Here is a 144,179-nt window from a genome sequence, read left to right as displayed (position 1 = left end):
CTTCAACCTGGATTACCCCACTGCCAACAAGCCTCCTTCCAGACAATGACGTGATCAATCACATGGGTGTAAGAGGCCTAGGCCGACACCACACCGTGCATGACAAGACACCCTGACACCAGAACACAATGGAACGGTGCCAACAGAACAGAGGAGGAGATTCCAGCGCCCACATTCGTGAGTAAGAGAGAGAAACGCAACAGTTACACTGCACCCAATATTACTGGGACACACAAACAAGCTCAAAATGGAAAAACCTGTAAAACCTGTACAACCTACAATCAGTGAGTAACCGCTCAATGCTCTCACGCTGTAGTAACAAGGTCCTTCTAGCAATGCCAAATGCTTCATTGGTTAAGCCACTTGAATAGACAGTATAGTACAAGCCAGGTGTTCTCCAAGGCCAGACAATTCACTGGAGTGCCCATGTTCTTGAGAGGAAACATCAATCAGTCAGCCAGTCAATAGGCTGACGTCAAAAGGGCTGGGTGAAATAGTCAAGGCCGTTTCAACAGAGGATAGAACCTTTAAACAAGACAAACGTGTAAGAAATACTGTATGAAATGCACTGTATGAAATGCACTGTATGAAATGCACTGTATGAGGCACATTTGTAAAGCAGCGTGTATGAGAGCGGGAGCTGGCAAAGATGTCTGCATGAGACGGAGTCTGCACGAAACTGAATGAAACTAAACTCGGCCATACGTGACGTGTGAGACAGACACACTAGAATAGCAGAGGGTGTTATGGGACGCGAGTAAGCATTGCTCTGGTAAGTACGAGGACGGCAGGCAGCCTAGTGTTTAAGAGCACACCGAAAGGTCACTGGTTCGAATCCCCGAGCCGACTAGGTGGAGAGAAAAAATATATGTCGATGTGCCCTTGAGCAAGGCACTTAACCCAAACTGCTCCTGTAAGTGGCTCTGGATGAGAGCGTCTGCTAAATGACTCAAATGTAAAATGTATAAGAGGATACAATCATTACAATGACGTCTAAAGAGGGTGTTTGAAACGACACTGAATGAAAGTGGCACTACGAGACCGACAACAGAAGCAACCGAAGCGTATCATAGGAACAGAGTGAGCTGAGCGTTACGTCTGGCTAGAGTTAGCCTCTCCCACGGACAGGCCTGACAGCCAGCCTCCCTCCACTCAGGGGGATAATTACACGTGGCTTGTGGGTGAGCACGCCGGTGCCGTTCAGGTCGCCGAGGTGTCAGGAACGATAACGGCTCTAATGGCGCCCGGCCCTCGCTAAAAGCCACACTGCAATTAGTATGCAAAGGGATAGCGGCTAGGTTACGACTACAGCACTACGCCGCCGGCCCCCCGTATCGCTGTAAAGATCCACCGTCGGGCACTTCTACTAGAGATGATCAACACTTAAAATCAGGGACACCGCCTGGTATAGAGGTCCTGGATGGCAGTTTCCATACCGAGCGGTGACGCAGCCAGTCATTCTGAAGCACTGGGTGACAGTCAACAGGAGTTTGATCTTAACATTGAGCTGAACCCAACCTCTCAGTGGAATCAGGAGTCACCGTAAGACCTATACGGGTGTCTGGGACAGGTGTGTTTCTCTGTACCCCTGTTATCATCTGATCTCGCTCACTCTGTAGTATGTGATCCAGTCAAGTAGCTAGTAGGCTACTGTGAGCAAGCTACCGATGATAAAGGCAATATAATCCAACCAGAAATGTGCAGTGTGTGCATCTGTTAGGCTATATCACACACAAAGATCAAGGATAAACTCTTCGGCATAAACAGCCCATCTAAAAAGTCCCGTCTCAACAAATGAGCTTTTCATCAGTGCGAGTCTTTGGTCGCCTTTGGCTAGCGATTAGCAGGTGTGTGTTTCCAAGAAGCGAATCGCACCCTTCAATGCAACAACATTGATTTAATCTGTCTGTACAGATGAGTAAGCATAGCTGAAGGGAGACTGGAGAAGATGCAACTGAAAAAAGCTCCTTTAGGATATGTCAACTTGGCAGTTTGTATACAATGGAGTAAATGCATGAAACTTGCCTGGCTGTGATAAATGGAGTAAATGCATGAAACTTGCCTGGCTGTGATAAATGGAGTAAATGCATGAAACTTGCCTGGCTGTGATAAATGGAGTAAATGCAGCTCTGATATTAGATTCCTAAAATAGCAATAGTAGTACAATGGTAATATACCACTGCAGGTTTAGCCTTTGCCTCATGAATCACTGTGCCCTGAGGACAGGGAAAGAATGCTTAATGGCCACCACGCAATGGCCGTGTCCTTATTGACACCCTATTCCCTAGTGCACTACTTCTGACCAGGGCCCGTAGTGCTGTGTTAAAAAAGTAGTGCACGATGTAGGGAATAGGGTGCCATTTGGGATGAACCAAAAAATAACCATGTACTAACTAAAGGAAGAGGCTCATTTTCAAGAGAGCACTTTCCACTTTGTGTTAGGTTGAAAAAGTTAAAGCTTTTAAAAAAGGCAACCCAACACAAATACATTACCTGCAAAACAACATTTGCATATCATTCCAACCCTTACTGAGAGAGATGTTTAGCAGGTCGCGGGTTTGATGTTGCTTTGCTTATTCAGTGAGTTGTTTCGCTGTGCAGCGACGCTGATGGGATTAGTCCTTTATTGGCAAAGGGACGATCAAGCTAATATTGGGAAGAGATTGTGGTTGGTGTGTGTGTGTGTGTGTGTGTGTGTGTGTGTGTGTGTGTGTGTGTGTGTGTGTGTGTGTGTGTGTGTGTGTATCAATGCCCTTCCTCTTTGTGACCTCTGTGTCAGGTAATATAATCCGTGGTGTGTGTCCAGTCACCAATCCACTGATGCAGCCAAAGCTACAAAGGACCAGGGGCAACAGGTCTGATCTGTTGGCAGTTTAAACAGTCAACAGGGAAACAAGTTCTTCCACTTTCTCTTTGTCAGGTCATTCATATTCAAATGTCTGGAATTTTACAACTCCAGGCAGGCACTCATCTCTACTATAGGGACTGACATCACTGATGTTAGCCTAGTACTTCCAACAAAGCATGAAAGTCATGATTACAAAGTCCGCTGCAATGGAGAGGTTGGAAGAAGCAACCCCTCAAGACGCCCACATCAGCATACAACGATCACCCACCCACACACAGCCACCCACAAGCCTGTGCGCACACACCCACACACAGCCACCCACACGCCCATGCGCACACACACACACTCTGCAGCTTGCAGCGTCTCATCCTTGCTCTGTGCCCTCCAGAAGCCCTCTGGAGTGTGGTGATCAGTCTGATAGCTGAGGAGGATACAGTCAGACTGCACCCACAGAACGAACTCTTCACAGAGGACTTCCCCCTTTTAAACCACTGGAATAACAGTCAGAAATGTAACAGTTTAACAAAGACAGACCAGAGTGGTAAGAAACTAACAAACGGAATGCTTGCTACAAACAAAAACATGTCGGCTTCATATCATATAAATTGTTCACTTAAGAGAACTTCCCTTTTTAAACCACTGCAGAATAACTGTCAGAAGTGACCCACCACCATAGCAGTCAGAAATGTAACAAAGCTATGGGCTAAGCTAAGAAAAAGATGTCGGAAACCAACGACCCAATTGAGCGATTCCCACTAAAATGATTAAAAACCACCAGATACTGACGTCATAACAAATAAACCTCAATTATATTATACTGTTCCGGTAACTAGCCACCAGCCCAACACTAGGGCAGGGTTCAATGCTTTGTGTGGTACGAGGGTCTTCCAGTCTGACTCTGTTTTCTGTTCTGTGTGTTTCCTCTGGAAGGGCCAGAAGCATTCCTTAACGCTTGTTTATGTTGATGTGAAAGGCGGTGGCGATGGGTGTTCGTAGCTTTGTTTACAGAAATAACAAATGGCAGAGAAGAAGTGGCCTAGGCCAACAGGACTGACTGGATTCTATTTGGAGTGCTGACAGTCAACAGTAGTAAACAGGGTAGTAGGCCTAACACTGACCCCAACTGATCCATTCATCCTACATTATGTAGACGGCACTGTTTGTATTCCAAATAGGCTATACAATATAAAACTACAGTGTAGCTTGAAGGTAGAAATCTGTAAGCCTGTACTGGCATAGAAAGTTAAAGACGTTGACATTTGTCAACATTTATGAAAATGAAAGGGGAGAAACATTAAATGATCATTTGAATTTGACTTTCTCTTAAAAGTGGCGACAAAAATGCATTATATATGTAATAGCCGTTGAAATGATGGGCTGCCATGGTAACCATGGGGACAATGTCACATTATTGAATTTAAATAGCTTCCTGTTTGACCTCTATAGATCTGACCTGAAGTAACATTGTAAACCAGCCTCCCGGGTGGCGCAGTGGTCTAGGGCACTGCATCGCAGCGCTAGCTGTATCACCAGAGACTCTGGGTTCGCGCCCAGGCTCTGTCGCAGCCGGCCGCGACCTGGAGGTCCGTGGGGCGACGCACAAACAAACCACAACCAAAATCAATAACACCACAAATCAAATGTTATTTGTCACACGTGTCGAATACAACAGGTGCAGACCTTACAGTGAAATGCTTACTTACAAGCCCTTAACCAACAATGCAGAGAGAGAACAGTCTATGACTGGGGTGGCTGGAGTCTGACAAATTTAGGGCCTTCCTCTGACACCGCCTGGTATAGAGGTCCTGGATGGCAGGGAGCTTGATGTAGTGGGACGCACACACTACCCTCTGTAGTGCCTTGCGGTCGGAGGCCGAGCAGTTGCCATACCAGGCAGTAATGAAACCACTCAGGATGCTCTCGATGGTGCAGCTATAGAACCTTTTGAGGATATGAGGACACATGCCAAATCTTTTCAGGGGGAATAAGAATTCTTGTGCCCTCATCACAACTGTCTTGGTGTGTTTGGACCATGATAGTTTGTTGGTGATGTGAACACCAAGGAAATTGAAGCTCTCAACCACAGCCACATAAGTTATACTGAATAGCATCTAAGCCAGACAAAGTCATGGACAGCTCCATTTTATGAAGGCCCAGTTCAGAGGCTCTTTGGTCTATTAGCTGACACACATCTGTCCCATCAAAGTGTAATGGAGCCACCAGAGGATAGTGAAGGCGTTAAGGATACTAAATCCTCTGAGCCGTCCCCCAGTCTGTATGTTTGTCAGCACAGAGAGAGGATGACTGAAGCACTGTAGGTGATTATCTGCTCTCCTGTTGGCTAAATAAATGCCCAGTCACCATGATGGTTGTTAAGCAGAAAATGGACACACAATGAGGACCAATAGCAATTTGACTAAAACAAGTTTGGGCCTACAGTATAATAGGTCTCCTTCAAACTCCCTTTCTTAAACCACAAATGTATTTTTAAACCACATCAAGAGACCACTTTTGAGGTCTGGGGAAAAATAAAATGTGGAGAGTGTAGTTGTCCTTTAATTCAACTGCGTGCCAAGTAGGAGACAGTTGTGTTTGGCTGGCGGTGCTTTTGTACAGTGTAGGCTACATGTGATGGCAGAGTTTGCAAAACAAATCATTGTGATATTATTCTGCCGGGTAGGCGTACTTTGCAGTCCACATTTAAAATGGGAAGGTTTTTTTGGGACTGTTCATTCAAAAAGAGCATGATTACAATTGCGCATCACAAAGATTCAACCAAGACTTCAGACCAACATTTTTAATAGCTGGTTTGCATACCCATTGCGGTTTGAATAAATTATGATAATAAATAAGCAAATTGTGAACCTAGCGACCAATTAAAACATTGGTGTCTCCCTGCCAAGGCACAAATACAAGTGTTATGGTCTCAAACCCCGAACTGACTAAAAACCAGTTTGGGTCTAGATACAGTACTTTGAGATACTAGTCCACAGTGCCTTGAATTCAGGCCTTCAAAACCGTCCGCTTCAACATGATTACAGCAGCAGCAGAAGGCCTACTAGACTTTCATTCACATTATTTAAATAAATATCAGGCCAATTTCTGTCAGGAGGGAGGAGGTTACAGCGAGGGAATGTGAAACAGCACAGCTTCACAAAGAAATGGAGTGCTTGTGTGATTGACTCTGTATCCACAGACAGATAAGATTCAAAGAGAGAATATTAAAGGAGGGAAGAGAAGAGGGCAGGAGGGAGGTGTTTAAAGAAAATAGAGAACTATCCTATTGGGATTAGCAGCAGAGTAAAAAGCAGTGCTACTTTGAGATACTAGTCCACAGTGCCTTGAATCTCCTTGGGGTGGGAGAGACACAGAGTCAGAGACAGAGAGAGACAGAGGTAGAATAAGTCTTATGTGTGGCAGATAGAGGGAGCAGAAGGGATATCATTCATGTGTCAAGATTAGAAGGCTCTGTTATCGGAGAGAGAGAGAAAGAGAGAGCATGCCTGGAGAAGGAGAGAGCACGCCTGGAGAGAGTAGTTGCCTTGTTCCTTCCCTGTGCCCTCAGTAGAAGTTGTACAATGTGATTGTGTGTGTGTGCTATTTAAAGCGTCGGCGAGAGGAGATGCTCTAGTTTGGAGCACCTCATTTCTCTCCTGACAGGCAGCCTGCCTCTGAGAAGGACCCCGTCATCAATATCACCCCAACAGAACAGGAGACAAGCGACATCTGTATATTCGGTACGCACGCACACGCACACACACACACACACACACACACACACGAGAAAGAACATGAAAGTCTGATGACATCTCAAAATAAAAAAAATGGATTGATTCTGCCACAGTCAACTAAGCAGAGACACTGAAAGTCAGGATTCAGGTAAAGGAACAGGGTTTCTGTAATATGCAACTCAGGTGTCTATGACATTCTACTGGAGGAAACTGAATACATGCAGCTCAGCTGCCTATGATATTCTACTGAGGAAACTGAATACAGGAGCGCAGGCTGAAATATTTATGAGATCTGAGACAAGAGGAGCTGTTAATCTATAAAGACTGAATGCAATAATTGGATTCAGACAGAGAGGCCTACAAACGAACTCAAATAAAAGTTCAGAAATATTTGAATTATGGATGAAAGCACAAGGTACAACAAGGGCCATGTCCCTCTGCATGAGAATTGAAATAGAAAATGCATACACATATGCACAAAGTAGTTACTCTAACAACCTTGACCAGGAAGCACAGGGATATCCACTACAGTATTAGCTCAGAGGTTTCGCCAAAGTACAGATCTAGGATCAGTTTCCCCTTCCCCCAATCCTAACCGTAACTATTACTGGGAAAAATACAAAACTGACCCAGCGTCTAGGGGAAACTTCACCTACTCCACAGCATCAGGGAGAGGGGAACCTGATTGCCTGTTCGCTTGCATGGTTTCCATGGCAACCACTACAAAAGGCTATCATGGGCCTGCCCAGCCATAGCGACCTGGCTTGGAGTAAAACCCAAGTGACATTCCACAGAGCCAAATCCCCCATCTCCAGTGTCAGAGCAGAGCCCAGCAGACTTAGACATTCTGAGTCAATGGTTTACAGAGCAGAGCCAGAGTGGCATACGATTCAGCTTCCAGTGAGTGGGGAGGCGCCGTTAAATCAAGCTGCCTGGCTGAGTGTGACGGCCTGAGGTAGACCTATAGCTAGGCCTAGCTATTGTCCATAATGCAGGGGTCGTGTTAACGCAGAGTGTTTCACGCAGAAAAAAACAAAATGATAAAACGCATAAGAAATATCTTGCTGCGTTTTGTAAACGCAGATCTAAAATGCTCTTTATTCTCATCTGTGCTCAGCGTCAGGATAATTTGGTGCTTCAGGTGCACCTCTACTCTGATGAGAATTCACAAAACGGGAATGTTATCAGTAGACAGCGCTCTGACTGATGGGTAGCTACTTTTCTAGGTGTAGCCTGCTTTCTCTGGTAAAATGCAAGATGAACCTCAAGCAAAACAAATGTAGCTGGCTATATTCTTTCTATGATGAACATTAGAACTACGATGGCCATACATCGTATTTGCACAAAAAAAATAAGATTTTTCATTGTTAGATCATTTACTTGTGTGGCTGCTAGCCAAATAGTGTTGCACTTCTGTTGTAATCTGATAAAAATGAAGCCATTTCTGCTGAATGTGTTGCACTAATGTATTGTTTGTGAAGGAAAACTATAGTTGCACGTCCCTGATTAACTCTACTGAAGCAAAGAAACACCTGACTTTTAAAATAAAATATTCTCGCTTTTATCCATAATAAAGTCATCATGTACACTAGCCCAGCAGCACTGTATCTGCCAGCTGTTGGCTAGAGCACACATGCAGAGACCAGAGTGGGCACATACAAACTGTTGCGTTATATAGTGTGACAAAACTATCGGTAGAGATGAAAATGCAATGGAAACACAATGAACTTTAGATTTTTATTTGGTACAAAAAATGACATGTTTTGCGCACTACGTCATCACGCAATGCATTTTATCCGCAACAAGTCAGTTTGGTTAACACCACTGGTGGGAAAATGCACATATTTTCTTTATGCAGATTTTAGAATATTTGCATGAAAATCTGTCGCCAATTGGAAGGTATAAACTGGTCGATTGTTTGGGCGATAGGCTGTTGGTCGACCGAGATTTCTTTAGTCGAACAGTAGCAAAAAACAAGAATAATTTCATGGTGTACAAGACACCTGTCTGATTCACGCCTGTCTGAGTGACGCCTGTCTGAGTGACGCCTGTCTGAGTGGACTGATCCATTGTGGAGGCCGTGGGGATGGCAGTCCATCACTAAGACATGTGCTACTAAAATTGTAAATGGTTATAACATAAGAACAATGATGCAATACTAATACAAATTATTTTATAACAAATATGCCTTCTCCCGCATTGGATAGTGATGGCTGTCCGAGGTTCTAAAACACTGTTGAATTGCCGCAACTTCCTAGACCATATGTGCATAATAGCAAAGTTATAATAATAATAATCCTCCTTTTTCTTGATCTCCTTATTGCTATTATTACTATTATTATTGTTATGATCATCATCATAATAATAATAATAATAATAATAAGTAATGTCATTATCATTAGTAGGCTTAGTATAGCAGCCTTGTATAACCACCACTGAGTTGTAGGCCAAAGAGCACATCCTGTTTAGTCTTATTAATACCGTAACTTACTTAGGACTATATTTCAATACTTCTATAGGCTACAGCATCAATCAATCACTCGTTTTATCACACGTCGTCACGTCATTCATGATTTTAAATGCAATCAAGTATTTTCATTTTAAAATCAAATAAACTGATCCTTGAATAATTAGCAAACAACAAATAAACCGTTCAATTTCAGAAATTGCATTCACAAATGAATGCAACTGTTTTTAGTCTTTGCTGTAATAAAGGCTTTACAAAAATAAATATTACAACACTCTCTGGTAACCTGATCATTTATTTAGTGCCGTTTACATTGTTTCAAACAGTCCAAAAAATGATATTGTAATCTAACAGCACCTGTTTGCCACACATAACATGGACGCAGTGTTTGCTCATTAACTTCTGTCTTGATCTCCAGTATTTTCCACAACTAGTCAAATTTATACCACACATCTGACTTCACCCTTTACCTTCTGAGCAACCAGTAAGTACATTCCCGTTTCGAGTTTATTTGTCACGTCCTTTGTATCCATTTTATTGTCACGTGTTCGGAGTTTGTTATAATATTCTATAGGTCAGGCCCTATTGGTCATGTGCATGCGATGCATACATGTGTCACGTAAAGAGAGCAAGGGTTGAGGGTAGTTGTGCACGATATATCGGTGAACATATCGGAGTCGGATGTGTAGTTTAATGCCGATGTGCAAAACCGATGTCAAAGCTGACGTGCATACCTATATAACGAAGGTACATGACGTAATGACGCCACGTCAAATTTTGCCATATACGTGCAACACAGCATTCCTATACTAGCCCACAATGTCTGCTGTGTGGATCGAGCAGTCAACAAGTCAAGCAGTCATTTGAAAGAGTAAAAAAAATTCAGTGAGACAACTCAAAGGCGAAATCCATTAACCTCTCTGGGACAGTGGGACGCTTGCGTCCCACTTGGGGAGCACCCCCCACCCACCCCCCACTGATTAGCATCGCTAGCATAGCGTCACAATTAAATAGTAGCATCTAAATATCATTAAATCACAAGTCCAAGACACCAAATGAAAGATACAGATCTTGTGAATAAAGCCACCATTTCAGATTTTTAAAATGTTTTACAGGGAAGACAAAATATGTAAATCTATTAGCTAACCACGTTAGCAAAAGACACCATTTTTCTTTGTCCACCATTTTTTCTCTCCACCAGTAGCTATCACCAATTCGGCCAAATAAAGATATTGATAGCCACTAACCAAGAAAAAACCTCATCAGATGACAGTCTGATAACATATTTATTGTATAGGATAGGTTTTGTTAGAAAAATGTGCATATTTCAGGTATAAATCATAGTTTACAATTGCACCCACCATCACAACTCGACTAGAATAAATACACAGAGCAACGTGTATTACCTAATTACTAATCATAAAACATTTCTTAAAAATACACAGCTCACAGCAATGGAAAGACACAGATCTTGTGAATTCAGACAATATTTCAGATGTTCTAAGTGTTTTACAGCGAAAACACAATAAATCGTTATATTAGCATACCACATGTGCAAACGTTACCAGAGCATTGATTCAAGCCAAAGAGAGCGATAACGTAATCATCGCCAAAATATATAAATTTTTTCACTAACCTTCTCAGAATTCTTCCGATGACACTCCTGTAACATCATATTACAACATACATATAGACTTTGTTCGAAAATGTGCATATTTAGCCACAAAAAACCGTGGTTATACAATGACAATACTAGCAAAACTAGCCTGAAAATGTCGGGCGCCATTTTGGACAGTGATCTGGCGTAATGAATAACTAATCGTAAACTTTACTAAAAAATATAGGGTGGACAGCAATCGAAAGACAAATTAGTTCTTAATGCAATCGCTGAATTACATTTCTACAATTATCCTTACTGTGCAATACAGGGTTCGCCAAGCGAAGCTATACCAAACAAAATGGCGGAATATGCGTTTAAAATTTTTCGACAGAACAACGATTTATCATCTTAAATATTTCTTACTATGAGGTGATCTTCCATCAGAATCTTGGGCAATGTATCCTTTCTTGGGTCTAATCTTCTTTTGGTCGAAAGATGTCCTCTTGTCCGTCGAAATGCCCACTAACGTTCGACCGGGACCCCGAAACGTGCCCGGCGCTTCAAAGCGCAACACAAAGCAATGCCTCAAAATCGCACTAAACGGATATAAATTGCTATAAAACGGTTTAAATTAACTACCTTATGATGTTTTTAACACCTATAACGAGTAAAAACATGACCGGCGACATATAAGTGGCTAAACCCAAGCTTGGAAAGAGAGCAGATCCGACGTCCGTCTTGCGTCAGGCGCAGCAGGAAAAGAACGGTACATCCGGTCTTTGGCCTTTTATACAGGCCCTGATTGCGCAATCGACTCCATTCAAATTGTCACCACTTACTGACATCTAGAGGAAGGCGTGGGCAGTGTTTGTATCCTCATAGGATTTACAGGGACTTTAAAACTGACCTGGGACCAGAGGCCAACATTTCTGAAATCTCACTCCCTATCAGGAAAAGTGCTGTAGAATGAGTTCTGTTCCACTCAGAGACATAATTCAAACGGCTATAGAAACTAGAGAGTGTTTTCTATCCAATAATAACAATAATATGCATATTGTACGAGCAAGAATTGAGTACTAGGCAGTTTAATCTGTAGAGCAAATTATGCTAATGCGAAACAGCACCCCCTATATCCCCAAGAAGTTAAAGCCAAGATAATGGAATTCATTTCCCTTGACAATCAACCGTTCTCTGCACCGGTAAACACTACCAAGTGCGCTATTTTTCCGATGTTGCCCTACCGGAGTTACACAGTAATAGTGTCACTAGCTTCATGACATACATACTATGGAACGCCGTTTGGATCTTTGCATGTCAAAATAGATACAGTAGAACTGTCAAAGCTGTACAAAAAAAGTATGCAAACACAGGCCACGAACGATGTGTTTACAATACCGCATTGGTAATAAAGCATCATTTGTTTGACCGCAAATTCTGGGGTAGCTAGCTTTAGCTTGGTACCTAGCTAGCACCAATACAACCAGCCTGAAAACAATGACCAGTAAAAACTGCAGTTATTTTGATAATTCTTAGCAATTATTTAGGAATCCTTGTGAATAAGTATTAGCTAGGTTGCCACTTGTTTGCCTATTGAAATTGAACTTCAGTTCATGAAAATAAATAGCTAGCCACCTACTTAACCCTGTTGCCCAAAGCTAACATTATAAGCAGCCAGCTAGCTTCATCTGGCTAGAAAGGCTCGACCGGAACGGGTTGTGAAGCTAGCCACAATAAGGATTAGGCACAATAGTGTAATTTGCGGTTTGCCTTCAAAATGAAAGTATGTCATTGACAGTGATGCAAATAGTAGAACTATGCCATATTTTATTTTGAAGGATAACCGCAAAGTCCACTAATGCGGCTAATCCTTATTGTGGCTAGCTTCCGACCACCATTAATCAAATAAGAATGGTCATATAAATGTGGGTTATTTTAGATGACGACACCTAGCTATATAGTTAGCTAGCTAACTATATAGCTACTGAAACAGATGTCGTTTGCCATGTTTTTGGGGAAGAACATTGCTTGCATCCATGAGCTAGCTAGCTATTTTTTGACCAGCACTGTAGGTGTGCGAGACAACTTTACCAGCATCATAGCATACGTATCGATGAATTGTTGTGACATATGAAATACAAGTGAGAGTAATCAACACGTAAAACATGTATGAACGCGTTCAATTATTATGTGATGTGCAGTCATATTCAGGTCCTGATTGGTCAACAAGCTTACTTGACACGTCAAATAGTGTTAAATAGTATATTTTTTGACACGCAAAGTCCCAAACGGCGTTCCATAGAAATCCGGGTTGAGAATGAAACGACTGAACAAATGAACGAAACAGCACAGCAAGTAAGTGAAAGATTTAGGTTTTGATTATGTTTTACTGGTAATGGGGACATGCGTAAATGCCAACAAAATAACTTTGATCAGTGTGGTGTGTTTAACCTTTATTTAACTAGGCAAGTAAGATAAGAACAAATTCTTATTTACTATGGCGGCCTACCCCGGCTAAACCCGGACAACGCTGGGCCAACTGTGCGCTGCCCTATGGGACTCCCAATCACGTCCGGATGTGATACAGCCTGGATTCGAACCAGAGACGCCTCTTGCACTGAGATGCAGTGCCTTAGACCGCTGCGCCCATGTGTGTGTGTTAACTATTTAACTGTACTAGAATGCTTAAAAGGCCGCTAAAATTTTAAATATCGGTATCGGCCAAAAATGTCATATCGGTGCATCACTAGTTGAGGGAATAGGGAATGTTTTTCCTAAACAAATGAGGGATTTTGGTAATAGAACTTTTCAGTCAGAAATGGCTGTAATTATGTTGCAGCTTCAGCAACATGGACAGCGGGATAAACACTGTTGAAGTTCAGTAGTGGTCACTGCAGCATGGAGGAGAGAGACAATGGATGCTAGTCACAGTCACTCACTGGCCTTTAACACAGCACAGCAAGTCTGAGCACAAACAAATCAATTAGGTTGGCTCCCTCTAGTCATTTGTGTGTCTTAATTATTTCATCAAACAGTGCGCTTAAAAGCAGCAGATAAGCTCCGTGCATATAGTTGATTTGATTAAAACACATAGGATGTGTCTACATATGGAAAAATACACGTTTAAAAATGTTGACCAATCGATTAGTCGAAAGAACAAAACGACTCTTGGTAGACCAAGATTTTTTTTAGTCGGGGACAGCCCTAATTCAGAATGTTACGCTACCCATGATCCTTTGCGCTGTCCTAAGTCTGGCTGGATATCCTATTCATTTGAGAGGGATTTGTTTGAGGAAAAATTCATTTTGCCTTTGACCTAACAATGGGGGTGTGAGTCATCCGCAGAGCGACTGCAAATTAGCCACTTCTGGAGAGAGGAGGTTCCAGCCATTATGATAAATCCATCAGAGAGAGAGAGAGAGAGTAGAAGGAGAGATCAGAAAGAAGAGCACAGAGCATGAAATGCAAAGTGCCATGTCTCAAAACCCTCAAATGACATTGGCCATGCTAAACAAACAAGAGAGAATGGAGGGGAGACAGGTCAGGTACAAACGCATCAGTAGGCCCAGGGACTCGCGTTATATCCCAAATGGCACCCTATTCCCTATATAGTGCACTAATTTTGACCTAGGTCCCATATGGCTCTTGTCAAAAGTAGTGCAGAATGTAGGGAATAGGGTGCCTTTTGGGATGCGCAACAGCCTGAGAGATCCCCTCACTCTGGCACAACGGAGACCTGGCAGGTTGTCTCTGCTGCTCATTTCTGTGTACTGCAATTGTGTCTTCTCCTCTCTGGATAAAGAAACTATCATGAATATGCACTTTATAATAGACACGTCGCTGGAGGCATAATATTTCTGGGTTTATCGCACACCGTGCAGGCCAGCAGCACAAAGCTGAAAACAGAGCTCGGAAACACGACGGTGCATAAAACTAGTACCACTGTGATATTGTTCAACTGAAAGACATGAACGACAGAAAAAATGTTTGCCACCCCGTCCCCCCCCCAAAAAAATCATGCTTGGGTTTCTATATTTGGCCTGACATTTGAAACAGCATTCTAAATGCTAAGGCATTGTTCCAGCAGCCAGACACTTATCCACTTTCCTCACGGCTACCTGAGGGTGAGGGCTGACTCCATGAGGGAGTTAGTGTTCACGTGGGGAGGCAGGGAGGTTACAGTGCCGCCGTGCCCCATCGGCCGCATCCCTCCCAGTAGGTGTGATGGAGCTTACTGTGATGACTGGGGATGAGCCTCTCTCTCTCTCTCTGTGTGTGTGTGTGTGTGTGTGTGTGTGTGTGTGTGTGTGTGTGTGTGTGTGTGTGTGTGTGTGTGTGTGTGTGTGTGTGTGTGAGAGACTCCATTGTGTTGCCACAGTGACAAAGCAGTTTTGCCAGTTCTTCCTCCCGTTCTCATTAACTGCCAGCCTTTCCTGCTCTTTTTCCACTTAACCCTCCATGCTCTGCTTCAGCAACTTACTAGCCTATCCTCTATTAGCGTCATTCATTCCTAGACCTGAGCCTCAATGTCTGCAGCCAACGAGAGAGAGAGAGAGAGAGAGAGAGAGAGATAGAGAGAGAGAGAGAGACCTTGCAGAGATACTTTAGAATAACATTGTGCAATTTTAGCAGACTATCATGAAATATGACACACCTCTTTTAAACAAACTGAAATCATGACAGAGAGATATCATGTAGGCCCTTTTCCCATTTAATTATAGTCCAACAAGTATGCACTTGTGTCTATTACACTCCCACTGTAGAACTGTTACTAAGATGTCACTTTAGTACCTATAGAGTGCCACAGTAGGAGTCATAATACCTATCAAATCTAGCGGTCAAACAGGGAAACGGTTCCAATCGTTTTTCTACCATAAATTTTTCCCATAGGGGATTTAAGTAACACTTCAAATGAGGGCTGTGTTTCATGAAGGCTTACCTTGGCGTGACATTTTGATAACCGTGTAAATCTCTCTAGGACAAGGTGACTTATTCATATATTCACCTGTATTTACCACCCAAAACTGAAATGCTAATTAGCTGCTAATGTGGCTATCATAAAGAACTACAAATGCCATGATGATCTGGAAAAGACTGACAAATCGAGGCAAAGGTAAGAATCTCTGGATTAACTATCTAATGTTAGCTAAATGTAGTACTGAATAAATTGGCTATATTTCTTTAAAATGGACAATTCTGTGAACTGTCTTGTGCACGTTTTAAATTGACACAATACCTGTTAGCAAAGGTGTCAGCTTGAGATGACATACAGGAGCTTGCAGGGATTTGTAGTTTTGCATGATGTATACGAATCTGAGAGTAAATAGAGCCGAATATATTGATACAAGTTGTCCGTGAGAGATTTACATGGTTATCAAAACGTTACGCCAGGGTAAGCCTACACAAAACACAGCCCTTATTTTAAATGTTTCTAAAATCCCCTATGGGAAAAAACGGATGGTGGAAAAAACTATTGGAACCCTTTCCCTGGATCGCTAGGTTGTATGGGTATTACGACACCACTGTAGGGCTATAAACATCATTTTTCTAAACTATGAACAGGATAATACTATGCCCATTGCATCCTGTATGAATAATATGAAAAGTGATCATGCCTCGCTGGTTGGTTACAAAGCTTTTCCAAGTAATGATTTGTAAAACCAATATAGCATTTCCATCACCATACAAATTCTACAAAGAAAACTCGTATGCACTATTAGCCCACACATTTCTAACTAATAGGCTATAGCCTAGTTCCGCATAGCCTACTACTCTAGTTACCTTATCATGGAAAGTAAATATTATGTAAGTTACTCAGCTATTGGACCATATAGTAGGCTAGCTAATGAAGTAGCCTAGTCACAATATAGTCTTCATTATAAACAAATATTGTGGCCAGGAGGTAGCCTAAGGTGTACCAGAAAAATAGAAAAGGCAGGTTGGTAGACAGAGCAACGTGTAACATGATCCTCTATGGACGGTTTCCAGGGACTATTTAGAATAGAGTGTGGCTTCCGATAATCAGCTTACCAGGTTGAAGACGGTCTCCACAATGTCCCGGTTGGAAACTTCCCCAACTTCCACCAGGCCGGCTAGGACAGCGAATTTCATTTTGATTCCTCGGATTGGGATCCCAGGGTTGAGCGACACCGCCGCAGCTCCATCACCTTGCCCGGTTGGTCGCCCAGCACCAGGCGTCTCCTCGCTAGCCATTGTTACAGGAGGACAGGTGGCGTTAACAGGTAAGGCACCTGTTCACCCCTAAAGGCGGTAATTGGATACAGTAAAGTCGGTGAAAGAAAAAAACAATGGTATCCTCTTTCCAGCTATGTCGACAGTCTGGAGGTAAACAACGAAAATATTTCCCTCCCCATTCAAAACAGTTTCCAAAATAAGCCTTCGAGTCAACAAAGTATGTTTTGTAGTCCGCGAAAGGCACAGGCGCACGAGAGTTGGATTTCTAGCCGATGACACCGCGACATTGGAGTTGTCACTGCGTTTCCATGTAGAACTCCTCTCCCCCGGTCGGAAACTTGATAAGGAGGCGAATGAAATAATGCATCAAAAACCGTTCAATAAAATGGACCGGCTTAATAAGATTTGGTTCTAAAGGCAAGTCGCAGAGACCTTGCCCTTCCTCCCCTCTGTCAAAATAGAAGAGGCACCTGCGACTTTCATTTCTTCACTAGTCCAGCCAGGCTACAGCAGTAGAACTTGCTATTGTCACAGCAGGCTTGACAGGTAGTGCTGTCATGAGCAAGAACTCCTAAACGTGGCTCAAGTACAGCAACAGCGCCAGTGGTGCTCGACAAGGGGCAGCAGTCATCCACTCGGTCCTTCCCTAAAAACTGCTAGACTTGTTCAAATTTCAGTGTTAACCCACTTACAGCGCTTTCTCTTCCTGATTTACCCGCTGCTACAGCTCTTCCCCGCCATGACAGTATTATACCAGTATTCTGCCAGCGGCACAAATGATGACGTTATGTTCGTATGGTAACGACGAAACCTTTAAAATAAAAGCCCGCATTTCAAAACATTACAATTCAAAATAAATTACATTTGAATCAATGGCCACTTTTACTGTGCCAACAAGAAAAGGCAATAGGTCATTTATGAAATAAAAAATAATAATAAACTACAGCACCAGAATATTGTGCTGTAGAGGTAACTTTTATACCTGTCTCAGCTAATGTGGGGTGGAAAATACTCAGTAGGGTCTCTAATAACCAAATATGTGTCCTTTTTGAAGGGGACTGTGTCACACGGTCTGCTGCTGGCTGAGTATTTACTGAGTATTTCACACCACACTTTATCTGAGGCAGGTAGAAAAGTAATCTTTACAAGCCAATATGTATCCCATGTAGAGTCTACAACAGTGTACTGCATTGGGACCTATGGAGGGGGTGGAGTGAAAAGCCAGCAGCAGGCTGTGTGACACAGTCCACCGCCAAAGCTAATTATATTTGGTTAGTAGAGATGCGACTGAGTATTTCCCACCACAGTTTATATGAGACAGGTAGTAACGTTTTTTCTCTACAACCCAAAAAGTACCCATTGCCTAGCACAAGAGACCAATTTAAGTTTTGCAGACTCTATTGAATAATTCCAATAACATATATTTGTATTTTATTAAACGTGTATTTCTTTAAATGTAGCCTACACAATAGCTTTCAACATTCCAGTATCGATATTTCCAAAGTTTAGCATTTATTTACATGGGAACTCTTATTTACGGGGGAAAAAATCCGCGATCGTGCTGCCAGCATAATATCCTGCTTCTAAGAGAACAGTAATGAGTGGAGCATGCGCAGTGGGCATCGAGTGACTTCGACAGGGTGTCTCAGGCGTTGATATGGTCTCAGGTGTAGCCCAGGTGGACGGCGCTGTGGACTTGTTCATGCCAGGGACATAGGGGAGGCTTATAATGCAGGAAACGAGTAGGGATTCACAAATATTCGGTTCCAACGGAATAGAGTCTAGTGTACAATTTCGCCTCATATTGCAGCTGGTTGGCCTATAATGCAGAGACGGCTAAAGGCAAGAGGAAGATACTTGCTCGAGTCAAGAGTCATCTACTGCTGTGCTATCAAAGACATACCAGAGATTTTGCATTAAACAAATTGCATATAAAAACTCTAAGGATTAGGCTGTAATAATGGTTGTCAATATAATGTTTATTTTTTCCTATAGGCAGACTTTAGGCATTATCTACCCACATTATGCAACCATGGTTACAGTTGTATAGAAGGGGAAACATTTGTAAACATGTTTATATTATTGCTAAAAATAAGAGTAGACATAATAATGTCCTGCTGTAAAAAATTTTTTTAAGTCATATTCACATGAGATGTGTAAATTGTGATGCTTCTCTCTACAGTCCATGCAGTGGAACATTGACAGCTGTAATGCAACCGGAGGTGATAGAAACCAGACATTAAAAGGATGTGACAGCGATGCTTCTCCTGCCTCTTCCAGTCACTGACCCATGTTGCAAGAAAGGCATTGCACTGTAATTGTGCACGTGACATTAAAACTTGAAACTTGTTTAATAAGACGTTTATGAGACCAAATAGATACATTGTCAGATAGGTTTCTATTTAATTTAGCCTACGTATATTGAACAGCCTATGTATGATTGAAATGTAATCAAAGATCAAATGCAATGTATTTGAACAAAGATCGTTATTGCATTATAAGGATGTGTGTCTCCTCTCATCTCCTAGGAGGCTCTGATACAGGATGACTTCAGTTGCTCAGTGGGATGTGGGATGGCTCCCAGTCCTAGGCTGCATCCTAAATGGCACAATATTCCCTATATAGTGCACTACTTTTGACCAGGGTCCATAAGGCTCTCGTCAAAAGGAGTGCACTGTGTGGGGAATAATGTGCCATTTTAGGACGCAGTTCTAGTGCTGTTGCCAAGGAGTCAGGCAGCGCCACAATTCTTTTGACCTCACAAGCAGTCCCTCTCCCTGGGGACACTGGGACACAAGGCAGTCAGTTGAGTTCCAGCATCAGACAGAGCATGCGTCCCAAATGGCACCCTGTTCCTTTTAATGTGCGCTACATTTGACCAGAGCCCAATGGGGAATAGGGGGCTCTGATCAAAAGAAGTGCACTGTAAAGGGAATAGGTTTCCATTTGGGACGTAGACAAAGTCAAGGTTGGTCTCAGTAGCAGTGACCTGAAATATAAGTGCTTACTACAGTGCAATGCTTTAATTTACATGCAGGCTACGTTGAGTGTGTTCAAGTCAAGACACTTTTGCACTGACTTACCTGGGGTAACCTACAAAATGAAAGTAAGAGAGAGTGTTGATATAGTAACTTGTATTTCATAGTGGGCTGTTGAACTGCAACCTTGATGATGTAAATTAAATACACATTTAATTTACAACATTTTCTTTTCTTGTTTTGTCTTTTGTGTTCCACAACGCATTAATGAATTCAGCTACTCACACAGCTTTGTGTCAAAGTCCTGTCATCTTTTCATTGGATGAACATTCATTATATCCTTCCAAATCAATACCTGAGGGAAATATTTTTTTTTTAAATATCCTGAACAAATAAAGGCTGCTAAAACCATACGGTTCGAACACACATCCTCTTGACTGTTTTCTTTAAGAAATGTATTCTGCGTGAAGCTTGGATTTACTTTGAACCCCCCATGGGGCAGATTCGATCAGAAAACTAAGCTGAGTGAAGGCTGTTGCATTATGATGACAAGAGGGAATTACACATGTCTCTCCAGAGACTACCCACTGGGCACAGATGTCAATTCAAGGTCTATTTCACTTTGGTTCAATGTCATTTTGTTGAAATGACATGGACAGGGCCGGTTTAATGCAAGGGTTACCGGGGCTGAAGCCCCTGGGCCCAGGCCAGTGGGGGGCCCAAGAAGCATATATACAGTATATATTATATATTTTTTACTGCAACCGCAGTAAATGGATCAATGGATGTAGACAACCTGCTGCTGCCGCTCTACTAATCATCAGATGGGGGGAGGAGAGGAGGTATGAGGCCCACGTGGGTAACTGCCATGATTGGGTAACCGATTAATAAAAAACTGCATAATAAATAAATGTGACTGGTCAATTGCGTGAGTCAGGGGCTGGGCCCAAGAGCCAAAAAAAACATTTATTTTTATTTTTTTATCCATCCACAGGAGCCTGCTCTCAATGTTCAAAATACCCCAGATAGCATAATTTAGCCACAGAGTATCAATAGTTTCAAAAAAATAACTGTGGATTAAATTGTATCAAAAGTGCATCCAGGTAACTGACAAAATAAAGGAAACACCAGCATAAAGTGTCTTACGGTATTGGGTCACCACAAGCTGCCAGAACAGCTTCAATGCGCCTTGGCATAGGTTCTACAAGTGGACATAAACCATGCCAGGAAAATGCACCCCACACACCATAACATACACTTTGTATCCCTCACTTTCTCAAGTGTTTCCTTTATTTTGGCAGTTAGCGGTTGCCTACAGTCTGGAGGCCGCAATTTGGCCAGTATGCATGCCAAATGTACAGCTTGTTGCATTGTGGCCATAGACATATAATCCATAAAAGGGATTTGGAACCTCTTACCCTGGCAATTTGAGTGTTAAACTCATGGGTACACTATCATTGGCTGCCAGTCCTGATTTAAATGGGAACTGCCATCTATGGATTATATTCTATGCAGCTGTCGGTTTGCCTTTTGCAAATTTCGAAATAGAATTGTGGGAAAAAATGTACAGTTTGGAAAGCAAGCAACGTTGATTCAACCAGTGTGTGCCCAGTGGGTAAATTTATCCTTGTGATGATGATGATGATGATGATGCCTTTCTGAATAGGATGCTGATTTTTAGCAGCATGCTACAGAAGGTAGGCAATATGGCAGGCAATCAAGATAAGGTTTTTTGGAGGCATGTTGTGAGAGAAGAGGATGCTGCACCTCTCTTGATTTTGGTTGTTGACATCAACCAGGCGAGAAGGTCAAAACGTTTTCAGTGACCAGAGTAAGACCTTTTTGGGCGCCTGTTGATTTTAAAGCCAGGTGAGGGGTTCAAAACGTTTTCAGTGACAAGATAAGAACTTAATCCATGTTGGATGGTTGTTGAGCTTTAAAGACCCCCACTTCCATTCTCCTGATCAGGGATTATCCCTGACAAGGAGATGACAGGAATGTTATTAATTCTATTTAAATTAATCTTCACTAGGTGTTACAACATGTCTCTAACATACACATTCACAGACTCATTTATACACTGTATATGATTTATGTATACTGTACATATGAGGGATTTGGCCAAATTAGGCCTCACCAACATTAGGACATATGTTGAACATTAAAGAGTACCTTTCAGATACTGTATAGAATCTTAGAAAAAGAGTGCTATCTAGAACTTAAAAGGGTTCTTCGGCTGTCCCCATAAGAGAACCCTTTGAAGAACCTTTTTTGGTTCCATGTAGAACTCTTTTGGGTTCCATGAAGAACCCTGTCCACAGAGGGTTCTACATGTGGACAGCCGAAAAACCCTTTTGGAACCCTTTTTTCTAAGAGTGTAGACACAATGTAGGTCTAGAATGAATGTATGTCAATGTTTACATTGTCACCAGGTTCAGCCCAGCTAGGCATCATCCCTAACCCTGTAATGACACAGTTGTATCAGTGTCCTAATAACGGGAGGAGGCAAGACACACCGGCATGGAATGTTAACGGTTTGAGATTCAGGTTCAACCTGTTTTCTTCATTAAATATTCACTTGATGGTTCACTAATACAGCATGTTAGGGCTGACTGTCACGCAGCGTACTTGGTTGACTGAATAGTGTAATACAGTGCAGAGTATTGAGTAATATACATGCATATAACATATAGTTTAACATAATAATATGCATATAAGATATAGTTTAACATAATAACATGCATATAAGATGTAGTTTAACATAACATGTTGTGAATAGTTAAGTCAGTGTTTTCCAAACTCCAAGGGATGCATGTTTTGTTTTTAAGCCCTAGCACTACACATCTGATTCAAATAATCAACGTGTCATTACATTATGATTATTTGAATCAGCTGTGTAGTGCTAGGCCAAAACTATAACATGTATTCCCCAGGACCGAGTTTGGAAAACACTGAGTTAAGTCAATATTATGTTTATTTTCTTGGAATTCAGGAGAATAGTCTTTCCTTCATCATGAATATGTGAGTGAATATTTCGGTTGAAGTTATTTATGTTATTATGGGTCTGCTCATATGACTGCTAATTTCTCCACAGACAGTGACTGTAAGTTGAATTTTGTTAATTTGTGAAAGTGTTGGTGCATCATATTTCACTGCCACAGTCAAAACCAGTGGCTGATCTAATTAATATTTTATACTCGGTTACATGTTTATGCATATATTCATTCATTCTGGAACAGAGATTCATATTATTATAAATCATATATGAATTATATAATATTATTATATATTTATTTACAGAATTTCAGACATACAACACAATATGTGTCAGACTGAATGTCAACCATTCATGTGAGCGTATGAACTGAGCTAACTGTCAAAGTGGGTGTGTTTAATTGTTTATTTGGATCCTCATTAGCTTTTGCAGAAGCAGCAGCTATTGTAGTGGATACAGTAGGATCAGGATATAAATATCAATATTGTAGCATAACAATACTATATCATACAATGTAGCAAACACTTCCTGAGTTTATTAAATGTTGTTATAATGTATCAAATAAAGGACTGCGATATCACGCTAGGCCAGTAGAGAACGACAACATGCTAGTTTTGAGGTGTCAACATATCGCGAGTCGCGAGATGTGAGAAATCTCAGCTCTATCTTTAACACTCGCGATAATTCCTATTTCCTTCTCTTTCACTCCCTGTAGCCAACATGGCAGTCGGCAAGAATAAGAGGCTGACCAAAGGTGGCAAAAAAGGTGCCAAAAAGAAGATGTAAGTAGCGCAATTCATCCATTAAATCATGCAATGCACACTATTAAGTTCAGGTTATTGACTTTCAGTTTGAAAATGTGAAGGATGAGGTTGATTTTAACTGGATACACTCAGGCCGGTCACTGTTGCCAATCTGCTAGGCTCACTGCGCTGTCAGTGTTCATGGGTTTGTGCATAAGCGACACTGAACTGTTACTTAAGAGACTGTCGAAGTCTTAACACAGGCTACATATCGTGAAGCATTTTATATAAATGTGCCGAAATGCACTCATTGTCTGTTAGTCTAGCGACATCGGCTGTCTTAACAAGCTAAGCTACCTAACTAGATCATTCGTGTAACTATGGTGGCTAGCAAGATGGCAGACATGGCCATCCATGAACATAACGTGGACAATGTTAGCTAGACCAAGTATTTTCTACGAAATGGTGTGGTCAAACCGAATTAAAGTATTGTAGCCAAGCCAGTCAGGGCTACATGTGGGTTGTGCCAACCCTTCAGTCGTTAGCGAGAAAAGGCACATTTGTCAGATAAGATCATTTAGCCAGTTAGCTGGGCCTTACATTAGTAACCAGCTAGCTAACGTTATGCTATCCCAGTCATGTTTTATTGATTTGTCAGGTGCCTGTTGAATTTCCACGTTTGATTGTACTGGAAGTTGCCGTTCATACCATTGCCAGCATTTGACAATAACAAGTTAACGTTAGCCCTTTGGTTGGTTTCGCGTAAACTAGACTGCAACCTTAGTTTCTTTAGCAAGCTACATAGGCCTGTGTCATCAAAACAGATTAACAGAACTGATATTGACCACACTACTTTCTCTATCCCCCAGTGTCGACCCTTTCTCCAAGAAGGACTGGTATGATGTCAAGGCACCCGCTATGTTCAACATCCGCAACATTGGCAAGACCTTGGTCTCCAGGACTCAGGGAACCAGTAAGTCTGTTTGTCCAACGGATGATGCTGATTAATGGAGCGACACATGGTTCAGTGGTGATGGCTACCAGTATAAAGACTAACATGCAGCAAAATAACTGCAGACAGAGCCACATAGTTCTGTGGAATTATAGCACAGTTTGGAAACTAGGGGTTGATTAAAGTGAGGTGACTAAAACGTGAACTCCTGACCTTGTACTGTAACCAGCTAGGTAGCCTAATTCAACTAGCTTTGGGACAACTTCGGGAGTCTGTATATTGGTTGGACTCGGAGTTGTGCATCGTTTTTGGTGGGTGGCGATGGCTAATAACCCTACTGCAGTATAGCCGGCTTCGCCAAAAATGTTTCCGGTCAACAAAAGCATATGTATAATCTCTAGGAATTTACCAGGCAAAGTGAAATGTCCCTCGCTATCAAATAAACATCAGTATCCAACTTATGTCCGAACTGCACCATATTCCTGCCAAGTTAAACAGCGGTCTGCCATTAGGCCACACACTTCACGCAAGACTTCCTACCACAAAATCTACCATTTATCTAGCGAGGTACACATTTCACTACGTCTGGTAAGTAGAGTTCCTAGTGATTATACATGTGCTTTTGTTGACAGGAAGCGTTGGTTTGGCGAAGCCGACTATGGTGGTACGGTTATTTTCCATCAACACCAGAACGATGCACAACTCAGGGAGTCCCAACTAATAGAGTCCTGAAGTTGTCCTAAAACTACCATTCAAAATGGGTTTGTTGGTCAGTAATGTCCTTTTTAGTTTTGCATTTTAAAACTGTTTCACCTTGTCGGTCTTGTCTTGGATTTGTTTGTACCGTACTTAACACAATGGGAATGCATGATGACAAATTGTTTCGGCCCAATGATTGCAACTGATTACTGGTAAAGAGATCTGATGTTCCCTGCCTTGGCCTCCATTCCCCTCACCGCGTCCCACATCAACTAATCTGTTCTACTAGGAATCGCCTCTGATGGTCTGAAGGGACGTGTGTTCGAGGTGAGCCTCGCTGACCTGCAGAACGATGAGGTGGCCTTCCGCAAGTTCAAGCTGATCTCAGAAGACGTGCAGGGCAAGAACTGCCTGACCAACTTCCACGGCATGGACCTGACCCGTGATAAGATGTGCTCCATGGTCAAGAAGTGGCAGGTGAGGAATCCTACAGGAGGATGTAACACACAGCTGGATTTGTGGAGATGTTGTAGTTATGATATGCATTTATAATCACAGTACAAAATGTATGGAGATGGGTCATACTGTCATTAAAGGTGCAATATGCAGAAATCCCTCCGCCATTTAGTTTGCCTAATTTCAGTTTGTTTGACAAAACAACCAGTCATTCTTTAGAGAATCATTATACCATGTAAACCAATGTAATATTTTCTATAACTAAACATTTTTTATTTTCAGCTGTTTGAAGCTGGTCTACAAAATATGCTACACTTAAGAACAGGAAGCATAGAAAAAACAAACATCTTTCGCTTTTTATACTTGCTTTCAATGAGAATGACAGCTATAACTCACATTTCTATGTGAGTTTGGTCGGGTCGCCCAAAAAGTGTCATTACAACTTTAAGCTGAAACTTTCCTTCGGTTTTTCTCAGCACATGTGGAATGTAAACCACAATTTCAACGTAGTACCATTATGTGTAATCTCAACACTATGAATTAACCTGTGCCCTGTAATGTTATTGATAACGTGTTGGGCCCAATGTACCCAAAACTATTAATTGACCTTTATCCCGTCTCCCCGCCAGACCATGATTGAGGCCCATGTGGACGTGAAGACCACCGACGGCTACCTCCTGCGTCTGTTCTGCGTTGGCTTCACCAAGAAGCGCACCAACCAGATCAGGAAGACGTCGTACGCCCAGCACCAGCAGGTCCGTCAGATCAGGAAGAAGATGATGGAGATCATGACCCGTGAGGTCCAGACCAACGACCTGAAGGAAGTCGTCAACAAGCTGTAAGGACGTTCGCCGTCCTGTTGCTGGTTCAATAGAATGTTCTGTACTCTGGGAAGATGTGGTCCATGTGAAATGCAACATGGAGTGCATGTATGGGCATGCATATAAATTGACTGTTAAATGAAGCAATTTATTTCAACAAAATTGTTGCATGTGTCGAACACTTTTCCTGCATCTGAAATTGTGTACAGTTAAGTTGATGTCTGAGTAAGTTCAATGGCTTTCAATGAAGGCAGACAGTTCATTTTCAGTAGCCAAGCCAGGTTCCTTCTTACTGATTCACTTCTTTTCCCTTTGTCCTGATTCACTTCTTTTCCCTTTGTCCTCTAGGATCCCTGACTCTGTTGGCAAGGACATTGAGAAGGCCTGCCAGTCCATCTACCCCCTCCACGACGTCTACGTCAGGAAGGTTAAGATGCTGAAGAAGCCCAAGTTTGAGTGTAAGTCACCTTGAACCTCAAACCTATCCTGCCCCTTGAGGCGTTGCAGTCCGACTGAAAGTGTCGCGCCTGTGTCATAAGGGGCGGAGAGTGAAAGGGCTATGTCTACGCCAAGGACCCAGAACGGTGGGTACTTGGAGTGATCATGGCTCCGACAGATGGCACAATACTAGACAATTGATTGTGTGAAAGAAAGCCTATTCATGATCTTTGTCAACTTACCATGCATTAAAGAACCTCAAAAACAACCTTAACCTAAAATAACCAGGGTTATTGAAGGTCATCTTTGACATTGAGCTTGGTTTAATCATGACCACCGTACGGTCCCCTGCCAAGCATCTGGCAGCATTTATCGTATTCCAGCAAGATGACTCAACACTTGTTTCTGTACGACATGATTGTATCTTAACATATGCCGATATGGCTGCATTTACAAGCAGGCCAATTAATTATTGGCAAAACGATCAGATTTGGATTGTGTAAATGCAACCTAGCATACTAAATTATCCTAAGTGACTTATCCAATGTGGCTTTCTCTAATAGCTAGTTGAGTTGTACTCTGGTGTCGTGCTTAGATTATTCTTGTCTCCTTCCAGTGGGCAAACTGATGGAGCTCCACGGTGAGGGTGGTGGCAGCAGTGCAGCCAAGCCCTCTGGGGACGACACCGGGGCTAAGGTGGATCGGGCCGACGGCTACGAGCCCCCCATCCAAGAGACCGTCTAAACACCTGACAGATTTAATAAAAAATGTAAATGATACTCAACTGTTGGTGTCTTCTGTTAATGGGATGGTTGTTTAGTAGGGTATTTTGTAAAGAGCTATTCTTTTTTCAGTCACTATAGAAATCAAAGCATTTATAGTTAGAGAAAACAAATGCTTTGATTTCTCTGGAAAAAGAAAAGCTCTATACAAAAATAAACTCAATGTGTTACTCGGTTGCGGCCGGTTGGCTGTATGCCAAATTCTAAAACGGAGGCAGCATATGGTTTAGAAATTAACATCTCTGGTGGACATTCCTGCAGTCAGCATGCCAATTGCACACTCTTAACTTGAGACGTGGTATTGTGTTGGACCTGCACAGTTTTAATTGGCCTTTGTCCACAGCACAAGGTACACCTGTGTAATGATCATGCTGTTTAATCAGGTGAATGGGTTCTTGGCAAAGGAGAAATGCCCACTAACAGGGATGTAAATATTTTGTGCATTTTTGGGGTCTTATTTCAGTTCATGAGACAAACACTTTACAGTATAAAACAAAGTTATAAATGCTACCTGTAATGTTACCATGGCACTCATGCTCAAATTAAGACTCAATTACATCGTATTGCAATATAGGTTAATCTAATTGACTGCCATATGGAGGTAAAATAAACCCTTCTCAGTATTGTGGTTTGTTACTGTAAAAACAAGCCAACTTCTCTTGAGATTAATTGGGCCTCAAATGTGCTATTGGGTCATTCCTATGTGGTGCCTTTTCTGTCCTCAGGAAAAATCTTGGGTGTAAAATGTGGATCTCAAAAGGCCAGGTATCCTTTACCTTAAATCCATAAAATTCCCTTTCAGTGGATGTTTGTTTTGCCATGTCCTCAACTTCTGAGAATATAAGCCATAAAATATTTGATCTTTCATTATCTAAATAAAAAACTATCTGATTTGTCCCTGATCACTTTCCACCCCGTTTGTCGTAATTCTCCATTTAAACAAACCCCTTCCTACAATGACACATTCAGGAAGTGTCAATTTATTTGGTGGGAAAACAATGGTGCAAAGCTAAATACAATTTCTACCCACCCTGTTTGGATAATTACCAAAATATATAAATGTTTGGGAAGTTCAAGTGTTCAATACGCTACCGTAATTTTACTCACTCAGATCTATGGCTAATTTACGATCTACATTTCCACCCTGTGAGGATTATACACCTAAAAAAAACGCTGCCTAAGCTTGACCAATGTTTTTCTGAAAGTCAAACCTTGACACTTACGAATGACCCTGTTAAGGAGAATTGACTTCATAGAAGTCAACATTTTTTAAATATCTTTATTTCATTAACCAGCTCAGCATTTGAGCACAATTAGCCACCAGAAAAGGCTTTTGGGGGGCTACAATCATGCAGTATTGTAAGAACCACAATTCATAGTTTGAGGAAATATTGTACTACAGCTATATTTAATGTGCAATGATGTGGTCAACATGTTAAATACTGCATATCTGGATTAGAACAAAGCTGGTAAGGGTTTTGTGGCAGGAACTTCATATGAATGCCTGTTCAATTGAGTTACAGCCAGCCATTCTCAGATGCATCGTCATACAAAGTTATTTCATTACTTTCACAGGTAACACTTTATTTGGATAGTCTGTAGAGCATCTACAGATGGACTATCAGTAACATTTCAACTAGCCCTAACCTTAACCCTTATCCTAACAGACCTTACCGTAACCTTCGCAAACAGTTGCTTATCAGCAGATAGTATGACCACATACAGATGGACTATCAAAATAAAGTGATCCTTTCACATTTATAAATACTATTTTTTTTTAAACAATGTTGCATTCAAAAAGACACCCAATAGCTTTCTGTGGGAGATTGACTGGACAATCCAGTTTTACGCTTCAAAGTAGAGAACTACTGCAGTCCAGTGGGGCAAAAAGGCACTTTGGAATATTCCGTTTCCTATCATCTTTCAGGTTCTTATAGTTCAAAAGACATTACTCGTGATGAAACCACAGACACAAAGTAGTTCCCGTAGTGCCCCAGTGTCTTTGTTAAGGGTAGATTACTCATGCCAGCACTTCCATATAATTTTTAGGCACCAATGCTCGCTTCCCCCTCAACTCTCCCAGGAACCACTCATCGTCAATGGACTCCAAGTTGGTGATGACATCCCCCGCCTATAGCAAGAGAAAGGAAAGTTATACTGTAGGCCTAGTACCTGTAGTATATGACTTGATTGTAACAAATAGAATGTTAACTATTGAATGTTGACAGAAATACCTTCAGTGAGAGCTCCTCATCACATTCAGCTCTGAAGTCGAACAGTGCTTTCCCTCTGCTTTCTTCTCCATTAGTCACACACTGCTGTCTGTCCAACACTGGAGAGTTGCCTGGACAGAGACAAAGGGAATCATCAGTACCTTAAATGTCCTACTATGCTGCCCTATGAGTAGGCCAGGAATATCTGTATGTATCAGAGGTGGCTGGTGGGGGGAGCTATAAGAGGATGGGCTCATTTTAAAGACTAATGGAATTAATGGAACGTTATCAGAAACCATATGTTTGACTCTGTTCCATTAATTCCAATCCAGTCTTTACAATGAGCCCATCCTCCTACAGCTCCACCCACCAGCCTCTGGTATATAGGCCTATTCAAACTGTGGGTTTTACGTTGAATGTATCAGTAGTTGTTTTTTGTCATGTGTCAATCACCCAAATTAAATCAAAAGTATAAATATTTTAAGTATAAAAATAAAAAACTCCTAGATTTATATCAAGCAGATAAATTCACCTCCCACCACAAGATGGTGCCATAAGAATGCACTATTATTACCTGAGCTGGTCTCTACGAAGGCTGTGGGGAAGAATCCTTCTCTACCGTTAAGCCTTCCAGAGCACCACTCGGCGTCTACATGCTGTGTGACCAGGATACGGTCTCCCTGTTGGAAGGACAGTTCCTCTTCTGTCTGGCCTACAAAGTCATACAGAGCCACGGCCCACTCCACTCCTGACGAACCAGACTATAGACAGGGATATACATGTTAGTGGACACTCTCATATACAAGCTCTAATCATTGGATATACACACAGACTACAGCTAAAGCCAAACACCAGACACTGATACACATACACCTGTATCGTGACGTTAGTTTGTGTTATGTTGTAAAGACTGGTAACAGTACCACATGAACCATACCTGTATGGGTTTGGCAGCCTCTTGGGTCTTGGTTGAAGAAACCATGCCTGAGAAATGCAGTAGCGGTATTCAGATAGAAAGCATATCGTGTTGACAGTTGCTGAACATAAAACTGAATGGGGAATGAGTGTGTGGGCGTACACTAGTACACTGCTAGAGCCAGTGAGAAGTACATGTAGCACACAGAGTGAGCTGTACTGTATTAATAATAAGGTCTTAGTACAGGGGCTTACACAGAGCTCCTGACTTAACATTAACATGTTGCACAGATTCCATACATTCCGCAGAGGGAAGTATCAGCCTACACATTACGAGAGAGATGGAGGCAGTTCACTGAAGACTAGTTCTAGAGAAACCTTTTGTACTGGTGGACAAACCGCAATAGGGGTACAGGATATGTGACGATACAGCTAAACTCCCCCATGCCAAGAATAAATATTTCACTGTGTTTGTGGCCTGGCCACCTTTGACCTTACACTATGACCTCAGATACAGTATGCCGGAACAACATGAACTTCCGCGGGAAAATTCCAATGTCTCCAATTCTCTGATTTTGTTTACAATGTCAAGATAGGGACACACATCTCAAGCCGAGGTTCCTTAATGATTTGAAGGCCCAGTCTGTGATATGTCATTTAATATACAGTATATTCCATTTCAAGCTAAGTGGGCCTTGAATTAAAAGTCCTACCAGGTAGTGCCATCTTGGTGGGGAATGATTGCTGTCGTTGTGGCGGAGGAGGAAGATCTTCTATGATATCCACAAAGTTGATGGGGAAGATTCCAGTGTGGGCTCCTATCTGTCCCCTCGCCCACTCCTCTTCCATGTACTCCTTTAGCTGAATCACGTCTCCCTCAGAAAAGGTTAGCTCGTCACTCTGCTCACCCTCGAAGTCGAACCGCGCCACACACCTCGGTCCACTGACTGTTGCAGGGGGGGGACTTGCCTTCTTTGCGTTGGTCGGTGTTGGTGCATTTGACTAAATAGAGAAAAAATCATAATCAAAACACATTAAATAGCTGGACTCATTTGTGTACATCCTATAGACCACTTTATGGGCTGGTTTCTCACACAAAATACTTTGAAAATACTATTTATTGAACAGTTTTTCGTCCAGGAGTAGGCTTAATCTGAGTCTTGGAAACCAGCCCTATCTCTATAGCTGAAACATTGACTGAAGTCTTACCATAACTTTGACGTAGTTGACAGGGAAGAAGCCAGAGGATCCTCTACAGGAGCCGCGGTACCACTCACTGTCCACCTGCTCCACATTGGTCACCACATCCCCCTCCCTCAGACCCAGCTCCCCTGGACCCTCTGAATAGGATACAACACATGTCAATCAAATCCCACTGCTGACACCAACTGACAACACAAACTCTAGCATGAACTCTACTTTGCGGATATCAATTGCTGAGGGAAACACAGAACTAAGCAATAAAAACATGCCAGACATATTGCAAATGATTGGAGGTGATTCAAACCTGTAAACCCTTTTTTTGTGAGACTCTTCTAGATTCTAAAAGTTACTTTACTTGGCGTGGATATGTTTGGGGGAACTCAAAACAGCTGTAAAAGCATGCCATCCATATTGGAATTTATTTGACATGATTAAAATCTAATAAATGGCTTAAAATATTGCAAGGTGTACAGTCCAATAGCCGATGTGTTTGTTACTATAGGACATAGGAGACGTGTTAGTTTGTGTGTTGTGGTGGTCAGCGTGCCAGTGTAGGTACAGTTCTGTACCTGGGGTGAAGTCATGGAGGACCTGCACCTGCAGACCACTGCTGCCTCTACGAGACCCAACTGTGCTGACACCCTGTAAGAGAAAACACATCCAGGTATATGTGGAATTTACAGAAACATGTACAAAAGAGGGATTTAGAGACTAAACTAAAAAAATACTCCAAGTTCACAATGAACGTTCCTATGTGGCTACAAAGAAATAAAAACCAATTGGTGCTAGATATACTAAACATAGGCTATCCAAACAAAATAGGGGGTTAACCAAACAAAATAGGGGGTAGCCAAACAAAATAAGGGGTGGCCAAACAAAATAAGGGGTAGCCAAGCAAAATAAGGGGTAGCCAAGCAAAATAAGGGGTGGCCAAACAAAATAAGGGGTAGCCAAACAAAATAAGGGGTAGCCAAACAAAATAAGGGGTAACCAATAAAAATAAGGGGTAGCTAAACAAAATAAGGGGTAGCTAAACAAAATAAGGGGTAGCCAATAAAAATAAGGGGTGGCCAAACAAAATAAGGGGTAGCCAAGTTGCCTGGAAAGTAAGAGGGCAGACATGTTTTGATTGACAGCTCATTGTAAATGGTTGAAGACATTACCTGTGACAAAGCTGGTTTAGTTGGGGCACTGGAGAGAGGAGTGATGACTTTCATGTGAGACTTCTGGACTCGGCCCCGGATGTCTCCCACTTGACATTCAAAGGTCTTGTGGTCGAGCTGCTCAATCAGCAGCAGTAACTCATTTTTCTGTGGGAGAAAATCAAGAAGCATTTGATATTCATTTCTACTAAATTGTCTTTTCCTTAAAGAAAAAAATGATTACAAAACAGTAAGGTGAAATAAGTAAACCCATAAAACTAGTGATCAAATCAGGTTTAAATACATTAGTCATTAACATTTTCTCATATCATGTTCTTGTTGTTGCTAGAAGCAAAACCTCCAAAACATGCAGACAGTGATTTACCTGGAATGAGAGTTCCCCTGTGTCTCTCCCACAGTAGTCAAACTCTGCTATCCCGTGGGGAAGTCCAAGCTAGACAAACACACATGACAAAGAAAACATTCAGAAAACATACACAGGCTTACTATGTGACACTTGCCACAACTATAGTACACAACAGTTCCACTGAAATACACCATGGATCTGCCTTGGGGGCGGCAGAGCAGGCTGCCTCGGGGGCAGCAAGGGCAGAGCAGGCTGCCTTGGGGGCAGCAACAGAGCAGAGCAGGCTGCCTCGGGGGCAGCAACAGAGCAGGCTGCCTTGGGGGCTGCAGCAGAGCGGGGTGGGAACTCTAAGCTCTCACCGTATATTGGTTGTAGAGACGATGGCCAGGATTGGGTCTGGGGGGAAGCACAGGTCCCTTCTTCTTGGGCTTCTGAGCCTGGGGCTGCCTGGGTGATGGAGCTGCTGATGACGCTGGTGCTCTACGGGTGGAGAGGGATTGACGTGGACCATTTATCCGGGGCGGGGGTGGCCTTCCTGGGCCTACTTTTGCTGGAGGTGGGCGAGGAGGGAGGACCTTAGCTCCACCAGGCCTGGAAGAGATCAACAACAGTATGAAGTTAATTAAAGCCATGTGTCTAGGACTGTATCTAATATGTTATCAATGGATCTTTACCCCTCTCTATCCCCTTAAATGACCCACGATGTGATGTTACTGACCGAGGAGGGAGGCCCGGTATGGGCTCAGAACCAAAGGACTCCTACAGTTCAAATCAACAGAAAAAAGGTTGTTACTATCATGTTCAAAGAAGCCAGTCTAGAAACAGATGTGAATTGATGACAACCAGGGTACTTCTCTAATCTCTCCCAGATCACATTTAACACCACATGGGATTGAATGACCTCCCCTGAACAAAACAGACTTACTACGCCTACTACCTTTGCAGCGCTCAGCAACTAGGGCAACCAAGTGAATGACTGCTCAATGTGCCCTTCCTTAGCCACTGCTAACAGCTAGCTGTCCAGTACTAGTCAGTCATTGTTTACACTACACTGGTCCCTTTGTGTGGTCTGCGGTTGAGAACCACAGGTGGAGGTGAATGTTGGCGGTGGCCAGGTAAAAGGCTGGTTTGTCAGGCTAGTTTAGCACTGCTTCTGACAGGGCTGGTTTTCAAGCCACCATGAATGAACTGTGAGTGATAATCGTGAGTGACGCTGAAGAAAAATACAAAGTAGCACTTTGACTTGTCTTTTTATGTCCTTTTAGCTAAGCCTTCTTGCTGCACAAAAGCCCAGTTATGTCATAGCCAAGCCGGGCCGGGAGCTATTGACTGGCTCTGGCTTCCCCAGAGAGAGTGCAGTATTATGGTGGTGTGGAGGAAGAACTATGTCAGTAATCTCTTGTATTTCCTGTTTTCTAGTAGTAGAAGAGAAGCTAGGTAGATCAATAGTGCTTCTGTTGGAGAAGTATATGGGGAAGGAAGGTGGTAACACTTACCTGGAAGGGGAAGCGGGTTGAGATGCTTTGTTTACGGGTCACGGGGGACGGCAGTGACCCTACAGGCTTCTGTGCAGGGAGAGGAGGAGGGTTGTCCAAAGTCCCATCGAACACTGAGAGAGAAAACAGTCAACGTTTTAGACTGGACACACTGTACAGTCAACTCTTAATCCATGCAAAGGTTTGGGATCATTGTAATGTTGCACTAATTCAATGGCTTGGTGTTGCCATGAATGAACACTGAGATGGAACATGCACATACTCAAACTACGTGTCGAAGTAAATAAAGTATTGAAATTCGGATTAACTGACTCACTTATCAGGAGTCGACTGTACACACTCACTAAGACACCAAAGCACAGACACACACTTTCAAACATACACACCTACAGTTTGTTAAAGAAAATGGCTCGCCAGCAAAAAAAAATCAACAGCATCTAATCCATCATTAGGTTATGTCAAAACTTTTTATTTTGGGTAGACCCAGATGGAGATCAGAGTGCCTTTATATAAGGTCATACATGTGATATGGAGCATGCCACATAACTCACTACTCAGAGAGTAGAGCAGGTGGACTAGACTCACGTTTTCCTTTACTGGGCACTCTAATGGTGGTGGGTCTTCTGGTTAGACTCTGTCTGCTGAAGGAGCCGCCGCCGCCCACAACACTACGCACAGGGTTCACTGGGATATAGCCTGGAGAGAGACAGAGATAGAGACGGCCAGTGTTGTCTCATAAATTTTTGTCAACATATAGGTCCTGCATTAGGACTATATGACAAATTCTAAGCAATGTTTAAAACCTTTAATGCCAATCTGGACCCTCTCTTTCTAAAATCATCCGGCGTAATTGTTGCAACCCATATTACTAGCCTGTTCAACCTCTCTTTCGTATCGTCTGAGATCCCTAAAGATTGAAAAGCTGTCGCGGTCATCCCCCTCTTCAAAGGGGGAAACACTCTAGACCCAAACTGTTATAGACCTATATCCATCCTGCCCTGCCTTTCTAAGGTCTTCGAAAGTTAACAAACAGATCACCGACCATTTCGAATCTCACCGTACCTTCTCTGCTATGCAATCTGGTTTCCGAGCTGGTCATGGGTGCACCTCAGCCACGCTCAAGGTCCTAAACGATATCATAACTGCCATCGATAAAAGGCAGTACTGTGCAGCCGTCTTCATCGACCAGGCCAAGGCTTTCAACTCTGTCAATCACCGCATTCTTATCGGCAGACTCAATAGCCTTGGTTTCTCAAATGACTGCCTCGCCTGGTTCACCAACTACTTTACAGATAGAGTTCAGTGTGTCAAATCGGAGGGCCTGTTGTCCGGACCTCTGGCAGTCTCTATGGGGGTGCCACAGGGTTCAATTCTTGGGCCGACTCTTTTCTTTGTATATATATATCAATGATGTCGCTCTTGCTGCTGGTGATTCTCTGATCCACCTCTATGCAGATGACACCATTCTGTATACTTCTGGCCCTTCTTTGGACACTGTGTTAACAAACCTCCAGACGAGCTTCAATGCCATACAACACTCCTTCCGTGGCCTCCAACTGCTCTTAAATGCTAGTAAAACGAAATGCATGCTTTTCAACCGATCGCTGCCCGCACCTGCCCGCCCGACTAGCTTCGCTACTCTGGACGGTTCTGACTTACAATATGTGGACAACTACAAATACCTAGGTGTCTGTCTAGACTGTAAACTCTCCTTCCAGACTCACATTAAGCATCTCCAATCCAAAATTAAATCTAGAATCGGCTTCCTACTTCGGAACAAAGCATCCTTCACTCATGCTGCCAAACATACCCTCGTAAAACTGACTATCCTACCGATCCTTGACTTCGGCGATGTCATTTACAAAATAGTCTCCAACACTCTACGCAGCAAATTAGATGTAGTCAATCACAGTGCCATCCGTTTTGTCACCAAAGCCCCATATGCTACCCACCACTGCGACCTGGATGCTCTCGTTGGCTGGCCCTCGCTTCATATTCGTCGCCAAACCCACTGGCTCCAGGTCATCTATAAGTCTTTGCTAGGTAAAGCCCCACCTTATCTCAGCTCACTGGTCACCATAGCAACACCTACCCGTAGCACTCGCTCTAGCAGGTATATTTCACTGGTCACCCCCAAAGCCAACTCCTACTTTGGCCACCTTTCCTTCCAGTTCTCTGCTGCCAATGACTGGAACGAATTGCAAAAATCACTGAAGCTGGAGACATATCTCCCTCACTAACTTTAAGCATCAGCTGTCAGAGCAGCTTACCGATCACTGCACCTGTACACAGCCCATCTGTAAAATAGCCCACCCAACTACCTCATCTCCATATTGTTATTTATTTTTGCTCTTTGCACCCCAGTATCTCTACTTGCACATCATCATCTGCACATCTATCACTCCAGTGTTAATGCTAAATTGTAATTATTTTGCCACTATGCCCTATTTATTGCCTTACCTCCCTAACCTTACTACATTTGCACACACTGTACATAGATTTTTCTATTGTGTTATTGACTGTACGTTTGTTTATCCCATGTTTAACTCTGTGTTGTTTTTGTCGCACTGCTTCGCTTTATCTTGGCCAGGTCGCAGTTGCAAATGAGAACTTGTTCTCAACTGGCCAACCTGGTTAAATAAAGGTGAAATAAATAAAAAAATACTGCAAGCTAGTGACGTTTTTTGTAAAGTAGTGTCGATAAAGAGGTTATAAATTAGCTTATATGTGTTTTAACTATACTTAGAACACTTATACTACTAAGTTAACCAATTAAGTCAGTGGTGAAATGCATGCTGCTGTACTTACTCGTGGGGTTGTCCATGTATTCATTCACTGCCTCTGTGGTGGTGATGGAGGCTGAGTTGTGGTTGTTGAGGTTGAGGCCCAGCGGCTCCTTGCGAGGCTTCTCTGGAGAGATAGGAGGTACCAACCTGGGTTCATCCTCCTCTTGAGGGAAGAGGTTCTTGGCTCTGGCCGCTATGGAGAGCCGCGACCGGGAAATGATGGCTGTCTTGGCGGGGGGTGGAGCCTCTGGTTCCTTGGGTTCTGGGACTATACTGGGTTTTCTGTGGAGCACGGGTCTGGGTGCTGGGGTTGGGATGGAAGGAATAAAGGGAGTGGAGAAAATGGAGATCGCCCCCTGGTAATTATTGCCATTACTGGGCTTCTTGATTGAGGGCTTGGGGGCAAGGGCTGGGGCTGGTTTGGCTGAAATCACAGGGGGTTTGAGGTGCACGTTCCTGGGTAGAGGCTCTGGTTGTTTGAACTCTGGTTCCCCATCGCCCTCCTGGCTCTCAAAAGCCTGGATCCGGGCCCGGATGTTACGTTGGCTGTGAAGGGCGGCCATGTCACCGTCCTCGTCACCTTCCTCGCTTTGGTCGCTCCCGTCAGTTGGCGTCTGATTGTCACTAGCGTCACTAGTGTTCTGGTCGCATTGGTCCTCGGAACAAAACACATCTAATAGCTCCTGTAGGTACTTCCCCGAGGGAGGAGCCTCGACTGCTGTGTCATCTACAGAGCTGGAACCACTGCCACTGAGCCTGACCAGAGTCTGAACTTTGACCTCCTCTGTGATTGTCTGTTTGCAGGATTTGGAACGAGGAAGCGGGATGGGAGGTTCAGTGGCTACTGGGACTGTTGAGGAGGGGACTGTAGGTTCTAAGAACGTAGTGATAGTGCTGGGTTCGGAAGGTTTTATTGGCCCATCCCATTGTACAGAAACAGATGGAGAGAGAGACTGGGTGTTTGGGATTGCACAGCTGGAATCTGTTGGGCTGGGTTGGGCTGCGGCTGACTTGGGGTCAGTTTGGTTCTTAGTGTTAGTGGCTGTGGCGTCTACTTGGATAAGACCAGAATCAGATACAGCTGTTGCAGTGGTAGAGTCACTTTGTAAAGGCTTGGGTAAGTATGGCCTTGGTGGCTTTTTTGGCTTTATTTTCACTGAGAAGGAAGAGATTATAAACAATACACTTAGCCTATACTCACACCACACACCACAAATGAAAACTTTGACTAAAAAGTGACGTTACATTGTTTTAGTCGTGGTAATACAAGGATATGATATTTGCCAACTATAGAGTTTTCTTGACGTTGTCAGCTAACCCATCTGTAATCATCATTCTCATAAGCCTCACCTGTAGATTGTCTCTTCTCGATTGGCTGTGAGGATGCAGTGCATTCTGGGCCAGCGGCGGTGTCGTCCTCCACAGGGTCGGTCTGCGTGGCGATGGCCGTGGATCTCCGGGGGGCGGCGGTCGGCGTGACAACGGTCTCCTGGGTCTTCTCCTTAATCACCTGGTCATAGGATGGCGGTGGCTAAGACACGAGAGAGAAGGTACACACACACACACACACACACACACACACACACACACACACACACACACACACACACACACACACACACACACACACACACACACACACACACACACACACACACACACACACACACACACACACGTTGACCAAGCAAATGTGTAGCGGTGTGATTATTATAACTTGTATTCTACATGCAAGCTTGCTACCGTCCTACATTGACGTCCTGAACCTGCCGTGCTTGTTTCACTGCTAAATTATATGTTTTCTTTGAAAGTAGTTCATCATCTCAAACATTACACTGAAAACTGTGAAAGACACAGGAACATGGTAAGGTGGATCAAACAAAATCCAAGTTCAAATCCATGCAGAACACCCAAACTGAACAGGCCAAGAACACACACCCTGCTGTCTCCCCTAGTATTAGAGGCTGATGCTAGTTAAATAAACAGTACCTGGGTATCTGATTGGATGCACCCTCCCCAGATGGGCTGTGAGGGAGGCGGGGCTGCCGTAAATCCCCCAGAAGCCCCTGGGTACCAGCCGTTGGCAGCGAGCGGCTCGGCTGACAGGATGGTGATCTCTGGACGTCTGAAAGACAAACAAGTCCATTACGCACAATACAGTAGACTACCCCAACCAAACGTGACATGCAACAGACTGTTGACACTTGTCTTATGTTGACAGAAAGCCTTATGTAGCCATCATTTGTCATAAATCATTATATAGCTTTTTTAACACCATATGTGGCCATCATTTTGTTTTTGTTAATATGCTATTTTATAGACCATATTCCTTTCTTTAATGGTTATTGACCAGTTGAGTCGAGGACTGTAAGTCAACATTAATATCAGTACGTTTCAAATGAAAAATGTGTATTGCACTGTAGAGCACAAGTTCTTTGCCATGGTGCACTTTACCTTGAAGCATTTGGTGTTTGATTTTTGGAATAATGAGGGTAGAACTGTATTCAATCAGACTATGAAGTATTTTGAAACTCCTCTGTTTACTTTACCTTCTGTCTCTGGTCTGTTCACTTTGGGTGCTGGTTCTCGCTGTGAGAGAAAATTATATGAAATTAATCTCTTTCAATCTGATATGTAATGAATTGAAAGAGACATTAAAAAAACACTTGGGGGATTCAATCATGTACAATAGCTATATACCAGAGGAGGCTGGTGGGAGGAGCTATAGGAGGACGGGCTCATTGGAATGGAATATATGGAGCAGAGTCAAACACATCAATGTATGGAAACCACATGTTTAACTCCGTTCCATTCATTCTAGCAATTACAATGAGCCCATCCTCCTATAGTTCCTCCCACCAGCCTCCTCTGCTATAGACAGACTTTAATCATGCAAGATACAATATAAAACTATGAGAATATACCAAATAATGGACAAACTCAACAATGAGAAACTCACTACGCTTGATGGCAGCTCGTATTGAGGACAGAGTTCCTTGGCTGGAAGAGAGAAGAGTTACCAGTTTGACTGGAAAATAAGATTTCTTACATTTATACAACCTGTGAAAGCAAAGTATAATGCTGGCAACAGTCAGACTCCACCGGATTACTACACTGGACAGACAGTGCTAATTATCCACAAGCCAACCAGCCACCTTTATAGGCTTGAACCAGGACAGAGGAATTCTCAACAAAAATAAATGACAATCTCAGCAAATAATCCTGACATTTGAAAACATTTCACTGTCATCCATAGGTACCCTATGGTATGGATTACCCTATGGACTTCATTATATGATAAAGTAAAAGAGATAATATATACCCCTTTACCTCTAAAAGACCTGAATAAGTGCAGAGTAACACCAAAGGATGATAACAACAGTGTTGATAGTTGCATCAAACCTCTTTAGCTGCAGTGGTCCTCTCTGCACTGCAGTTGCCACTGTGACGGCCACATCCTCTATCCCACTCTATCGTCAACTCCAATCCACACAACACAGCTACCGCTGCATACTGCAACCAAAAGAAGAGCCTACCTCCGGTACATGTGCCTGTTATACGCCAGTAATCAGAGTGAGAATGGGACAAGTACCAGAGACGCAGGCACAAGAAAGAGGACAATCATTAAATAGCAAGCCCTTTGAAGAGTTCAACCCCGCTTGCAACTTTCCACAATCCCTCTCCAGAAAACCCTTAAAACGCAGCAGGACGCAGATCCAATCCACTGAATATCCTTAGGCATCGTCCATCTGTTACTGTAACAATGACTCAGAAATAGCCCAAGTCTAACACCTCCTCCTCTGGCCACCACACCAAGCCCGGGGGGTGTCCAAAAGTGCACTTCTGCAATATAACGACCCCTCTTGCTGATCTGTATTCCCAGGTCTGATCTGACTTCCTGACTAGTGTAGTGTTGGAGCTGACACCGCACCCCTCCCAGGCTGTGCCAGAATATGTTCCCAGAAGGGCCAACTACACAGTCTCAACGGAACGGGGTCATGTTCATTAGGGCACACAATGGAATATGTTTTAAAACATTTTTGCAACTGAAAACAAAAATGTCTTATTGGACAATTCCAGGTGGTCCCTCCAGGTTTCGGTTTGCGTATGGTGCTTAATGAACAGGATCCAGACCAGACCCCCATAGGCCCAGCACCTTCAACACATCCTGCTCATTAACTGAACTGGAGATGTGATGTAAACCATCTGGAGAGGAAGACAGCAACACGCCCCCCTGCCTCTCCCACCACAGCACTACGTGGATAATTAGGACGATTAGTTAAGCCCATAAACAAATAGAACAACAGGGAGGTTAAACGTCCAATAGTTGATCAACAAAAAAAGGTTTGTATTGGAACACGTTGACGTTTGCTGTACTTTAACAGAGGAGGCTGGTGGGAGGAGCTATAGGAGGACAGGCTCACTGTAATGGCTGGAATGGAATAATTTTTTTATTTATTTTTTATTTTTTATTTTAATTTTATCCCATTTTCTCCCCAATTTTCGTGGTATCCAATCGCTAGTAATTACTATCTTGTCTCATCGCTACAACTCCCGTACGGGCTCGGGAGAGACGAAGGTCGAAAGCCATGCGTCCTCCGAAGCACAACCCAACCAGCCGCACTGCTTCTTAACACAGCGCGCCTCCAACCCGGAAGCCAGCCGCACCAATGTGTCGGAGGAAACACCGTGTACCTGGCCCCCTTGGTTGGCGCGCACTGCGCCCGGCCCGCCACAGGAGTCGCTGGAGCGCGATGAGACAAGGATATCCCTACCGGCCAAACCCTCCCTAACCCGGACGACGCTATGCCAATTGTGCGTCGCCCCACGGACCTCCCGGTCGCGGCCGGCTGCGACAGAGCCTGGGCGTGAACCCAGAGACTCTGGTGGCGCAGTTAGCACTGCGATGCAGTGCCCTAGACCACTGCGCCACCCGGGAGGCCCTGGAATGGAATAAATTGACGTATCAAACACATCAAACATCTGGAAACTATGTTTCACTCCGTTCTATTTATTCCATTCCAGCAGTTACAATGAGCCCTTCCTCCTATACCTCCTCCCACCAGCCTCCTTCTGTGTCAATACCCTGGATTGGAAGACATTGAAAAGGTGCTGAGTTATCTAGGTAGGGTATACCATGTTGTGAAAGAAAGGTTACAGGGTTGGAGTCAGTTTACTGAATTGAAATGGAATTGACCCTAACCCTGGACGGTAACCAACTTGGCTCTGGGGGCGTCAACAACTGAGTCAGTGTGGTTTTGTCCCCCATTCAAAAAGCTCTGACCTTCGGACACAGTGGACACAGTGTCCAACCGTCTGTCAAAGAGGATGGATCAGCACATTGTTTGCTACCCTGCACCATTCACAACTCTCCCTCAGCAGCGCTGCCTGTTAAAGAGACAGTGTTCTGGCCACTGCAGTCCTGACAGAGCCGTGGAGCAACAGAGGTGGCTAGGTAGAGCTGGAACAACCCAGTGTTCATTCTGGAGCACGCAACATTATCACAATATTTACACGTTTCCTTCTCTGTATTGAGAAAGATAGACATATTGAAAATGCCCCATTTGTAATTCAATGATATGGATAACTTACCTGGAATGAAAAGCCTCAGACTTATTCCTCTCTGTTCGATCTGAAAAGAAAAGTAACCAGCGTTTCCTTTTTAACGGTCACATTTGAAAGATCAATTTCTAACTAAGAAAATACCCTAATTTTGTACAAAAACAAAGCAAGCTGCAGGTACAACGACACAGGACAAGTGAACAAAATAACTATGGACTTTGCATACCTTCTTGCCGTTCATCAAAACTAATAACTTGATCAACCAGTTACAAAGAATGACATTGACATGCAAATATCAAAAGCATTAAAAAAAAAAAAAAAAAACATTTCTAAACACAAATAATTGTTTTGTTAATGCTCTCATCTTTATTTCATCAAGCCAGACATTATATCTGAACCATGATCTGTATAGCTACAATCTCAAAGAAAATCATATGTAAATAGGGGACCATGAGCAATATGTATGGAAAGAATGGCTCTCCCTCATTTTAAAATGAGCTCTCCCTCATTCACACTTTCAATGGCTTATTCTGGATGCCTGACATTTCAGGGTCACGTCTAGATGGGATACAGCTTTTATCAAACTGACGTTAAAAGTGGAATTGTTTTGCATTTTAGCTAACCCTAACCCTTTCCCAACCTTAACCTAGTTCCCCTAACCTACTACGTTAATTTCCTAACCTGCTGCGCAGGTTCTCCTAAACCTGCTATGAAAAATAAATGTTGACAAAAGCTGTATCCCTTCTAGACAAACCACATTTCAGATGGAGCGAGCATTCACCCAGGACATGCTGTACAGGTGTCATAAATGTGTCATGTCTTATTTCCATATATGAAATCTTCGCAAAAGATACTGAACAGATATCATTCCAAAGTTATGTCATCAGCTTTAAGATATGATGGACTGGCTAGTGGTTAGTGGTCCACAGAGCACAGCAGCTAAGCAAACATTTACATTCATTTGACTATACTAGAGTATATGAGTGTATGAAGCGTTTGTGCCATAGGAACTAAAATAAATCAGACAAGTAGGTCATATGAGGTTATTAGGATCCCTTTGTGTTAAAAATCATGCATTAAGCCATCTTAATATTTCGATGCTCATTTTTGTTAGCATCCTGCTAAAGACCTGACGTCATCGCCTCATTCTCTTACAACCAGTATAATACTGTTACAATGTCGAACACCACACTTGCTATCTGCCATATGCTACTGCCTCAAACGTATGTTACGGACTCTACTGAAAGCTACTTTGAGGACAAATGTACTTTCTATGCCTGTGCAATGTGGTTGTCCCACCTAGCTATCTGAAGATGAGTGCACTAACTGTAAGTCACTCTGGAAAGGGGTGTCTGCTAAACGACTCAAATGTAAAGGTAACATTTTTACCTCTCTATGAAACAAAAAAAGGAAGTAACAGTTTGTTAGTGAATCAAATCCTCAGAGACATTTTCACACATTTCTTTGCACTTTGGTCTGTGAGAGATTGTTTACCTGCATCAGTTACAGTGACAAAGACAGAATGGAGAGAGGTTTTCCAAGAGGAAATCGTTTGACATTTACATACCGGTAGATACAATGCCATACACACATTGGTCAAAGGCAAGTGCAATGGAACAATGAATAGGATTCAATATCTAGTGGATTTTCAATATTCAACATGCGCTTCATTTACAAGTTACCGAGCTGTCAGTTGGAATACAGTGCAATCCCTGCTGAAAGTATTGTCTATAACCTACTGTGAATTGTACTGACAACATAATCTCACAGTGAAACATAGCAACAAGAGCTGCTCCTACCTGTTAACGTTTTAAACACATTTCACAAATGTCCCCCAAAATGGTGTGTATTATTTCCTTCAAGTCCCTCCCTACTTTTCCATGCTGTGTGTTACTGTGTAAAGAAACAAACTCCATGACTACGAACGACAACAGAGAAAGGGAGGGGTCTCTCTCTCTCTCCCTACGGGCTGGTGTGTTGACTTGGCCAATGTGATCAAATGGAATGTGGCCATTCAGGAAGTACCACTCTACTGTCACTCTCCTGCTCTACTGAAAAAGGTCGATGGAACACTACAAAAAAAATGACCCTCTGCTCTGATCTTAAAAGGCACAGTTCACACAAAATACAAATATGCCAGGATTTCTTCTGGCCTTGCTTGTTACCAACTGAACTAGGTCATTTATGTTACTATCGTTATGTTACTATTGTTCTGGGTTTGTTCCAGCCCAACACCTGTGTTTATCTAACAAAATCAAATCAACATGTTGTCTTCCTGTGTCAGAGAGAGCACAATACTGTGTATCTTTCTGTCCATCTTCCCTATTGGCAGGGTGTTAATGGTGGGCACACCCATTCTGACGCTACATCTCTGTTGGCCAGATCCTTGTATTTCCCTATTGTAGCACCACTCCCTGCTCTGGAAACAAGCATAGCTCTATTATTTGGTCATCGATCTACGTTAGTGTTAGGAAGTAGGCTACATATTAAAGACCTTGGCATACTGTGGGACTATGTTTTGCTGGATTAGAAGGTGGAGTCAAGTGTTACTCTATTCCAATCCATCATAGATAGTACATCCGGACATAGCGCCACATCATTTTCGTAATTTAGCAGACGTTCTTATCCAAAGCGACTTACGGTAGTGAGTACATACTTTTTCGTACTGGTCCGCCCGTGGGAGTCGAACCCACAACCCTGGTGTTGCAAGCGCCATGCTCTACCAACTGAGCCACAACATATCCTCTTTCCTAGAAGTCACTCAGCAGGTCGTGCGACCATTATGAAACACACTTTCACTTTTAGATAAGATATAGCTGTAGAAACCAGGCATAAAAGCACTCCATCAATATAAGTACTTTCATTAGATACTTATTATTGCTGGCTTAGTGAAGAGGCTCAACCCTCTTTCTCTGAGTGGTGGGAGAGAGACGTTTGCCAGGTCATGGACTCCTCCCTCGGAGGGCTTTTATGGAGGGCTTCCAATAGTAAATATCCCATGACAGGTTATGGACAAAGACACAATAAATGAATAAAGAAAAGTATAAGATTAGATTAATAGCCTATTGAATATGAAATAAATATAATTAACACCAAAAAGAAGCAACAAAACAAGAAAGGATGCAAAACAACTGTCTGTATCTCATTAAAGAGAAAAGAAATAGAGATATGGTTTTAAAGCTGATTTGCTTGCTAAAAGACCAGCTACAATAATAACCATTGAAGAGAACCCATACAGAAACACCACAAAATGACTCACTATGACACATGCTAACATCACTCAGAACTGGGGCAGCCCTCTGTACAGAACGATTGGTAAGAGGGAGTGTACAAAACAAGCCTCTCTCTTAATATACAAGCTAGGCATATTAGCTTAACCACCTAACTGAGGAACTCAATGTAACCTTGCTCAATACCCTAGATGCAGTTGCACCCCTAAAAACTAAAAACATTTGTCATAAGAAACTAGCTCCCTGGTATACAGAAGATGCCCGAGCTCTGAAGCAAGCTTCCAGAAAATTGGAACGGAAATGGCGCCACACCAAACTGGAAATCTTCCGACTAGCTTGGCAAGACGGTACCGTGCAGTATCGAAGAGACCTCACTGCTGCTCGATCATCCTATTTTTCCAACCTAATTGAGGAAAATAAGAACAATCCTAAATTTATTTTTGATACTGTCGCAAAGCTAACTAAAAAGCAGCATTCCCCAAGAGAGGATGGCTTTCACTTTAGTAGTAATAAATTCATGAACTTCTTTGAGGAAAAGATCATGATCATTAAAAAGCAAATTATGAACTCCTCTTTAAATCTGCGTATTCCTACAAAGCTCAGTTGTCCTGAGTCTGCACAACTCTGCCAGGACCTAGGATCAAGGGAGACACTCAAGTGTTTTAGTACTATATCTCTTGGCACATTGATGAAAATAATCATGGCCTCTAAACCTTCAAGCTGCATACTGGACCCTATTCCAACTAAACTACTGAAAGAGCTGCTTCCTGTGCTTGGTCCTCCTATGTTGAACATAATAAGCGGCTCTCTATTCACCGGATGTGTACCAAACTCACTAAATGTGGCAGTAATAAAGCCTCTCTTGAAAAAGCCAAACCTTGACCCAGAAAATATTAAAAACTATCGGCCTATATCGAATCTCCCATTCCTCTCAATAAAAATAAAAAAGCTGTTGCGTAGCAACTCACTGCCTTCCTGAAGACTAACAATGTATACGAAATGCTTCAGTCTGGTTTTAGACCCCATCATAGCACTGAGACTGCACTTGTGAAGGTGGTAAATTCCCTTTTAATGGTGTCAGACCGAGGCTCTGCATCTGTCCTCGTGCTCCTAGACCTTAGTGCTGCTTTTGATACCATCGATCACTACATTCTTTTGGAGAGATTGGAAACCCAAATTGGTCTACACGGACAAGTTCTGGGCTGGTTTAGATCTTATCTGTCGGAAAGATATCAGTTTGTCTCTGTGAATGGTTTGTCCTCTGACAAATCAACTGTACATTTTGGTGTTCCTCAAGGTTCCGTTATTAGGACCACTATTGTTTTCACTATATATTTTACCTCTTGGGGATGTCATTCGAAAACATAATGTTAACTCTCACTGCTATGCGGATGACACACAGCTGTACATTTCAATGAAACATGGTGAATCCCCAATGCCCTCGCTAGAAGCCTGTGTTTCAGACATAAGGAAGTGGATGGCTGCAAACGTTCTACTTTTAAACTCGGACAAAACAGAGATGCTTGTTCTAGGTCTCAAGAAACAAAGAGATCTTCTGTTGAATCTGACAATTAATCTTGATGGTTGTACAGTCGTCTCAAAAAAAACTGAAGGACCTCGGCGTTACTCTGGACCCTGATCTCTCTTTTGAATGACATATCAAGATTGTTTCAAGGACAGCTTTTTTCCATCTACATATCATTACAAAAATCAGAAATGTTCTGTCCAAAATTTGATGCAGAAAAATGTATCCATGCTTTTGTTACTTCTAGGTTAGACTACTGCAATGCTCTACTTTCCGGCTACCCGGATAAAGCACTATATAAACTTCAGTTAGTGCTAAGTACGGCTGCTAGAATCCTGACCAGAACCCCAAAAATGTATCATATTACTCCAGTGCTAGCCTCCCTACACTGGCTTCTTGTTAAGGCAAGGGCTGATTTCAAGGTTTTACTGCTAACCTACAAAGCATTACATGGGCTTGCTCCTACCTATCTTTCCGATTTGGTCCTGCTGTACATACCTACACGTACGCTACGGTCACAAAACGCAGGCCTCCTAATTGTCCCTAGAATTTCTAAGCAAACAGCTGGAGGCAGGGCTTTCTCCTATAGAGCTCCATTTTTATGGAATGGTCTGCCTACCCATGTGAGAGACGCAGACTCGGCTTCAACCTTTAAGTCTTTGTTGAAGACTCATCTCTTCAGTAGGTCCTATGATTGAGTGTAGTCTGGCCCAAAGGTGAACGGAAAGACACTGGAGCAACGATCCGCCCTTGCTGTCTCTGCCTAGCCGATTCCCCTCTCTCCACTGGGATTCTCTGCCTCTAACCCTATTACAGGGGCAGAGTCACTGGCTTACTGGTGCTCTTCCATGCCGTACCTAGGAGATGTGCGTCACTTGAGTGGGTTGAGTCACTGATGTGGTCTTCCTGTCTGGGTTGGCGCCCCCCCTTGGGTTGTGCCGTGGCGGAGATCTTTGTGGGCTATATTCGGCCTTATCTCAGGATGGTAAGTTGGTGGTTGAAGATATCCCTCTAGTGGTGTGGGGGCTGTGCTTTGGCAAAGTGGGTGAGGTCATATCCTGCCTGTTTGGCCCTGTCCGGGTGTATCATCGGATGGGGCCACAGTGTCTCCTGACCCCTCCTGTCTCAGCCTCCAGTATTTATGCTGCAGTAGTTTATGTGTCGGGGGGCTAGGGTCAGTCTGTTATATCTGGAGTATTTCTTCTGTCTTATCCGGTGTCCTGTGTGAATTTAAGTATGCTCTCTCTAATTCTCTCTTTCTCTCTCGGAGGACCTGAGCCCTAGGACCATGCCTCAGGACTACCTGGCATGATGACTCCTTGTTGTCCCCAGTCCACCTGGCCGTGCTGTTGCTCCAGTTTCAACTGTTCTACCTGCGGCTATGGAACCCTGACCTGTTCACTGTGATTACTATTATTTGATTATGCTGGTCATTTATGAACATTTGAACATCTTGGCCATGTTCTGTTATAATCTCCACCCGGCACAGCCAGAAGAGGACTGGCCACCCCTTATAGCCTGGTTCCTCTCTAGGTTTCTTCCTAGGTTTTGGCCTTTCTAGATTTGATTTGATTTAGGCCCAGGACTTCAAACCAACCAGAGAGGTCAGAAGTAAGGTTATATCCCATGGAGGGTGGGGCTAGGCTATGAAGGCACAGCTGTGTGGAGACAGGGGGCTAGTTCCCATCCCTAGTCAGTCCATAAAGAAGCATCTTCCTCTATATCCCGACCCCGGTAACATGGCATGTTCAGGGAACGTGATCTCTCATATTCTGGGTTTATTTATACAGCGCAGGAATCTCTGCTTCTTCCCAAAACCCCATACGACTTCCAGGGGTTTTCATATCCTTGTATCCTACTTCCCACACAGTTAGAACAGACACTGATGTCATCATAGGGTAGAATCAAAGTCTTCCCTATACTTTCTCAAAGGGAGTGTTTCAAATGATTTAGGGTGGGCTGGGGGTTAATGGCTGGGTAAGTGGGTTGGTGGGTGAACGCAACAGCTGCACATTAACTGTGTCCAATCCAGAGCCATTGTGGGTCAGTTTTGAGAGATATTCTGTAGGAAGTCAAACCAATGGACCAGACAGGTCAGTTGGACTAGCCAGTAGAAATAAGGAACCAAGTCAATATTGTGTGTCAATTATTGAACATAATTTTATTAAGTTAATCAATGAAACTATCTGGCAGAAATACATTTGTTTAAATTGTATTCATTTAGCAGACGCTCTCATGCAGAGCGAATTACAGTAGTGAGTGCATACACTTTCATCCTTGTTGTTTTGCACTGAGCACAGCACAACCCTCCCCCCCCATGTGAAGCACTATGAAGACAGGTCAGTTGGACTAGCCAGTAGAAATATATTGTGTCAATTACTGAACATCAATTTATCAGTATTATCGTTAATCAATGATAAACTATCTGCCAGAAAGAGTGAAGCATTCTGGGTGATATTGAAATACGAGCTTTTGTGCACTGCACATCTATTTTCTCTGTTGAGGTACTACAGTACATTCAGTGGCGTGCCGTGGGCCTGGGGCCTGGGCCTTCAGTGAGGTACTACACAGTCCCACCCGAATTAATCCACCTCTTATTACCATCATTATGATGCCATGGCTCTAGACACTATACATTTAGACAGAAACGCAGTATAACCAGGCGTTGCGTCACCTTGAAATTGACAAATTGACATTTTTGGGTAAACAGTGTTTACCCAAAAACATGACACAATCAATGAGTCTTTTCAATATTTCCCTTCACCTTTTCATTGTGTAGCTCCGTTGCCCTGCGCGTTTGTTCGTTGAGCTGTAGATCCACTCCGGTGTCCCCAAAAGTTTTCAAAAGCACCATTGCTTGTAAGTGCCCAGCCGTACTTTGGTGTCTCGTTGCTGCCTTGGTTAGACAACTCAAGTTTGCAAAGCCAGTGTGGCTCCAAACACCAAATCGATCACTTGCAAATAATAGGCATTCCCAGCAGTACAGTTTGCAGTGCTTCTCGGAGCCTGTGAGCCATTGATAGCGCTCGTAGTTCGGCGTCGGGCGACCTCTCCTTACAATGTCTAACTTTTCTTGAAAAGTTCGTCTTGAGAATGGCGTTAAAATTATATCCTCGACCAAATCGATATCTTCTCCTCCTTCCGCCATTGTGGGTTGAAAAAACAGCTTAGTAGTACGCGAATTAATTCGTTTATCAAATTCAGTTTCCTAGATCTGCATAGACCTGCCCATAGGACCTGCCTCTCAATATTGGTAATCCAATCAAAAAACGTGCACGCACTATGCCTGCTAGCTGGCTCCTGTGTAACACTGGAGCCAGCCAGCAGGCGTACAATAGCCAACTCTAAAGCTGATTGGTTGACACTAAATTTTCATTTCCATTCACTATAAGCTACAAGCGCCCGCACTGTTGATTCTGAAGGCCTGAGGGCAGATTTTAGACCCCTGGCAACACATGATGGCTGAATATGATTGGATAAAAGATCTAACATAAAGACCAGCCCTCCAAATCTCAACCTGGGGCTGGAAGCAGTGCAACCAAGAGGAAAGCTATGAAATGAAGAGTATAACTCTTACTCTGGGGAATAATTTAATACATATTTGTGGGAAAATATATTTAAAAAAATATTATATTCTGATGATGTTTAGGCCAGCAGAGAAGGCCTTGCTGGCCCTGACGGCCCACCACTGAGTACATTAATATGTACATCTCATTTGCTACAAGGGAAACAGGCTCCGCATTAATATTTGAGAGCCTTTTCATCACACAAAAGAAAATAGTTATTTCACAGCTGTCATTACGCTGCCTCCATGTGGAGTCAAATTGATAAGTAATGAATTTGTCGACGTCGAGTGGGGAAGCTAATATTTTACAACGGGACAAAAATGGGACGAGTCAATTAAAATCTAATATGCCTTTTTGGAAATAGACAGTTTAATTGCAAAAATACTAATGATGGTTGGATTTGTATTAAGAGATAAGCCTCAGCTAAGGGAGACACGATTCTTCAAAGGAAGACAAAATATGAATTCCTCCTTCTCCATACTCCTACAGCCACCCGAGGGTGAGAGAGACACAGAGAGAGAGAGAGCTGAGGGGGTCTAAGTTATAGATATATACATACACATATATTCTGCTTAGAATAATAAACAGTCAAAGTGGAACAGATATGTCTACGACTATAAAGACATAACATTGTGAATGAGGAGCGCTCTATCCTTGCATGAAAAACAGACAAGAGGAGACAGACATGTTCATGTCACCTATGAATAACACGGTGTCAGGGGCTGATTCTTAACATGACTCATGTCAAGACATGATTAGGTGATGTCAAAGAGGAGTCATCCATGGGTGTTTGGGAGAGATGACAGTCTAACGGAGATCTTGCTCAATGCAAGGTTAAACTTTGGCCAAAAAAAAATGCCGATGAAGAACAGTATGCACAAAGCAATCATCAATGATAACATATGGCATCACACGGTGCACGGCATATGAGTCATATGAGATAATGTATATTACTCTTAAAAAGTGACAAGCATATACTGTATATTGAAGCCTTAATAGGCTAATCTCAGCTTGTGACCGAAATAACTTCATATGATATAGCCTAGCTAGCCTACACACATGTGCAGTAGAGTTGGCAGTTGGCACCATTATCAAGTTACAAGACAACAGTTCCTGTTCGCCTGTTCCATCACTCTCTACACAGTCAACCCACCTGCCCATAGGATCAGCCTGATCTCCCCATACAGACAGCTGCAGTTAACCCAGGCCTGAACGAACACACTGGGCATGGAGGCTTGTGTTGGGTGGGGTGTGTCTTTACTGGGAAGTCAGGTGTTTGCTCAACAGGTGTTGCTGCTTAATTCTCCCCTAACAACACTAGGAAGGTCTAACCATTCTATGGGTCCAAACACATTGTTAGATTGTAAATTGCTCGGCATAGAACCATGTTTAGAACCAGAATTCAAAGGTGAGGGAAAGTTCAATATACCAACAGCCATTGAAATGTAAAATAGTAAACCAAACACAATGACTAAATTCAAATCAAACTTTATTTGCCACATGCGCCAAATACAACAAGTGTAGACTTTACCGTGAAATGCTTACTTACCTTAACCAACAGTGCAGTTCAAGAAGAAGAAAATATTTACCAAGTAGGCTAACACAATAAGAATAACAATAACGAGGCTATATACAGGGGGCAACGGTACCAAGTCAGTGTGCAGGGGTACAGGCTAGTTGAGGTAATCTGTACATGTAGGTGGGGGCGAAGTGACCATGCATAGGTAACAAACAAACAAACAGTGAGTAGCAGCAGTGTAGGGGGGGGGGGGGGGGGGGGTCAATGTAAATTGTCTGGTGGTGATTTTTATGAATTGTCCAGCAGCCTAATGGCTTGGGGGTAGAGGCTGTTGAGGAGCCTTTTGGTCCTAGACTTGGCGTTCCGGGACCGTGCGGTAGCAGAGGAAACAGTCTATAACTTGGGTGACTGGAGTCTCTGACAATATTATGGGCTTTCCTCTGACACCACCTATTATATAGGTCCTGGATGGCAGGAAGCTTGGCCCCAGTGATGTACTAGGCCGTTCGCATTACCCTCTGTTGCGCTTACGGTCAGATGCCAAGCAGTTGCCATACCAGGCGGTGATGCAACCGGTCAGGATGCTTCCGATGGTGCAGCTGTAGAACCTTGAGAATCTGGGGACCCATGCCAAATCTTTTCAGTCTCCTGAGGGGGAAAAGGTTTTGTCGTGCCCTCTTCACGACTGTCTTGGTATGTTTGGACTATGATAGTTCGTTAATGATGTGGACACCAAGGAACTTGAAACTCTCAACCCACTCCACTACAGGCCCGTCAATGTTAATTTTCCTGTAGTCCACGATCAGCTCCTTTCTCTTGCTCACATTGAGGGAGAGGTTGTTGTCCTGGCACCACACTGACAGTTCTCTGACCTCATCCCTATAGGCCGCCTCATTGTTGTCAGTGATCAGGCCTACCAATGTTGTGTCATCAGCAAACTTAATGATGGTGTTGGAGTCGTGTTTGGCCACGCAGTTGTGGGTGAACAGGGAATACAGGAGGGGACTAAGTACACACCCCTGAGGGGCCCCAGTGTTAAGGATCAGCCTTGGCAGACGTGTTGTTGCCTATTCTTACCACATGGGGGGCAGCCCGTCAGGAAGTCCAGGATAAAGCCTACATACATGTATTCATTTACAACCCTTTCTCTTGATATACATGAAGATTGTGTGGCATAAAATATATGAATATGAACACATTTTAGAAGTGATTTCATCAGGAAATAAAACGACAAAAGCAAAAATATACAGAGCCAAAATGAACAGGATCAACCTGTCTGCCAAGTGCCAGTGGTTTTCCAGATGCATTTCCAGCAACACAGTTAGCACCAAATTACACAGCTTGGCTGGCATGAGATGAGGAATATTTTAAGTGTCGGGACATGTACAATTTGTTGTGTCATCCTTCCTGTCTGGCTGACAGAGTTTCAGGGTTTTCCAGCCCATTTCCTTATGGTTGTAGTACTGTTTACTGACTGCTGTATCTGATACACACAGGTAGTTGCTACCAGCTGCTGTATAAAAGTATACTTTCACTGAATGACGCAGTGAGAGCATTGTGTCAACCATAGCAGCTGGATACTGTACTGGTACAGAACAGAACTAGGGTTTATTTCTATATAGCACTAGAAACTGATTTGGAGTTACTAGAAGGCATGAGAGAAGTGAGATGGAGCAAGGGTTTTCAAACTTTGGGTTTGCGTACTATTATTATAATTTTTTTATATAGAAACTTCTTGAATTTTTTTTATGTGAACAATTATTATTTTAGGAAAATCGCTAGCTGCAACAGAATACAATCGTTGATACCATTGTATGTCTCTGCATCAAGTATGAAGGAAGTTAAAGGTAGTTTTACGAGCCAATGCTAACTAGTGTTAGCGCAATGACTGGAAGTCTACAAGAACAGTTAGCATGCTAGCTGTTCTTGTTGATTGGACTCGACCATCTGAAGTAGTAATTTTCAGATGGAAAAATAGTTTCAGTGTCAACTTAAACGATCAAAACCAGATAGAAAGCAGGCAGAAAATATATTTTACTATTTATATTTTTGAATAATATCATATTTGAGAACTAACAATCAAATAGAAGCTAGACAGTCAGGGAGAATATCATATTTTAACAACTGGGCATTCAGGTTACATGCCCATTGATTTTGTTATAACGTTTGAGCAGTGGAACACAGCATTAGCCATGGCAAAATGCATAGAATTGCTGGAAATTAGCTTCAAAACTGCAACAAAAAATATCTCAGCTCAATGGAATGGAACAATTTGTAGAATTGCATAACATTTGCTTCACAACAATAAGTTATATGAATTACATTGTATCATTTCTTACACACTTCACCATATGTTTCATGATGGAACACTGTTCCAAGTTGTCATGTTCATTGGTTAAAAGGTAAAAGTCCACGTTTTGAAATTATATTGCCCCAAAGTGTCATACACATGTAGCCTACTTCAGGAGACGCTGTATCAAAATTACAAGAGATTGACCTTGACAATAGATTGACAAGTGGACATACCTGTTACTTGATTTCGGTTCCGTATATCCCTCAACTGCTCCTCCTCCTCTTCTCTTCTGGCTTCAGCCATAGGAGATGAGAACACTGCGGCGCCTGGTAATTTCCGGCAAATTAGAACCGTGTCATTAAAAAAAGTATTGACTGAGGTGGGAAATTAATTTGCCTTGTAAACAGTCTCGGCTGGTGCGTAAAGTGGGGTCTTTTCGAGTTGAGAAAACCCGAAGTAGACCTACGCCGGCCACAGAGTATAACTTTCTACAACTGTGTTTGTGTTAATGTAATTTTGTAGAATAGGAGGGGTAGTTAGGCTATAGCTCCCTACCTTGTCCGCACCGACGGTAGCCCGAGCCGAATGTCAACAACAGGAACTGAATTGTCTGGCAAAAGCGGTATCACAAATGGAGATAGTGCCCCGGGATTGAGAACAACTGAGTGGAGATGACAGACCGCAACAAAAGTTAATCTCCTCACCACAGTGTCTGAGTAAAACCACTGCGACCCGAACAAATAATTGTAGCCTAACGGAGTGAGTGGTCACAGTGTTCTCTTGTGCGTATTTGGGAAGCTGTTATCCATAAAACATTTTTAAAAACAACATCCAAAGCACCGCTATTTGCCCATAAATACCCAGACAGCCGCCCATAGTGATGCTAGTTCACCTGTCATTCAATACATGTTACGGCTTGCAGAGACAGGCAGAAGCTGTTTTTTGTTGTTGAATCACATACAAATTAAAAGGCAGTCTACTACTTTACACATTAGCCTACTAACTGTGTTGAGTTGTGTAAAAACAAATGTTGTAGTTATTTAAGCTAGTAGTAATGATTAGGTATACAAATGTATATTTCCCCTTCAAGGTAATCTGATTTCCATACTGTACGAACTCTTCCCTCCCACCCTGTTGCACTACCAGTGTGTGACTCGCACCTGACTCGGGTGAAGACAAGACAGTCTCCCACCTCGTCTCCTTGGGGCATGGTAGTTCCACAGGTATTATCTTGTTAGACAAAGAACAGTTAGCCAGTAAAGACCACTCATTTACAGCAGAATGGTCTGACTCACCACAACCAGCCTCTGACCGTGTGTTTGACGATGATAGTTTGGTTTTGACATGGCTGCCTAAAGTCGACCTCCAGTGGACAAGTCTTCCTCACACTTTTGATCATGAGTAAAAGCATAAAGACTGACTTTTATATCTATTGTGAAGCATAGACAAAAAAGCACATACATTTAATACTATCTTTATTACAGTATAGTCTACCATTGCATCTAGGAAATCATATGGCTGAGGTAGTATTTTGAATCCTATTTTGGGTGTTTCACATCTATTAATTAATCCCCAAGTTTGATATTTGAATATTGGCACACAGTCCAAACACATTTGTTCTCTACAGCATAGAGACAGAGAAATACCACTGAGACTGTCTGAAAGATTCATAGTAAACTGAGCAATTTCTCAGGAGATGTACTTCAAATTATAAGCACTAGATGTCCCCATCTACCTTGTTTATTTATACTAGCCAGCACCTGCCACAATTCAAATCAAATGTTGTCACATGCTTCGTAAACAACAGGTGTAGACTAACAGGAAAATGCATACTACAGCCCTTCCCAACAATGCAGAGAGAAAGAAAATAGAGAAATAATAATACGTAATAATACAAGTAATATTAAATACACAATGAGTTGGTTGTTTACAAAGGTATCAGGTAACCATAAAGTTCAGGATAGACAATATTTTTATGTTAAAAAAAAAGTAGAAATGATACATGTGTGCATATACTTTTCACAATACACAATGTGCAAATAAACATTTTCTAAAATGTAAATTCCTCATCTGCTATGAGAAGTCTACTTAGTCTGCCATGACCAAGAACACAGGTTTACCTTGTTTTTACAACAGAGACTAATAACACGGCAAATAGCTGCTCCAATTCGGGCCCTGTGACGAGAATGGCAGCTGGCACAGAGCTCCTTAAAACAGGTGACACTGTTAACAGTCCTGTTCAGTCATGGTTGTTGATCTACTAACAGGATTTGGGTGGACACAGTTGTTTATGTTTGTATGGTTTTACATTGCCATTCAATTATTATTGTTTAGGATGGAATAGCCTAGTCCTTTGATCATATGGGCTAGGCAGGATAAAAAGAGGTTTTGAAATACAGGACTAAAATCCTTGTTTTGTATAGAAAACAATTGTGTGAAGGGCAATCATTCACAGTGCATTGACTTCTCACACTGCTCTCACATTCACAAACTAGTAATGGGTCGTTCGCGAAACGAGTCGGCTCTAATAGCTCTTGTAGGTGAATGTTGGGAGCCGGCTCGCTTATCAGAAGAGCTGAATCTATTTATAAAAATATTTAAAAATTAAGATATGAATAATCAAAAGATTTAAATTAATAGAATGAACTAATTCAAAGAACAAAAAAATGTATAAAATAATATAGCCCTAAATGCTCAAGCGCACACACATTCGTTCTGTCTGTCTGCTCAGCCTCACCTGTTGTTCCTGTCAATCAGACACGCAGTGTCAACCAATGAACCAAAGATGCGTGAGGGAGGGTCGAGCCAATCTGCACACATCAACAACAGTCACCCACGAAGCATTGTTACCCATCGCTCCACAAAAGCCACGGCCCTTGCAGAGCAAGGGGAACCACTACTTCAAGGTCTCAAAGCGAGTGACGTAACCGATTGAAACGCTATTAGCGCACACCACCGCTAACTAGCTAGCCATTTCACATCCGTTACACTCACCCCCCTTTCCCGCAGCAACCAGTGATCCGGGTCAACAGCATCAATGTAACAGTATAACTTTAGTCTGTCCCCTCGCCCATACCCGGGCTCGAACCAGGGACCCTCTGCACACATCAACAACAGTCACCCACGAGGCGTCGTTACCCATCGCTCCACAAAGGCCGCGGCCCTTGCAGAGCAATGGGAACCACTACTTCAAGGTCTCAAAGCGAGTGACGTAACCGATTGAAACGCTATTAGCGCGCACCACCGCTAACTAGCTAGCCATTTCACATCCGTTACACCAGTTTATGCCAAAGTCTATGTCTGTAGCAAAACAAGGCCAAATTGATATTGCATTGGCTAAAATGATTGCCACCGATTTCCAGCCATTTTTGATTGTGGAGGACAGACTGTACGAGAGCACACAGGCTTCAGTGCGGGAAAGAGTCCAAAAAGCTACTGCAGTTTGCCTTACCACTGACTGCTGGACATCAAGGGTAACCACTTCTTAAATGTCGGTTACATGTCACTTCATTGAAGATTTTTTGATGTCTAGCTGTCTTCTGGACTGCTTTGAGTTCAGCGAAAGACACACCTCAGAGATCTTGGCAGAGGAACTGTTGAGTATGGCAAGTAGATGGAAAAGTGGTCTGTTGTGTTAGCGACAATGCAGCTAACATAACCAAAGCCATGAAAATGTTTAAATGGACCCATCATCCATGTCTTGCCCACACAATCAACCTGATTGTAAGAGATGCTTTGAAGGTGATGAAGCCCACTGTGGACAAAGTGAAAGCAGCTGTGGAATACTTCCACAGGAGCACAGTAGGTGCTGAAAACTAAAGTCTACACAACGCCAGATTGGGATGCCTGAGCTGAGGCCTAAACAAGACTGCACTACAAGGTGGTCATTATATATGTTGAAACGGTTTCTTGAGTCAAAGGATGCCATCATCTCTACCCTGGCCATTGTCAATGCACCTGTTGATGCTCTGACCTAAGAGGAATGGGAGGTGGCCGAGGAGGTGTGCAGAGTCCTGGAACCCTTTGAGCAGGTCACTGTGGAGATCAGTGGAGAGAGGTACAGTAAGCAGTTATTATTTAATCTAGTATTATATATGTATATGAGCAGTAGATGAGAATGTAGTATCAGTAGACAAAACATGAACCTGAACTAATAAGTTACTGTTCTCTCTTTTCAGCTATGTGACAGCCTCAAAAATGATACTCCTGTGTAAGGATCTGCAGCGAATCACAGCCAGCCGCCAGAGAGAAGCAAATGTAACCATAGGACATGTGACAGAGTTGATGGACACCCTATGTTCATCAATGGACAGAAAGTTCCACAGAATGGAATATAATCACGTGCTTTCAGAAACCGCTGCACTTGACCCCAGGTTTAAGAAGTTAGCCTTCAGTGATGCCAGAGCGATTGATGAGGCTCTTCAAAGAATAACCTCAGCAGCAGGGAGGGACAGCCCCAGCAGTCAGCTGGCTCAGGCACCAGGGCAACAGGAAGAAGAGGGATCAGATGGAGCAGAAGCACCAGCAGTAGTGCCACAAACGTCTGCTGTTTGACGAGAGAGCAACTTGGGATGGAGCACGAAGGAATCCCTCAGCAGATGCCGTAATGGAGGTCCGATCCTATTTGGAGGATCCCCTCCTCCAAAGATCTGCAGATCCTCTGAGCTGGTGGAAGAACAAGGCTTACTAAAGTAATGACAGGGAGAATCTGCATAGTTGCCACTTCCGTTCCCTCTGAGAGGGTCTTCTCGAAAACGAGAGAAATAATTACTGAAAAAAGAAACCACATCAGCCACTCGAAAGTGAGGCAGCTTGCATTTCTGAATGCAAATATCTCATAAAAGCAAAATATGGTCAGCATTGCTGTGTGCTGCTGGTTATAACATGGCAATAAAGAAGAGAGAGAAAAGAAGGACCAGTTTAATATTTAAGTGGGATGCTGCAGTTTTACACGTTGTTATTTATTTTTCTTTTATATGGTGCAATATTCTATTATTATGTTGTTCAGATTGTATTCGTTTTGAATTGTTACATTTATATGCTCTTTGTTTATATACATTTTAAAAGTTTTACTTTAAATGCACATGTGTAATAGCATCCTTCTTTTTTACATTTATTTCAAATTGTGGGATGTTGTTTTGCAAATTTTTATTTATTTTTCTTTGATATGGTGCAATATTTTATTATGCTGTTCAGATTGTATTCGTTTTGAATGGTTAGATTGATATGCACTTTGTTTATATACATTAAAAAAGTTATACTTTAAATTCAAATGTTTAATAGCATTATTTTTCAAAACAAACCAATGCATTTTTAAATACATTGTGGTTAAGGTAGAGTATGATTTCATTTAATCATTTAATTCGAATTGTTTTAACACCAATCATAGTCAAACTATCGCAAACTGTTTGACTTGAAGTAATACAAAACATATTTTTTTTAAAGAGCCGTTTGGGAGCCAAAAGAGCCGGCTCTTTTTGGTGAGCTGAGCCGAACGAGCCGGTTCACTGAAAAGAGCCGGAATGCCGATAACCATCACAAACTGCTGTGGGCACAAAGAGGGAGGAGCCTAAGCTTAGTGTGCTCGTAACGCTCACCTATGTATACACTACGTACAGTAAGCAGACTGACTGGTTGGCGATCTTGTTAGCTAAGTAGCTTATATCTTTACTTTTCTAATAGAAGGCGACATTAAACCAGGGAAATTGAACAACGTTCTGCTGGAGAATTAGTGATTTTCAAGAGGGTTATGCACTTTGGTGTTGGAAAGACGCTCATAGGAAAGTAGGGTAAAAGGTTGATTTTGCTCCGCATCTTGAAGCTGTGCGGTGTTGTTACACGAAGTCGGCTACTTGCACTTCTGAGACTCAGCCTACGGTACGATATTTCAGTTGGTCTTCTTACACATAAGTAGACTACAGCTAATGTATTGTTTGTAAATTACGCATTTTAGAAAGTAAATAACTTGGCAAGACATTGTTAATGTATTTTGCTGCTTGTCAAGTGACAGGGACTGTCTGACTCTGTCAAGGCATAATGTGACACGTTTACATGTCGGTTGTTATCATGGGGTTGTCTTTTTAAAAACATGTATATCAGAGTGACTTGTCATCTGTCCTGGGCACATTTCTCAGAATAAGTTTTAAAGTATCTGTCTATACAGCTTGATTCTTGCAAATGCCTGGACACAATCTGTCACCTTTCATTCACCTTTATTGTGCCTCACGTGACATTTTGCAAAAGTTTATTCCTGAAGTTATCCACATGTTAATGCTGTGGGGCCCAGACGAATGTGTTTAATCAGAGCCACGAACATAAAGTACATTTGGCATCTACTGTAACATAAGTCATAATTATTTGTAGGCTTTCTGCTATTCATTCTGCAGAGGTTAACAGATATGTGACACACACACTCTTCCAACTCCAGCAAACTTGGGAAACAAAACATGGTAGTATGAAGGGTATTTTTGAAATGAGTTTTGGACCGGACTGGTACTCTTATCATCTTTCTGTGATGAAGAGGTCAGAGTATTGGGTTACTACCTCATGGGATCACATTCAAACAGACACCCATCAATGTTTCATGGTTGGCCATATTTTATTTACAGTCTGGTTGGGTGCGGACCGTTCTTTATACCTCAATGGTGTGAACTATACAGGGATTGTTTTACATCAAAGTTGTTATAGGAAAATCAGTGTTGATAGAAATTGATTTTAACACAATTTGACTTGATGCAAAAACCCTACTCTGTATAATCAAACTCAGTCAAAACTGTTTGCTATATGCAGTGTATTTGAAGTGAACTTTTTTGAGAAATGTTGAATTTTGCTGTCAGCATACTGTCAGTACACTCACTGTGGAAGTTGGTAGTTGGCACCAGAAAATGCACACAGAGGGCAGCTTTTTGAAGTCCTTTCATTTACTCCTGGGAACTGTCAGTGGATGTTACAGTGTTTAATTCTAGCACTGACTAAATTGATCTGATTTCCTGCTCAGGTGTTGTTTCTGTATAATAGTAGGAAGAGTTGATTCCAGGCTCAGTTGTCCTGATTAGTGTAAATATTAGGGTTGATGTCATGAAAGTACAGTATGTGCTGAATAACTAGGCTAATCTGAATTGTGGACTTGTTGTAATTGGGATTTTACAGTATGTACAGTAGTGTCTGTTTGTGTACTTGTGTACTTGTGTTTACATCTGCATGCATTTTCCATGTGGATTTCCAGGCCAATGAGAATGGCAGTCTGTTCCTACCCACACAGAACCTAAAGAGAGAATGTAGTGAGCCCCTCTTGACCAGTGGAGGCTGGTGGGAGGAGCTATAGGAGGACGGGCTCATTGTAATGGCTGGAATGGAATAAATGGAACACTATCAAACATGGAAACCGTGTTTGACTCTGTTCCAATTATTCCATTCCAGCCATTACAATGAGCCCGTCCTCCTATAGCTCCTCACACCAGCCTCCCCTGCACTTGACACACACCTCGCCTTCATATGGCCTTTCCAGAATTCTAGTTTGCCCACATACTGACCTAGTAGTAAACAGCTTTAAGATGCTCTGCCTTGTGATCTTTAACCACACAGAATAGTGAGGTCATATCCCACAAGCCTCATCGCTCCAACTGAGGCACCTTGCATTGAGAAAGGGCTGTGATATAGGGCCTATACCTAACGTAAACAAATAATTCATAGTACTATGTCAACATAGCAGGGGACTGAGACTTTATATAGCAAGATATTGGCTTTGTAAAACGTTAATGCACTGGAAAAGTAAGGAGTTTTTCTGCTAAGTAACCACGTGTGTGTGATCAAGTCAAGTGAGGAGGCAATGTGAAGGGTTGTCCCTTTTAAATCTCTGACATGCATGTCAATGGAGCATTACACAGGCTGGCTGGTTTAGTTTCACATAGTGGAATGTCTGGTTTGACCACTTCAGTCTACAGTGAGACCTGTAGGGCTAACCCAAGCTATTCACAGAGGACAGAGTATCATGTAACACAGTTTACCCAGGGCACTGAGATATGAATATAATCGTGTACTCATCAACTCCCATTGGCTATTTCTAACATATGGTGCAACACTTCATAAGCTATGTGTGTGTCAGTGAACAGTTGGTGTTCTCTCTACGTCATGAATGGTTGTCAATCAGAAGGCACAAGCAGCTGAGAGTGCCGCTAACTGGTGATCCTTGAGCTTGAGGTCCTTCCGATTATCCTGACAGGCTGATGTTAACGTTGCAGAATGTGCTTCTTTTTCAACAAGCACAGAGGGCATGCTCGGTTAAGTTTGTTTTGAAAATCATCTCTCTGACTAGGCCAGGGAACAAAGTGACCAACCATGGGCAGCATGAGGTAGCATAAACCCAGGCCACCGTGTGACTGGAACAGGGAAGGAACAGGTGTCTGGGACAGCCACCATGCCAACAGCGGTGGCTGTGACAACTCCCTGACCCACTGACCGAACGGTCTCCCTTTCTCCCAGTTTCTCACACTGGCCATGGCCTCAGCCCGGCTCAGGTTCAGCATTGTCCCGTGTTTGGGATTACACCCCCCCTTACCTCCCTGTCTACCCTCCCAGCCCCCTCTGGCGACCCCAGTGGGTCAGTGAGCACAAGGTAGCTGTGTAGAGGGCCACTTGCTGGAGTTGTTAACATAGTCTTAACCTAATCCGCTGGGGATGACTGACTGTCGCCCATACCTCTGAACCTTAACACAACTGTTATGTATCTTTTTAGACTGAAAGTCTACACTAAGTACCTCTTATCTACTGTTGATTGAACTGAAAGTCTCCACTAGGTAACTATATTATCTACTGTTGATTGAACTGATAGTCTCCACTAAGTAAAGGGAAAGGGGGATACCTAGTAAGTTTCACAACTGAATGCATTCAACTGAAATGTGTCTTCCGCATTTAACTCAACCCCTCTGAATCAGAGAGGTGCAGGGGGCAGCCTTAATCGACATCCACGTCATCGGCGCCCGGGGAGCAGTTGTTGTTGGGGGTTAACTGCTTTGCCACCTTGATGACTTGGGGATTCGAACCAGCGATCTTTCGGTTAAGTACCTCTTATTGTCTACTGTTGATTACCACTTATTGAGAAGTATGAAGAAGCTGTCAAGCTTCTTAGTGTCTTTGTCTCGTATTTGACATGGCATGTTCCTTAAAGGTAGATTTTTACAGTCACGTCACATTTACTTCTACCTGTTTGCTTTTTTCTTGAATTTGCTTCTCTTTGACTAAGCTGAGACACCGTAGCTTGTTTTTGTCTCAGGACACATCACAAATTGCAGGACCTCCAACAACCTAAAATGACCTCCAATGACCTAAAGCATACTCACCGTCAGTGGATGTTGCTGAGGGGAGAACGGCTCTTAATAATGTCTGGAATGGAGTGATTGCAACGGTATCAAGCCCATGAAAACCATGTTTTTGATACCATTCCATTTACTCCATTCCAGCTATTATTATGAGCCATCCTCCCCTCAGTAGCCTCCACTGCTCTCCATCTATAGAACAGCATGGTGTCTAGTGAGGAGACTGACTGGAGAGGGAAGATTCATATCTTAACACTACGGCAGTTCAAAATCAGGCGCAACAGCAGTAGTGTGTGCCTGTTGACTCCAAACCAATGGAGCCTATTATCTCCTCTGATCTGGTTAATGATATGATGAGAGCGTGGAGAGGCCTAGCGCTATTTATCCCTTCTGAGAAGGGCCCTACCAACATCACAGCTATGCTATGCTATTCATCCCTTCTGAGAAGGGCCCTACCAACATCACAGCTATGCTATGCTATTCATCCCTTCTGAGAAGGGCCCTACCAACATCACAGCTATGCTATGCTATTCATCCCTTCTGAGAAGGGCCCTACCAACATCACAGCTATGCTATGCTATTCATCCCTTCTGAGAAGGGCCCTACCAACATCACAGCTATGCTATGCTATTCATCCCTTCTGAGAAGGGCTCTACCAACATCACAGCTATGCTATGCTATTCATCCCTTCTGAGAAGGGCTCTATCAACATCACAGCTATGCTATGCTATTCATCCCTTCTGAGAAGGGCCCTACCAACATCACAGCTATGCTATGCTATTCATCCCTTCTGAGAAGGGCTCTACCAACATCACAGCTATGCTATGCTATTCATCCCTTCTGAGAAGGGCCCTACCAACATCACAGCTATGCTATGCTATTCATCCCTTCTGAGAAGGGCCCTACCAACATCACAGCTATGCTATGCTATTCATCCCTTCTGAGAAGGGCCCTACCAACATCACAGCTATGCTATTCATCCCTTCTGAGAAGGGCCCTACCAACATCACAGCTATGCTATTCATCCCTTCTGAGAAGGGCCCTACCAACATCACAGCTATGCTATACTATTCATCCCTTCTGAGAAGGGCCCTACCAACATCATAGCTATGCTATTCATCCCTTCTGAGAAGGGCCCTACCAACATCACAGCTATGCTATTCATCCCTTCTGAGAAGGGCCCTACCAACATCACAGCTATGCTATTCATCCCTTCTGAGAAGGGCCCTACCAACATCACAGCTATGCTATTCATCCCTTCCGAGAAGGGCCCTACCAACATCACAGCTATACTATTCATCCCTTCTGAGAAGGGCCCTACCAACATCACAGCTATGCTATTCATCCCTTCTGAGAAGGGCCCTACCAACATCACAGCTATGCTATTCATCCCTTCCGAGAAGGGCCCTACCAACATCACAGCTATGCTATACTATTCATCCCTTCTGAGAAGGGCCCTACCAACATCACAGCAATGCTCTGCTATTCATCGCTGCATCTCTGCTGCTACCAGACTCTTATTTACTATTGCTAATACTGCACAATTTAAACATTTGCCATATATTCTACTGAGCCATTTATTTTATGGTCGTATTCTTATCTTTTATTATTTATTGTTGCGTTGTCGAGAAGGAACCTGAAAGTAAGCGTTTCATTGGACAGAGTAGTGTATACAATGTGTATCCTTTACATAAGATGAATAAAACTTGAAACTTCTTCCTCCATTTCTCCATTTATCCCTCCACCTCGCTATCCCCCCGCCGTCTCTCCTTCATGCAAACATGCGGCAGCATGCAAACAAGGGAGAGAGGAAGCAGCAGCAGAGATATGGATTGATGTTCCCACACTAAACCCATTTATCCATGTTGCCATCAGAGATCTACCTACTCCCCTCCTGACTCCTGGCCTTTGTTGTGTACAGCTACATGGGGATGACGTCTGTGGGAAAGTATGTGGAAGTTCTGCTGTGGTACTGTTCTACTGAAAGTACACACACAGTATTGTTTAACTAACCTTGTGAGGACACACAATTTATAAACATTCAAATCCTATTTTCCCTAACCTCTAACCTTAACCCAAAAACCTAACCTCAACCCTAACTCCTGAACCTAATTCTACCACTAATTCTACCTTAACTCTAAACCTCCTAGAAATAGCATTTGACCTTGTGGGGACTAACGAAATGTCCCCAGTTGGTCAAATTTCTGTTAATTTACTATTCTTGTGGGGACCCCACAAGTATAGTTACACACACATACACACATACTGCAAGAATCACTTCACACACTCCCTGGATCACTGACAAGCTAACCTGCACTTGAAGGCTGTATTTTGTACCATTGTCTCCTGTGTTATCTACTACTCACCTGTCTCAGTATTATTGAACCATTCCAACTAGCCTTATCGCACTATAGCAGGCTGTGCAGCTCTCTGTATCCCTGTCTCACAGTCTCATGGCAGTCATTATTACGCAGTGGCTCAAGGGATTGTTTTAGCCACTCTAAATGCAGGCAGCATGTTGCTGTGCCATTATGTGCTGTACCTAATGCTGTGGGAAAGAGAACACTGGTTGTCTCAGCCTGGGTATGCATTTTATAATATGTGTTGATCCTCTGGGGTGTTTGGCTCTAATCCACTCAGCTTGTTGACCTTTCCCTGGTTACCAGTCTCTCCCTTCCCCCCACCCGGGCCTCCTCCCTCCCTAGCAGGTAATGAGGAGGTGAGCTGATGTGTTTGAACATGTTAATCAACCTCCTCCACTGAGCCCAACCTACACCTCAGCCTATAACCTTCAGCTGGTCTTTAACACAGAATCACAGTCCTATCTGATAAGGTCCTTTATGGCTTTTACCCTGTTGTATTAGGTTGTTAATGATAACAGCTGTTGAGTCTCCTTCATGTTGATGTTTCATTTCAGAAATACGACTGACTGTTGACGTATTGGAAGTTGCCTTGAAGAATGATGTGTTGATTGGTACTCTGTTTTAATGTAGCCAACACAGATGAGTTTCAGAGAGATGTATATTTGTGATGTTATGAGCGTTCCTAGTCTGAATGCAGTAGGCCTAACTGTTTCATAGAGACTAACTGTAGTGCAGACAGTGGGCAACGTCCCCTCGGCTAGAGGAGAACGGACGCCTAGATGACACTGGATGTTGTCCTCCTATTGTAAATGTCTGTGTTGTTCATTGGAGAAGGGGGCATATAAACTATATATAGCCAGGCTCTCCCTCTGTGGCCCCAGTTGTGGCCCACCTGTAAATATTTCAACAAGGTACCATCACTTTTTAATGGGGCCCATCTATCACTGGGGTTGCCACGGCCACCAAGCCACTCTAAATGTCCTCTGTCTATCACCCATTGGTCTATCACTGGTGGGGGCCAATGTAAGAGCCCATTCGTCCTGGACAGACCCTATTGTTGATCCGTTTGTCCTGGACCAGGCCCTGGCATTGGTCCGTTTGTCCTGGACCAGGCCTGCCATTGGTCCATTAGTCCTAGACCAGGCCCTGCCACTGACCAGGACATAATTATGGGCTCTGTCTGAAGAGAGACAGTTCTATCAGGAAGTCGCTCTTCCTGATAGAACTTAATGATCTCACATCAGTCACAAAGTCCAGATGCACAGGCTGTGGGAGTGTGGTGGACTAATGCATTGGTTGGTGGTTCAGTCGACAGTATTGAAAAATGCCATGCATACATTTAGCTAATTTAAGAAGCAGACACTCGTTCAGACTACTAATTAATATTGTGAAAAAGAGTTCTCATTGCTGGGTGGGTGTAACAATATGTGTACCTAGAATTCATTAGAGTTAAATGTCTGGCTTCAGAGGTAGGAATCACACACAGCAACATGTTCAGCAAGTGTAAAAAAAAAAGCCAGTGTACTGCAAGTTAGGACAGCCTTGTGAGTGCTACTGTAGGTGTGGCTAGCTGTCTTTTCAGCTATCTATCATGACCTCGCCCTAGTGTGTGATACACCTGCCGAGAGGGAGACGCATTTTACATCTCACAGCTTTAGAAACCGGAGCCACTCTGTCAGAACACAAACACACACACACACACACATTGATGATGCTTACAAAACCCCTGTCCTTAGGCAGACATTCTATCCTGTCATCGGTGGCTCTGCCTGTGTTATCTCCTGTGAAAAGCTCTTCATCTTTTGTTACCTGCGAAGCCTCTCTCTCTCCCTCCCAGCCCATCCATTGAATAACACGTTCAAAAGATGACGTAACAAAATAGACCTCACTTCACTTTCTATAGCTTTATCTCAATGTATTTACCTTGGCAGTTAGCTAGGTCTCTCTACCTAACCCAGACGAGGACTTGTTGCTCTGTGTATAGTCAACCAGTAACCAACTTTACAAAGATGCATGGTCTTTTGGTCTGGTAGAATTCGGTGTTGAACTTCAGTTCAAACCATTCCAGTTTCAGGTGGAGCTATAGTGTATCATTCAGTTATTCTTCTCTCTGTGTAGAAATCGTATTGTTTAGAAGCTACATCTCCTAATTCCATGTACACAGACTGATGAGCCCAACACTTTTGCTGTAACCTGGAGAATATTATTTTAGCAGCAGGGGGTCTGGAACCTGGTAGAGATGCCAGCCACGGCCATTTTGGGGACGCTGTGTGGTGTAGACGCACATGGCATGCACTGGTTGAATAGGGATGTAGGCTACTGTGGTACTACTGTGTCTTTTGTACTTGGCTACTTTCATTACTCAGGAGACACTCATACACATTCAGTGACTGGTAGGCCTATGCTATACATGCTATGTGTCATAGCATTGTTATGTCAAGGGGACATAGGCAAATGTCAATGCAGTGATGTTTCTAAACCCAAGGCGAAACTAACACAATGTTGACAGAGAACACTGTCAGCAGGTCAGTGTCCTCTAGTCTAACAGGTTCTTAGAATGAATTTAACAGTAGCATGGGGAATGTGTTGTTGATCTCTTCTCTGTCCCTCTTTCTCTCTCTCTGTATCTCTCGCTCTCTCATTCTCTCCATCTCTCTTTCCCTTTCCCCCTGCGCTTCCTTAGCAAAATCAATATGGTGGTATGCTGCTATATTTAATTTATCATCAGTCTAGTTTGACTGTGGTGGTATGGCTTTAAAACACTGCTACAGTTGACCTATTTCTTCCTCTCAATTCTCCATGTTCCTTATCATCTCTACTAGGCTTCAAAGCAGGTTTGATGTTCTCCTGGTGTTGCTGTTCCGTATTCCCTCACTCACACGAAGCTCTCTGAGGAGTTAACCTCCACCCCAAGGGGAAATCATCTCACCCCTGTACTCTGACCCAAACCCTTCAGAAATAACATCTTGTCATGAATGGCAGAAACCATGGTTAGAGGATGGCACTAGGTCTGTGGGCGAGAGGGGGATGGAACTAGATTCGATAGTGCTGCTAGGTAACGGATGTGTTTTGAAACGGTGGAAGCTCCTGTTGTGGATTCATGTCCTCTATGTGTGCCGGTAGGAGTGGGTAATGAGCAAGAGCAGTGTGGAGGTTTGTCTTTCCTTTGTACTTGTGAGAGTGGGGATGGAGAAAGATAATGACAGAATGAGATCATCATCATCCCTTGCAGTTGTCATCATTCAGTTTCATCACCATCTAGGCTACATTGTAATCTTTCATCAGTGACTCAGGTCTCTGATCCCAACAGGGGTTCTTCACTGTGCCCGATCACAGCAGGAGGTCTGTTCCATTTCACCTCCTTCCTCCTTTTAGAATAAATGCGCCACAAGTAGTGTGTTACTACATACGTCCTCATGATCAATGAGACTATATATTCATTATTGATCCAGATTAGTCACTGACTCGCTCCGAAACAGAAAAAAAACGCCTGGATGTTTACAGCGCTCCCTGCTTAAAGCAGCATGCCTTTAATTCCCTTTTCAACTCTGTTCAACTGCCTCCAAAGTGTGTGTGTGTGTGTGTCTGGCTGAGGTTCGCAACAGGGGTCCTTAGTCAACACTCCTGTTTTCAAAGAGAGATGCTGACTTCAAGACTTCTTCAGAGCTTTTCTGTTTATCCAGCCCAGAGACGTGTAAGCAACACATTAACATAATTACCTGATTGATATAATTGGATAATGACTGTGAAACTGAGTGGAGAGGCATGCAGGGTTGTGTACAGGAGAGATTGGGTTTTAGCCCCCCCTGGGAAAGAGGCACGCACAAACACGCAGACACACACACACTTTTCTGGGTCACATGCTCTCCCAGAAACATTATAAATTGAGTTGTTTACACAGGCATCGAACATAATAAAGGTGACTACATTCATTGTGTGAAAGCAAAGCACCATCTCCATGGTGCTCCTCTTTTATAGAAGTGGTGCTCCATCTCCTTGGTGCTCCTCTTTATAGAAGTGGTGCTCCATCTCCCTGGTGCTCCTCTTTATAGAAGTGGTGCTCCATCTCCTTGGTGCTCCTCTTTATAGAAGTGGTGCCCCATCTCCTTGGTGCTCCTCTTTATAGAAGTGGTGCCCCATCTCCCTGGTGCTCCTCTTTATAGAAGTGGTGCTCCATCTCCTTGGTGCTCCTCTTTATAGAAGTGGTGCTCCATCTCCCTGGTGCTCCTCTTTATAGAAGTGGTGCTCCATCTCCTTGGTGCTCCTCTTTATAGAAGTGGTGCTCCATCTCCCTGGTGCTCCTCTTTATAGAAGTGGTGCTCCATCTCCTTGGTGCTCCTCTTTATAGAAGTGGTGCCCCATCTCCTTGGTGCTCCTCTTTATAGAAGTGGTGCCCCATCTCCCTGGTGCTCCTCTTTATAGAAGTGGTGCCCCATCTCCTTGGTGCTCCTCTTTATAGAAGTGGTGCCCCATCTCCTTGGTGCTCCTCTTTATAGAAGTGGTGCCCCATCTCCTTGGTGCTCCTCTTTATAGAAGTGGTGCCCCATCTCCTTGGTGCTCCTCTTTATAGAAGTGGTGCCCCATCTCCCTGGTGCTCCTCTTTATAGAAGTGGTGCCCCATCTCCTTGGTGTTCCTCTTTTATAGAAGTGGTGCCCCATCTCCTTGGTGCTCCTCTTTATAGAAGTGGTGCCCCATCTCCCTGGTGCTCCTCTTTATAGAAGTGGTGCCCTATTTCAGACTTGACAGTATGTTGCTGGGCTCTATTTCAGACTTGACAGTATGTTGCTGGGCTCTATTTCAGACTTGACAGTATGTTGCTGGGCTCTATTTCAGACTTGACAGTATGTTGCTGGGCTCTATTTCAGACTTGACAGTATGTTGCTGGGCTCTATTTTAGACTTGACAGTATGTTGCTGGGCTCTATTTCAGACTTGATAGTATGTTGCTGGGCTCTATTTCAGACTTGACAGTATGTTGCTGGGCTCTATTTCAGACTTGACAGTATGTTGCTGGGCTCTATTTCAGACTTGACAGTGTGCTGCTGGGCTCTATTTCAGACTTGACAGTGTGCTGCTGGGCTCTATTTCAGACTTGACAGTATGCTGCTGGGCTCTATTTCAGACTTGACAGTATGTTGCTGGGCTCTATTTCAGACTTGACAGTATGTTGCTGGGCTCTATTTCAGACTTGACAGTATGTTGCTGGGCTCTATTTCAGACTTGACAGTGTGTTGCTGGGCTCTATTTCAGACTTGACAGTATGTTGCTGGGCTCTATTTCAGACTTGACAGTATGTTGCTGGGCTCTATTTCAGACTTGACAGTGTGCTGCTGGGCTCTATTTCAGACTTGACAGTGTGCTGATGGGCTCTATTTCAGACTTGACAGTATGTTGCTGGGCTCTATTTCAGACTTGACAGTGTGTTGCTGGGCTCTATTTCAGACTTGACAGTGTGTTGCTGGGCTCTATTTCAGACTTGACAGTGTGTTGCTGGGCTCTATTTCAGACTTGACAGTATGTTGCTGGGCTCTATTTTAGACTTGACAGTATGTTGCTGGGCTCTATTTCAGACTTGACAGTATGTTGCTGGGCTCTATTTCAGACTTGACAGTTTGTTGCTGGGCTCTATTTCAGACTTGACAGTGTGTTGCTGGGCTCTATTTCAGACTTGACAGTGTGTTGCTGGGCTCTATTTCAGACTTGACAGTATGTTGCTGGGCTCTATTTCAGACTTGACAGTATGCTGCTGGGCTCTATTTCAGACTTGACAGTATGTTGCTGGGCTCTATTTTGAGCAAGTGGAGCATCTCCTCTCCAGGCAATACAGTAGTATCGTCAATATGTCTTCCAACTGCAGTGCACTATGCAGTGAGGTTACAGTAGGGGCGTGTGTGTAATTTAGGTCATGTTTTTCTCATAGAAAGGAAGTACTGAGGGGAGTAGCTACATTTCTGTCTCCAGTGTCTCAGATTAGTTACTAGTTGTTGGTGTTTTCGGCAACTGGTGTGCAGTGTGGAGTCTGTAGTCATACATTTTTGACCTCTAATTTCCTGGGATTATAATTTGTTTTTAGAATGACTCAGTGTCAATCCCAGCATAATTTAATACAAAAAAGTAGCTTCCTATAACAGGAATGAAAAACGAATTTAGGATGGGTTAAAGAGGTCAACATTGCTCATCACTGACTGACTCTATTTTCGAGGTCGCTCACAGTCTGAAGGCTTGGCACACTGTAGAGTTACCTCTTAATGTACTGGGACTGGGAGGATATACATTTTTTTTTAAATGGAACCGTTATGTAGCTAGGCAGTTAAGAACAATTACAATGTTGGCCTACACCGGCCAAACCCGGACAACGCTGGGTCAATTGTGTGCCACCCTATGGGACTCTGAACGACAGCCGGTTGTGATACAGCCTGGATATAATATGCAGGAGTGTTAAGCTACAGACAGTACTGAGCTATACAGGGACACATTAGCCCTGTAGTGAAGTTTAAAAGGCACTCCGTCATACTCCAACCATATTAAGAGGAAACCAAGATACAAACATAATCTTCAGTTTGATTCCAGGACACAGTAGTTGCCAGTGCATTGTTGTCTGAGTCCAGGTTAGGTAGGTTAACCACTATAAAAGTACAACACTAATCTACCACCAGGCCTGTTTTGACCCCATGAGGTTGAGGACACAGACTCTGGTGAGGTAATGTGTCTGTCTGTGGAAGGAGAGGATGTATTACTGTGGCATTAAGACCGAGATGCAGCCAACTGGAGGAACCCGACAGACTGCTACTACTGTCTCTCTCTCCACCCTATAATTTGGGGTCGTGCATCTGGCTGGGACACTAAGCAGAGGACTGTAAAAATATCTCCCACTGTCTCCAGTATGTTGTGTCTTCACAACAGACTCCATGAGAAGAGTGCTTGTTATAGGAAGAAGCTGAGCTTTGAGAATGTGGTATTTGGTGAGTTGTTTGTGTCCAGTTATGGGTCTTGTTGGTAGCAGTGCAGCAGTATAGTGGTGCTTTTTAGTGTGAAACTAAGAACTTGTTACAAATCTGTACTTGAGAGGTTTAGTGCTTTATGGCTTATCTATATGGGAGAGTAGAGGGTGTGAGAATGAATGGAGGTGTGGATTCCTTTAGAGAACACCCTCTCTCCTCCTTTCCCCTCCCCTCTCTGTTTGCGTTGACCCAGCTGGACCAGGACCCCCACTTCCCCTCCATAGGTGGAGCAGGTCCCTTGAGGAACTACAGCCACAGTCTGGGCAGCGGAATGGGTGTTTTATGGCTGGGTGGGGGGCACACACAAAAACACTGAGCTCCGACTGCGGTTAATGTTTACAATACATCATGCCGATACGATCTTCAGGGAAACATTTCAGAGTTGTCGCTACAGAGTAAGTCGACTTGGACATGACTGGTGTGCGGTGCATTTTGTATGGTTGTCGGTGGGGTCGAGAATGCCTAGAATGTTTTAGCTTGTGTTTTATTTGACGTGTGTGGACTTCCGTGATCGCGCCTCCCTCTAAGAGTGTGGTCAGTGGTTACATCGTAGAAGTAAAGTCTTTCTGCGCGCTGTAAGATGTTGTGACAGGTTTCCCATGGTGCCTCAGTGTGACCGTGTCAGAGGTCATAGCATGTAAAGGGAGGAGAGGGGGACTCATGGTTGACCAGAGACGCCAATTATATCACAACTCTAATTGGAGTGAACAGTAGCATGATTATTCAACAAATGATGATGACATTTATTATGTTCTTTCAGAAGATGTTAGTTTGTAGTTTGGCACCTTTGTCTCCATGCTTGTTTAGTGTGTGTGGATGTGGCGGGGGTCGTTGGATTGCTCTCTTTCTCTCTGTGTTACTCCCTCTTTCTCTCTGTATGTTACTCCCCCTCTCTCTCTCTACAGTCAGTGGTGTTCTGAGCCGCTTACTCACATCGTCCAGTCACTTCCTCACATAGCTCTAGTCTCCAGTCATTCCACTGCTCCGTACCACGTTACTTTTGTGTCAAAGTTAGACTTTTCCCTCTCTCTCTATCTCCACAGGACTGGGTGTGTCTGGATGTAAAGAGGGGACATTCTGTATTGTCGATACAGGACGAGCAACCATGGTGAAACAGAGGTAGGAATTTCAGCGATTTCTGTCCTGGGTGACCCTGCCTCATGCATTCCTATAAGGCACGTTCCCTGTGTTAACTAAAAACAGATGTGTTTAGCTTTAGCATGAGTGTTTCAGTGTCTCTCTGTTGGGCCAAGCTCTGTGGTTGGTTGTTGAGTCTCTCCTCTTCAAGTGGGTCGAAACCATTCAAAAAAAAGTTTGACTTGGCCGTGATTGGTTGAGAGGCCGTTTGAGGGGCAGCCTTTCTGATCTCTAATTGGTCATTGTGGTCTGACGGTCTGCAGCTGCTTCTGCTTCCAGCAGGAGGGTTACAGTTGAACTCCTGCAGTGCATGGCTGCAATTCATGTATTGTTATTGTACGCTGTAGGAAGCAGACGTCTTCAATAGAAGACATTGTCCTAAAATGGTGTTTACTGACCTGGTTGATTATATGCTAGTACCGAGCAACGGCTAACTAGGTATTGTGCGTTTGTTTGCATTTTTGCCAGGTTGAGTCGGTAGCCCAGTTTTTAAATTTACTGTCTAGTCAGTCCCAATTGTTAGTCTGTTATCAAGTCTTCAAAGTTTGATCTGTTGTTCAACAGATTATATCCATGCCATCAGTTGTTCTCAGAATTACGCCCATCCGATGTGGGTACTTGGCCAATGACATCACATGGCACTAGAATCTAGAATGAAAATCATCTGATTCTCAGAACCGCCATAGTCTCCGTTCACTGTCCCCGGAGGAACGGAAACATGGGATTCTAGGAAGATAATAGAATCCAAATATCCTCCGTCCTGAGTTATAGTCCTATTTATAACTGACCTGAGCAGGGACTGGGGCGGGGAGGGAGATGGCCTGTTGCACTACACCATGTTAGCAGATAGCCTAGCTTTTGTTTGCAGCAATGGTCCTCTTTCCTGTACAATCACCTCCTTTACAAGGGAAGCAACAAATAACCCTGGCTTGCACCTATTGTTATCTGACTGTCACAGACACATAATTAAGTTCCCAGTGGCTCTGTGCATTGCAAATTCCATCGGTGCTGGTATAAGCATGGAGAATATATTTGTGTTTTATTTCAATCTGTGGGGATACAGGTCTAAGTGTGTAGCAGTTAAACTCTAAGGCTGGAATAGTTCTGCAGTGTCTTGACAGACAAGTTATTTTTAGTACTTTTAATCATTATTTTGGTTCCCGACTGACGAGCAGTGTGAGAAACGAACACCTGACCTCACTCTCTAGATATGTGAGGGACACACATTTTCTCAGGCGCTTCTGGACAGAGCTAGAACCAACAGAATCAACATAACTTTAGGCTACAGACAAAGTCAACATATTTTACATACCAAAACAGTTCCAGACCATTCATGGAAAGAATGGTGTTTTATTAGTTCTCGCGGGCCCACTAGCTGGTGATACACACTCTATTGTCATGCGTCATAATCTCTTCTGGTGTCACAAGATGAGTGAGTGATGAAAGTGGTGTCACTGGGACCTTATGGAATTCACTGTGCATTGTAGCGTACTAGCGAGGCGTTACGTCTGTAACTCTGTGGTCCTCTGTAGCTCAGTTGCTAGAGCATGGATCTTGCAACGCCAGCATAGTGGGTTCAATTCCCGGGACCGCCCATACTTACAAATGTATGCGAGCACGACTGTACGCCGCTTTGGAAAAAAGCGTCTGCTAAATGGCTTATATTATTACAAAGCGATCACCACTTTTCCCTGGGTAAGCATTTTGGCAGGCACTTGTCGAGCTGAGGAATAGAGGGCATGGGTTGTGCCACCGGCTGAGTGTCTCCCCCTCTCGCTCGCTCTCTTCCTCTCTGCCTGTGCCCTGTCATTGTTTTCCCCCTCTTGTCTCTCACATGCCTAGCTGCTGTGAATCCAGGGGGAGAGAAGACCGTGTTGCAGGCTGCTGCAGTGTTTGTGTGGTTTATTTGGCTAGTGGTCAACTGTACAGTATGTCCCAATCAATCACCCTGAATCTGTCCTATGGCTACAGTAGTCTTAATCTGTCCTGTGCTAACAGTAGTCTTAATCTGTCAGCTACTACTACAGTATGGCATTGTATGTATTGTTATAGGTTTGAACAATGACAAACTACTGATTCTCCATCTGCATGTACAGTATGATGACATGATGTTTTCTGTGTTCTGCAGATCCCCAGTGTTCCCTCACACCCCTGTGCAAGTGGTCTCAGCCGGTCTCCAGTGAGGACTCTCCCCCACTACCCCTCTCCGTCCTGCGTAATGGTTTAACCCACACTAGATCTGGTCACCATGATGATGGCCTCCATGGTTGCCAACGGAAACAGGGATGGCAGACAGGGGGAGGCCCTGGTCCTGAAAGGGGTGGACCCAGAGACCTGCATGATCGTGTTCAAGAACCACTGGGCACAGGTAAACACAACCACAACTCTGTCTGTAACCTTAGATATAACTTCAGCTCAAAACTCTCATTTAACTTGTATAGCTCAATCTCGTGGAACCCGGACCCTAACTCAAACCCTCAGAACACTAAATGCATATCATTGTAGCCCAATCACTTTAACCCAGAAGCTCTTCCTCAAACTCTTAAAACACAAACTCTTCTAATTGGAACCATAACTCCAAACCCCACCGCAGAACCTATAACACAAACATTTCCTAAATCCTACAACCTAAACTCCTACAATCCCGCCCATGAACGTGAACCCTCTCAGCCCCAGACCTCATTGTGGTAACTGAACGGCTACAGTATGTAACTGAAATAATGACTGTCTACTAGCTCCTCCCTTCTCTATTCAGCCTCAGTTCACCCCAGTGGGAGGGAGTTGGCAGGAGTCTCCACCCCTCTCAGCTACAGAGAATAGAATACAGTAAGGCCTGGAAACACAAACATAATTTCCTGTAAAATGGGGTTGGAGCTCACGTTGCTGGACGTAGAACAGTGACAACACAGTAACAACACAGTAACACCAAGAGGCCTGAAATTATTATGTTCAATCTGTTTCATTTTTGTGTATCATTCTTAGCATTTATCATTTTTATTTATTTGTAACCTTTATTTAACTAGGCAAGTAGGTTAAGAACAAATTCTTATTTACAATTACGGCCTACACCGGCCAAACCCGAACTAGGACGACTCTGGGCCAAATGTGCGCCGCTCTATGGGATAATATAAATGTTAGGCCTGTGAAGTGCACTGTTAAGGGTTTCAACAGAATCATATTCTGAAATATAGGACATTTTATAGATCTTTGACCATCTCTGCAGGCAAGTTGGCACTACAATACGGCTCCAGCTGAGTCTTAATTGCTACGTTTTGGCTAATTAATAGCCTGATAGGAGTGCTATTGAGTTTGGGTCTTAGAATTCCTGGAAAAGCCCAGCCTGCTAAGTAGGCACCCCCCGGGACCCTGTATTGAGGAAAACTGTTGACATTTCAGAAAAATAGGTAGACTTTCATTGACAGTCAATGGCTTCAGCCTTATCTCTCCCTCTCCAGACCCCTGTGAAATCACTGTCCTTTTGTTAGGATGTCTGAGAGAGCTGGATGTTATCCACTCAGTGTAGTGGGTTGCCCAGGACAGCATAATATGTTCTGGGCAACAGTTTGTTTCATCTCACTATGGTTCTATACAGATACCAGTGCACAAAGGGAACTATATTGATTTATCTCTATGTACCAGTACATGTTATCCATTATCCTGACGGCTCCATGCCTCCATCACCTCCATGTATTATTAGTCAGTCCAGTCAGTGGTTAGAAAAGGCCACTTGATCATCTATAGTCCTACTGTGTTACCCAGCTATGTCCTCAAAGCTATTTGTTACACCAGAAATACCCGACAGGATTGTAGACAGACATGAGTGAAGGAAGTGGCAACTTTAATAAGACACCCATTACTACTCCCCTCCCTCTTCCTTTCCTCTCTTCACTCATCCTGTGCGGTTATCTTCACTCACCCTGTGCGGTTATCTTCACTCATCCTGTGCGGTTATCTTCACTCATCCTGTGCGGTTATCTTCACTCACCCTGTGCGGTTATCTTCACTCATCCTGTGCGGTTATCTTCACTCACCCTGTGCGGTTATCTTCACTCACCCTGTGCGGTTATCTTCACTCACCCTGTGCGGTTATCTTCACTCACCCTGTGCGGTTATCTTCACTCACCCTGTGCGGTTATCTTCACTCACCCTGTGCGGTTATCTTCACTCACCCTGTGCGGTTATCTTCACTCACCCTGTGCGGTTATCTTCACTCACCCTGTGCGGTTATCTTCACTCACCCTGTGCGGTTATCTTCACTCACCCTGTGCGGTTATCGTGCTATCATGCCTGGATCAATCAGTCACCTGGGGGCTCTGTCTCAGTCAGCCAGTCTGGCTCTCCCTCTGCTCTCAGTGGACTTCCCATCGCCATGGTAGCAGGGCCTGGTGGGGACAGTGAGCTCATTGTTGTGGCTCTATGAATGGTTCCTCCCATGTCTGGGTTGTGTTCATTAAAGGAATGTTTTGAAAAATAGTGAAACAGGGAGGTACTACCTGAACCTGTCCAATGAGAAGACAGATTTTTGTTTTTGCCAGGCAACAGAACTTTTTTCATGCATTGTGGCCAACTGAACACAGTCCTATATTCATTAGTGAGGCTTATGTAGGGAGGTCCTACTAGAGAGGGACTGACTATCTGCACACTAAGACACATGCATATAGAGGACAAAACAGCCTTATACACTTTCATATCAAGCTGATTTACCATCAATATATTTATATTATGTGCATGTCGCTGTCCGGGTTCATTTTGTTTATGGTTCAATATAAATGCGATGTCACTTGATTTGTGGTTGTCCATTTACATTTCAGTACAGAATTACGCAGGCAACAGTGGAATTGGAACACCACAAACCCAATTTATACACAATTGTAACTGCCTGGGCTTGAGATATTATATTGACATGACTCAGGCAAATGTAATCTTCGTAAAATCACAAACGATGCATCAGCTTTCCCCAATTTATTTCCCGTAGGACTTGAGTTGTATTCTCTCTCAGATCTTCCTCTTGTGATAGAGACTGTTGTGTTCATCTAGATCAATAATGGCAGCAGCAGGCTGTCTGATGATGATTATTAACTGTCACTTATGAGTCCTCCCGAGAGAATATTACCAACATAACAAACCAACATGTTTCACTCAATCTAATTTAGCCTGAACATCATTGTAAGCACTTTGGCAGAGTTTGCGAGAGTTTGTCTTATACCCTGGTGTACATGCGATGAAATAACTTGCTAATTTGATTTCAACTGTTACGATGACAGTAGCAATGGCATACTGTAATAGCTTTGTGTCTCTATTGTTAGTTGATTTATTTAACCTTGCTCTATCGAGGTTATCGAATAAACTTCAAGTTGACCAAAGACAATATTCAGTTCACTGTGAGAACTAACTCTTCTTCCTTGTGAAATTACCACAGATTTACAGGTACTATATTAATTTCTATGGACATAACCCTGTACCTTCCCCGTTGTCCCTTCAGGTGGTAAAGATCCTGGAGAAGCATGATCCTCTCCGCAGCAACACCAGCAGCAACATGGCTGCCCTTGGTGTCATCGGCCTCTCCAGCGGCGGCCCCATGCGTTTCGGCGGGCCCATCCCGGGGGACGAGGCCAGCGCGGTGCAGAACTACGTGGAACACATGCTGTTCCTGCTCATGGAGGAGGACGCCGGCCAGGCGGGAGCCATGGGACCCATCCTGGAGTTTGTGGTGATGGAGAACGTCATGGAGAGGCTCTTCCTGTGGAGCCTGAGACGACAGTTTACTGATGAAATGAAACTGGAGCAGCTCAAGGTAGGTGTAGATGTTAGAGACGGTGGTCGGTAACTGGAGGGTTTGAGGGGGTTGAATCCCTGGTCTGACAGGGAAATCTGGCAGAGGGTGAGGAGGGTGTCTCGGGGGGGTGGGATTAAGGAAAAAGACACATCTCAGTGACAACTGACAATAAAGTAATCTCCTTTTTCTAAGATGTACGAGATGATTGTGGGCCAGGCGCGGCAGCCCTTACTGCACCACAAACCTGTGTTACGACCCTTAATGATGCTCCTGTCGTCGTGCTCGGGGACAGCTGGCCCGGAGGTGGAGGCTGAGCTGGTGTCATTACTCAACCAACTGTGCTGTGTCCTGGCCAAGGACCAGTCTGTTCTGGAGCTCTTCTTCCATACCAGGTGAGTTTCTCGCCTTACAATATAAAGCGCTTTGAGATACTGGAAAAGCTCTATAGAAATCCCATCAATTATGAGGATGATTATTGTTACAGCGAGGACCAGGGTGCAGCCAACTTCCTGATCTTCTCCCTACTGATCCCCTTCATCCACCGGGAGGGCCTGGTGGGCCAGCAGGCCCGGGACGCCCTGCTCCTCATCATGTCACTGTCTGCAGAGAACCAGCGCGTGGCCCAGCACATCGCAGAGAACACCTACTTTTGTCCGGTGAGGAGATGTGTCTGTCTTTATGATACTGTTGTCTTGCTCCTTTTGGTCTCGTTCACGTTCTGTCTGTGATTTGTGACTCTCGTTTTATGGCTCTGTATTTCGGTTTCTTAGGTCTCACTGTCCCTTTGCCCTTCTCTTGTTCTCTTTGTTTAGACTTTGCCCCCCCCCCCCCTCTCTCCTCTCTCTCTATCTCCTCTGTATACATGTCATATGGATGATTGTTCTGCCCTTGACTCAATGTCCTATTAACTCATTGTACCAACTACCAGACAAGTTAATATCCCTGACCTCTCTTTGTCCCCTGATAGGTGTATGATATTCATAGCCCAAATATGCTTCGCCTACTGTATGCATAATAAAGGAGGTCGAGGGAGAGTGGAGCTGTTGTATGTTAAACGTGTGGTATTCATATGCTTTTGATAATGTAACAGGCAACACACCCATGTTATTAAAAGGCTAAACTCAGCCCAGCTGTAAAAATTATTTATACACATCTTAGACTGTATATTTAAAATGTAAACTATTTAAAAAATATTAGTTTGATGAAACAAAATGGATGAACACTTAAGTCCATGATTAGAAATGATGTTAATCGATTTGCACTAGACTGATGTAGTAACTTTGACCTGTGTTGTTGATGAGAATACCATGCCACCATCTTGATGCATTAGCTCACCAGGGAAATCACTTGCTTTTGGATGGTAACTCTAAAATCACACAGCCATACGTCAATGCCCATTGTTATTGATGAAGCCGGGCAACCAGTAAATCAACTAGAGGTAAATCAGCGGTTAACCTAATGGTTAGAGCGTTGGGCCAGTAACCGAAAGGTTGCTGGATCGAATCCCCGAGCTGACAAGGTAAAAATCTGTCGTTCTGCCCCTGAACAAGGCAGTTAACCCACTGTTCCCCGGTAGGCCGTCATTGTAAATAAGAATTTGTTCTTAACTGACTTGCCTAGTTACATTTTTTTTTTATTAACTAGAGGTCATTTTAGTAATGCTGCCTTTCTCCACTCGCTTTCAGCTTTGAGGGAGGGGGAGGGGGGATGAAGCTTCTTGTGCGTTAAGGTCTCAAAGAAGCTGACCTATCACATGCATAGATTCACACACTAGTTGTTTGCGTGTGAGACCATGAAGAGAAGGGACTTGGTAGATTTATAACATACAGTACAGCTCAAAGCATGGAAGGGGAAAACATCATTTATATCTGCGCCATAAAAACCACTAAGAGTGAAGCCAGAGTGAACACATCAATGCATAAAAGTCATTTGTGCCACACACTTCCCCACTCATAATTAATGTATGTTGCTCAATGCTCATATTTAATGTATACTGTATATCATTAGCTATAACTCTCTAAAGTGTAATCCTCAACGCACCAGTCAGCCCATCTGAATGTTTTTACAGTATCCCCCACAGAACACTTGTCCTGTTGCGACTAGTATCTTCACTATCAAACACTTCTGTTAAGCCGTTGTGAACTGACTATCTAGCTTGGCAGTGCCAACAGAATTTTTTTCAATCTCACCTGTACCGTGGAGAGACTGTTCAGGCTGCATGGATGATAACCAGTTATGTAATAGTATTTGACGTAATTGCACAGCAGGAGCAGGCTACAATACCTCTTTGTCACAGGATTACCTGCCTAGCTTTCTACTGTCTGTATAAGCCAATGGAGAGACCGGGATATACCTGTACCAGGAAGACAGAACAGAGGCCCATTCAGTTCCCTGGTTCAGAGGGCATCGCTCTATCCTGCCAAGGCATTTGAGCCCTTTGTGCAAAGTCATGGATAGTTATCTTTCACATGCACAAAAGGAAACTCATGCAAAGATGAAAGGAAACACAATAATATCAGATCCTAGTTATTCCCAGCAACTTGGTTGCGTACTCGTGATACCAGACCACAGTGTACAGTTTATATGGTGTAAGTAAGCAATAGCCTACTTGAAGGGGTTCCACTAAATGTGTCTCTCTCTCCTCTCCCCCTCCTCTAGGTGCTGGCCACGGGGCTGAGCGGTCTCTACTCGTCTCTGCCCACCAAGCTGGAGGTGCCCAGTGAGGAGTGGCACTGCCTCCACAGAGAGGACTGGCTACATATGCCCACCCTGGTCCAGTTCCTCAACTCACTGGAGTTCTGCAATGCAGTCATTCAGGTGGCTCACCCCAGCATCAGGGACCAGCTGGTCAGCTACATCTACAATGGCTTTCTGGTGCCTGTGTTGGCACCGGCCCTCCACAAGGTCAGTATAAACACAGCATGGATCGCACAGTATTACATCCACCATTCCAGATCAATGTCAGATCAGTCACTACTTCCAGGAAGATTGGAAGGAAGGATGCAGCGTATTTGTATCCAGCCTACTGATGGTTGTGTGTTTCTCTCTAGCTGACCCTGGAGGAGGTGATGACTACCACGGCCTATCTGGACCTGTTCGTGCGGTCGGTGTCAGAGCCGGTCCTGCTGCAGACCTTCCTCTCCTTCATCCTCCTCCACCGCCACGAGAACGTCCACATCCTGGACACGCTGGTCAGCCGCATCAACACACCCTTCCAGGTAACGTCCACATCCTGGACACGCTGGTCAGCCGCATCAACACACCCTTCCAGGTAACGTCCACATCCTGGACACGCTGGTCAGCCGCATCAACACACCCTTCCAGGTAACGTCCACATCCTGGACACGCTGGTCAGCCGCATCGACACACCAGGTAACGTCCACATCCTGGACACGCTGGTCAGCCGCATCGACACACCAGGTAACGTCCACATCCTGGACACGCTGGTCAGCCGCATCGACACACCAGGTAACGTCCACATCCTGGACACGCTGGTCAGCCGCATCGACACACCAGGTAACGTCCACATCCTGGACACGCTGGTCAGCCGCATCGACACACCAGGTAACGTCCACTTCCTGGACACGCTGGTCAGCCGCATCGACACACCAGGTAACGTCCACTTCCTGGACACGCTGGTCAGCCACATCGACACACCAGGTAACGTCCACATCCTGGACACGCTGGTCAGCCACATCAACACACCAGGTAACGTCCACATCCTGGACACGCTGGTCAGCCACATCAACACACCAGCTACGGGAGGGAGTCTGCAGGCTGAAGCACCTGCTCAGCACGTGTCAACCTCCCTTTTCAGATCCGGGAGCCTTCGTGCTAGCACTCACAAATACACACAACCGCACACATACAGTTGCAAAACATATTGAGTGCTGTGCATATTTCAACCTACAGTCTCCTAGTAACACTTAGTAGATAGCCAGGCCGTCTCAACCTGACATGAATGAGATCCTTCAGAAAGTTATCTGTGAATCTTGCTGCTATGCTGTGTGAGTCATGTTTAAAATAACTGAGACTTGTTTTGGAGATAAATAGTTTCCCCAGAGGCTGTTTCCTAATAATTTAAATGAATATTTAAAATGTCAGTATCAAAGACAGCAGATTGTTGCCATGGCAATGCGCAATAACTATCTAATTAGTCGTTGGACTGATGATACAAGGCAAGTAAATATTAGGAAATGTAATGTCTAGTTCAAACAGGGGGAAGGCTTCATTCATTAACATCAAACAGAGGCTTGTCAATTGAAACGTTCAAGTGCTCTCTTCACAGCACTACTCAACTGTGAAAAACGCTCCTGGGCTGATTTGTACTCTACAGGGTAGAAAACAACACTTCTCTGATACCTGTAGCCCATTTAACATTGATGGTTTTGAAAAGGACAACACAGAGTTACGCATGGAATAAACAAACGTACAGTCAATAACACAATAGAAAAAGTCTATATACAGTGTGTGCAAATGGCGTAAGGAGGTAAGGCAATAAATAGGCCATAGTAGCGAAGTAATTATAATTTAGCAAATGAACACTGGAGTGATAGATGTGCAGATGATGATGTGCAAGTAGAAATGCTAGTGTGCAAAAGAGTAAAAAACAATATGGGGATGAGGTAGGTAGATTGGATGGGCTATTTGCATATGGGCTGTGTACAGCTGCAGCGATTGGTAAGCTGCTCAGATAGCTGATACTTAAAGTTAGTGAGGGAGATATAAGTCTCCAGCTTCAGTGATTTTTTTTTTTTTTTTTGCAATTTGTTCCAGTCATTAGCAGCAGAGAACTGGAAGGAAAGGCGGCCAATGGAGGTGTTGGCTTTGGGGATGACCAGTGAGATATACCTGCTGGAGTGCGTGCTACGGGTGGGTGTTGTTATGGTGACCAGTGAGCAGAGATAAGGCGAGCTTTACCTAGCAAAGACTTATAGATGACCTGGAGCCAGTGGGTCTGGCGACGAATATGTAGCGAGGGCCAGCCGATGAGAGCATACAGGTCGCAGTGGTGGGTGGTATATGGGGCTTTGGTGACAAAACGGATGGCACTGTGATAGACTGCATCCAGTTTGCTGAGTAGAGTTTTGGAGGCTATTTTGTAAATGACATAGCCGAAGTCGAGGATCGGTAGGATAGTCAGATTTACGAGGGTATGTTTGGCAGCGTGAGTGAAAGAGGCTTTGTTGCGAAATAGGAAGCCGATTCTAGATTTGATTTTGGATTGGAGATGTTTACAGTCTAGCCAGACACCTAGGTATTTGTAGTTGTCCACATATTCTAAGTCAGAACCGTCCAGAGTAGTGATGCTAGTCGGGCAAGTGCGGGCAGCGATTGGTTGAAAAGCATGCATTTAGTTTTACTAGCGTTTAAGAGCAGTTGGAGGCCACGGAAGGAGTGTTGTATGGCATTGAAGCTCGTTTGGAGGTTTGGTAACACAGTGTCCAAAGAATGGCCAGATGTATACAGAGTGGTGTTGTCTGCGTAGAGGTGGATCAGGGAATAACCCGCAGCAAGAGCGACATCGTTGATATATACAGAGAAAAGAGTCGGCCCGAGAATTGAACCCTGTGGCACCCCCATAGAGACTGCCAGAGGTCCGGACAACAGGCCCTCCGATTTGACACACTGAACTCTATCTGAGAAGTAGTTGGTGAACCAGGCGAGGCAGTCATTTGAGAAACCAAGGCTGTTGAGTCTGCCGATAAGAATACGGTGATTGACAGAGTCGAAAGCCTTGGCCAGGTCGACTCACTCTTGGTCCAAACCCTCAAATGGACAGACATTTCCCTACACTTATCATTATTCAGCTGTCAGCAACTCCGACAGATAGGCATACACCTGTTTCCACACAATCCAACCTAATCAAGACATACACCATGCCTAAAATATAACTCATTAAGGACCTAGGGGCAGTATTAGCTGGTTACATGCCAACTAAGTGAAGTTGCATCAGGGATACTTACTAAACAAGTATCATCAAAAGCTGTGACTTCAGGCTGTCCATGGTCACTGCAACATTTAAACAGGTATGATGCCACGCGCCACAGGCAGCCATTTTGAAATTCAGCCTTGGTAATCCCTTACTTGTTAATCCAGCCCTGTGATGTATTCCGGTCCTCTGAGGCCTTTGTTTCATCTTGTGATGTTTATCTTCTTGGTGTTTTCCAGCTGGGTACTGTGTCTCTGGCGCTGTTCCAGACTCTCATTGGACTGTACTGTGAGGATGTGATGCTGCAGCTCATCTTGAGGTGAGTGGGTGGGGCCTGTTCCATGTTCTATGCATGTTCATGATGATATTATATGGAACATTTGGGGTGTATGATGTCTTTCTCTGTATACCTAGTTGAAGTGTACACACACACACTTACAAATTCAGTTTCTCCTCTCAGCTAAGCCTCATTGTCTTACTGTAAATCATGGTACAGCCGATTGATTTACCATGTGATGAGCCCTTACTCCGCTTTTACTCCTTAACACCCAAACACCGACCCATCTGCATTTCTTGGTACAACCATAACCCCCCGTCCTCCTCCTAACCCCAGTCTCAGTTCCCCCTACTGGGGCTCCCTAACAGGATCTATCCCCCTCCTCTGGTTCTCCAGGTACCTGATCCCCTGTAATCACATGATGCTGAGCCAGAGACGCGTGGTGAAGGAGAGAGATTTCTACTCTGTGTCGGCCGCTAAGATCCTGGCGCTCACACCCTCCTGCTGCTCCCCCGAACACAGCCCCCCACCCCTCAGACAGCTGGACTCCATCCTCTGGTCAAAGGGTACAGACAACAGTCCTAACACTGGCACCATGGGTAAGATAGGTTCACTGGAGATTTCTAGCTGGTTCTGTACTTTATATATGCCTATCACTAGGACAAGACAGTGTAACATGCCACATGCAGAAGTAAAGTGGAATTAACCCCCTATTTAACCAGTTGCTTTCTATTTGAAGGTGATCTTTTGAATGCCTCAATGATTCTCAGAGAATAAACTGTTACTTCTGAAGGATTTTAACAATGGGTTTCATTATTATAGGTCGAGAGATAGATAATCTAGTTTCCTTTGTTTCAAGTGGCCTGAATATTTGTGTTTGGGATTTTAGGCCATGTGCTGCAGCTTAGTCTGAGTAGGCGAAACGAATTAAGATCACATTTGATCCCAATCTGATTCACACTTCCCTCTCTTCTGTATTCACAATCGCAGCTTCAATGAGCTATACGCTGAGCCAAAATCTCCAACACACAAAAAGTTCCTTCACTGAGTTGCGACTAGTCATAACATTGTTGGTGGCGAGCGCTTTGACTTAATTTGTGGAGGTGGTATTTACCAAAAACCAACAAAACACAAACCACACAGCCAAAGTGTTTGAACTTTTTTGGCTCCCCAAGAAGACCAAATAAATGATTTAATCTAGGAAATCTGTGAATACCCAAGTATTCCCACAAAAAAATAAAAGATAGATACAATCTCTGTTCGCGCTTAGTTGTGGTCAATTTGTAGTGTACAAATTATTACAATTATTTCTGGCCTATTTGCTCAGACAAAAATGGTCCCGTGGCTGAATGTAGTTTCCTATCCCCGTAGTAGAACGTGTTCTATTGATAATGCATTATTCCTATCCCCGTAGTAGAACGTGTTCTATTGATAATGCATTATTCCTATCCCCGTAGTAGAACGTGTTCTATTCATAATGCATTATTCCTATCCCCGTAGTAGAATGTGTTCTATTCATAATGCATTATTCCTATCCCCGTAGTAGAATGTGTTCTATTCATAATGCATTATTCCTATCCCCGTAGTAGAATGTGTTCTATTCATAATGCATTATTCCTATCCCCGTAGTAGAACGTGTTCTATTGATAATGCATTATTCCTATCCCCGTAGTAGAACGTGTTCTATTCATAATGCATTATTCCTATCCCCGTAGTAGAATGTGTTCTATTCATAATGCATTATTCCTATCCCCGTAGTAGAATGTGTTCTATTCATAATGCATTATTCCTATCCCCGTAGTAGAATGTGTTCTATTCATAATGCATTATTCCTATCCCCGTAGTAGAACGTGTTCTATTGATAATGCATTATTCCTATCCCCGTAGTAGAATGTGTTCTATTGATAATGCATTATTCCTATCCCCGTAGTAGAACGTGTTCTATTGATAATGCATTATTCCTATCCCCGTAGTAGAACGTGTTCTATTCATAATGCATTATTCCTATCCCCATTCATAATGCATTATTCCTATCCCCGTAGTAGAACGTGTTCTATTCATAATGCATTATTCCTATACCCGTAGTAGAACGTGTTCTATTGATAATGCATTATTCCTATCCCCGTAGTAGAACATGTTCTATTGATAATGCATTATTCCTATCCCCGTAGTAGAACATGTTCTATTGATAATGCATTATTCCTATCCCCGTAGTAGAACATGTTCTATTGATAATGCATTATTCCTATCCCCGTAGTAGAACATGTTCTATTGATAATGCATTATTCCTATCCCCGTAGTAGAACATGTTCTATTGATAATGCATTATTCCTATCCCCGTAGTAGAACATGTTCTATTGATAATGCATTATTCCTATCCCCGTAGTAGAACATGTTCTATTGATAATGCATTATTCCTATCCCCGTAGTAGAACATGGTCTATTGATAATGCATTATTCCTATCCCCGTAGTAGAACATGGTCTATTGATAATGCATTATTCCTATCCCCGTAGTAGAACATGTTCTATTGATAATGCATTATTCCTATCCCCGTAGTAGAACATGTTCTATTGATAATGCATTGTTCCTATCCCCGTAGTAGAACGTGTTCTATTGATAATGCATTATTCCTATCCCCGTAGTAGAACGTGTTCTATTGATAATGCATTATTCCTATCCCCGTAGTAGAACGTGTTCTATTGATAATGCATTATTCCTATCCCCGTAGTAGAACGTGTTCTATTGATAATGCATTATTCCTATCCCCGTAGTAGAACGTGTTCTGTTGATAATGCATTATTCCTATCCCCGTAGTAGAACGTGTTCTATTGATAATGCATTATTCCTATCCCCGTAGTAGAACGTGTTCTGTTGATAATGCATTATTCCTATCCCCGTAGTAGAACGTGTTCTATTGATAATGCATTATTCCTATCCCCGTAGTAGAACGTGTTCTGTTGATAATGCATTATTCCTATCCCCGTAGTAGAACGTGGTTCTATTGATAATGCATTATTCCTATCCCCGTAGTAGAACGTGTTCTATTGATAATGCATTATTCCTATCCCTGTAGTAGAACATGTTCTATTGATAATGCATTATTCCTATCCCCGTAGTAGAACGTGTTCTATTGATAATGCATTATTCCTATCCCCGTAGTAGAACGTGTTCTATTGATAATGCATTATTCCTAACCATTTACTATTCCTTATTAAGAGTCATTCAAACATCCATCAGTTATGGTTCTGTATGATCTTTACATGAAGTCTCATGTTGTCAGATGAATAACATAAGAGGCCTTATTAGGAAGTGTTTTTATCAACTCATGAAATCTCAATTACATCAGTTTAGCCTCCTGTGGTTAATTGTCAACGTCATTAGTTCTGCTGTGCGTGAATGCAGCGCGCATGCAGCGCAGTGTGTCAGCCAGGATTAGTTATCTTATTCATCGCACTGACTTGTTCTGTTTCCTCTCTGTCTCTCTCTCTCTCTCTGTCTGTCTCTCTGTTTGTCTGTCTGTGTCTGTCTGTCTGTCACTGTTAGATACATTACTGACTTGTAGTGCTCCCTGTCTTTCTGTCTGTTTTTCAGAGAGTAAGGAGACCTTTTTGGAGGAGGATGGCTCGAGTTACTCCTGCGTCATCGGCTCTGAGATCTACTTGGACGTCAACTACCTGCACTACCTTTACAACGCCCGCCTGGGCATCAGCAGCTGCACCCGGGCCTGCCAGGTGTGGTCGGCCCCCTACGATGGAGAGGACCCCCCTCCAGAGGAGTACCAACCCAGTGCCCTGGAGGAGGCTGGGGCCAGGGGACGCCAAGCCCAGACGGTCAACCCCAAGAGGTCACATCCACATCCACGGCCTCGTCGCCCCTGCCCGCCCCAGACCACAGACCCAGCCCCTACTAATCAACTAGAGCTGGAGTGGGACGATAGTTATGATGCCGGTCCGGTGGTGTCTCCCGAGGCTGCTGCTGCTGAGAGTAGTAGACCTCCACAGCCGACTGCAGCCGAGCCGCCCAAACACATCCAGGAGATGAGGAGGACTGCCATCATGCTGGTTAAGGGTTCCTACATCGAGGAGTCCGACTTCCAGGATGATGTCATGGTCTACGACCTTGTGGCAAAGAAGGACGCCCGCGATACTGTGGATCGCCGCAGACCCAGCAGGGAGACACTACCGGAATCGGAGGAATCTGAAATGGACTCAGAATTTAACCTTGAGGAGGACCATTTCAAAGAATCCAGTCTGCAAGAGAAGGATGAGGTCTCCCTCAGCAATGGCCTGAGTCTTCCCCTCCATCCCACCAACATGGAGGTCAACAGCTCGGAGGTCACAAAGGGGTCAAAGGAGGTCAAAGCTCATGTTGCGGACCACAACTCCAACCTCCAGAGCCCCTCGGCTACTGAGGTGGGGGACGACCTCATGGATCAGTATGAGGAGCTGATTCGTACGCTGGGCAGCGACGAGGCCGGGACTGGGGGGAGCAGCCCTGTGAAAACGGTGGACAAAGAGTTCCGGAATCCTGTTGTCACCCCCATGGAGGAGGACGAGGTGGACTTCAGCTCCTTCTCTATGGATACGCCAGAGCTGGAGAAGCAGCACTCGTCCCTGTTTGACACCAAGCTCCGCAGTGGGAGCACTAGGAGCCATTCGGTGCCTTTTACAGGTAAGATAAAACAACACTCTCAGAAATAAAAGCCTTTACTTTTGTACAATAACTTGACCAGGTTTGAAGGTCAGCTCTCTAACACGTGTCAAGAATTTGCTGAAGAATCACAACGTGGTTATCTTACAATGCATTTGGCTCAGAGAGAGAGAGAGAGAGAGAGGCTTTACTCAGACTGTCAAACCTGGTTAAATAACAAGCCTTAAAGTAAGACAGATAAAACTTCAGTCTGAGTAAAGTCTCTCTCTCTTCCTGTGTAGATTGAAGTATTATCTGCCTTACTTTAAGGCTTGTTCTTGATCTTTAACCAGGTTTGACAATCTGAGTGAAGACTCTCTTTCTCTCTTCCTGTAGGGCCATTTGTTAGTGTGCTGTTGTCACGTCTGGAGAACATGCTGGATAACTCTCTCCATGTCAACCTCCTGCTGACTGGTATACTGGCCCAGCTGGCTGCCTACCCCCAGCCCCTGCTGCAATCCTTCCTCCTCAACACCAACATGGTGTTCCAGCCCAGCGTGCGCTCACTCTATCAGGTACAGAGAGTGTGTGTGTGTGTGCGCGACTGTGAGTGTGACTGTCACCAGCCCAGTGTCCACTCCCGCTCCTAGATTCCAATAAGTCTGTCAGTCTGTCTGTCCATTTATCTCTGACTATGTATTGACTTTCAGTCTGTCTGTCTATCTGTATCCTTTGTTCTCTCTCAATGACTTTGAGACAGAGATGGACACAGTCCTACTGTTAAGATACTCATCATAGACACTGAAATGCACGCCTACTCAAGAGACACAACTCTCTTAGTAAACATTTCACTCCGCTCCATTTAGTAAGCATTAGAGGTGTAAAAACGTCCCCCCAAAACAACTGTTTGCTTTTCTCCCTCAGCGCTCTAAGCTGTTTAAACCTCTGGAGACTCATGAAACAACCAGAAAACCTGTTAGAGAGGAGGGATCCGTTATGAATAGTATTAATTAGAGAGGAGATTATGAATACTATGGTTGTGTCCCCAATGGAACCTTATTCCCTATATAGTGCACTACTTTTAACCAGAGCCTTATGGACCCTGGGTAAAAGTAGTGCACTATATAGGGGATAGGGTGCCATTTAGGATGCAGGCTATGAGCGGGCGTACACTTAACGTGGCAATGAAAACAGAGGTCCAAATGGCTGTGAAACAAGTCTAGTGAGACTTTAACACAGTGTTTTTCTCTCCTGCTGGCTGATTCATGCATAATTGAATAGAGGATGTGTAAACAAGTAAATCAAAATGGAATGGGGCCGTTTGAAAGCTCGCATTAAAGGGAATGTTTGGATGGGGATGAAAGGGGATGGCGAGTTGTTGACGTACAAACACTGGGTACTTCATTTTCATTAGGGTCCAGATTAAAAGAGGTGGATTGTTTGTCATGGAGATGAATACGGTTTGGTTCGTTCATCATCAGCGTGTCTTGTCTTGCTTAATGTCCTTGTTTTGTCTGGTTTATGCCTCTGGTTTTGTTTTCAATCGTGTGATATGCTTTTATGCAAAAGCTACCCGTTTTACACCTGATAGTGTGTATAGCAATACTCTTGGCATCAAGTACGCAAAGCCTGTTGGCTTAATTCAGTCAAAACAAATGTACACTTTCTTTGATAAGGCATCTTGCGCTGTGGAAATGCAATGATTCCATTCATTTTTCTCAATAGAACAATACAATGTTTTATGTGTGCAAAAAAAAAATTCAGCATGGTGATCTCATTGATCCACCATCTTGTTTCAATGTAAGCTCGCGAGATCAGGATCGCCGAATGAGACTACCTCATTGCAGCTTTGATACAATATTTATCCTGTACTTTCTGTGCTCTGGCAGCTACAGTGCCTTCAGAAAGTATTCACACCCCTTGACTTTTTCCACATTCTGATGAGTTACAGCCTGAATTTAAAATTGATTACATTTAGATTTTGTGTCACTGATCTACACAAAATACCCCATAATATCAAAGTGGAATTTTGTTAGTAGAACATTTTTGAAATTTGATAGACTCAATACATTTCAGCATTTCATTTTTTAAGTATTCAACCCCTTTGTTATGGCAAGCCTAAGTAAGTTCAGGAGTAAAAATGTGCCTAACAAATCACATAAATTGAATGGACTCATTCTGTGTTCAATAATAGTGGTTAACAGGATTTCAGAATGACTACCCCAAACCTTATTTGCAAGGTCCCTCAATCGAATAATACATTTCAAGCACAGATTCAAAGACCAGGGAGGTTTTTCAATGCCTCGCAAAAAAGGCATTGATTGGTAGATAAAATGTAAAAAAGCAAACGCTGAATATTCCTCTGAGCATGGTGATGTTATTAATTAGGCTTTGGATGGTGTATCAATACACCCAGTCATTACAAAGATACAGGCATCCTTCCTAACTCATTTGCCGGAGAGGAAGGAAACTGCTCAGGGATTTCACCATGAGGCCAATGATGATTTTAAAACGGTTACAAAGTTTAATGGCTGTGTAATGAGAAAGCTGAGAATAGATCAACAACATTGTAGTTACTCCACAATACTAACCAAAATGACAGAGTAAAAAGAAGGAAGCCTGAACAGAATAAAAATATTCCAAAACATGCATTCTGTTTGCAACAAGACACTTAAGTAATATTGCAAAACATGAGGCAAAGAAAGTAACTTTTTGCCCTGAATACAAAGCTTTGTTTGGGACAAATTCAACACAACACATGACTGAGTACCACTTTTCATATTTTCCAACATGGTGTTGGCTGCATCATGTTATGGGAATGCTTGTCATCAGCAAGGACTAAGGAGTTTTTTAGGATAAAAATAAATGGAATACAGCTAAGCACAGGCAAAGTCCTAGAGGAAAACCTGATTCAGTCTTTCCAACAGACACTGGGAGACTAATTCACCTTTCAGCAGGAAAATAACCTAAAACACAAGGCCAAATTTATACTGGCGTTTCTTACCAAGAGGACATTGAATGCTCCTGAATGGCCGAGTTACAGTTTTAACTTAAATCGGTTTGAAAATCTATGGCTAAGACTTGAAAATGGCTTTCTAGCAATGATCAACAACCAACTTGACAGAGCTTGAATAATATCTTGAATAATAATGGGCAAATATTGTACAATTCAGCTGTGCAAAGCTCTTAGAGATTTACCCAGAAAGACTCACAACTGTAATTGGTGCCAAAGGTTTTTCTAACATGTATTGTCTCAGTGGGTGAATAATGATCTAATCAAGATGTATTAGTGTTTTATTTTTCATAAATTCTAACATTTATTAAAACATTTTTCTTCCACTTTGACAGAGTATTTTGTGTAGATCGTTACAATTAAATCCATATTTAATCCCTCTTTGTAACACAACAAAAAAGTCAAGGGGTGTGAATACTTTCTGAAGGCACTGTATTTCCTGTCTGATGTGCTACTGATGTTACTATATATGTGTTTCCATATCAGGTACTAGCCTCCCTTAAGAACCAGATCGAGCAGCAGGCCTCGACCAAGAAGGACTTCCCAGAGCTGATCACCTCCGCCCAGCACTGCCTCCTGGCCAGGGAGAGTTCACTCAAGGGTCAAGGTGAGACTTGATTGACTACAGTACCCATAATGCTCTGTCCTACATATCCGGTTCCATGTTAGTAAAGATGTTCTGAAGCTAACGTAATGGCTTCCCTGCCGGGATACATAGTGTTTATAACAGCCGTATAACTGTGTACTGTTTCTTACTGGTAGTATAAATGTTTTGTTTGAATAGACGTTGTTCAATGTTGAATTCTGAGCTTTATTGTGAGCTATCCTATGAGCATCATTAGAATGTAATTTAGGTCTGTTTTGTTGCCAATAGACAGGTCATTGAGATTAGAATGGATACAGGCAAGGCTTCCAGAGGATTTGAGGCAATATCCTAGATCATAAGACCAGTAATGATCCTAGCAATACTGTTGTTTCTAATCACTGCAATGCAATGAAGCACCACTGAAAGATTAAAACTGTATCTGTGCTTAGTTTGTGTTGTTTGGTTCCTCCTCGAGGACTTGGAGAATATATTCAGCTTGGTCATGAAGCATTGCAGCAATGGAGAAACAACTCAGGTCCTTCTGATGTTCTTCTTCTCATACTTCTCTAGTCTACTGCATTCCCAATGGTTTCTCCCCACCATTTTACATGCAAGCTTTCTCTCTGAGCAAGGAATGTATTGGTATGAGATTGCATGAGATTTAAAAAGGAAAATGAGACTGATAATAAAGGGAGAATTTCTTCTTTCAAGTGGACTAACATGAGCTTGCTACAATGTGCAACTGCAGTTAAATGCTACTATTACTAATGTTTTATTTTTCATCTCTATTTACTTATCCTCCACAGATACAAACTGCGGAGACAGCCGAGAATGTTCCCCCCTGGAGGCAGGAAGGATGATGAAGAGCTCTCCTCCTCCCCAGCCCAAGACCATTTCCCTGGCCAGGACCGAGGTCTTCGCTACCGTCCTCTTCACAGAGTTCCTCAAAGAACTGGCGGCCATTGCGCAGGAGCACTCGATACTATCGCACGTACCTATGGAGGAATAACGATATAATAACATTGTAATAATAATGTTTTACTAATGTTATGGTAGCATTGTCTCACAGGGAAGGAGTGAGTGTCTCTCCCTGACCTGTTGTGTCCACTCGGGTCATTTTAAACGTTTTAAAAAGACTCTTTGAAAGTTTTTCATGTTTTCCAACACTACTTGATGAAGAAGACTATACCTCTTGGATTGATTCACTCATCTTTTATCTCTCTCCCTGAGGTAGTTTTTAAATTGGGTTATATATATATATATATTTGAGGCTAATATATTTTTCCAACCAATATATAAAAACGGCGGGCTCTGATGTACAGTAACACATAACTTACAGGAATCTCTCACCCATTTGATGCATTTGCCATTGATACCCTCAGACACACTCATATGCATATGGTTCTGCCCTCAGAGAGTTGTATGCATAGGCCTATGTCACATCCAAGGAGCAGGTCATGTGATTTATAATGACTGGAAAGTACTGACCTACTTCAAGCCTTTGGTGGAACCCCTGCACCAACCAATAAGAATGCTGAAATGGAAGCTTGGGGCTAATCGACCAAAGACTGAATAGAATGGAACCGGCTGAATGGAACAATGGGAAGTTAATGATACACAAAGGACACATCACCTGTCCCTTTAGGCTTTTAGACTTACAATATTGCATTCATACCCTGGTAGCAACACCTTCTCCAGTGACCAGCTCTAGTTGTCTTGTAGTGATGGCCACCGTACAATAGGGACTTATACGTGGCCTTACCGAAATCTCTGGTGGTGCTGTGGTGTCACCCTGGGGTTGCATGCTGTACTGGAAATAATCAGGAGCCTATTTTGTCAGGATCTCTCCCTGCGGAGTATTCATCTCTAATCAAATGTTATTTGTCACATGCTTCGTAAACAACAGGTGTAGACTAACAGTGAAATGCTTACTTACGGGCCCTTCCCAACAATGTAAAAAGAAAGAAAATAGAGAAATAGTGGGAAAGTAATAATAAATCCACAATGAGTAACGCTAACTTGGCTGTAAACACGGGGTACCAGTGACAAGTACCCTAGCAGCACCACTCTAAACTACTGGTTAGTGCATTAGAAGTGGGATGCTAGTGGGAGTCCCAATCATCTCATACTTACTTTCTGAGTTGGTGTAGACCATGGCATTCCCTAATGTTATGTATCTGGTGGTCGTTGTTCAAAACTCTTGATTGAAGGAGAGGCCTAGTAACTTAGACGATCAGGCTCACTGTACAAAACAAGTTTGTGTGTCGCTAAATACCTTAAATCAAAGACTTTCTTTGTTCAATAGACCTATTTCAATTATGTTTTCAATGCACATTAGATATTCAAGTTAGAAGTTGTTTTTTTAAATTTTGGGGTGTACTTAAGGACACTGGGTTCTTCTGACGTCAGTTCTCAATGCTGCGGCTAACTCCATTTTCCCATGGTGCACCAGGTCCTGTCCACTGAATGCACGTTATTTATAATGATATCTCTCTAAAAGGAGCTTTCCATATCAGGGTGATGCACTCAATGTTGGCATCCAAAACAACACCTTATTTCCTATGTAGTGCACTACTTCTGACCGTATAAATCAAGAGTAGTGCACTATATGGGGTAATGGGTGCCGTTTGGGAAGCCCTCAATGTCTTAGCCTTATTTTAGTACTTTTTGTATATAATTGGGAAAAATAATCAAAGAAGCAGCACACTATGCAAATCATTATTGATATTTGAGGTATGAGAGTACTTTATTACATTTGTTTCCTGATGGGGTTGGGTATTTAATACAGAATGTACTTAATGTCACAATAATGGAACTGTTTTGTAGAGAGGTTCTATTGCCATATTTTTTCACAGAAGTTGTAACTTCTGTCTTCTTGTTGCTCTATTAGGGTATGCATGTTTCTTGTATGTTTTTATGAGTCAAGTTGGGAAAATTGGAATACATCACTGTTGGTTGGTTCAATAATGATTTGGCACATTCATTTTAGCATTGAGTGTTGGCCAACTCTCACAGGAAGACATGGGTAGCCTGAAATCCAAGCTGATATGCTCCATTTCACCAATGTTTAAGTTTGAATTCCAGACTAAGACATGGTCTACCATTAGCAACAAATAAATAGCCTTGATTTTAATTGACTTCATTTTATTTAAGGTTTTGATTTCAACCAAGGAGACATTTTGTTACAATGCCTGTCCCTATTAAATCGGTATGTTAGGAAAGAACTACTTGGTGCCTGAATTTTGAATGAAGTTCCTCCTGTTGCTTACAGTGTCTACTCTGGGCTAAGCATGGTCATGTTCAGTAGGCATAAAAGTGAGCTTATCCATTTAGAAATGCTCTTTTTTGTTTTCGGTTGCAAAACTTTTTCCTATGGTGCATCCTAACGAACATGACCCAGAGGATGAATGTGGATGCAGCTGCAAAGTCAAGAATATACCACTGTCTGCTCGAACTAGTCCACAAATTGGACCGATGGACAGTTATGGAATGCATCATTTCTTGCCCTTGCTAAATTTGGTGATGTACTCCATATTTTCTTGTAGTAGAATGTTGTGTGGAGCACATTTATTTCAACCAAATTTAGAGGCACAGTTCTCTTCAGTTGCGTAGAGGTTTCATTCCAAAGAGAAGTAGTCTAGTTTCTCCCTTTCTACAACTATTAGCATCCATTTTAGATGTCAGCGATGACCTTGTCAGGTTACTCCAGTGTGTATTCTTCTGTCATTAAAGTCAGAGGTTCCAAGGAATGATTACTTTAATAAAGACATGTATTAGTGTATTCTTTATAATACGTTTTTATTGAAGAACAGGTGAATATTATGTCATGTGTTTTGACTTGACAGCTTCTCTACCCAAATTTACATTTTAGCTTCACCTCGGCAAAGTGAAATGCAAAACACAGGGAAAACACATTTTTCCTTCCTCTTCTTTCACCCAGAAGTGGTTGTTTTCAATGGTTTGTTCAGTGGACTCCTCTGGCCTCATTTAGTAAACAATCCCCCCTCTAGCCCTGTTCTAACATGCAGCCTTTGTCCTGATCTTGTCCAATTCTGATTGTGGCTACATTTTTGGACGTTTAAAAAACGCATTGTGATCAGATCTAAGTGTAAACGGACAAGATCAGGACGAATGTTAACAGCAGGTATAAACAGGGCTTCTGACAGCCATTCATCCAGTGACCCAGCTTCTGTTCAAAACTAGGTCTTCTTCACAGGCACTCAAACAGCAGCCAGCCACAAACCCTCCTTGATTAAAAAAAAAAAGAAGAAAGTACAATACCTCTTATATAGGTCACTGCATACGGCATTCAATAGAAACAAAGGGGATGAATGGAAGGCAACCACCTACGTTACCAAATTGAAGTCACATGCACACAGCCAACCAGTATTGAATTACCTCGTGATTTGGCAAACAATGTAAAAGAGATGCCTAACTCTAGAGACAAGCATAGAAGGCTAAACGAAAGATGTATCTCCTTCACTTGACAGCCACAAGGGGGCGCTCACTACTCATGACTACTTCCTCTGACTGAACACTGACCTCTAAATCATTCCTAATCCGATCCATTTTAGAGGGAGTATAAGGCGATGCATTGCGTATAGTACTTCCGTCCTCTGTTGCGCTCCTGATTCATTCCAGTGCTGCCAGAGGACAGTGATAAAAGCAGAAAGATGACTTCTGGGACGACTCCCAAACTGCCTGGTAATGGGCCTTACCTTTATTAGCTGTGTTCTGCCATTGGTGGGTTCAGAGTGTTCCAAACTGAAAATGGATTCAAGAATGGCTCTGCTTAAAGTGTGATTATCATGGAGGATGTGTATGCCATCCCATTCCTTTGACAGTTTTCGATGAAGTGTGTGTTTTTGGGAGGGGATAAATGTGCACACTCCAAAGAGAATTAGAATATATTTATGTACACAAATAAAGTTGCAATACAACTGCAACAACTTAAAGGCGGTTACGGTGCCAGAAGACAAAATGACAGACAGTTGATTTAGCAACAATAATCCTCATGACCAGAGGACATGTTAACTATGATGAAGTCATAAAGATGTCATGCTTGCTGCCTCTTGGACCAGTTTGATATTCCACCAGGCATTTAAAGGTTGAGGCAGTCAAGGTGGCCACAGACAGTGTTAGTTAGTCCTCAGGAGGTCTTCTGCTCCAGGATGGCCCGTACCAGGACTGGGTCAGCCCTGCCTTTAGTCTCCTTCTGGACCAGACCCATGAGCTTGTTCAGAACCTTCTTGTTCCCACTGCGGATGGCTTGGACCTGTAGGGGGAACAGTAACAGCAGCATAAGTCACAAATACTTACGTTTGCATATCATTTATTGATCAACAGAATTCTATCAAGACTGGCTACTAGCAAAAAGTCAATGAGCCTGTACACTCCCAACTCATCATTAAGCTCAGGGACCTGGGTCTGAACCCCACCCTGTGCAACTGGGTCCTGGATTTCCTGACGGGCCGCCCCCCCAGGTGGTGAAGGTAGGAAACAACACCTCCACTTCGCTGATCCTCAACACTGGGGCCCCACAAGGGTGTGTGCTCAGCCCCCTCCTGTACTCCCTGTTCACCCATGACTGCGTGGCCACGCACACCTCCAACTCAATCACGACACAACACAACAGTAGTAGGCCTGATTACCAACGAGACTACAGGGAGGAGGTGAGGACCCTGGAGGAGTGGTGCCAGAAAAATAACCGCTCTCTCTCCTAATGACAACAAAATGAAGGAGCTGATCGTGGACTTCTGGAGACACGAACTTAGTGGAGAAGGTGAATAGCTTCAAATTCCTCGCCGTACACATCACTGATAATCTGAAATGGTCCACCCACACAGACAGTGTGGTGAAGAAGGTGCAACAGCGCCTCTTCAACCTCAGGAGGCTAAAGACATTTTGCTTGGCCCCTAAGACCCTCACAAACTTTTACAGATGCACCATTAGGAGCATCCTGTCGGGCTGAATCACCACCTGGTATGGCAACTGCACCGCCCCTAACCGCAGGGCTCTTCAGAGGGTGGTGTGGTCTGCCCAACGCATCACCAGGGGCAAACTACCTGCCCTCATTGTGGCAGCTCTTGCCCAGGGAGGCCGCACCTGGTCTGGGTGTGAGTCCACCACCTTCTGGCAAATCCTGTGGATCTCTGTGCTGTCGTTGACGATCCCCAGGTCCTGCTCCTTCACGATCTACTGGGCCGTTTTACCTGGGGTCTTCCACAGCTCCTGGAACACCTGTATGGAGCAATGAAACACTCAGGGTAAACTCCAATTGAAAATGATATAATACACACTGAGGGTACAAAACATTAAGGACACCTTCCTAATATTGAGTTGCACCCCCCTTTGCCCTCAGAACAGCTACAATTCATCAGGGCATGGACACTACAAGGTGTTGGAAGTGTTCCACAGGGGTGCTGGCCCATGTTGACGCCAATGCTTCCCACAGTTGTGCCAAGTTGGCTGGATGTGTTTTGGGTGGTGGACCATTCTTGATACACATGGGAAACGGTTGAGTGTGAAAAACCCAGCAGCTTTGCACTTCTTGACACACTCAAACCAGTGCGCCTGGCACCTACTACCATACCCCGTTCAAAGGCACTTAAATCTATTGTCTTGCCCATTCACCCTCTGAAGGCTTAAAAATCTTTCTTTAACCCGTCTCCTCCCCTTCATCTACACTGATTGAAGTGGATTTAACAAGTGGCCTCAATAAGGGATCAAAGCTTTCACCTGGATTCACCTGGTCAGTCTGTGTCATGGAAAGTGTTAATAATATTTTGTACACTCAGTGTAGTAACACATATGGACTTTGCATTAAATGTTTTGGATGTTATCTCTCACCTGCTTGGCGATAGAAGACGAGATTTGTCCATTCTCCTGGAGATTCAGTATCTGGGCTAGAGCTTGAGGAGAGATCGGACTGAGAGAGGGAGCGAGAGAGAGACACATATAAGAGAGAGAGAGAGACAGATATGAGAGCGAGAGAGAAACATATGTGAGAGAGAGAGAGACATATGTGAGAGAGAGAGACAGATATGAGAGAGAGAGAGACATATGTGAGAGAGAGAGAGAGAGAGAGAGAGAGAGAGAGATATGAGAGAGAGACAGATATGAGAGAGAGAGCGCAAAGAGAAGGAAGAGAGAGAAGGCACAGGAGATGTCATTAGACCCAGTCTATCCTCTCCTGTGTGACAGTGTGACGGTGTCTATCTACCCCGGAGTCACTGTGCTTATAATGAGAGGCTATTTGGCCCCGTCTCTCTCTGTGACAGCCCATTGCCACCTACAAGGCACATGATCATCAGTGCTGTCACGAATCCCCGAGTCAGACACACACTGAGCCAGAGACACACAGTCACATACACACTGACTGAGTTATGAACGGAAATATGGCTAAACAAACAACAAACACGTGAATCCACACATAGTCAACATCCACTCTCACTTTTTTCAAAACGACAAAAAGCCACACAAACACCCACCCATCCACTAGTTCTCAGACAAAGACATAAAACAAAACACATCACACTTTACTCTGTTTGATCAGTCTCAGAACATTCTGGAGTGTAGGATAAAAACAGTATTATAGAAAAACAACTCAAAACACTCAGCTTATTGCCTAGATGTATTCTCTATTCACATTCATGGCCTGCCATTGTAATAACGGAAGGTATCCACATGAAGATGGATAGGAAACATCGCAGGGAAAAAGCACATAAATGATGCTTCCAGTATGGAAACGATTTCAGGCCTCCGTCTAGCCAAGATGTTGGATGCTGAGATAGGATCTTCAACATGGGGTTTGAAGTCAACGCAAGACTGAAAAGAGTAGAACAGAGGAAGAGGAGGAGGAAGGGGAGGAGAGACACATGATAGGAGTTCGGGAGGGGGAGGGGGGGGGGGAGAAGAGGGCGAAACCAGATGAAGGATGTAGAGGAAGAATGATAGGGTAGAGGTGGAGAGGAGAAAGAGAATGATTGAGGCTAGAGTAGGACACAGAGGAAGAGGATGAGGAAGAGGACGACTGAGTGTCTCACCTCTGGCTGACACTCAGGTTCTGTTGATGGAGGAGGCCCTGCAGCTCGTTCATCACCCAGCCAATCACCTTTCTCGGTCCAGCCTTGGTCTCCTTGACGACGGCCTCAAAGTAGTCCATCAGCCCGTCCTCATTCTACAACAGGAGACCCAATGAAACACACTCAATAATACTGTATATACCACAATCTACTGCGCCTTGCTGGACAGAGGCAGAAGTGCAGACAGGGTAACTGGCTGTGCAAGAATAGGTTACTTTGGGTAGTTTTTAAATTGAGAGACAGTGAGGGAGAGAGTACAATGGAGAGATAAAGGAAGAGGGGGAGAGAGGAGGAGCAGAAAGTGGGAGGGAGAGAGACAGACAGGAAGACAGAAGATGAAAGCCAGAGAGATGGAGTGAGAAACCTACCATCTCCTATAATTAACTTGCTCAGTTGGACATTAACAGACACACCTACATACTGTAGTAGTCACTCACCACCAGGGTGAAGTTATGTTCGGGGAGGATGCCGTAGGTCTCCACCAGCCTCTGCCTCCTGACGCTGGGCAGCTCCGGCAGCCTCTCCCTCACCTCCTCCAGAACCACCACCTGGCTGGGGGCAACACCAGGGGGGGCTGTAGAGCACGCCTCGTACACCATCAGAGGAGGCAGGTTGGGCTCCGGCATGAACCCGGAGGGGCGGGGGGGGGGGGGGGGGGGGTGAGAAAGATGGAGAGAGAAGAAAAGGTGGGAGAGAGAAGAGAGAGGAGAGGTGGGAGAGAGAGAGGAGAGAGCGAGGGGATAGAGAGAGGAGAGAGCGAGGGGAGAGAGAAGAGAGAGGAGAGATGAGAGTGCATGTGTGACAGAGGGAGCACCCAGAGCGAGCACGGTTAAAGACAACAGAGAGGGAGCGAGAAAGAGAGGCAGGAGTGAGATAAGAGAAGAAAGAGAGGCAGGAGTGAGATAAGAGAAGATAGAGAGGGAGCTGTTATCAGCAGTAGAGCGGAGTGCTGGCTGTATCTCTGCAGGCCTCTTAGACGACACAGTGTCACACGGTCAGACAAAGGGCTGTCTCCTCTACACACAAAACACACACACACATACACTTGTGTGACTGCGTCGCACGCTTACTCTCCGTCATAATTCTTGCTAACTGATGCGTTAGGGCCGCGGGGTGGCGCATGTTTATCGGTATGTTCATCTACTGGGCCCCTAGACACGATGACCTCTCTCCTCTCCCTCCTGTCTCGCTCCCCCTCTTCTCTCCATGCAGGCCCTACAGCAGCGATCGTATAATACCACACACCATGCTGGAGGCTGTGCTGCTAGAACATACTGAAGTGAATATGAGATGTGCTCACCTGTAGTCCTGAAGGCCCTCCTTGTCTCGCATTGGAATGGTGTGTCTGTAAATCAGAGGGACACGTGTTATGGCTTTGAGGTACTGTATAACGATAGTGTTTCGCTCGTTACAACAGTTACTACGGCAGATTGTTCATGTTGAAGAGGCTGTAACTATGGGCGAGGGCCACAGGTGTGAGGTGAGGGGCCCCCAGTCATTCTGTGTATTTCTGGACCATGACAGAGCTGTGGGCCTTTGCTGTCAAACACACTCTATCAGGCCCAACGCACGCGCACGCGGACGCACACGCACGGGATGGTGTTATAGGCAGGTTGACGTTTATTGTCATGAGTCTTGTCCTGGAGGCAGAACTGAGTGATTTACCCTTAGACAGGCCAGCTGCAAAGTCAACATTGGCTTTTTGTTCTTCATTTAAGGTTAGGGTTAGGCATCAGGATATTAGCAGTGTGGTTAAGGTTAGGGTTAGGCATTAGGGTTAGTAGTGTGGTTAAGGTTAGGTTTAAAATCAGATTTTATGACTTTGTGGCTGTGCCAGCTATTAACCGCTCTGCAGAGCTGCCTCCAGAACAAGATTCATGACGAAAAATGCTAACTTGCGCATTAGAGGTAGGCCCCAGCTGTGTGAAGAGCAGCTCATTTCATGGGCTTTACAACCCTCGCTAGCACACTGGTCCACAACACCAGACACTGACTGACTCCAAGTGGCCTCATTCATCATCCTTAGTTACTAAAACGTTTTCAAATCAACCCCAGAAGAGAGAATGTCTTGAGATCAAATATTACACTGGAGGTGGGAATAAAGTGTTGAATTATGGGGGGGTGAATATCTGACCCAAATAACTATTAAAACCCTGAAGAGACGCATCCTGTGTACATTGTACCGTATCCTGTGAAACATCATATTCTTAGTCAATAGACATTTTTGACATGTTATCAGAAACACTCTCACTGTAACGTAATGGGACTTGACGGCTTGACTTGGTTCGAGGGTTGCTTCTATAAGCCTCTTACCCAGTCTTGCCATCAAACGACCGTGTCTCGTTCTGCACCGTGCCGCCGCTCTCCAGGACAAACATCTGTCTCTGGATCTCATAGTCTGTTGATGAAAATACACACACACACACACACACACACACACACACACACACACACACACACACACACACACACACACACACACACACACACACACACACACACACACACACACACACACACACACACACACACACACACACACACACACACACACACACACCTGATCAGAAGCAAGCATCCAGCCAACTGGCACGGTGTTAGACCCTCCCAACATCTGCCATGACACATGGCCACGCCTGAAGTCTCCTAACTGCTGCTACATTAGTTCTCTGTGACAAACGACTAGCTGGAGTTTTGACTTTTAAAAACTCTTTATCACTTCTCTGCACTAAGCTAAAATGGAAGTCTACTCTTGGGATAAATAATGCAAGCGGCCAAGTCACTTTGTATCACACGAACTGTTAATGGCCTGCTGCTCCTGGTGAAGAATTGCAATGGCCCCTATGACTCTCCACTGTCTCCAGTAAGTTGGAGAGAAAAGAAAAAAGTTTGATGGGAAACTCTGTAGAAGTGGAATTAGTGTTGATGGGAAATCTATTGTTCTGTAGAAAGCCAAGTTAGGCATACAGACTGTGTGCTCAGTTGTTCACTGAAACAAATGGTCAATAAAGTTGGATTCTATATCTTCCTGAGTTTGTGTGGGTAGGAAAGGCCTCATGCTTTCTAGTCAATGTTAACTATCCCTCTACACTAAACGTCTCTTCAGAAGACTTTCCGTCTTCAGTTCCTGTCAACAGAAAGCCTGTTTCTCTGATTCCTGTGGGCGGAGAGAGTGACGACTGCCTTCAGGGATAAAACATCTCAGAAGGAACAAATCATGGAAAGACGTATGAAGTTGAGACAAGAGGAAGTTTTGGCAGTTACTTCACTGAGTTGTCTGAGAGAACATTTACACAGGCGAAGACAGATAAGGCCGGTTGTGTGTGTGTGAGTGTGTGTGTGTGTGTGTGTGAGCCTCATTTCTGTGTGTGTGTGTTTGTGCCTCATGGTGTCTCTAATCTTTGTCTCCCAGTTTGACTTGCAGTGCACGCATAATTACACAGCCCTCCGTCAGACGACTGTTTCAGAAAGATGACAGCCCATGAAAAGGATTCCATGCTGTTCGCTCTTTCTCTCTGTGTGTGTGTGTGTCTATATCTCCCTGAGTGTTGATCCAACTAGCTCATTCCAGACCCACTGGGTCGTGACCGCTTCACTTCAGTACCTCCACTAACCCCCACCAATGACAATGAGGATATACCCTTCACACACTATTGTGCCAACCTGAACCAAACTGTTCTGGCTCAGATATTGTCTATTCACATGGTCCCTTTCAGCACGGTTCCAGCAACTATGGTGAAGGCTTTAACCAGGCCAGCTCAATACAGCTTGGTTTGGCTCGGTTCAGTTTGGCCAGAGATACTCTATAATATAGTCTATATACTGACGAGATGGTCTTGTCTCTGCCCTAACAATGGGAGTAGTTGTCGCTAAGGCGGAAAGGCAGGCAGATACACGTGTGAACAAGATACTCAATAAACTCCAATATAAAATTGTTTTCTCAAAGTTGCTGAGATGCCACGTGCATCCACTTCTATATATATATATATAAAAGTATGTGGAAAACCCCTTCAAATTAGTGGACACCAGTTGCTGACAGGTGTATAAAGGTGCACAAAGTCAAGCAAGCATTAGCAGTAGAACTGGCTTACTGAAGAGCTCAGTGACTTTCAACGTGGCACTGTCATAGGATGCCACCTTTCCAACAAGTCAGGTTGTCAATATTCTGCCCTGCGAGAGTTGCCCCGGTCAACTGTAAGTGCTGTTATTGTGAAGTGGAAATGTCTAGGAGCAACAACGGCTCAGCCGCAAAGTGGTAGGCCAAACAAGCTCACAGAATGGGACCGGCGAGTGCTGTAGCGCGTATAAATCGTCTGTCCTCGGTTGCAACACTCACTACCGAGTTCCAAACTGCCTTGGAAGCAACAACAGCACAATAACTGTTCGTCAGGAACTTCATGAAATGGGTTTCCAGGCAGAGCAGCCGCACAGCCATGGAAACCCACAAGCTTAAGATCACCATGCACAATGCTAAGCATCGGCTGGAGTGGTGTAAAGCTTGCTGCCATTGGACTCTGGAGAAGTGGAAACGCATTCTCTGGACAGACAAACCTGGGTTTGGCGGATGCCAGGAGAACGCAACCTGCCCCAATGCATAGTGCCAACTGTCAAGTTTGTTGGTAGAGGAATAATGGTCTGGGGCTCTTTTTCATGGTGTGGGCTAGGCCCCTCGGTTCCAGTGAAGGGAAATCTTAACGCTTCTAGTTCTAGATGATTCTGTGCTTCCACTTTTGTGGCAACAGTTTGGGGAAGGCCCTTTCCTGTTTCAGCATGACAATGCCCCCGTGCACAAAGCGAGGTCTATACAGAAATGGTTTGTCGAGATTGGTGTGGAAGAACTTGAATGGCCTGCACAGAGCCCTGACCTCAACCTCATCGAACACCTTTGGTATGAATTGGAAAGCCGACTGTGAGCCAGGCCTAATCGCCCAACATCAGTGCCGACCTCACAAATGCTGTTGTGGCTGAATGGAAGCAAAGCCTTCCCAGAAGAGTGGAGGCTGTTAAAGCAGCAAAAGGGGGGACCAACTCCATATTAATGCCCATGATTTTGGAATGAGATGTTCGAGCAGGTGTCCACATGCTTTTGGTCATGTAGTGTATATCAGTACATTCGTAACAACCTAAACATTATGCAACTTCTATTAGGTCAAATAAGCTTCACTTAAAAAAATTAGCTATCACATTTTTTTTCTTACCAGATCCGACACTCTCTCATAGACCTCCATACAAAAACAATCCCCACTTGGTGAACTTATCGCCGTATTCTCGCGTGGACAGCTGGACGCGAGTGGAGCTTCTCGCTTCGCCTCTGGTTTGGCTCAGTATTGTGAAAAGCCCTCTGCAGCACTCACCTATGGCCCTGGCCAGGTTGCGGGCACTGTTGATGTTCTTGACCTCAGTCCTGATGCCCCAAGGATCCCCAGGTCTGTGGACGGACACGTAGGCATCCACTCTCAGCTGGCCCTCTATAGGAAGAGAGAAGGTATGAGACAGCTGGTCCTCTATAGCAAGAGAGAAGGTATGAAACAGCTGGCCCTCTATAGGAAGAGAGAAGGTATGAAACAGCTGGCCCTCTATAGGAAGAGAGAAGGTATGAAACAGCTGGCCCTCTATAGGAAGAGAGAAGGTATGAAACAGCTGGCCCTCTATAGCAAGAGAGAAGGTATGAAACAGCTGGCCCTCTATAGCAAGAGAGAAGGTATGAAACAGCTGGTCCTCTATAGCAAGAGAGAAGGTATGAAACAGCTGGCCCTCTACAGGAAGAGAGAAGGTATGAGACAGCTGGCCCTCTACAGGAAGAGAGAAGGTATGAAACAGCTGGCCCTCTATAGCAAGAGAGAAGGTATGAAACAGCTGGCCCTCTATAGGAAGAGAGAAGGTATGAAACAGCTGGTCCTCTATAGGAAGAGAGAAGGTATGAAACAGCTGGTCCTCTACAGGAAGAGAGAAGGTATGAAACAGCTGGCCCTCTACAGGAAGAGAGAAGGTATGAAACAGCTGGCCCTCTACAGGAAGAGAGAAGGTATGAAACAGCTGGCCCTCTACAGGAAGAGAGAAGGTATGAAACAGCTGGCCCTCTACAGGAAGAGAGAAGGTATGAAACAGCTGGTCCTCTACAGGAAGAGAGAAGGTATGAAACAGCTGGCCCTCTACAGGAAGAGAGAAGGTATGAAACAGCTGGCCCTCTACAGGAAGAGAGAAGGTATGAAACAGCTGGCCCTCTATAGCAAGAGAGAAGGTATGAAACAGCTGGCCCTCTATAGCAAGAGAGAAGGTATGAAACAGCTGGCCATCTATAGCAAGAGAGAAGGTATGAAACAGCTGGCCATCTATAGCAAGAGAGAAGGTATGAGACAGCTGGCCAACTATAGCAAGAGAGAAGGTATGAGACAGCTGGCCCTCTATAGCAAGAGATAAGGTATGAGACAGCTGGCCCTCTATAGCAAGAGAGAAGGTATGAGACAGCTGGCCCTCTATAGCAAAGAGAAAGTATGAGACAGCTGGCCCTCTATAGCAACAGAGAAGGTATGAGACAGCTGGCCCTCTATAGCAACAGAGAAGGTATGCGACAGCTGGCCCTCTATAGCAACAGAGAAGGTATGAGACAGCTGGCCCTCTATAGCAAGAGAGAAGGTATGAGACAGCTGGCCCTCTATAGCAAGAGAGAAGGTATGAAACAGCTGGCCCTCTATAGGAAGAGATAAGGTATGAAACGGCTGGCCCTCTATAGGAAGAGATAAGGTATGAAACAGCTGGCCCTCTATAGGAAGAGATAAGGTATGAAACAGCTGGCCCTCTATAGGAAGAGATAAGGTATGAGTCAGCTGGCCCTCTATAGCAACAGAGAAGGTATGAGACAGCTGGCCCTCTATAGCAAGAGAGAAGGTATGAGACAGCTGGCCCTCTATAGCAAGAGAGAAGGTATGAGACAGCTGGCCCTCTATAGCAAGAGAGAAGGTATGAAACAGCTGGCCCTTTTTGCCAAAAACAAGAAAAGAAAAATAAACTGTTAGTTTTATTAGTACATAAAATAAAGTACGTAAATATAAAGTACGTAAATAAAGTACGTAAATAAAATATATTATTAATAATGATAGGTTAATAATATATATATATATATATATTTTTTTTAGGGTCCTTGTCAGTCACAGGCCCTTAGAATCGTTCTAACCCCCCCCCCCCCCCCCCCCCATATTGCGCCCCTGTGTACAATGCAGGCCTCCCCACCAGCCATGTTTCCTTGATGTGTTAGTGAGTGTGTGTGTGTGTCCAATGCAGGCCTCCCCACCAGCCATGTTTCCCTGGTGTGTTAGTGAGTGTGTGTGTGTGTCCAATACTGGCCTCCCCACCAGCCATGTTTCCCTGGTGTGTCAGTGAGTGTGTGTGTGTGTCCAATACTGGCCTCCCTACCAGCCATGTTTCCCTGGTGTGTCAGTGAGTGTGTGTGTCCAATGCAGGCCTCCCCACCAGCCATGTTTCCCTGGCAGGTCCCTAGAGCCTGCAGTATGAGCTGCATCTCTCTGACGGCTGCTGCTGCCTCCTCTCCACAGCTCATGTCTGGCTCCATCAACAGCTCCATCAGACCCACACCTGGAGGGAGAGAGAGATGTTACATACACTTCCCATATGCCTACATAGGATTTGTCTAGCCAGTCCCTGTTCTATCTAGATCTGTATATACTAGTTGGAGCTCTGTGGTAGACTCCTCTTGGAGTCTATGAGTGTTTGAACACTCACAACTCCATCTACCTGCTCTGTTGAGGTACACCGATGGGAAGCTAAACTCCATCTACCTGCTCTGTTGAGGTACACCGATGGGAAGCTAAACTCCATCTACCTGCTCTGTTGAGGTACACCGATGGGAAGCTAAACTCCATCTACCTGCTCTGTTGAGGTACACCGATGGGAAGCTAAACTCCATCTACCTGCTCTGTTGAGGTACACTGATGGGAAGCTAAACTCCATCTACCTGCTCTGTTGAGGTACACCGATGGGAAGCTAAACTCCATCTACCTGCTCTGTTGAGGTACACCGATGGGAAGCTAAACTCCATCTACCTGCTCTGTTGAGGTACACCGATGGGAAGCTAAACTCCATCTACCTGCTCTGTTGAGGTCTATAAGGGTCTGGCTCCTGTAGTCATCGTGGAGGCTCTTGCCACTGTCCTGCTCTAACTGGATCTGTTTGATCCTGACACTCTTGGTGACCACCGTGTTCCTCTTACGGCACCCTAGGTGACTGTAGGTCAGGGTGCCGTCCACCGCGATGGGCAGCCTCTGTTGGGTGATCTGGTAGCCCGCCTGGATGGAGGAAACGCATGAAACTAGAAAAGGTCAATTTTGTGTGCTCGCTTCAGCAGTCTAAATGTGTCTCATTTATCAGATATGTAATAGCCTGGTCTCATATGCTGTATAAACTTGACATTTGGCATGACAACGATTGTAGGTATTACCTATAGAGGACTCCTCGCAAACAGATCTGGGACCAGGCTTAGGTATTTAATTACAGCCACTATATAATAAAGTCATTTATATTATAGACACTATAGGAAAACATGGGGTTAATACCGAAATAAACTTGGCCTGCATAATCAACGATTTACCATTACAATTAACTTGGAAATAACCTTAAATATTTCAAGGGGTCAATAGTGTTATGAACAAAATAGCAATCCATACATTAAACATGAGCTAAGATTCATCCATTAGTTAGTAACTTTTGGGGGATAATAGGCCCCTAAAACTGGTTACTCCAACTCATTATTATGCGGTTGGAATATTATTGTTGTTTCGTTGAGAGGGGTTCAAAGTCACAAAAGCGAACTGAATGAATATTTTATCTGTTCTCTTATTCTGAAGTGCCACTGTGCTGGCTGCCGCTATTCCACAAGTGAGTACAGTAGCACTATGTCCCGTTGCCACGGCAACCGTCGCTAGAAAAGACTAAACATGCATCATACTTATTGGCATGCCGACGAAGAAAAAGAAAGGGAAGGAATAAATATGAGCAACAAAAAAGGAGAGAAAAAAGTGAATTAGCCGTAACCATCTGTGTGTTGTACTGTACCTGATCAACAAATCAATCATTGGCAACAACACAAGCATAATGGACCACGGGAGACATTCCATTTTATATCAGCGGTGTACTATAAATACAGGATTATGGCATTAAAAGATGCTGATTTCTCCCTTTCTAGAATAATCAATTCTCTCATAGAGCTCTGTCAGTGTCAATGCAAATGTAATTCATTAGCGCAAGTGCCTCCTAGTTAGCATACTGTGTGCATTGCTGTTCACACACAGGCTACATTAGTTAGCTTAGCACCCACCAAAATGGTGGATCATTTGCAATTCCGGCATAATCACTGAAGAGGTGTTGGTGCTTTGTATAATGAAGGGCAGCTGAAGTTGGATGCAGACCAGTGGTAGTAAAAAACTGCTACTGGAAGCCTCTGGGTCCTTCTAGTCACACCCCAGCCCCAAAGCCTAATGAGCAGTCTGGTATTAAAGCACTCGGTCGGTTCAGGAAAGTAAATCCAAACCTGAGAGCTCTCTCTCCAACTTGACTGCTATTTGTCATTTTCAGATTCAGTTCACTGAATCTAAGCTGCCTTCAACGGATTCATGATTCGATGCACCAAACTATTCCCCTCTACAACCCTTGATTCAACTAGTCCTACCTATTGTACATCCACGTCCCACAAACAGATCCATTTGAGTCATTAAATAGTCGTCAGGGACAACGTCTGCACAGAAAACACTCCAGAAAAGTATAATTATGCATATCCGCTAGTAGCTTAGTGTGAAGCTGCTGGTGCATGTTATTAAGAAGAGGCTAGCTGTTATAACACCTGCCTGCCACTTCAATTCATTCTTGCTGCTGGTCAGGCAAGCGCATCATAAATCATGTAATGAGCAGCACTGCATTCGTTGTGTGAAATTAAATCATGGAACACATCAATAATGCACAACTCCATATATGTGTTCTTAATAAATGCATGTTTTTTTTAATGTCCTCGTTCTCTCTACTTCAATAGGCTGCTAGTAAAATAATTTCATGGAGAATGTGCTGCTTAATGCTTCACTCATCATGGCTATTATTTTCTCTCTCTACATATCATGAAGAGAGCATGAACATCCCTCCCAACTGAATTTAACGCATTAGCATGATTCATTATGCAATACAGGCCTTGTACTCTCCATCCCTGTTCCCTGTCTATTTCCCGGGCCTGGTAAAACACAAGTGTTGTCTACAGGGTAAGCAAAAACATATTTATAAGCATTGGTACCACTTGTGGGCATGGTGAACATTTAAATCCTAACTGGCACTATCGTTTCAACAGCGCATGTTTTAACATAACCCAAAGAGAGAGGTGATGCAACACTCAGTAAGCGGACCGAAAATCTACTACTGGGAAAAAAGATGAGGTGGGATTTGGGAATAATCCTTCGGCTTCCTGCTGGGATTTCACCCCTGGGATACATGTCGGAGCTTTTGAAATCAATAATCTACCTCTGCTGTGAGGAAGGATTATGCAGCTGTAGCCTCACGATAACATTATTACCTATGAATCTGACTGCTGGGTTCGAAAGACAACTCAGTCTTCTAACAATCTAGGCTTGGCAGGCCTTGTGTTGATCATATGCTTTCGTTCAAAAGAACTAGAATGACATCTAGGCCATCATGTCATCTAGTTAATTTCTTAATTGACAGGATATTGACATACCATAACATTAAGACAACTGCACTGACAACCCGACGCTCAACAATCCATTCCCTGACCCCACAAAATAACCCTCACGAGCTACTCTATTGGTCATTAGAAATGACCTTGACCATAGGACAAAGTTAGGGAAGCTTTTTAAACTCTTCACTCATCTAATACAGGGAAGGTATGAATTGCACTGTAACAGACAAATCTCCTAGCTGTCTTGTCATTTTCTTGAGAGTGGAAAGTCCCATTATGGTATAACACCGCTAAGGCACTTAAATTATTCAAATTCATCCTTTTCTCTGTCCACAATTTCTCATCATCAGCTCGTCAAGAGTAATGTCAGGGTCATTTCTTTCTACATAGGTCACATTAAGCTAGGGCTGCCCATCTTTCCAAAGTGAAATGAAACTTTTTAGGAGGCTTTGTTGGGCAATTGCTATTGAATCTCTTCGACTCTTCCAACGACATGTCTTGATGTCAAGGTCATAAAATGTCAGTCATAACGACACTAAAATTACCCAGGAGCGCCTGGCAGGAAGGTGAGGGTGAATATCACTTGGCCGCGACTTGACTTCTAACAGCTAACAGATTGCAGGAACAGAAGCTGTCATTTGGCTAGATATCAGTGGCAATAAGCTTTTCTGCCGGTTTAGCAAGACTCGTCACTATTAAATGATAGCCTAGCTCAGGGACAGGGAGGAAGTAAAATGGGAAAGTTAATTTGGGGAGAGATGGCTGCTTTGACCGATGAGAGCTACTTATTAATGGGGGAGTAAGTTGTCTCCTCTGTGATTTCGGCCGGGTTACTGTATTCTTTGTAAAAGCTGCTGATGTAGCCTAAAAAGGGCTATAGAAATAATTGTGATTGGAGGATAGATGGGGTCCGGGTTGACTTACAGGAAGGTCAGCGTAGAAGTAGTGCTTCCTGTCAAAGAGAGACTTCCTGTTGATGGTACAGTTAAGGGCCAAGCCTGTCATCACTGCAGCCTCCACACATCGTCTGTTCAGCACCTGAGGAGGAAGAGGAAAGGAACTTAGTCATTTGACCGAGTAGGCCTATGTACACTGACATATTGTAGACTAGGTTACATAGACCAGATTATGTTATGATGGACAACAACTGTATTATTACGCAACGAATAGACAAACAGCCTTTATTGACATGAGGCATGTTTATCATCAGATGCACCATAACTTACAGGTAGAGTTCCAGGCAAGGAGGCATCAAAGAAGGACACCAGGGAGTTAGGTGGAGCCTGGAACCCGACCTGGGAGCCAGAAAACAGCTTGGTGTTGGAGTGGAGCTGAGCATGGATCTCCAGACCCACCACACCTACCAGCTCCTGGGGAGCACTAGAAGCACACATACACAGTCAGAGAAATGAATACTTACAAATGGGAGGCCACCATATCAACTCCACGATTTAATTTTCTGAACTGACTAATAGACTGGACTTATGAATAGCTAACTGGCAGGGTTGTCTGTTATAGGAGTTTAGATGTGGGTCATTAATTACAGTGCAGCATTTTAGACAGTTCTGTTGGTGGACTTATTTCCTCGTTCAAAACGGGGAACTCGGGAAATCTCAGACTTCAGTGCGTTCAAAACTGGGAACTGGGGAAAAACGAGCTCCGATTGAAAAAAAAAAAATCGATATGAACAGTCATCCAACTCTGAACTATTTCACTGGTCACCCCCAAAGCCAATTCCTCGTTCGGCCGCCTGTCCTTCCAGTTCTCTGCTGCCAATGACTGGAACGAACTGCAAAAATCACTGAAGCTGGAGACTCATATCTCCCTCACTAGCTTTAAGCACCAGCTGTCAGAGCAGCTCACAGTTCACTGCACCTGTACATAGCTCATCTGTAAACAGCCCATCCAACTACCTCATCCCCATACTGTTATTTATTTTGTTCCTTTGCACCCCAGTATCTCTACTTGCACATTCATCTTCTGCACATCTGTCACTCCAGTGTTTAATTGCTATATTGTAATTATTTCGCCACTATAGCCTATTTATTGCCTTACCTCCCTTGTCCTACCTCATTTGCACACATTGTATATAGACTTTTTCTATTGTATTATTGACTGTATGTTTATTCCATGTGTAACTCTGTGTTGTTTGTGTCACACTACTTTGCTTCATCTTGGCCAGGTCGCAGCTGTAAATGAGAACTTGTTCTCAACTAGCCTACCCGTTTAAATAAAGGTGAAAAAAAAAAAAAATGAAACTCGGGCCTCTTTCTAGAGCTCCGACTTTCCAACCTAAATATCACTGACGTCATGAGTTCCCAGTTGTTTTGAATGCGGAATATCGGCAAAACTTTAGTGACATCATCATACCTAATCAAAGTCATTCAGAACCCCTGTCAAGACAACCTGTGAGGATGCTCTGAAGGCAGAGAGGGGTAAGAAGGACAATATTTACATATTTATAAAGGAGGCTATCATGCAGACGACTAGCTATAAATAAACTGCATGAAGGTTTTAAACTAACAGCAATGTTTGCAACGTCTAAATACGGAAGGGAATGTGGTCATGAATGATGTGCGACTGTCATCCTCGCTAACTAGCACAAGCGCGCACACGATACACAAACAGTGCACATCAGTGCGAGCTAGCTAACGTTAGCATTCACTCCGTGGACCTACCTTTTCCGTTTGGTTGGGCTTGACTCTGGCATCGGGAGACAGACATACATATTCTCCTTATCACACACCAATTGTGCCTTTGGAAAGTAATCGTTGGATAAAATATTGCAATTTGTTTATTCATATTACATAGCAGTGCAGTCATTCCTGCAGAGGAGCCTGCCATGTTTAGCCTTTCTGTTTAGGGTATTATGGTAGTTGTAGTCATAGTAAACTTAGTTTCACACAAAATCCGAGGGCAAGTGCATTTAGGAAAACTCAACACCCCACAATGTAACACATTTAATGCAACCCATATATTTTGAATTTCCGGCGATTTAAACTACACTTTCCGGCTACAAGAGCAAGAGTTTTTGTGGCGGGAGTTTTCCCATATTGTTGTCAAGGTTGGTTGTTTACAGCGAAGTAAGTGTTGATCCGTGCAATAGTTTGGTGTAAAATTGACAAGGCAATGGCAATGAACGGCGATGGAGTGCATGGACTGAACGGAGAGATGGTGGCCCCATCTGAAGCTAAACACACCAATGGCACTCCTAGCAAGTCAAAAATAGCCTGTGAAAACGGCGAGGCAGACATCCCCGCTGCCAAGCAAAATGGAACTAAGAGAAGAACCCCAACTGATACGTTCTCTTTCACTGCCGAACCTACCATCGATGACATACGACGGATGCAAGCGGAATTTACTGACGAGCGAGACTGGAACCAGTTCCACCAACCCCGCAACCTCCTGCTAGCTATGGTCGGAGAAGTGGGCGAGGTATCTGAGCTGTTCCAGTGGCGTGGCGAGGTGACCGAAGGACTTCCCGGCTGGACCGACTCCGAGCGCGAGCACCTGGCACATGAACTCAGCGACGTCCTCATCTACCTAGTTGAGCTGGCCGAGAAATGTCATATCGATTTACCCCAAGCAGTGCTGCGCAAAATGGCCTTAAATAGGCTGAAGTACCCTGCCAGCAAGGTGCATGGCTCGTCTAAGAAGTACACTGAATACAAGGACTGAGCGATTGCATGCTGTCATGCCCAATTGGCGTAATGAACACACCCCTGCATTTACAAAGTAGACAAGAACTGAAAAATACTGTTCAACTTCAGTTAATGGCAATGGAGAATGTTTATACCTTTTATTTAGGGCACTACTGTATCTCAATAGTTGGTCAAGCTGCCTTTAACTGCTTTTAGTTTTATGAAGTGCGTTTTGAATCAGTGTTTTTCTTTAACTCTATGGGTATTCATCTTTTGCCTTCCCTCTGATGGTTTGCCATTTTAACTGTTCCCCAAAGTCAAATGTATAGGCCCTTGTAAGAAGTAAATTTTATTTTTCATAGTATGAGTAACTACATTTAAATCTCTTAAATCCATATTGTTGTCAATGATCAATGGAAGCTATGTTCTTTTGTTGCTTTAAATTCAATGTATGTGTGCAACTGATAGAATCTTCCTCCCAAAAGTAAAAGTGCCTTCAACTATACTTGCTGTCCTGCAGATGCTATGTAATTTATGTATATTGACTCTGTAATGCATTTATCAGATTTAATCACTATTGCCTTATTTACTTCCCTGGGAAATTAGCTACAATGGGAGATGGGGAAATTAACACACGCACACAACGCTACTGTGGGAGATGAGGGAAATTAGAGTTACTCTTGTAACTGTTCATTTTGATAAGCAGTCTGTTAAACAGTGTTTCATGGCCCCAGGCCTATGGTTAGCGATCCAATATGTAGGCTAGCCAATGTATCTTTGGACACATCCGATGGTTTAATGAGCTACAAGTATACTGATAAATATATAAATGCAACAATTTCAAAGATGTTACTGAGTTGCAATTCATATGAGGATATTCGTTGATTGAAATAAATTCATTAGGCTCTAATCTATGGATTTCACATGACTGGGAATACAGATATGCATCTATTGGTCACAGATACTTTTTTTTTAAAGGGTAGGGGCGTGGAGTCAGTATCTGGCGTAACAACCATTTGCCTCATGCAGCGCAACATCTTCACATAGTCGATTAGGCTGTTGATTGTGGCCTGTGGAATGTTGTCCCACTCCTCTTCAATGGATTTGCTAAGTTGCTGGATACTGTCGTACATCTATCCAAAACATGCTCAGTGGGTGAGTATGCAGGCCATGGAAGAACTGGGACGTTTTCAGCTTCCAGGAATTGTGTACAGATCCTTGAGATATGGGGCTGTGCATTATCGTGATAAAACATGAGGTGATGGCGGCAGATGAATGGCACAACAATTGGCCTCAGGATCTTGTCACGGTATCTGTGCATTCACATTTCCATAGATAAAATGCAATTGTGTTCATTGTAGCTTATGCCTGCACATTCCATAACCATACCGCCACCATGGGGCGCTCTGTTCACAATGACATCAGCACACCGCTTGCCCACAACCTGCGGTTGTGAGGCCGGTTGGACATACTGCCAAATTCTCTAAAATGACTTGAGGTGGCTTATGGTAAAGAAATGAATTCAATTATCTAGCAACAACTCTGGTGGACATTCCTGCAGTCAGCATGCCAATTACACGCTCCCTCAAAACTTGAGATACACCTGCTCATCGAACATCTCATTCCAAAATCAGGTGCATTAATATGGAGTTGGTCCCACCCTTGCTGCTATAACAGCCTCCACTTTTTTGGGAAGGCTTTCCACTAGATGTTAAAACATTGCTGCGGGGACTTGCTTAAATTCAGCCACAAGAGCATTAGTGAGGTCGTGCACTGATGTTGGGCGATTAGGCCTGGCTCGCAGTCGGCGTTCCAATTCATACCAAAGGTGTTTGATGGGGTTGAGGTCAGGGCTCTGTGCAGGCCAGTCAAGTTCTTCCACACCGATCTCAACGAACCATTTCTGTTTGGACCTCACTTTGTGCACAGGGGCATTTTCCAAACTGTTGCCACAACAGTGGAAGCACAGAATCGTCAAGAATGTCATTGTATGCTGTAGCGTTAAGATTTCCCTTCACTGGAACTAAGGGGCCTAACCCGAACCTTGGGAAACAGCCCCAGACCATTATTCCTACTCCACCAAACTTTACAGTTGGCACTATGCATTGGGGCAGGTAGCATTCTCCTGGCATCCGGCGAACCTAGATTCGCCTGTCGGACTGCCAGATGGTTAAGTTTCCACTTTTCCAGAGTCCAATGGCGGCGAGCTTTATGCCACTCCAGCCGATGCTTGGCATTGCGCATGGTGATCTTAGGCTTGTGTGCGGCTGCTTAGCCATGGAAACCCATTTCATGAAGCTCCCAACGAACAGTTATTGTGCTGACATTGCTTCTAGAGAAGTTTGGTATGTTCATCTCTAGGAGACAGAACGCATCTCCTTCCTGAGCGGTATCACGGCTGCGTGGTCCCATTGTGTTTATACTTGCGTACTATTGTTTGTACAGATGCACGTGGTACCTTCAGGCATTTGGAAATTGCTCCCAAGGATGAACCAGACTTGTGGAGGTCTACACATTTGTCTCTGAGGTCTTGGCTGATTTCTTTTGATTTTCCCATGATATCAAGCAAAGAGGCACTGAGTTTGAAGGTAGGCCTTGAAATACATCCACAGGTGCACCTCCAATTGACTCAAATGATGTCAATTAGCCTATCAGAAGCTTCTAAAGCCATGACATCATTTTCTGGAATTTTCCAAGCTGTTTAAAGGCACAGTCAATTTAGTATTAGGATTATATAAGTGAAATAATCTGTAAACAATTGTTGTAAAAATTACTTGTCATGCACAAAGTAGATGTCCTAACCGACTTGCCAAAACTATAGTTTGTTAACAAGAAATTTGTGGAGTGGTTGAAAAACGAGTTTTAATGACTCCAACCTAAGTGTACGTAAACTTCCGACTTCAACTGTATATTGCCAAGACTGTTTTTGGCTAGTCTGTGTGTGTGTGTGTGTGTGTGTGTGTCCAGATTCTCCACCCCTTTACACTTGCACACATCTGTCATGGATCTAAAAGCATTTGATTGGTGTAATAGTTGGCTGCAGGGAGTTTCCTCCATTGTTAAATCCGTGACGGGAAGTGTGCAATTACAAACTTTGGGAAAAGGGTGGAGGATTGGGATGCAGCCTGTCTGTGTCAAGTCAGTGTAGACCCAACCACAAGTTTTATTAGTCGTATGTTCAGTATACACCGTCCAACGAAATGCTTACTTGCAGGTTCCTTCTCGACAATGCAACAACAATAAGAAATAATAAAATATAAGAATTCAAACATAAAGTAAGTGGCTCAGTAAAATAGAATGAGCATTCTAGCATAAGCATAATACAGGAAGGCACAATTTATATAACAATATTTACACGTGTTTTGGGGTTGGGGGGCAAGTGTTTAAATTGTGCAGTATTTAGCAATAGTAAATAAGAGGTGTGCATGCATGTGTGCTAAGGTGCTGTGACTCAGTGCAGGTGGTCAGTCCCGTTCAAGTGTTCAGCAGTCTGATGGTTTGTTGATAGCAACTGTCTCTGGGCCTGATTGGTATCAGACCTCATGCTCCGATCCCGTCTGCTTGACGTGAGCGAACAGCTGGTGTGTGGGGTCCTTGATGATGCTGCGAGACATCCTCAGGCACAGTTTCAAGTAGATGTCCCGGATGGGTGGGAGCACACTCCCATGAACAGTGAGTGAACACTGTATTTTTGCAGATGTGACATGACATGTTGATGTACCATCAACACTGGTAATTGACTGTATTTGCTCAGGATATGAATACATTTAGGGCCCGCTAGTTTGACTAGCCTGGTCCCTGATTTTGTTTCTGCCGTCTTGCCAACTACTATAGTCATAGTCACGCCAAGTCCGCACAAACAGATCTGGGTCCAGGCTGTATTTTCACATATGGACTCTCCTATTTCTCAAGTTTATAACACTTCTTAAGTGCAACTGCTCTGAACAAATTGTGTTCAGCCTCGATGAGCCTATATTGAAACGGTCCGTGCTAGGTTAGGTAAGGGGTAGGGACTTCCCAAGGATCCCAAATAGCACTGACCATATTGAAACCATGGCACTCTGTGTGAATGCTGCAAATGTTGATTTGCTGCACCATAGCATACCCCATAGCCTGAGGTCAACATTCCCGAGATGCGATGCACAATTTATTTTCATTTTCTAGCATGGTGTGAGCCTATAGCAGCATAACTCCTGGGCCTGGCTGACACATTCTTGGTTTGCTAGTACTATTCAATTTGTGTGGAAATGTCCCAGGCAGGTAGCAGGGTGGAATCAATCTCTCACAGCCGAAGGGGTGGGTTGTCTCTTGTGAATCAGGAAGTAATGTTCCTTCGACCACATTGCTTCCTTCATTGCTATTCAGTATGGCTGCTAGGGGAGAGTGGGATTAAATGAGTGGCACAGCGTTCTAAGGCACTGCATCGCAGGCCCTGGTTCGAATCCAGGCTGTATCACATCCGGCCGTGATTAGGAGTCCCATAGGGTGGCGCACAATTGTCGCAGCGTCGTCTGGGTTTGGCCAGGGTAGGCTGTCATTCTAAATAAGAATTTGTTCTTAACTGACTTGCCTAGTTAAATAAAGGTTAAATGTTTTTTTTTAAATGACATTCATCATCACTCCGTCAAGGGAAATATAGTATTCGCCACAGGAGTCGCTAGTGCAGGATGGGACAAGGACATCCCTGTTGGCCAAACCCTCCCCTAACCCGGACGATGCTGGGCCCATTGTGCGCTGCTCCATGGGTCTTCCGGTCGCGGCCGGCTGCGACAGAGCCTGGACTCGAACCCAGAATCTCTAGTGGCACAGCTAGCACTGCGATGCAGTGTCTTATACCACTGCACCACTCAGGAGGCCCCTAACAAAGATGTCTACATATATTTCAGGATGTTGTGTATCCATGGAAATAATCAGAATTCATGTAAATATAGCTTGTCCAAAAAAAGTGGTGTCTTGGCACAATTTACCCTGGGTATGTGGTAAGTTGAGCTGAGGGACAGGGTAAGTTAAGCCGCCTTCAAATGTATGTACTGAATTAAATATTAGTACAACCTTTTTAAAAACATGTCTATCTCTATTTCCCAAACACAATTCAAAACAATCGCTTTTTGTCTTTTAATCATTTTTCAAACTTTTAACATATGCCAGGCCCAGTTGTTAGCTCATATTGCAGCGATAATGCCTTACATTTCACCTGGGAAGAAAACATTTCATTTTGCTCAATTTACCACATGGCCATTGGCTCAACTTACCCCAAGGCAAACATTTGGACTATATTACCCCACACAGCTACAAGGATGCACTTTCATGCTGGCTTTAGGACCTCATATTGAAGCTTATAGAGACCCCAACTGCTGTATAGAACAATCTTAGAATGATCTACTTTGGTTTAGATACAAGTGTCATGAAACCTCTAACAAACTCAACTCTGGACCTCGGAGACAGTTCCACTGCTTGTTATTATTGTTCCCCTCTAATCAGGGACTGATTTAGACCTGAGACACCAGCCTTGTGCAATTAATTATCAGGTAGAACAGAAAACCTGCAGTCTCTAACACAATAAATTCATTTGACTTTTTAGACCTAACTTGCTTAACACTTTTTCCATGTGGTTTCTTCCTTCATTGACTCCATGAAAGGATGACCTTTTTGGTCAATTTATTAATTTTGTGTATGGTTTCCTAGAAACACGGGTTTCTCAACTTACCCCTTTGGCTCAACTTACCCCGCTCTCCCCTATAACTCAGCTTTGTGGTACCTGTTATTTCTCTGAGAGTTGGGGAGTTTGGGTCTTTACCTGTAGCCACAGTGAGAGAGCAAGAGAAGTTCTCTGTCTGAGACAAGGTTTTGGAGAGCTCTTCTTGCCTACATTTCTAAAACTGAGAAATAGTTGTGATTTGGAATACTGACTGTGGTTTCCTTGTGTTGTTTCCTCATAACCCCCAAAGCATTGGGTATGAGTGAGTAATCATGAGGAGCAAATTAATGTTTCTGTTACCCTTTCCTGAAGCTATAACTAATACCCTAGCTGAATGACAATGCAGCTCTGACTCAGGAAAAGTAGGCTCTGCAATACATCTTTCTTCTATTCATCACACTTATTTCCCAAGTCCCAAGGCGGTGTCAGAGGAAGGCTCTAAAAATGGTCAAAGACTCCAGCCACCCGAGTCATAGACTGTTCTCTCTGCTACTGCACGGCAAGCGGTACCGGAGCACCAAGTCTAGGTCCAAGAGGCTTCTTAACAGCTTCTACCCCCAAGCCATAAGGCTCCTGAACAGCTAATCCAAGGGCTACCCAGACCCCTCTTTTACACTGCTGCTACTCTCTGTTCATTATCTATGCATGGTCACTTTAACTCTACCTACATGTACATATTACCTCAATTACCTCGATTAACCGGTGCCCCCGCACATTGACTCTGTACTTGTATATAGTCTCGCTATTGCTATTGTTATTTTACTGCTGCTGTTTAATTATTTGTTACTTTTATCTTATTTTTTTCTTTTTACATATCAATTTTTTTACTTAACACATTTTTCTTAAAGCATTGTTGGTTAAGGGATACAGTAAGTAAGCATTTCACTGTAAAGTCTACACCTGTTGTATTTGGCGCATGTGACAAATAAAATGTGATTTGATTTGAAGTCTGCCTTGGGATTTTTACTGAAGTCTTGACTTTCCCCATTATTATGAGACGTGTGACTTCCTCCATACATTTTAACATGTTTTTTTTTAATGCAATGCAGGCTGCATGCTTTGATGTGATGCCATATGTACACAGGGCTGAAGCAGATAGGCTTTCCAGACCTACATAGCACCAACCTACACAACCTTCTTTACAATTGGATGTGAGGAATGCCTACCATTTGTATAAACACCCACATTGCTCCCCTGTGCTCTCCTTATCTCCTCTGTCAGATCCTTCTCAGCAGGGGTGCCCAGGTGACAGCCAAGATGCACATCGCATCGCCCAGACAGGCTCCAGGATCCACATCGCCCAGCCAGAGACACACACCGAGCGATTTCTCATGCCACTCACCCTGTTAATGGCCAGACAGTGATTTCCTCTCCTCTGTTTGTTTGGCTCTGACAGAGACAGACACTGTGTGCATCCCAGATGGCACCCTATTCCCTATACTCATAGAAGTGCACTACTTTTGACCAGAGCCCCATGGGGGGGTAGTAGTGCACTACAAAGGGAATAGGGTGCCATTTGGGAGTAAACACTATCTTTATCACCTCTTTGATTCCTGCTTGCTGAAAATGTCAAAGCAGCCAGATATTTTTTTCCCCTCTTACTTTTTAAAAAGCTGACACAAATGTTCTGCTTAAAACAACCTGACGTTTTCTCCCCCGCAAATGTCGGGATGTTGATGCTATACCGTAGAAGTGATTCAGTTTTCCATCAGGAAATTGTAACATAATGTCAGGTAATTCGAAAGCCACTGTCGTGTAGTGTTTTGTTCACTGATGTGACGCAAGTGTGTGGGTACACGCACACAAACTACTGATGTTTTACGGAAGAGTTTCTATTGAAAAAATGTGTTTATGTAGGTTACTTTGTTCTTAGTCCCCCTGCCTTTGCAAGGTCAGGACGATGATAATGACGATGATGGTGATTGATGAGGCTGATGATGGTAACGATTGATGTTGACCGCACCTGACAATTATGAAGCTCCTAGTCAAAAAGTTTGGGCTCGAGCCAAAACTGCCGTGTAAGTCGGACAGCGATTTCTTCATAAAGTATTCAGACCCCTTGACTTTTTCCACATTATGTCACGTTACAACCTTATTCTAAAATGGATTAAATAGTTTTCTACACACAATACCCCATAATGTCAAAGCAAAAACAGTTTTTAGAAATGTTTGCAAATGTATTTAAAATAATAAACGGAAATATTTACAATATTCACATTTCCATAAGTATTCAGACCCTTCACTCAGTACTTTGTTGAATCACCTTTGGCAGCGATTACAGCCTTCGAGTCTTCTTGGGTATGACGCTACAAGCTTGGCACACCTGTATTTGGGTAGTTTCCTCCATTCTTTTCTGCAGATCCTCTCAAGCTCTGTCAGGTTGGATGGGCGTCGCTGCACAGCTATTTTCAGGTCTCTCCAGGGATTGTCGTTCGGGTTCAAGTCCAGGCTCTGGCTAGGCCACTTTCCGAATGCACTGTATGTCTGCAATGCTGGGACTGCTACACTTAAAGGCTACCAGAGACTCTTTGACAGACAGGAAGAGATGCAGCTAACTGTTGGTTGATGCTAATTGAAATTAAACCAACCGCAGTAATAAACGCTGGGATGTTTTGGGGAAACTTGACAACAAGATGGCAGTTGCCTTCACTTGTCATAAGGATCTCTGTGGCAGCCTCTTCTCTGTGGGCTGTGCCTGTGGTGGAACACTGGTCCCTCGGAGGGAAGTGGTGGGTGCATCACTTGTCATAAGGATCTCTGTGGCAGCCTCTTCTCTGTGGGCTGTGCCTGTGGTGGAACACTGGTCCCTCGGAGGGAAGTGGTGGGTGCATCACTTGTCATAAGGATCTCTGTGGCAGCCTCTTCTCTGTGGGCTGTGCCTGTGGTGGAACACTGGTCCCTCGGAGGGAAGTGGTGGGTGCATCACTTGTCATAAGGATCTCTGTGGCAGCCTCTTCTCTGTGGGCTGTGCCTGTGGTGGAACACTGGTCCCTCGGAGGGAAGTGGTGGGTGCATCACTTGTCATAAGGATCTCTGTGGCAGCCTCTTCTCTGTGGGCTGTGCCTGTGGTGGAACACTGGTCCCTCGGAGGGAAGTGGTGGGTGCATCACTTGTCATAAGGATCTCTGTGGCAGCCTCTTCTCTGTGGGCTGTGCCTGTGGTGGAACACTGGTCCCTCGGAGGGAAGTGGTGGGTGCATCACTTGTCATAAGGATCTCTGTGACAGCCTCTTCTCTGTGGGCTGTGCCTGTGGTGGAACACTGGTCCCTCGGAGGGAAGTGGTGGGTGCATCACTTGTCATAAGGATCTCTGTGGCAGCCTCTTCTCTGTGGGCTGTGCCTGTGGTGGAACACTGGTCCCTCGGAGGGAAGTGGTGGGTGCATCACTTGTCATAAGGATCTCTGTGGCAGCCTCTTCTCTGTGGGCTGTGCCTGTGGTGGAACACTGGTCCCTCGGAGGGAAGTGGTGGGTGCATCACTTGTCATAAGGATCTCTGTGGCAGCCTCTTCTCTGTGGGCTGTGCCTGTGGTGGAACACTGGTCCCTCGGAGGGAAGTGGTGGGTGCATCACTTGTCATAAGGATCTCTGTGGCAGCCTCTTCTCTGTGGGCTGTGCCTGTGGTGGAACACTGGTCCCTCGGAGGGAAGTGGTGGGTGCATCACTTGTCATAAGGATCTCTGTGGCAGCCTCTTCTCTGTGGGCTGTGCCTGTGGTGGAACACTGGTCCCTCGGAGGGAAGTGGTGGGTGCATCACTTGTCATAAGGATCTCTGTGGCAGCCTCTTCTCTGTGGGCTGTGCCTGTGGTGGAACACTGGTCCCTCGGAGGGAAGTGGTGGGTGCATCACTTGTCATAAGGATCTCTGTGGCAGCCTCTTCTCTGTGGGCTGTGCCTGTGGTGGAACACTGGTCCCTCGGAGGGAAGTGGTGGGTGCATCACTTGTCATAAGGATCTCTGTGGCAGCCTCTTCTCTGTGGGCTGTGCCTGTGGTGGAACACTGGTCCCTCGGAGGGAAGTGGTGGGTGCATCACTTGTCATAAGGATCTCTGTGGCAGCCTCTTCTCTGTGGGCTGTGCCTGTGGTGGAACACTGGTCCCTCGGAGGGAAGTGGTGGGTGCATCACTTGTCATAAGGATCTCTGTGGCAGCCTCTTCTCTGTGGGCTGTGCCTGTGGTGGAACACTGGTCCCTCGGAGGGAAGTGGTGGGTGCATCACTTGTCATAAGGATCTCTGTGGCAGCCTCTTCTCTGTGGGCTGTGCCTGTGGTGGAACACTGGTCCCTCGGAGGGAAGTGGTGGGTGCATCACTTGTCATAAGGATCTCTGTGGCAGCCTCTTCTCTGTGGGCTGTGCCTGTGGTGGAACACTGGTCCCCCGGAGGGAAGTGGTGGGTGCATCACTTGTCATAAGGATCTCTGTGGCAGCCTCTTCTCTGTGGGCTGTGCCTGTGGTGGAACACTGGTCCCTCGGAGGGAAATGGTGGGTGCATCACTTGTCATAAGGATCTCTGTGGCAGCCTCTTCTCTGTGGGCTGTGCCTGTGGTGGAACACTGGTCCCTCGGAGGGAAGTGGTGGGTGCATCACTTGTCATAAGGATCTCTGTGGCAGCCTCTTCTCTGTGGGCTGTGCCTGTGGTGGAACACTGGTCCCTCGGAGGGAAGTGGTGGGTGCATCACTTTCAAGATGCGATATTACATCAGACCAATGTGGCATCAAACTGTTCCAAGTCCACAGGCATTAGATTGCCACTAGTTGCATAATTGCATCCTAGCGCACTTATCCTTTTCTAGAAGCCAGCATATGCCTGTACTGTATTCAAAGGTGATGCTTACTGCCAGTGAAAATGGACAGTAGTCTGCTTGTTTGTGTTCCCTGATGATATTCTACCACATTTTCGTCCCACCTGCTGTTTTTCCTCTTAATATATACTGAGTATGTACCAGACAAGCTGGCAATAGAGTCGTTCCACCATGCAGTCCTTTGGGGAGTCTGTTTCATCCAGGCACTGATTTCCACCAGGTATCAATACCCAGAATTCTCAGCTAGCACCCTGCCGGGCCGGTAGTGACAGCCAGAAGCAGGGACGCTTAATTCAACCGTACCTCAACCGACCCTGATCAAAGTGCAGCATTGTGGGGGCTGCAATTGGACCGTTTGGACACCATGGGCTCACCATCCGAGGCTAACCCCCCCCCCCCCCCCCCGAGATTATTTCTGCCTCTGGCTTTGAAGGGATTCATCATAGGCCTGCATTCATCATACACATCCCAGTGTGGAAATGGGGTAAAAAGTCCATAGTGGAGCGGAGGAAAGAGAATTCTCTGACTGAAATGCTAATGTGGACAGGGGTGTTGCGCAAATCAATAGGGATGTGGTATGCTTTGAAGGTGGTGTGCCTCATTTTATATTTTGGAGAATACTTATCTCCCAAACTTTACCCTTATAGATTCTGTCTTTGCCACTGTTATGTAGATGAGATTGGATTGATCGATAAGACCCTCTGTCTTTATAGCTACTGTGGATTAAATCCATCAAAAACAAAATGGAGTATAGAGAGACTATGGTGACTATAGATTGGAATCACCATGTTCTAAATATCAGGTCGGCATAGGGCACCATTGAAATGCTGGCTGTGCTGTATGCCACGCAAGGTCGTTCACATAACAACTGGATCAAATTCAATTCTGTGCCCAAGGATGATGGCTACAAAGAGCTGTCTCTTTTGAAAGCGAGATCAAGGCTATAATAGCACTTTTTTATTCAAGGAAGTTGTTGCTATGTAGGGGCTGTTGCTATGGAAGAGGCTGACTATTTCGATACCTCGTTTGTCATCTGAGTGAAGCTGCAGGTCTTCAATTCTACCACTAGAAGGAGCCCTTTCTCTCTGTTTTATGTACTAGTTGAAGTCAACAAGAGAAGTTGATTAACCTGTAGCCTGCTCCTAGATCTGTTAGTGCTGCATAGTCAACTGCTTGGCCATACAGCACCAACTGATCTGGGATCAGGTTGGTTAACCTGGGGAAGTGAATCAGATGGCTTTGTTTCGCTTTAATGGGGTCCATCCTGCGCGGAACAGCGTCACAGGGTCACAGGTGGAACGATGCTGCCTCACAGGCTTTGGGAAGAGAAAGGAATAAAGGAACCGAGTTTTATATAGAACGGAATTGAAAGATACCGGGAAGGACTTGACTGTTGTTTTGATGAAAATGCCAAGATGCGTCGGTCAGAACGTCTGTTTGTGTTCAGTGCTTTTGAGCTGTTGACGTTGGTGAATGATTACATAACTTCCAAAACAGTAGTGGCGCTCTAAATGTGAAGGCCTCTGCATGAGTCACTGACTACCAGGACCTTTAGATTTCATAAACGCTTTTCTTTTTCACTTCTCTTCATTTTTGATCTGAGCTCTGTTCTCCAAGTCCCCGTAGCTAGCTCTCTAGTCTACCTGGGTTTTGAAGGCACACTCCCCAGTGCCATTTTGAGGAGACATTTATGAAAAGCAGTTTAACACAGTTTGACCTCTGCCATGGTGTAGAGAAACTGTAAGTTGAGTGTGTGGAACAGTGTGGAACAGTGTGGAACAGCTCGGACCAGGCCTGGAGGTGCATTCGTTCAGTGTACCGTTTTTCTGTGCTTATAGGATTGAATAGGTCACAATCATGTTGACAGGCAGGTCTAACGCTGAGAATAACCCGTAAAGTTACGGTGTGAGAAGACCCACAGTATTGGGGTTCTCCAGCACCTGGAGAACATAGCATTTTAAATGTTTTATATTGATACAGATTTTTGTTGTCATTCAGGTTTGCCCTCATTGTAAAACTGTCTATGCTAATAATTTTGCTTTATTGCGAACACAACCTCCACGAATCCCATTAAGGCCCAACTGTCAGAAACAGATGCCTTTTGTTTGTGTGTGTGTGTGCGTGCGTGTCTTTGCATTTGTGTCACATATTAGCAGCACTCAAAGGGAACTGAGCAGTAAACCAGTTCACACGGTAGTTTGCCATTAAGCCCTGCTAAGGGTGTGTGTATTCTCCATAACTCACAGGGTGCGGTGGGTTAGCTCTGCTGCTCCTGCTGCTGCATATGAACAGAACACAACCCCTGGTGCACTTAGTGAGACGAACCCAGAATATAGATGAGATGAGTTGTACTCCATGATCCCACCGACGTCCTCCCCTCCCTTGTCTGTGGTTACCTCAGAGTAGTCAAACCTGGGAGAGGAGATCCCCATGTCTCCCTTTGTCGAGCATCTCCTCTCCCTCCCTCCCCTGACGTGTACTCTCTCTCTCTCCCTCGCTCCTCTGTCCCCCTTTGTCTTTCAGTGTCTAGCCTCTTCCTCCCTCGTCCCATTTAAACATCCTTGTCTTACCACTTAGGAGCCTCTTGGCATTGGCCTGTAACATCGTCCAGCTGCTCCCTCCATCCCTTCGTGTGTCAGCTTTGACGGGTCATCGCTCACCCAACTACCATAGGGACAAAGCTTCTCACATTTCCCACTAACACAACACCTCTCTCTGAACCTCCACAGGGCCAAGAAAGTTCTAGCAGAACTTACAGTAATGGGCCCTGAATAGTGTCTGCTTAGGATAGATTATGACGGAGCACCAATGAGCGGTGTTGCCACATTACAGTCCCTGGGTACACTGCTGGGCCTTGGCTTATAGGGACTGAGACAGGCCCTTTAGGACTGCAATGGCTCAAGACTATTGCGCCACATTCCAGTGCAGATGCTAGCAAGCGAAATCATATCCCCTCTACTGATGATTCCTATCCTCCACACCCATGGTGTCAAACACTTCAAAATTAGATGTTTGGAGAAACAGAACGATACTGAGCAGGAGTCAACCCGGGTTGTCAAAAACACTTTGAAATTTGACTTTTGGAGAAACGTGAATAAATGTCTAATTCTGTAGTGAGACGGAGAGCCTGTGTGAGTGTGTGTGCATGATAGAGAAAGAGAGTACAGAATCTGTATTATTCTCCTTCTGAATGAACACAAGCATACACCTGTATGCTATAGAATGGAAAAAGCCATACAGCTAAATAAAACAGTTGAATGTTTTAACTAGATTCAAACAAATACAGGAAAACACTTCCTCTAATTGAATTGCTGTTTCAAAGGTTTAACAAGAGTGCTGTGGCATTGTACTATGTAATTATTCTATTTCCATGAAATATTTAACATCTCCCAAAACAGTTCAACATTTAATGACTTGGAATATGCAAACAGAGTGAAGGTGGATCCACCTTAGAATGTCTGTAGGGGAGAGCGGGGTAAGTTGAGCCATTTTTCACATTCGGCATCCCCCAGTCAAAGGAAATATAGCATTCTTTCTAACAAATATATCTACATATACATGTATTTCAGGACGTTGTGTATCAATGGAAATAATCAGAATTCATGTAAACATTACAGTTTTGAAAACACTCCCTCGTCCCATTATACATCCTTGTCTTACCACCTCGGAGTCTCTTGACGTTGACCTGTAACAGTGTCCAGCTGCTTCCGCCATCCCTTCCTGTGTCTGCACTGACAGGTCATCGCTTACCCCATCACTATAGGGACGAAGCTTCTCACATCTCCCACTAACACGACACCTCTCTCTGGACCTCCACGGGTCCAGGAAAGTTCCAGCAGAACTTACAGTAATGGGCCCTGAATAGTGTCTGCTTAGGATAGATTATGACGGAGCACCAATGAGTGGTGTTGCCACATTACAGGGGTACACTGCTGGGCCTTGGCTGATAGGGACTGAGACAGGCCCTTTAGGACTGAAATGTGAATGTCTCAATTGCATCACATGCCAGTAAAGATGCTAACATGCAAAATCATATTCCCTCTACTGATGATTCCTATCCTCCAAATTCATAGAAAAAAGGCAGTGCCCAAACTGACATACAGTTGAGGTGCAGCCGAAATGCAAGATTTACATTGGGGGAAAAGAGGTGCAGCCCTCCCACATATGCCACAACCATTCTTACACCAGGCCAATCCAACTAGCCAGAGGTAATCCACGCCGCCAACATGTGAATTCATTCCTACATGTGAGCTCATAGATTATGGATGGAGCCTGCGGTATGGAGCCACGTCCCACCATGCATATTTCAGGAGGACCATGGGAAGATCCCGTAGTTCTCCAGGCGGTATCGAGTGAGCAGTTCGTGGGGATTGTAGTCGTTAATAATGCCCCTGGATTGCATTGGTAACCACCCGTGGCACGAAGCGCTATCAGTCTGCTGACATGGCTTCAAAATAGAGAGATAAAACCCTGTAGATAACATAGGATTTCTATTATTATACATCTTCATTGGGCTGCCGAGCAAATACCGTCAGAGTAGGAAGGCCCGGAAGGGGTATTTTCTAAGGAAAAGTTATACGTTAGGCTTAAATACTATGATCTATCAATTTAGAGGAACGATATATGTCTTTTTCTATTCCGTTTCAAAAGAAAAGAAAACAGCTGGATATGTTAAAGAACCAACATGCCTATCATCAGCTGACAACCAAATAACCGTGGATCTTTTTCATATAATGATAATGAATGCAGGCTACATAATGAATGTACATAGGTAATCGAGGTTTGGATTCATGTGGGATTAGAAGCAAAACATTCGCAACATTTATATATGATGCCTCGGCACATCTGGCCTATTTTCCTATGTGTTGTTGTGTGGCTACGCTGTTCTACCCGCCTTCATTTCATGTTCGCTTTCAGCTTGACATCTCCCTGTTCTGTTTAATACCAGATTCGCTCCGCTCGCCGCTCTGAGGTTGTTTTTATTCATTTGCCAAAGATCTGTTGAGAGAGTACTGCGGCCTCATTAGCTGTTTCGTCTGTGAAAATTAATTTGTGATGAAGGCTGTTTCATATCTGTTCTGCTTGACGGGCATGGGGGGGAACGGAGCTCGGGAAAGCAAAGCATTGCAGGCTATAGTTTCTCTTTTGGTAACATTTCTCTGCAAGCTTCTCCAAGGTGAGGCCTGCAGTTGTGTCTAGAACTGTATCCAATACTTTACCATTCTTTGTACACGGTTTTGCTCCTTTTCTCTTGATTCATGCTGTAAACGTCTACCTTGAATGTGTGTATCCTACCCAGCTTCCATTAGGTGTCTCATCCCTCCTTCTGTGGTAGGGGGTGGAGCCAGGGCTGAAACAATTCTATAGAGGGAGATAAATCCAGCATCATTAGGACACAAATCACCATAGATAATGGACCATCCCCGGCCCAGCCCAGCCCAATAGCAACCCCACCAGGAGGAGGGGAGAGGGGATGAATGTAAACCACTAAGCCCACCTTGGTGTGTCCGAGTCTAGCCTTCCACAAAGTGCGGTCTCTCTGGAGGAGGCTGGAGGAGATGACTAATTACAGTGATGGGGGGGCCTACACAGATGGGTCCCCTCAACTCCCTTTACCTCTTGTTCAGCCAAACCCCTATTCTCTTTCTCCTGTGAGAGAAGGGGAGAGAAAGAGAGAGACGGAGACAAAGAGAGAGAGAGAAGGCGAGGGAGAAGGGCCAAAGCCTCTGTTTTGGCAGGCCCACTCAGGAGCACTGAAGATCGAAGGCTCCCTATTCAGGGCGTGCCACAGAGAGGGCCTGTTCCCACCGCTGCTTCCACACAGGCAGAGTGGGGGGCAGCATTATGGGGGGGTCCTTACACTCCTTTCTGAAAGGTAGAACAGAACAGGAGGGCTCTCCTCTAGTTTACCCTCTCTCTCTTTCCTCGCTCTCTCTCTCTTTCCTCTCTCTCTCTGACCAGCCTGTGTTTCAGGACTACCTCCACTCTGCCTGCTCCTCCCGGTGCCATGGATACAGCCCTATTTTCTGATTAAATGGGGCGAAGCCCGACCCCCGTCAATAACCCTGAATGAGATGGTGTGTAGAGAAGAGAACGATATAAAGGCCCATGTAAGAGGGCATGTACAGACTGGGGTTCCCCTCCTGGCCAATCAGTTCAAAGGATTCCAAAAAAAAAAAAAATCAGTTGCCCTGCTTTTATTAACAGTATTCTCTTTGTGTGTGTGTGTGTGTGTGTGTGTGTGTGTGTGTGTGTGTGTGTGTGTGTGTGTGTGTGTGTGTGTGTGTGTGTGTGTGTGTGTGTGTGTGTGTGTGTGTGTGTGTGTGTGTGTGTGTGTGATAGAGAGAGTACAGAATCTCTTTATTATTCTCCTTGTGAATGAACACAAGCGTACGCCTGTATGCTATAGACTGCAAAAAGCCGTATGACCACAAAACAGTTGAATGTTTAACTAGATTCAAACAAATACAGAAAAACACTCCCCCTAATTTAATTCCTGTTTCAAAGGTTTAACAAGAGCGCTGCGGCATTGTACTATGTAATTATTCTTCCGTTAAATATTCAAGATTTCCCAAAACAGTTCAAAACATTTCGTGCTATGGAATGTGCAGACAGAGTGAAGGTGGTCTGACATGGTGTCTGTAGTCGGAAAACATTATCCACACGATGACTCATCCATCTTTTAAATGAATGATGAAATGTTCAGCCCTTGATTGTTAGAGCAGTTTGGATAAGACCCATAAAAACTATTTACTTTTCAAACAGCTTTGACTTTCATAACTCAGCGCAGCACTCTCTCTGATTTTAAAGGTGCAATCTGGGATATTAGCTGTTTAATATTTGGTGGTGGGCTAATGTTGAGCTTTAACACAAATCCCAGATTGTATCTTTAAAGTCCAAGCTGCCCTAAACTGCTGTTGTCATGTTCATTAGGGCACACAATGGAAAACATTTAAATGTTGTGCAATGGAAAAAGAAAACGGGCATTTCATATTGGACAAGTCTAGGTGGTAGGCTAGTCCCTCCCTGTTTAAAACAAATCACCTTTATTTAACCAGGTAGGCCAGTTGAGAACAAGTTCTCATTTACAACTGCGACCTGGCCAAGATAAAACAAAGCAGTGCGACACAAAGACAGACAGAGTTAAAACATGGAATAAACAAACGTACAGTCAATAACACAATAGAAAAGTCTACATGCAGTGTGTGCAAATGAAGTAAGATTAGGGAGGTAAGGCAATAAATAAGCCATAGTGGCGAAATAATTACAATTTAGCAATTAAACACTGAAGTGATAGATGTGCAGAAGATGTATGTGCAAGTAGAGATACTGGGTGCAAAGGAGCAAAAAAATAAATAACAATATGGGGATGAGGTAGTTGGGTGGGCTATTTACAGATTGGCTGTGTACAGGTACAGTGATCGGTAAGCTGCTCTGACAGCTGATGCTTAAAGTTAGTGAGGGAGATATGAGTCTCCAGCTTCAGTGATTTTTGCAATTCGTTCCAGTCATTGGTAGCAGAGAACTGGAAGGAAAGGCGGCCAAAGGAGGAGTTGGCTTTGGGGGTGACCAGTGAAATATACCTGCTGGAGCGTGTGCTACGGGTGGGTGCTGCTATGGTGACCAGTGAGCTGAGATAAGGCGGAGCTTTACCTAGCAAAGACTTATAGATGACCTGGAGCCAGTAGGTTTGATGACGAATTTGAAGCGAGGGCCAGCCAACGAGAGCATGTAGGTCGCAGTGGTGGGTACTATATGGGGCTTTGGTGACAAAACGGATGGCACTGTGATAAACCGTATCCAATTTGCTGAGTAGCCAGTTTCAGCCAGTTTCCTTCCGTTTGGTGCCTAATGAACGTGAGCATAGCCCTTCTAAGGATATATAAAATTGTAACGCATTAAGTGGCACCATTTAGGCGGCTGCACCCTGCCAGCCCGAAGCACTCCAGAAGTCGGCATACGTTGTACCTACATGCAGTGCATTCGGAAGGTAGTCAGACCCATTCCCTTTTTCCATTTTTTTTCCCATTACAGCCTTACTATAAAATTGATTAAATAAAAAAATATTCCTCATCAATCTACCCCATAATGACGAAGCTAAAACAGATTTAAGGACATTTTTGCACATTTTATAAAGAAACAAAAACAGAAATACCTTATTAACATAAGTATTCAGACCTTTCGCTATGAGACTCGAAATTGAGCTCAGGTGTATCCTGTTTCCATTGATCATCCTTAAGATGTTTCTACAAGTTGATTGGAGAACACGTGGTACATTTTATTTATTGGACATCATTTGGAATGTCACACACCTGTCTATATAAGGTCCCACAGTTGACAGTGCACGTCAGAGCAAAAACAAAGCCATGAGGTCGAAGGAATTGTCCGTAGAGCTCCGAGACAGGATTGTGTTCGATGCACAGATCTGGGGAAGAGTAGCAAAACATTTCTGCAGCATTGAAGGTCCCCAAGAACACAGTATTTTCCATCATTCTTAATTGGAAGAAGTTTGGAACCACCAACACTCTTCCTATAGCTGACCGCCTGGCTAAACTGAGCAATTGGGGGAGAAGGGCCTTGGTCAGGGTGGTGACCAAGAACCCGCTGGTCCCTCTGACAGAGCTCCAGAGTCCCTGAATGCCTTCAACAGAAATGTGTCTTCCGCATTTAACCCAACCCCTCTGAGAGAACCTTCCAGAAGGACAACCATCTCTGCAGCACTCCACCAATCAGGCCTTTATGGTACAGTGGCCAGACGGAAGCCACTCTTCAGTAAAAGGCACATGACAGCCCGCTTGGAGTTTGCCAAAAGGCACCTAAAGGACTTCCAGACCATGAGAAACAAGATTCTCTGATCTAATGAAACCAAGATTAAACTCTTTGACCTGAATGCCAAGTGTCACGTCTGGAGGAAATTTGGGACCATCTCTAAGTTGAAGGATGGTGGTGGCAGCATCATGCTGTGGGGATGTTTTTCAGCGCAGGGACTGGGAGACTAGTCAGGCTTGAGGGAAAGATGAACAGAGCAAAGTACAGAGATCCTTGATGAAAACCTGCTCCAGAGAGCTCAGGACCTCAGACTGGGGGAAAGTTTACCTTACAACAGGACAACAACCCTAAGCACACAGCCAAGACAATGCAGGAGTGGCGTTGGGACAAGTCTCTTAATGTCCTTCAGTGATCCAGCCGGAGCCTGGACTTGAACCCAATCGAATGTCTCTGGAGAGACCTGAAAATATCTGTGCAGCGATGCTCCCCATCCAGCCTGACAGAGCTTGAGAGGATCTGCAGAGAAGAATGGGAGAAACTCCCCAAATGCAGGTGTGCCAAGCTTGTAGTGTCATATTCAAGAAGACTCGAGGCTGTAGTCGCTGCCAAAAATGCTTCAACAAAGTACTGAGTCAAGGGTCTGAATACTTATGTAAATGTGATCTTTCAGTTTTTTATTTGTAATACATTTTCAAACATTTCTAAAAAACTTTTTTTGCTTTGTCATTATGGAGTATTGTGTGTAGATTGATGATGGGGAAAAAAACTATTTAATAAATTTTAGAATAAGGCTGTAACGTAACTGTAACGGCTGTCGTAGTCGTTCTCCTCCTCAGACGAGGAGGAGCATGGATCGGACCAAGATGCGGATTGGTAAGTATTCATGTTTTAATGGGAAAACAACAAACACTACAAAATACAACAACCAACAAACGTGACTAACCTGAAACAGTCCTGTGTGGCCCAAACACTGACACAGGAACAAACACCCACAAAACACAAGTGAAACCCTGGCTGCCTTAGTATGATTCTCAATCAGGGACAACGATTCACAGCTGTCTCTGATTGAGAATCATACCAGGCCGAACACAAAATCCCAACATAGAAAATTAAACCTAGACCAACCCACCCAACTCACGCCCTGACCAACTAAAACAAATACATGACAAAGGAAAACAGGTCAGGAACGTGACAGAACCCCCCCCTTAAGGTGCGAACTCCGGGCGCACCAGCACAAAGTCTAGGGGAGGGTCTGGGTGGGCGTCTGTCCACGGTGGCGGCTCTGGCGCTGGTCGTGGTCCCCACCCCACCATAGTCAACCCCCGTTTCCGTGGCCTCCTCCCAATATTCACCCTCCATGTCAATCCCACTATTCCAAAGGGCAGTAACAGACTGAGGGGTAGCACCTGACTGAGGGGTAGCACCTGACCGAGGGGTAGCACCTGACTACGGGGCAGCACCGGACTAAGGGGCAGCACCAGGATAAGGGGCAGCACCAGGATAAGGGGCAGCACCAGGATAAGGGGCAGCACCAGGATAAGGGGCAGCACCAGGATAAGGGGCAGCACCAGGATAAGGGGCAGCTCCGGACTGAGTGGCAGCTCCGGACTGAGTGGCAGCTCCGGACTGAGTGGCAGCTCCGGACTGTAGGGCAGCTCATGACTGTAGGGCAGCTCATGACTGGAGGGCAGCTCATGACTGGAGGGCAGCTCTAGACTGTAGGGCAGCTCTAGACTGTAGGGCAGCTCTAGACTGTAGGGCAGCTCATGACTGTAGGGCAGCTCATGACTGTAGGGCAGCTCATGACTGGAAGGCAGCTCTTGACTGGCTGGCGGCTCTGGCAGCTCCTGACTGGCTGGCGGCTCTGGCAGCTCCTGACTGGCTGGCGGCTCTGGCGGCTCCTGACTGGCTGGCGGCTCTGGCGGCTCCTGACTGGCTGGCGGCTCTGGCGGCTCCTGACTGGCTGGCGGCTCTGGCGGCTCCTGACTGGCTGGCGGCTCTAGCGGCTCCTGACTGGCGGACGGCTCTAGCGGCTCCTGACTGGCGGACGGCTCTAATGGCTCGGGACAGACGGGCGGCTCTGAAGGCTCGTGGCAGACGGATGGCTCAGATGGCGCTGGGCAGACGGATGGCTCAGACGGCGCTGGGCAGACGGATGGCTCAGATGGCGCTGGGCAGACGGATGGCTCAGACGGCGCTGGGCAGACGGATGGCTCAGACGGTGCTGGGCAGGCAGGCAGTTCAGACGGCGCTGGGCAGGCAGGCAGTGCAGGCAGCTCAGACGGCGCTGGGCAGACGAGCAGTGCAGGCGGCGTTGAGCAGACGAGCAGTGCAGGCAGTTCAGACGGCGCTGGGCAGACGAGCAGTGCAGGCGGCGTTGAGCAGACGGCCGACTCTGACCTGCTGAGGCGCACAGTAGGCCTGGTGCGTGGTGCCGGAACTGGTGGTACCGGACTGGAGACACGCACCTCCAAGCTAGTTTGGGGAGCAGGAACAGGGCACACTGGACTCTCGATGCGCACTAAAGGCCTGGTCCGTGGTACCGGCACTGGTGGCACCGGGCTGAGGGCACGCACATCAGGACGAGTACGGGGAGAAGGAACAGTGTGTACAGGGCTCTGGAGACGCACAGGTGGCTTAGTGCGTGGTGCCGGAACTGGAGGCACTGGGCTGGAGACACGCACCATAGGGAGAGTGCGTGGAGGAGGAACAGGGCTCTGGAAACGCACTGGAAGCCTGGTGCGTGGTGTAGGCACTGGTGGTACTGGGCTGGGGCGGGGAGGTGGCGCCGGAAATACCGGACCGTGCAGGCGTACTGGCTCCCTTGAGCATTGAGCCTGCCCAACCTTACCTGGCTGAATGCTCCCCGTCGCCCGACCAGTGCGGGGAGGTGGAATAACCCGCACCGGGCTATGTAGGCGAACCGGGGACACCATGCGTAAGGCTGGTGCCATGTAAGCCGGCCCGAGGAGACGTACTGGTGGCCAGATATGTAGGGCCTGCTTCATGACATCCGGCTCAACGCTCAATCTAGCCCTACCAGTGCGGGGAGGTGGAATAACCCGCACCGGGCTATGAACACGTACAGGAGACACCGTGCGCTCTACTGCGTAACACGGTGTCTGCCCGTACTCCCGCTCTCCACGGTTAGCCTGGGAAGTGGGCGCAGGTCTCCTACCTGCCCTCGGCCCACTACCTCTTAGCCCCCCCCCCCCAAGAAATTTTTGGGTGAGCCTCTCGGGCTTCCAGCCGCTCTGCCTTGCTTTCGCCTCGTAATACCTCCTCTCCGCTTTCGCTGCCTCCAGCTCCGCTTTGGGGCGGCGACACTCCTCTGGCTCTGCCCAGGGTCCTTTCCCGTCTAGGATTTCCTCCCAAGTCCATTCCTCTTTTCCCCATTGCTGTTGTTCTTGCCTTTCTTCTCCAATCCGCTTGGTCCTGTTATGGTGGGTGTTTCTGTAACGGCTGTCGTAGTCGTTCTCCTCCTCAGACGAGGAGGAGCATGGATCGGACCAAGATGCGGATTGGTAAGTATTCATGTTTTAATGGGAAAACAACAAACACTACAAAATACAACAACCAACAAACGTGACTAACCTGAAACAGTCCTGTGTGGCCCAAACACTGACACAGGAACAAACACCCACAAAACACAAGTGAAACCTTGGCTGCCTTAGTATGATTCTCAATCAGGGACAACGATTCACAGCTGTCTCTGATTGAGAATCATACCAGGCCGAACACAAAATCCCAACATAGAAAATAAAACCTAGACCAACCCACCCAACTCACGCCCTGACCAACTAAAACAAATACATGACAAAGGAAAACAGGTCAGGAACGTGACAGTAACAAAATGTGGAAAAAGTCAATGGGTCTGAATAGTTTTCGAATGCACTGTACATTAGTGCTGAATCAATAGGCTCAATGGCCTCCTAAAGGTTGCTAATTGCCCACGCTATAATGCACTGTCTAAATATTTCCAATTAGCTTTCAGCTGCAAAATTAGTCATTTTAAAGCATTTGTTTAACTAATTAATGACACAAGGAAGTGAAAGTATAGTGTTGTAACAGTTTTGATCTAGCCGAGGAGAAAACCTCTAACGAGGACGCCACTAACAATGTGTGTCGTTTCATCTTCTGTTAATTGATAACCTGTAAAATGTATTTAAACTGTACTGTGGTAATTATTACAGGAGCCTGCCAACACCTCAGCAAATGTGTGTGTACGGCAAAGAGAAATGTTTCTTCGATAATAACGTTTTCCCCCTCAAGTGAGAAGTACCAATACCCGCTCATAGAAAATAGTAGGGGAGGGAAGGAAGGAGGGACAGATGGAAGGAGAGAGAATATAAATATTTCAGCGATAAGTGTCTCAGAAGTTGGCAAGGGAGGGGGGGGGAAGGCAGGAGAGAGAGAGGGGGAGCGAGAGACTCGGGGATTCAGACACTCAGCAGAGCTTATGTTGAATTCAGATTTCAGATCCCTTTCAAGAGTCTGGGATGGGGGCGAGAACGGTCCCAAAATACCACAATACCTTCCACTTCAAAATCCCCCACAAAGACCCAAATATCCACTTTGTTACATTGCAGATATCCCACTTTCTCAAACTCCTGAGACACCCAGGTAACCACTTTTTAAACAACACACATGCCAAATAGCCTACCATTGAAAACCTTCAGACTTAGTACCACATACAGTGGGGCAAAAAGGTATTTAGTCAGCCACCAATTGTGCAAGTTCTCCCACTTAAAAAGATGAGAGAGGCCTGTAATTTTCATCATAGGTACACTTCAACTATGACAGACAAAATGAGAAAAAAAAATCCAGAAAATCACATTGTAGGATTTTTAATTAATTAATTTGCAAATTATGGTGGAAAATAAGTATGTGGTCATCTACAAACAAGCAAGATTTCTGGCTCTCACAGACCTGTAACTGCTTCTTTAAGAGGCTCCTCTGTCCTCCACTCATTACCTGTATTAATGGAACCTGTTTGAACTTGTTATCAGTATAAAAGACACCTGTCCACAACCTCAAACAGTCACACTCCAAACTCCACTATGGCCAAGACCAAAGAGCTGTCAAAGGACACCAGAAACAAAATTGTAGACCTGCACCAGGCTGGGAAGACTGAATCTGCAATAGGTAAGCAGCTTGGTTTGAAGAAATCAACTGTGGGAGCAATTATTAGGAAATGGAAGACATACAAGACCATTGATAATCTCCCTCGATCTGGGGCTCCACGCAAGATCTCACCCCGTGGGGTCAAAATGATCACAAGAACGGTGAGCAAAAATCCCAGAACCACACGGGGGACCTAGTGAATGACCTGCAGAGAGCTGGGACCAAAGTAACAAAGCCTACCATCAGTAACACACTACGCCGCCAGGGACTCAAATCCTGCAGTGCCAGACGTGTCCCCCTGCTTAAGCCAGTACATGTCCAGGCCCGTCTGAAGTTTGCTAGAGAGCATTTGGATGATCCAGAAGAAGATTGGGAGAATGTCATATGGTCAGATGAAACCAAAATAGAACTTTTTGGTAAAAACTCAACTCGTCTTGTTTGGAGGACAAAGAATGCTGAGTTGCATCCAAAGAACACCATACCTACTGTGAAGCATGGGGGTGGAAACATCATGCTTTGGGGCTGTTTTTCTGCAAAGGGACCAGGACGACTGATCCGTGTAAAGGAAAGAATGAATGGGGCCATGTATCGTGAGATTTTGAGTGAAAACTTCCTTCCATCAGCAAGGGCATTGAAGATGAAACGTGGCTGGGTCTTTCAGCATGACAATGATCCAAAACACACCGCCCGGGCAACGAAGGAGTGGCTTCGTAAGAAGCATTTCAAGGTCCTGGAGTGGCCTAGCCAGTCTCCAGATCTCAACCCCATAGAAAATCTTTGGAGGGAGTTGAAAGTCCGTGTTGCCCAGCAACAGCCCCAAAACATCACTGCTCTAGAAGAGATCTGCATGGAGGAATGGGCCAAAATACCAGCAACAGTGTGTGAAAACCTTGTGAAGACTTACAGAAAACGTTTGACCTCTGTCATTGCCAACAAAGGGTATATAACAAAGTATTGAGATAAACTTTTGTTATTGACCAAATACTTATTTTCCACCATAATTTGCAAATAAATTCATTAAAAATCCTACAATGTGATTTTCTGGATTTTTTTTTCTCATTTTGTCTGTCATAGTTGAAGTGTACCTATGATGAAAATTACAGGCCTCTCTCATCTTTTTAAGTGGGAGAACTTGCACAATTGGTGGCTGACTAAATACTTTTTTGCCCCACTGTATTCCCATCCAGCAGTCTCATTAAAACGACTCTACACTGATACCATAAAGTATTTACTGCTGATGCTAAGCCGCTCTATATTGAACCTCTGTGGTAACAAACAGCGGGACTCTGTACTTGCAGTGTCATACTCGAGCTTTGAGAAACCTTCTGGCACGAGATACAAAGAGAGGAATGCCATTTCTATCTCTGACTACCTTCCACCTGAAAGAGAAACCCTCAATCCATGAATGGTTAGGAACACCAGGGCTGTGTTATATTGTGTTCCCCTGAGTCGACACAGGCAGGAGATGTTCTGTATCGACTCAGGGGAATACAAAAGAACATGGCCCCCTTGGCCCTGTTGTTCCTAATCATTAATGGAGTGAGGGTTTCTCTTGGCCAGAAGGTTTCTCAAAGCTCAAGAATGTCAGTGAATTTGGGTGTTTGGTCGTCTCATAGACTACTAGCTACTATCTTTTCAAAGTGTCCCTTTATGTCAGGTAGAGATTAAAAGAATATATAAAAGTTCCATTCCAGTAACCACGTTTCCGTCCACAGTTTTTATTTGGGTAAAGTCATACCGAATAAAAAAACATCACAACAGCTGTGATGGAAACAGGACGTTTCGGTCCAGTTTTATAAATGCCGACCGGTAATTTGTTCGTTCGAC

General features: G+C 44.2%; 6 protein-coding genes and 2 non-coding genes across 9 annotated transcripts in view; 5 read left to right on the top strand and 3 right to left on the bottom strand.

Annotated features, from left to right (window-relative positions):
* The window catches only part of LOC120053047 (lipopolysaccharide-responsive and beige-like anchor protein), a 326,774-nt gene extending 309,478 nt beyond the window's left edge, over window positions 1-17,296 (bottom strand). The window contains exon 1 of the mRNA XM_039000298.1: window positions 16,674-17,296. Coding sequence (XP_038856226.1) covers window positions 16,674-16,856 — 183 coding nt within the window. The 5' untranslated portion in view covers window positions 16,857-17,296. The remainder of the gene's footprint in view (window positions 1-16,673) is intronic.
* Window positions 17,297-23,496: 6,200 nt separating this feature from the next.
* Window positions 23,497-27,704, top strand: LOC120053046 (40S ribosomal protein S3a). Its single transcript, XM_039000297.1, has 6 exons — window positions 23,497-23,593; window positions 24,424-24,527; window positions 25,495-25,682; window positions 26,291-26,499; window positions 26,831-26,940; window positions 27,537-27,704. Exons 1-6 carry the CDS (start codon window positions 23,532-23,534, stop codon window positions 27,662-27,664), a joined length of 801 nt encoding a protein of 266 aa, XP_038856225.1. The 5' UTR covers window positions 23,497-23,531; the 3' UTR covers window positions 27,665-27,704.
* Window positions 25,369-25,435, top strand: LOC120053116. The gene has a single exon (XR_005477476.1). It is a non-coding gene; the product is annotated as a small nucleolar RNA SNORD73 (small nucleolar RNA).
* LOC120053080 lies at window positions 26,968-27,099 on the top strand. The gene has a single exon (XR_005477445.1). It is a non-coding gene; the product is annotated as a small nucleolar RNA SNORA17 (small nucleolar RNA).
* Window positions 27,705-28,978: 1,274 nt separating the features above from the next.
* Window positions 28,979-45,196, bottom strand: LOC120053045 (SH3 domain-containing protein 19-like). The gene is made up of 20 exons (XM_039000296.1): window positions 45,186-45,196; window positions 43,417-43,456; window positions 40,784-40,824; window positions 40,374-40,413; window positions 39,814-39,949; window positions 39,175-39,355; window positions 37,847-38,980; window positions 35,624-35,734; window positions 35,039-35,151; window positions 34,261-34,301; window positions 33,902-34,133; window positions 33,561-33,629; window positions 33,197-33,343; window positions 32,603-32,675; window positions 32,040-32,170; window positions 31,544-31,832; window positions 30,853-30,899; window positions 30,490-30,676; window positions 29,937-30,046; window positions 28,979-29,833 (listed from the first exon to the last, which is right to left on the bottom strand). Exons 7-20 carry the CDS (start codon window positions 38,385-38,387, stop codon window positions 29,723-29,725), a joined length of 2,202 nt encoding a protein of 733 aa, XP_038856224.1. The 5' UTR covers window positions 38,388-38,980; window positions 39,175-39,355; window positions 39,814-39,949; window positions 40,374-40,413; window positions 40,784-40,824; window positions 43,417-43,456; window positions 45,186-45,196; the 3' UTR covers window positions 28,979-29,722.
* Window positions 45,197-61,141: 15,945 nt separating this feature from the next.
* On the top strand, window positions 61,142-98,686 carry LOC120053042 (protein FAM160A1-like). Of its 2 annotated transcripts, XM_039000292.1 has the most exons (14): window positions 61,142-61,396; window positions 75,241-75,316; window positions 77,463-77,702; window positions 80,817-81,128; window positions 81,303-81,502; window positions 81,595-81,766; window positions 83,769-84,014; window positions 84,161-84,328; window positions 87,282-87,361; window positions 87,716-87,918; window positions 90,913-91,992; window positions 92,347-92,525; window positions 95,450-95,570; window positions 96,356-98,686. In XM_039000292.1, the coding sequence occupies exons 3-14, from the start codon at window positions 77,583-77,585 to the stop codon at window positions 96,556-96,558; spliced, it is 3,084 nt and encodes a 1,027-aa protein (XP_038856220.1). In that variant the 5' UTR covers window positions 61,142-61,396; window positions 75,241-75,316; window positions 77,463-77,582; the 3' UTR covers window positions 96,559-98,686. The 2 variants fall into 2 exon arrangements, with proteins under 2 accessions (XP_038856220.1, XP_038856221.1); XM_039000293.1 differs by lacking the exon at window positions 75,241-75,316.
* Window positions 98,687-99,339: 653 nt separating this feature from the next.
* On the bottom strand, window positions 99,340-117,155 carry LOC120053043 (glutamyl-tRNA(Gln) amidotransferase subunit B, mitochondrial-like). Its single transcript, XM_039000294.1, has 13 exons — window positions 117,002-117,155; window positions 115,550-115,703; window positions 115,248-115,361; window positions 111,738-111,936; window positions 111,047-111,226; window positions 108,988-109,101; window positions 105,947-106,031; window positions 104,934-104,978; window positions 104,071-104,263; window positions 103,595-103,728; window positions 102,399-102,477; window positions 101,655-101,789; window positions 99,340-100,824 (listed from the first exon to the last, which is right to left on the bottom strand). The coding sequence occupies exons 1-12, from the start codon at window positions 117,049-117,051 to the stop codon at window positions 101,745-101,747; spliced, it is 1,392 nt and encodes a 463-aa protein (XP_038856222.1). The 5' UTR covers window positions 117,052-117,155; the 3' UTR covers window positions 99,340-100,824; window positions 101,655-101,744.
* Window positions 117,156-117,343: 188 nt separating this feature from the next.
* On the top strand, window positions 117,344-118,464 carry LOC120053044 (dCTP pyrophosphatase 1-like). The gene has a single exon (XM_039000295.1). The coding sequence runs from the start codon at window positions 117,453-117,455 to the stop codon at window positions 117,999-118,001; it is 549 nt and encodes a 182-aa protein (XP_038856223.1). The 5' UTR covers window positions 117,344-117,452; the 3' UTR covers window positions 118,002-118,464.
* The last annotated feature ends 25,715 nt before the right edge of the window (window positions 118,465-144,179 follow it).

The sequence above is a fragment of the Salvelinus namaycush genome, chromosome 8, assembly GCF_016432855.1.
Source record: "Salvelinus namaycush isolate Seneca chromosome 8, SaNama_1.0, whole genome shotgun sequence".
Lineage (NCBI taxonomy): Eukaryota > Metazoa > Chordata > Actinopteri > Salmoniformes > Salmonidae > Salvelinus > Salvelinus namaycush.
Note: the sequence above shows the minus strand (reverse complement) of the source record. Positions and strands in the feature narration are given on the sequence as shown.

Coding starts and splice junctions, on each gene's coding strand:
- LOC120053044 (XM_039000295.1), top strand. CDS start 117,453: ATGGCAATGAACGGCGATGGAGTGCATGGACTGAACGGAGAGATGGTG.
- LOC120053045 (XM_039000296.1), bottom strand. CDS start 38,387: ATGGCCGCCCTTCACAGCCAACGTAACATCCGGGCCCGGATCCAGGCT. Junction 30,900..31,543: donor CACCAAGATGGCACTACCTG/GTAGGACTTTTA, acceptor TGCATTTCTCAG/GCATGGTTTCTTCAACCAAG. Junction 30,047..30,489: donor CTTCGTAGAGACCAGCTCAG/GTAATAATAGTG, acceptor GTCTCTGTCCAG/GCAACTCTCCAGTGTTGGAC.
- LOC120053043 (XM_039000294.1), bottom strand. CDS start 117,051: ATGTATGTCTGTCTCCCGATGCCAGAGTCAAGCCCAACCAAACGGAAA. Junction 111,937..115,247: donor ACTTCTACGCTGACCTTCCT/GTAAGTCAACCC, acceptor TCCTCCATCCAG/GCGGGCTACCAGATCACCCA. Junction 109,102..111,046: donor ACACCAGGGAAACATGGCTG/GTAGGGAGGCCA, acceptor CTCTTCCTATAG/AGGGCCAGCTGAGAGTGGAT.
- LOC120053046 (XM_039000297.1), top strand. CDS start 23,532: ATGGCAGTCGGCAAGAATAAGAGGCTGACCAAAGGTGGCAAAAAAGGT. Junction 23,594..24,423: donor AAAGGTGCCAAAAAGAAGAT/GTAAGTAGCGCA, acceptor TCTATCCCCCAG/TGTCGACCCTTTCTCCAAGA. Junction 24,528..25,494: donor CTCCAGGACTCAGGGAACCA/GTAAGTCTGTTT, acceptor CTGTTCTACTAG/GAATCGCCTCTGATGGTCTG.
- LOC120053042 (XM_039000293.1), top strand. CDS start 77,583: ATGATGATGGCCTCCATGGTTGCCAACGGAAACAGGGATGGCAGACAG. Junction 81,503..81,594: donor GAGCTCTTCTTCCATACCAG/GTGAGTTTCTCG, acceptor TTATTGTTACAG/CGAGGACCAGGGTGCAGCCA. Junction 87,362..87,715: donor ATGCTGCAGCTCATCTTGAG/GTGAGTGGGTGG, acceptor CTGGTTCTCCAG/GTACCTGATCCCCTGTAATC.